The sequence below is a fragment of the Thalia democratica genome, chromosome 1 (genome assembly GCF_965202585.1).
Source record: "Thalia democratica chromosome 1, ktThaDemo2.hap1.1, whole genome shotgun sequence".
Classification (NCBI taxonomy): Eukaryota; Metazoa; Chordata; class Thaliacea; order Salpida; family Salpidae; genus Thalia; species Thalia democratica.
This window is the reverse complement of record NC_139165.1, coordinates 197,213-326,178: the sequence shown is the minus strand read 5'-3', so window position 1 is coordinate 326,178 and position 128,966 is coordinate 197,213. Positions and strand designations below refer to the sequence as shown.

Below are 128,966 nucleotides of genomic sequence, written 5' to 3'. Positions count from 1 at the left end.
GAAAACTTGATTATATGCGCATAAAACGATCATACACCAATGCTTACTAACATCTATTAACGGTAACTAAATTGTTCAGAAATAGTTATTGTATCTTGATTTTTAAAGAATAAATCAAATTTGATCACAATCAAAAACTTGAACTTTTATTATAACAGTAAGCTACTTTTTTAAACTTTAAAATTTTTATATCGGTAGCTTACACAAGTTTCATTAACAAAAGCTATAAATAATGTTTATTATATCCATAATTTTGTTTAAACTTGCATACATGATATATGAGTTATTGTATCTAGTAAAATAAAACCGTTAGAAATATTTATCTAATGAAAGTTATGGAAAAGGTCTAATATAATTTAAGTTTGTGAGTAGTTGTTGTTTCTAAATGAAATGTAATAGTATGTTTTCTTATATAATTAATTTAAAAAGTTGATTCCTTAATGTTATGTTTTTTAATTATAAGTTGTGTTAACATAAACTTTTATGTATTTTAAGTTTGTTAAACAAAACATTTTGAAACTAAAATTGAAGTAAATTATGATAGTCTAACAAATAACTTTTTTATACATTTTGGTTTAAAGAGCTGTTATAAAAGACTTAGTTTTGTCCTGAAGCTTTTGTTTTCAATTAATCAAGATAAATCCTCTAAATCTTTATCAGCTTGGACAGTTCTAATTTGTTGTGTAAACAGTTTATCGTACTATTATGTTAATAATAAAACAAATATAAATTATTTTCAGACAATATAAAAACGTATTTACGTGCAAATTTTATTTTTTCATAAAAATTCGTCTTTTTTATTTTAATTTGTTATGTAAACAACAATTCATCAACATTTAATCTAATCTGCTCACTTCACAACAAAACAACCCTTTATGACGTAAGTGTTCTGCAATCAAGCTGATAACAACAACAATAAAGGTGCTTGTACGCCGGCCCTGGTATCAAGCGAACAATGGACATTGTGTCGTTTGCCGAAATTTCCCCCGCACAATATGCACGAAACATCACGTAAACATATTCATCTCGGTTATCGTTAAATTGGCTTGATTTAAGTTTGTTTTTTAATTATAATTTTTAACCAACTTTTATATTGTCTTTTTAATTGTCTTTTTTTTCTGCAACCAACACTTGTATGTGAACAACGACCATTTTGACTTATACTAATTATTTTTGAATTTTGGCACAATTTTAAAGGAAATCCATGTAGAAACTATAATCTCAGTTATCAGTAAGGTAATTAGTTTGATGGTTTAAAATATACATCTAGCAGACCATCAAATGAACAATGAATAACATTTCTATTGTTTATATGTACGCAATATACTTATGTTTGAAGATACTATCATGTTAATGTTATTATCTCGGTTATCAAATTATTCTTGTTTTTCTGATGGTTTTACTCGGTCTAACCATTATATAAAGATAAATATTATAATTATTTCAATTCATAATACATCATTGAGGCATTATCATCTACAAAATATTATCTTAGTTGTCTTTAAAATATACGAGCTATTAAGATCAGCTTATAAAAAAAATGGAAAAGGTTATTGTTCATATTCTTTGCATTGTAAACAGTATATCAAAATACAGTTTGTTTTTATAAAATTGCTGAAAGTATTCCATAAATTGAAAGAGCAAGTTTTAAGGATTTTATGAAAGTTTACAGCAAATAACCAAACACTGTTTTATATTTACCAAGTAGTAGTTGTTTTTTTTTTAGTTTTTAGTTCACACAGAACAAAATATCATATATTATTTTAAATCAAACTGTATTTTGATTTTTTATGAAAAAGACGTAATAGTAATTGACTAGCTTTGTAGTCTATAAACAATATAATCTTATTAATTTCGTATTCAGCTTTATTTAATACTTCTAACATAAAAGTTATTTTACCAGAATACACTATATAGCTTTTATCTTGAAAGGATTGTTTGGATTAGTTGTTTATTGTGTTTTTTCAGTCGATTGACTTATACCAAATACTTTTTCTTTTAAAAATATATAAAATATATATTATAAATATAAATATACGAGCTATTAAGATCAGCTTATAAAAAAAATGGAAAAGGTTATTGTTCATATTCTTTGCATTGTAAACAGTATATCAAAATACAGTTTGTTTTTATAAAATTGCTGAAAGTATTCCATAAATTGAAAGAGCAAGTTTTAAGGATTTTATGAAAGTTTACAGCAAATAACCAAACACTGTTTTATATTTACCAAGTAGTAGTTGTTTTTTTTTTAGTTTTTAGTTCACACAGAACAAAATATTATTTATTATTTTAAATCAAACTGTATTTTGATTTTTTATGAAAAAGACGTAATAGTAATTGACTAGCTTTGTAGTCTATAAACAATATAATCTTATTAATTTCGTATTCAGCTTTATTTAATACTTCTAACATAAAAGTTATTTTACCAGAATACACTATATAGCTTTTATCTTGAAAGGATTGTTTGGATTAGTTGTTTATTGTGTTTTTTCAGTCGATTGACTTATACCAAATACTTTTTCTTTTAAAAATATACAAAAAAAAAACATGAGATTTTTTTTTTCCAACCAACAAAAGAAAACATAATCTCTTTAACTAATATTTTTGTATGCATTTCCCATGCTTAAATAATAATCCCATTCTAGTTTTTATGTTTATTCAAGCCTGGTTTCTGTACAAAGCTGGACTAACCGTCGCTATATGTATTTCCCTTCTTGAAAACTAAGTTTGTACAATACTAAAATCATTATTAGTGTGATAGAACAAATAGTTATTATGGATTTGCCTAGATCTACTAACTTTGAGCGACCAAATTTTAACGAAATTAAAAACTGTGTCTTCTTGATTTAGAATTTTGTAACTAAAACAAAAAAACCTAAATAACCTTAAATTTTCTTCTAAACATGTGAATTTTCATGTAAAAACTATTTGATGTCAAATTCTGTCAAACAAATTTTGATATTCTTTTGTGAAAAGTAGCTACCTGTATATATTTAAAAATATGTTCATATAAGTTAAGCTTTTACTGAGAAGCATAAAAATGAGAACAAAAAAACAACCTATATGACTTACTAACTTAAGAGGAAGAATATAATTTAAATATTAAGATATTATATATACAAAAGCAACTCACAAATGTTAAAACGATTGTTTCGTAATTAAAATGTTTTTTTTTAATCTTTTAAAATTTTAATTTAACTTGTTAAATTACTAAGTTATTAAACATTATTTAAAGTATTCATAAAGTACTCTCGATAGTTTTCTGATATACTTACAAAATAGAAGCTTTAAAAATCAATAGCATGAAAAACAATTCATATACAAGTTTTTAATAGTTTTAAATAGTAATAATATACAAGTATTAATAATATAAACAAAAAGTTGAACAACTAATATACGCTTTTAGCTAGTAAATTTATACTTATCAAATTTTGCACTGTATTTTCATCGTGTTGACTTTTGTACTTGTTTTCTGTGAGCGTCTTTAATCACAATAAACTGGAAAAGCTAAATATATGTCATTTTTTCAACAAAATTGATTACAAAACTCCTTAAAAGAACATCAACTATTAAACTATTTCAACACAAAAAATTACCACAAAACTGTTCTAAAATAAGTAATTTAAATTTGTAAAAAAGCAGTTGTGAAATAAGCAATCCATTATTTGTTATTAATCCCAACAGGGAGCTTCCGTTTTAACCGGAAATGCGATTAATTACGTAACCATGACAACACAACACCTCCATTGTCATGGAAACCGCTCAAGTGTGACGCGTTGCTACCTGAATGTTGTTGCCATGGTAACCATGGTAGCGGAAGTGTAAATAATCCTCACTTGGCAAGCTACTGTTGTTGTTTATATAAATAAATTTTGTTTGTTTTTTTTTTCTTGAAACTGAAATTGACCTTGCAGTGTCGTTCAAGTTTTGGAAATACGTAAAACAACAAATAAAAAACAAAGGTTAAACTATTCTAGAGTAAATTTTTGTTGTGGTTCATTTTATTACTGTAAAAGTTATTTTAACACGTAAAATCATCTAAAAAACTTAATTATTTATACTAAAACATTACTAAAATTAATAGGTGATGCATACATAAACGAAAGTTTTATAGTTTAGTTAAAACTAAATATGGCATAAAAATATTTTTTTAATTTTGTGGATTTCAAAGCTAATTTTTTGTTTTCAAATAAACAAACTTCCGTCGGAGTTTTTAAATACAAACTTTTAGTTTTTATAAAACAACTTTTTTAACTACAAATATATATGGTTTGAAATTTAACCAAGCATAGTTAAATGATTCTTTGAATTGAAAAAAAAATCACACTGTTTATTGTTTTCTAAAAAAAATAAAATACCTACATGAACTTAGACACTTTAAAATACAAAGTAATAGTCTGACAGACTGTATGATATCGTTTATTACTTAGTCATAATTACAAGACTGATAAAAACATACTATGAAATTCAACCCCTAAAAACTTACAAAACTAACTTTTTAAAGAGTCTTGATTCAATCAAAAACCTATTTTTTTCTTCAGAGTAACTTTGCTTATTACTGATCAAAAATATACGACCTGAACTAATAGCCAATAGCGTCTGATCATAATTTAAATTTTCTACAAAACATTCCAACTTGTACTAATTCAACACCACGCAATATTTAATGTAGGAAACAGACAACCCTAATTCGATCTTTATAACAAAATTACTGCAACTTTATGCTAAATTCATGCGGTTTTATCAATAGGCCACATGAAAAAGGTTAATTGACCGTTTCAAACTTGAACTTGCATTCAGACCTGCTCGTGGTTGAAATTCGTATCAGTTTGGGGGATTTTGCAGCTTCCAAGTGGAAGCAACGGTTGAATTAGTCCTAATGGCTTTCAAGTTTTGTTATAAAGTTGAAAGGGTTGGAAATATTTCGTTCTTTGCAAAGTACTTTTCCGTGCTATTTTAATGTTATGAAATACCTTTTTGTAAATCTTTGTGCTTATTAGTTGCAGAAGAAAGTGTTTTTATCATTTGAAATCTTCGAACTTATTTTGAATACTAAATATAAAGCACTTATAATGATTAATGTCATGTTTTATATTCAGATTAAAGTAAATATTAGTATACCTTTTTTTTAATCTTTAAACTGTCTTCAAATCTAACTAAAGTTGTATATCTCATATAATTAAATCTAATTAAAACTACTGAACTTTGTAAAGTATTATTGATAAAATCTTACATGTTTGCTTTTAAAATACATAAACCTTTTTTATCATTAAAATAAACTTTGACAACCTACTAACTTAGAAAACTTAAGAATTTTTTTTTTAATTTCTGTTAGTGTTGAAAAACTTGGATATATAAATATACCCTAATATATGCTTGATTATTTTATTGTTAAATTATTATTGTTTTTATAGGTATCTAAACTAACAGACAACTTTGTAAATTCATAAGTATATAATACTATTGGGGCTTTTATTAATAAGTGTCACGTGGAAAGAAAATTTTATTTTTCTTTTATTATAATAAATGTATAATCAACAATAAGAATACAAAAAGTTATTTTAAACACAGAAACTTAGTTAGTTTTTACTTTTACCTAGAACAAACAGTAATACGAAGTTCTAAAGTTTAGAAATATGAAACGTTTTCAATATTTTGTATCTACATACTTATACTGAAAACTCAATAACAAATAAAAAATACCTCTACTAAATTAGCTACGTACTATGAATTTTTACTGTTAAAAACATTTATTTATAAAAATTTCATGTTCGGCTGACCATAAATAAGATCTCTAACTTTTGAAAATTTTAAACTTACATAAAAAAAAATTTTCAAAACTAAATTTGCAATCTATAAAGTTTTACATTCTATTATCTCTGCAACTAAGATTCAGTGGAAGCTCATTTTTATCTTTTTTTTTATTTAAACTCATAGATATTTTTTTAAGTTTTAAAACATCTTTTATCCATGAAATAAATCAATATATAAAAATACTTTTGTTAGTTTTTAAGTCTTCTAGTTTTATATTTTACAAAAAATAACTTCTTGTATGCAACTATTGGTAGAAAAACTTAATTTTAACTACTGAAATAACACAAAAACAAATCTAAGTTCATTTCTAGTTTGCTCAATTAATACTACTATTACCAGATATACAGAATTAGAAATAAAATCTTTACAGATTTTTAAACAAATCTGAAAAGCTATAAATTACTGGTAATGAAAGTTAATTTGATTGTTATAACAATACGAAGTTTTCATTATGTATCTTTTGCGTTTTTAATTATTTTTTGTCGAACAAAACTTTCTGTTTTTATATAAAATACTATGTGCTGTTTTAAAATTCAAGTGTTTTTATTAAGGTATTTAATCTTAACTATTTATCCGTTGAACTGTATAAACTATAAAAAATATAGTATCGGGTTTTTTCTTTAAAATAAACTATAGTTTAAGTTTTACTTTTAAACGCAAAAGTTCCAATAAAGTCTTATATTCTAATTTTGATTACAAAAGAATCGTTTGTCTACTTTTTTTAATCTCATGGTAGTAATTTTAGAATATATATTAAAACAACTTTCTCAAACAGAATAAGTTCAAACGTGTATTATAATATAACTCAAAACTTTGTGTATTACAAAACCTAACTTTTATATGTAAAATTTATGTAACGCATTAAACAGTGATTTAGACAAATAAAATGTATTCTTATATTTTAATATCTTAAAACTATTTAAAAGTTTAAAGTTTCTTCAATATAAATCATAATAACAGTATGTTACCAGCACATAAAAAAAATAACTCTTATATATTTTATTCTACGAGTGAAAATAAAGTTAAACTTTCAGTCAATATTCTTTAATCGTTTATATTGTAAACATTAAACTTTTATTTTAATTGTTTATTTTTGTAACCGCTGCAATACATCAAAGCGAAATTTTCTATGATTTTTGGTGAAATTTGTAAACTTTGTTTAATTTTCGCTGCAAACTGTTAAATAAAGTCTAGACATTCTCTTTATGACGCATAAACGACAAATAATTTCTCAACCTTTAATCCACACAGGAAAATATAAATCACTTGTATGCGTATTTATCTATTGTTTTAATGATTTATTATCAATGTTTTGAAACAAGTATGAAACTTGGTCCATATGTGTGGTAAAAAATTAAATTTTGATTTTTCTTTGTTTATTATAACATAGATTATTTCTTAATCGTGATTGCTGTATTTCTTTAATGATTTATTACCTATGTTTTCCAATAAATATGAAAAATAAAATAATGGGTGGTAGAGAATTTGAACTTTTATTATTTAAATATAAAACAATGATAAACATTTTTTCCTCTATATTAATTGTTTTATAATGATAGTTTAAAAAAATGTATTTGTATGTAATATGGAATTACAACATAGTTTATTATAAGGTCTCCCTTTAATTACCTATTGTATTATGGTTTTCAAACCAAATCAGGAAAACATAAATCTTTCACCTGATTAAGTATGAATTTAATTTTTATTAAATTGTTTAAAACAGGATTAAATATAAAGGTTAACATGTTTTTTTTAATATCTTAATAATTTTGATTTTTTGTAGGTTATAAACATGTACAATATTATATAATGAAATTTTGATGTCTTTTTTTTGTAAAGAATATTTACAATTGATCAATAAATAAAGTTTTTGATCAACTATTTAAAATTTACTATATTTACAACTGATTAAAGGTAATTGAAATTATGTTATATTTAGAATGTAAAACTACTGTATTTGGAACTAAATAAGAATATTTTTGAGAACTGTAAAACTATATGACGGTTTATTATCTAATTTATATCAGTACCAAAAAGCTTTTTATAGTACTAGTAACAAAAACTTTGCCTTTTTGATGAGTTTTCCAGTTAAAAGTATCATAAAACATTGTTTTTATCTATATTTGTGATAATACTTTTTAAATAAAATAGTAAGATATAGTAACATAGTTCAAGTAGATTTATACTTTTAATAGAAATTTTAAACTGATTTGACAAACAAATAAATTAATTGAATTCTGAGAAAAAATTTAAACAACTTTATCAGTAAACTATTATCGCTGAAAAACAACATAGTGCAGGTATGTTTGAAGATTTTATTTTAAAAACTTTTACGTGACTATTTTGTTTTCATGAACAAAACAAATCACTTATCTGCTCGCCTTATTTAATTAAATCAGATCAATTCATCATTACATTCGTTATTCATTATTTCCTTCGAAAACAATTTCACCAGTTATTTCATTCAAGTGTCAATTTGACTTGTTTACCGAATTTTTAACTTAACATTTTTTTTGTCTGTTAAAAGGTTAAATGTTAACTTCTCATCAATTAATTAAGATGACAAAACTCGTTTGAAGTTTGAAACTTAATTGTTTTTTTAATAATAAGCACAAAGTTTAAAAATTTGTTTTTGATTTCATTTTTTTCTTTATATCTTCGCCTTATTTAAAAAAGCATACATACTTGTATAGTTTTTATTCATAAGTCTGTATTCATATAATTTCTGTTCAAACTTTACATGCGTTCGTTTTAAACGTTATTTTGTTACAAAAAAATAACTTTTGTAGTATAAAAGTTAAGTTTAAACAATATGTGCATTAGAGACTTCTTTTTAATAACTAAGTAGTATTTTAAAAAACTTATAAAAGAAAGTCTGTATTCAATGTTTCGTTTAAGCAGATTAAAACTTAAAAAGTCTGTCTTATATTTTTATTGCGTTTTTTTTTTTTACTTTTACAGCAGTAAACCAAAGTACTTAAACAATCTATATAAGTTACTTCTTTACTTTATAAAAACTTATGAGATATAAGACTCCGTTTCTTTTAGCTTTCATAACATTTTGTTTAACTAGTTTTTAAAATCTATAATTTCAAGCATTGGTTTATTTTTATTCATACTTAGAAACTAAAATCATAAGTTTTATTAATACTTAATGCTAAGAAAATAGTTTTTGAAAAAGAACAGACTTTTTAAAATCAGTTTAGATGTACTTTTCATACTCTGTGGTTTACTACAGAGCGATTAAAAACTACTTAATACTGGTTGTTAAACTTGATTTTCAAAGCGCTGTAACATCCCATGCTAGGTTGAATAAACTTGCGCAAAAAATAGAAAACATAAGTAAATTTCACGGTCAGAAAAACCTTTACTTTTTGAACAATTGAAACTTCAATCAAGATATCAATTTACTGTTATTGTATCCACATATCCTGCTTTGGGAAGCTGCAAAAACTGACATTTGAGAAGATATGAGCTTAAAAGTTTACTAAAAATCAAAATATTTGTCCACTTTCACAATAGAAAGTTTATATTTACTGCCTACTTGAAGGTAATACAGATGTTTGTAAAAGTCTTACAGGTTATAAATAAGTAGTAAATTTTTTTGCTAATATAAGCTTTCAAAAGTGAAAATGAAGACTTTTTTTAAGTATACAAAAATAATTTTGATTCTGTAAACCAGTTGTAATTTCTTTTTTGTTTATTGTCTTAAGTTTGTAAGATTGTAATAAAACTTGTAGTAAAAAATTGCTTTAAGTTATTTGTATTGACTAAAAATTTTGTAAACAATATACACTAAGAAAAATTAATACTAGCCAACTGTTAACATTACCATAGTTAACTGTATTAACATAAAAAAGTGTTTTATTTTAATTCTAAAAAAAATAATAATGTAATCTAATCATTAATGGTTGATTAAAATTGTATGAGATAAAGCTTATAATTAAGCTAAACGGTAATAAAATTCGGTAATTATTTAGATAAGAACTCAATAAAAGTGCCAAATTTTCTAGTTATTATCTTCATAATTTGACAAAAGTATTTCTAAATTCAATTAATAATCTTTAAAATACTTTTCTATCCCATATTTTTGTTTCTGACGATATTTTTAAGCAATAAATCTCACTGTTTTTAAATTGTGATGGATCTACTTTTAATGATCGATAACTTACTAAAAAACGGTTATGAAGATTTTCTAATTGATTATTTTTAAAGTGTTAATGCAATTCAAATACTTTTGGTTATTGGTTTTTTGGATACCTATTGTTGAAAGATGTAAACTATTTGTTTAAACATTGTTACACTATTAAAAGAAAATATTTCGGGTGGATTTATTCTTATTAAGCAAAAAATTTTAAATTGTTAAGCTAGTTTGTTAAATCTTTGAAAAAAGTTTAACAGATCATTTAGATAGCAAAAGAAGTTTAAAGAAAGTTACCATGAAAAACTTTGATAAGTATCACAGACACATACAAAATTTTACACGATATTAATCAAACGTTTATACGTATAAAAAAACACTTCTCTTTTTATTTATCAAAGAGCACATTACTTCATGTTTGAAGAAATACATGAATCTTTTATCTTATCTTCAACTTGTCATTTGATAAGAATCAAATTTGATTTTTTTGCTCATTAGAAACTTTGAAGATTCGTCGAAAGTGTTTACTTTTTATTTTGAAATCAATAAACTTTTGTGCATAATGTTAACTTGGCTTTGATTTATTATTCTTGTCATTGATTTTTAAATCGATATGTACCAAAAGTTTTTGTAAAAAATTGATAGAAATAAACTATTATTACACTTTTTTGTTAAAGTAATATCGAACTGAGTTTACTTTGATTTTGCAAAAATAAAGCAAAAATAATTGTTGTATTAGCAAATCCAATTAACTTCTTAGTAAAAATGTAATTTTATTTTTTGTATTCAATAACAAAATTTTTTTATTGATATCAATACTTTAAGTTATACAAATTCAAATAGTAAATACTTTAAAATAGGCTAACTCAGCCAAAGTTTAAACAATAAACTTAAGTTGTTTAATTAAAAGGAATTTTTTTTTTCAAAACAAAACAATGGTTTAAGAAAATTTCTGTTAAAGAAACCTTTAGTTGACAACCAGAGCAATTAGCGTATTTTGGTATTCTTTTAAAATTTCTTCTTACCTCTTGTGTGTATTTAGCAATTAGTCACTTTGCGTCAACCACTGATTGCTAGTGAAAAATATGTTTGTGTAAAAAAAATATAAATGCCACTGTTTCCGATATGTACAAACAAATTTGTTGAAATGTTGTAAATCACTCTGGTGCTAAAATTTATTGAATTAATCTCTAAAAAGTATTTTTATTGAAACTTTTTGAAAATCAAACTTGAATACCAATGAATACTTTTGTTGAACTAATTTTTTTTTTATTAATCTGCCTTTACATTTTTAAAGTCTTAGTCGAGTTTAATTAAGTTTTACTTCAAGATTAATTTACTTACAATTTGTTTTTAATGAAAAAATATTAGCCAATAGGTACTAGTTGTTGTTCGATAAAAACGGTTTAGTAAAAATTTTTTTGTAAAAATTTGTTAAACCTGAAAAAATAGAAAAGTTTAGTCAAGTTTATGGATAAACAGGTTTAAAAGTATGAAGTTGTCTTTTAACTTTAGTAATTAAAAGCTAAAAAGGTCATTAAAAGTACAAAGGTTAAATAGTACTTAGTAAAGTATTTCTTTTAAACTAATTAAGTTCTTGAAAGTAGAAATTGTTTTAAAAATAATCCCATTAGTAAATAAGTTTCAAATAACAAACATTTTAACTAACTTTTTTTTTTCACTTTCATTTTTATTGCAATAGTTGTATATAAACAGTTTTATTTATAATAGCTAGACTGTACTAAAAAGTTTATAATTCTAAAAAGTTTTTAACCATTTTTTAATAATATTAAACTAATTAAGTTAGTAAACTTTTAGAAAATATCAGTAAATACAAGATATACTTTATTTAACTTTTTATTTACTCCAAGTACAAAATAAGTAATAATAAAAGTGTGTTTATCAATAACAAACATAAATAAACTATTTAAAACAATTTATAACTCCTTCAGTATTTTTTCTACTTCTTCCTTAAAATAAAAAATGCACATATCAATCTTAAGCAAATGACAGTTTTATTCTTTGTATTTATTCGGTTCTTTATAATAAACAACCCAGCGAAACAAACTATATGAGCCATTTAAAACTTGAAGAAAAATGTTAACTGCTAACAAGTTTATTAATTTAGGCAATGCAGATGTTGAAAGTTAATAAAATATTTTGATTGACAAGCTTTATACACCTGAAGTACTGATAATCCAATTACAGTGGGTTAGTTAGCTGCAAATAAGATGCTCTTGTCTGCTAAGGTGTTTCTGTAGAGACCCACCCATACAGACCTCTTATGCTTAACTTCTTTGTATTTGTAAAGCAGTTATATTGAATTTATACTTTCTATTGTAATATTCTAACTTGCATTTGTATTTGGCCTTTTCATATTTGTATTGCGTTTTTCTTTATACTTGCATTTTTCTTGCAATTGTCTTAAACTAGTTTTAATTTGTAAAACCTATCCATAATTTTGCACTTAAACATCTATTTTTGTGTTTGTTTACACACTTACACTTTTCAAATTTGTATTTCATTTTCTTTTGCATTTAATTTAGCTCTTCTATAAGCAGTTAAGTATTACTGAAAAAACTGAAACCAAATATTAATATTTCTTAATAGGAATAACTCTAATATACCTGTTTAACAAAACAAATGAATACTTACTACTATTTGTCTTTAAAGTAGACATTCAAGTACTGTTGCATACTATTTATATACTAAAGAAACTTTCACTAAAGAAACTATACTAAAGAACTTTTTTACATTGCATTTTTGAAGCAAGCATAACTAAAAGACTAATAGACAAACATTTTAAAAGACAAACATATTTAAAAGAAAACGATTTTACTTGCTACTTAGTTTTTTAGTGTACATAGTTTAACTAAATAATATCTTAAAGTTTTGAAGTACAAAACTTTGTTTGTTGTTTTTTTAGCTTTAATAAAAGGAATTTTTGATTCTTACCAAATCTTTTTATACAAAGTGGGTTTTTTGCAAAAGTTTTTTTAAACATAGCTGGTAAACATTTATAAAAAATTAATAAATTAAAAAACAAAACTTAAAAATAAATTTTGACACTTTTTCGATAATAAATTAGCTTTTAATGCTTTTGTTTTTAAGTTGACGAATATGAATGCATGAATTAAAGTTTTAAATACGTTAATATAAATTATAAAACCAAAACTGATTAATATTCTTTGCTTGGCTATGATAAATTGGTTTTAAACGAAGTTGTTATAATTTTTATGGTGGTAATTGAGCTAAAGTATTTTAAAACACAAACTATATTTTGTTAAAAAGACAGGTTGGTTATTATACATTGCATATTATTATTTTGTTAATTAATTGCTTTATAATGAGTAGGTTTTACACACTAAGTTTAAAACATAATTAGTTGTAATCAATTAGGATTAAAAGAAGAAATGCAAAAACAAAAAAAAAATATTAATGAACTATTTTTTAATAGACAAGTATTAGTTTACTTTAATTAAAAACAGGTGGAGAAAGATATTTAAAATTGTAATACTTGCTTTAACATTCAATTAAAAACGTTTTATCTTTCTTTTAAAACGATTCAGTGATTCTAAGTTTATCTGAACTTTAAAGATTTTTTAATTGGTTAGAGTTGTATATAGAGTTATTTTAAAGTGCATGAACATTTATCTTTTATTACATGATTATTTTAATCCTAGTAATGTATCTTTACAAAACACAATTAAAAGTTTAAATTTTAGACATAAAAAGCAAATTTCTGTTATTAAAGATTAATAGTTCAAATATCGAATATCAAAAAAAAATACAAAACAATAAAGTTATAGCTTTTAACTGTTTGTGTTTGTATTAAAAAAAAACATTTTATTTTTGTGTATATCTATAGTATACCGTTAAAATGACAATTTTAAAGCTAAAACTGTAATATAATGTTTTTATTATGCAGTTTTTAGTTTTTTAGAAAATATTATTATAAACTTATTGAAAACAAAAAGTATGTATTCTAAACCGTTACATTACAAAATAGTACAATTTATCAAAACTATCAAAAATTTAAAAAAATTATCTAAAAGTAAAGTTTCGACAACATTAATTTTGTAGAATAAAATCAAAGGTGGTAATTTTGTATACACTTTAAACAACTGCAACATTAAAAAGTCTAGCTAAATTTCAACTATTAAAAATCAACTTTAAACCCCTGTACAGTTTACATATTTACTTTAAGTAAAATCATTATCTTTAATGTTTTGCAATATAAACAACAAATAAGTTTTTTTTATAAATCTTTTTAAAACGGTTTTTCAATCAAACTTGGGGTGTCATTTTATTTGTTTTCGAGGCAAGATTTAGCACAAAAGAATTGAAGAGTTTCAAATTCTTTTGTGACGTCACGCAACTCTTTTGTTACGTCATAGTGAGTCATTGTTTGTTGTACCCACTTTTTCAGGATAAAAGGTCCAAGAATTCGTTTTTTTTTTTTTAATTGTCAACTTAAAAGCTTTAAAAAGAATTTAAAACTTTAAATTACAAGTTGGTTTCTTCAAGCAAAAAAAAATTTAAAAAGCACAAATGTTTTTTAATTTTTTTCCATATACAGTATATCAACAAGTTTGATAATATTTTTATTGTACTAATTCTGATAAATAGTTCTTTTGAGTAGTTATAACTTGCATTTTATTCAAATATTTAACCCTAGGTTGCAACTGACAACCTTAATAATATTTTTTAAATCTTTTAAAAGCTAATTTTTAACGTTTATACCAACTTATTAGTATTTACACTTCGATGGTTCTTTTTCCCTGATGTTTTAACTTATCACTAATGCGCGTAACATTTTATTTGTCTTTTTACAGTTTACCTCGGGGCTAGTAAATGTTGCCTTCTTAGCTGCAGTTTGCATTAACTTGTTTGTTAACTACTTGAGCTTAGTTACAAATGTTACGTTTTATTAAAAAAAAACTTTATATTTTTTTATATTTTTTTATTTTTAAACTAAATCTTTAGTTTTGTTATAAATCTTTAAAAGAATATTTCTTTACAAAAAAGTTTTAAGGTTTAAAGTTGCAAAAGTTGTTTTTAAAGCCTCAGATATATTTTAATCAAGTTACAACTTTGTATAACTAGACGTGTTTGATGTCGTTGTTATCAGGCTGTTTATTTTTGATTTATATTTCGTGTAAAGTTTGTTTTAGGATTACATTTGCTGTGTTTCCGATGTTTTATAAGGTCAATTTTTAAATTATAAAGAAAATTCAAGGTTTTGTTTAATTTCTGAAGTTTATTTCAATTAGCCTTGCATGTGTGCTTTTTGTACGACTAACTAGCGATTGTTTGAAATCTAGTTGGTTTTCCGTTAAGTGTTTGTAAACAAAAGTTTCTTTTTTCAAGTTAAAACGTTTCTAATCGAGAAGCAGCGATCTTAAACAAGTAAAAATATTGACATTAGATTTGCAATCAAAATTTCCAAACAATATTGTAGCTAACAAAAGTATACGCTTTCTAGTATCTTTGTATTTTGAGCACAATTACTCGTTTAGTATAATTACTATGTTCTAATATAAAATAAGCAATCAACAATTTTTTTATTTAATACTTGCAAACTACCATTATGACGCAACAATCTCCGGTTTCCTATTTACAAATCACAACTCAGGTCCTTTTTCGTTTCTCTTCCCTTCGTGTTTCCTTGTGAACCGCTTTTTTCTCGTTTCTCTACTTGCGCTGCTCTTCGACCGAGAAAAGCTAATTTGTTTGTCGGCACTCGATTTTGTTCCAACGCAACTCAGGACGGAGAGACGGAAACATTTATTTGCATTATTTCCATCAAAATTTTCAAACTCGAAAAGTTGCACGAACCAGTGAAACTTTTTTTCCAGTTTAGCCAACTTGAAAGCGTTATTTTTCGTCAACTTTTTTTGTGTTTTTCCGAATATTTTTCATGAGAAAAAGGCAGATTTTTTTCGTAGCAAAGCGGACATACAAGTTTTCAGTTGAAACTTGTGCAACTTATTCGCTTCAATGTCGCAGCTTGTGAAGTCGCGACTATGTGATATTTGCTCTCAGGGTCAAAAGTTTAAAACTCGTGATTGCAAGTGCTGCAGACATGGTGTCTCTGAAGCAACTCGTTGGGCGTGGTTGTTGGGGGGCTGATTGATTGCAACTTGCTAAGTGGACTGCTGAAAATTAAAAGTTTGCGAGTGGTTCTAAGTTTTTTGTTTACTTATAGTTCAGTTGTGATTTACAAAAAAAAATTCAGCGTATTTTTTCAAGACGTTTTTAAAGTACTTTTTTGTTTTACTTCTTTATGCATACTGTTTTGCGAGTCAGTTTTGGATTGAATTTAAAGTTTTTTTTTTTTCTTTTTGCTTTATGCACAAAGCATTAGTGAACCGAAAGGTTTTTCGTCTTTAAAGTTTAAGTTTGTTGTAATACTGTTGAATTATTTTACATTATTTTCGCTCTCGGTAGATAGGTATTGTTATGTTTTGAAAATACATTTATCATTGATACCTTTTTACTATGTAATACAAAAGAATGGGAAACTTTTTTTATATTAGCCCATAACAGTAAATGTTTGTTTTTCTTAATGTTTTACTATCATAATGTTTAAAAGAAAATTCTGTAAAAAAAAATTATTTTAAAACACCGATTAGAAAACTGCTGATAGAAGTCAATAGTAATTGTTTAGTTTCGATAAGTTTTGATTATTCGTTTTGTTAATAGTGTTTTAAAGAACACTTAGGACTAACTATAGCTTTTCATTTAAACTTTGTTTGTGCTTTTATTATACTGTTGAAAGTGCTATATCTTTCAACGGGTACAAGAAGGTTTTCATTTATATCAAAAGAAGATATTTTTTGTTTGTAAACTTTGTACAAAGTTTATTTTTCAGTCTCCTTTTTTATCAATTTTTCTCAAAGCTTAAACTATCATTAAACACAATATGTGTATAAGTTTCTTCAGTGTGTTATTTATTGTTTATATGAGAAAATAACTAGTTATGTTTTGTGTTAATAACACCATCCTTTTTTTTTTCTTATAGAAATTACACTAAGATAAATCTCCAAACATAGTTTTTTTTTTACATCCTGTTTTATAGAACATAATTTTTATATTTTTTTTTTAATCTTTTTGTTGTTCATTAAAAATAAAGAGTTTAGAAAAATTAAAAAAGAAATAATAAGCTTAAATTATTTTTAAGTATAATTTTAAAACAAACTTTTAACTCAAGATTATTAATACTAACCTATCATATGTGTTTTAATTTAATTTTAGTACAAATTGTAATGCACAATTTTCATATAAATCAACGAATAACTTTACAACTATTTTAAAGCATTTTAAATTCTCTACAATTTGTTGTAAGTGAATTTACAATAAGATTGTTTGCTTAAAATTAGTTTTTATCACAAATTTGATAACAAACAATATCTTCAATTAAAGGCAACGAAAGATTTTTTTAATCATTTTATCTATGAACTTTCCATCAACAACTTAAACTTTCTCAGAACAGTTGCTGTTGTTAACAAGTATTAAAAATTTTTTGTAGACAGCTGCATTTTACTTTGAAAATTTTTAGTTTTAGTTAGGTGTGTTCCGAGTTATGTTGCTTGTGAGGGTGTGTTTATTATAAACAGGAAACATCAACATTGTTTATTTGTTTGATGGACAGACGGTTGAATATTTCGTTTATAAAAAACTTTTTACAGTGAAATAAGGTTATTTAAACAGAAAAAATATACCCGGTGTTTTTATAAAATAGTACATGACTGTAATTATGACAGTACAAAAAAATCAAAACAAAAACACAACTGTTGTATTAAACACTTTTGTGCAAAAAACTTTTTAAAGATAATTTTAATTATAAGCAACAAGTTTAACTGGCCAACAAAAATTTCATACTTCAAAACTTGAGTTTTTAGCTTGAAAACTGTTTAAACACATAAAAACTTCGTTCACTAGCTCGAATGTTTACTCAATTATCGACTGCGCCTATTGTTAATAGACGATAAAATAATTTAATGTTTGTGGTTTGATAAAAAATAATTTAATTTATGTGGTCCACCTGATCAAATAATGTGGTGGGGAATTATTTTAATTGAGGCAAAGATTATATTTCATCTTTTAATCCCAACCCAACGTAATTAACAGGCGTTTTGTTGTATTTAATTTGTGGTTTTACACTTTTATTTTGATTTCCTGATACGCGGTGCACTTTGTCAGTATGTTGGTTTCTTTTGTTTTTAATTTCAACTGCTCTTTTGTTTCTTGAAAAGCAATTAGCAACTAATCATACTTTTTCAGTGTTTTCAAGTTTTTATGGAAAAAAAAGGAAAAACTTATACATACTTAAACACATTAATGGCAGTATTTTTTGTAGTTGTGTTTCAACACTTTAGGTAACAGACTATAGATATAATCTATTTATCAGCAAAATATATCTTTATCTTATTTTTTTTTGATCTGCAGTTAAGAAATAATTCTACTTATAATTTATGTTTATATTTCGATGAAGCAATTAGTTAATCGTTGAAAAGTTAATTTATTGCCCAATTAATTTAAAGATTAGCTGATCAGTCATGCATTTTATACTGATAATTTGAAGATAAACATTACTAAAAACGTTTTAAATTACCTTTGTTAAAGATTTTCTTTATAATAGATGAATCATTGACCAACTGAAGTATATAATTTCTCTAATCTAATCAATGGTATTTATAGATAGTAGTTAAGAACCAATTACTTTTTAGAAAAAAAAAAAAGCTGTTTTTTTTTTTGACTTCAAATAATCCAAATTTAGTTTCCGTAATTAACTTACTATTTTTGTATACAAACTATCCTAAATAAAATTTTTAAATTCAACTTTATTTACATTAGTATATAGTGTACTGTAATAGGTTATCGAATAAACTAATCAAAGTCAATTTTTTTAAGTGTTTTAAACTGTTAGTATTAGATTAGTATACTGAATAATGTTTAAAATAGTAAGTTTGCATAATAAATTACAAAAGCAAAAGCTAAACAACTTTATAAAGAATTATTTTTGTAATTAATACCTAAAAGCTTTCCCTTAAAAAATTTACAATAATATTTAACGAATATAAATTTTTAATTAAAATTTTTTAACTTTTTAGCTCGTAAGTTTTGCAGCTTTTTATTGGAACTCTTGGTTTTTGTGACGTCATATTACAATTTCGTCACAATGGTGCTGAGATGCTTGCTTGTCCTGTTGCTTGTCGGCATTGCGACTTGCCAAGACGGTTTGTTTGTTTTTTTTTTTTTTTGAATTAATTTTATTACTTATAAATAATTGTCTTACTCGTTTCAACAAAATTTACGTTGAACGAATTTAAGAGTTGTAAAATTTATATATCATTTTAATGTTTATTATTATTAAACATCTTAAACACCAATTTGATAAATAAATAATCTGTTTCTTTCAATATATGTTATTTATGATAAATTTAATTGATTGTGTCTAACTTATTATATTCTACATAAAGATATTCAAAAAAAAGCACAATCAAAAATGTTAATTTACTAAAGAAGTATATTTGGTCAACTAGGCAATTACTAATGTAGGCTACACGATTAATTTTGTTAACAAATACCAAAAAAAATTTATAAAAAAATGACTTTAAGTAGTATTTCTCTTTTTTAACATTACAGTCAGTGTTTTAACTATATTGTAATCGTATAAAGACAGTTTTTTTTATTAACAATGTCTTTTCTTCATACATCAAAAATTAATTAGAAAAAAATTGCACCTGAGTCTTATACTTAATTAATTAATATTTAAAAGCATATGTTAAATTTTAATAATTGCATTTAAGTGTACACAAAGATCAAATACTTTTCATTTTGTAAACACTAGAAAAAATTTCAGTAATATTCGTAACGGTATTTAGGGCTTGATTAAAATTATATGAAATATTTTCTGTTAACTAAAAAGTGCTAATGCTTTGTTAAAGTGTAATTTAATTTACTTTACGCCTCAAAATTTCATTAACTTTACGGCTGTTTATGTTATAATGCATTTTAAGACGTCTAGACACGATGAAAAAGTTTTTGAAAATAATAAATTAACAATTACAAGATAAACATGAAATAATACCCCCATTTTTGAGGTCATTAGACGGCTTTTAATTTACTTGTCTCGCTTGTATTGGTGTATACACTTATTTTAATGAATAAAATTAAATATAAATATGAACTTAAACTTAAAGTTAACATATATAATTTGACAAATATAAACTTTAAGTTGTAAATTACTGCAAGTTAGTTTTTTTCTAGATTTTTTGTAGTTTCTAAACTAAAAACTTTAAGTTTCCTATCTGTTTTATCTTAGTTTTTTATAAGCTTAACAGCTGAATAAGGTAATTATGAAAATTACTTAAAAACTTTACTTAAAAAATTCAGTTTTGTGTTTTGTCTATTAAAATTAATAGAATTTTGAAAATATTGAAATGATTATTTGAAGTGTTTAACTTAATACTCAAGTCCATAACCTAATGATAATAAAACACCTATAAAAAAATGTTTAATATTTAATTGTAAAACTAAAACCTATATTTTCAAAGTAAAGCTTTAACAGTATTGATTCTATCTACTAATACAAACTTTGAAACATAACTAACTTTTCAAAATCGTAAAAAATTAATGCCATTTAAATTTTATAACCATAAAATTTGAAAACACACAAAACTATCCCATAGAAAGGTTTAATACAAAATGATCAATCAACCAGGTCTAGACATTTAAGATTAATCGAAGTATTTTGTTTACTTAACAAAAGTATTAACTAGCTCTACCGATCACTTTAATGAACTTTGTGCCCTGTTTCGTCACACATCGCTGGTTTCAAGGCTTAAATTGCAATGAAAGTACATCCAGTCAGAAGTTTTTCTACATTTTTCTCTATCTTTTTATTTTCCGTTGACAAATCGTTTTGATTTGAAAATAAATATACTTTTTATGGAACTTTTACCGTAGCTACTTGTACATCTAAAAAATATTCATGTTTATCTTTTAATAAAAAGTAAAAAATAAATATTTTAAAAAACAATCATTAATTTAATTTACATTCAAGTATCTTACTCTTTATTCTTAGTCTTTTTTGGTTTTTTAAGCCCTGTTTAGTTTTAGCTCTGTTTTAAGAACAAACGGTCCTTGTTCAAACATTTTTCAAAAAATTTTTCAAACATCATCAACAAACATTGAAGTTGGTCGTTTGTAGCCACAATTAAAGAGATTAAATCTAAACTGATTATTTTTTAACATAATTTGAAAAGAGTCTAGTTTTTCCATTGAAAAAGGTAATAAAACATTTAAATGAATAATAAATTGCAAAAATAAAAGACTTTTACAGCTAGTTTGCAAGCTGCGAAAAGTTTCTTTAAAAAAACAAAGTTTTTTTAAAAGCTGCAAAAAGTTTCTTGCAAGCATGAAAAGAGCGAAATGTTTGCACTTCAACCAGTAAAATCTCAAAAACAAACCGGCTTAAAAGCCACGCAAAAGGAGAAGGCATGGGGTGACAGAAGTAAGTACAGGAATGTGGGGAAGACAATATGAGGTTATGGGGGGATAGGAGATGTGGAGTTAACAATAAAACCAAGACACTTCAAAAGCCAACAGAAGCCGGTAGATGGCTTCTTTGTGACGTCACTCACAGCCACAACGTGAATCAGTCAAGCGTGGAGTTGTAGTAGGTGGGAGACGGTGTGACAAAAGAAAAGATTTGTTCGTTGGATTTTCGACAAATCTCTCCGAAACTCTCCACAAAAGATGAAAGATTCTTTTCCGCTCCGCTTGCTCAACACAATGAAGAATTTCTTTGTTTGGATTCTTAAAATTATTTTCTGTTTACTTGACCAAGCCGGCGTCTTGTTTGAAATCACAAACAATAGGCAGGAATTGACTTTTTTACCATTTTGGTTTGACTTCTGGCTTTGTGTGAGGTTTTGAAAACTTTTGTTTTATAAAACTCTGGTTTGAGTTCTAACTTAAGATAAAATAACGCTGTAAGACTTGGGTTCCAGTAATTTTTACTAAACTTTATTTTTTAGTAAAACTGATGCGTCTTCTTAAATATTAATAAAAAAATAGTCTGTCATTATAAAATATTTTTTTTATCAAAGTTCTTTTTCACAACTTCAACCAGCTTAACTTATGAGGGGCACAAGATTTTTATTACTTTAAAGTCTCAACACAAGTTTGATGTGTCAACAAATTTTAATGCAAATCTTCTGAAAATTCTGAGAAACTTTTGTGCAGTTATTTTATCTTTCAAGTGTTTACTTTGCACGCACATTATTTTCATAAACTTTTAAACAAATATAACTTTAAAACACTGTTTTCTGCATTTTTGAACACAATGCCTTGTTTTAGTTGTACATTGCAAGTTTGCACCAATGAACTTTTACGAGTTCAACACAACTTTAAATTATTTTATACGGTTTGAATCAAAAATAGAAATACATATAGTAAGTACGACTTATCCAGTTTACTTACCAACTGAACAATTTGTCTGAACTCTTTAAACCCTTTTTGAGAAGTTTAAGAAGTATTAGTTCTAATAAACTAAAATAAGTAAACTATTAATACTACTTTTTTATTTGAAACAATTGTATAAGTCAACTTTGGATTGTAACAGTTCTTTTGCTTACAAAAAGTAAAAACATAAAAGAAGCAGTTTTGTTATGAATTACGACGCCTAATACAGCTATCATACAACAAATACTACTTTCAAAACTCTCCACATCACAAGAATTTAATTCGACTAAATTACCCCGCTCGGTACAAGCACATAATTTATTAACCAATCAAATACAAGTACATAATTTATTAACCAATCAAATACAAGTCTCTGTTGTCAGTTGCACGCATTTTTTGTGTACGTTAATTTTTTTTCAACAGAAGACAAACTACAAATAAAAACTCGCATATACACAGACGGATACGACGGGAATTACGATTATAGTTACGACGGAGGGGACTACGATTACGCGGGGGGATACGGAGGGGGTTACAACGACGGTGCGTCCAATGGAGGGTACGACTACAACAAGTACGATAACGGCTACTCCGAAGAGTACGAGGATTACCCTGATGACTATGAGGATTATGAGGACTACCCAGACAGCAATGGTAAAATCATATGTTGCTACATGTATATGTTATTTACAATGTGAACATGTTAAAGTGTTAAGCAGTTAGGATAAACCAATTGCTGGCAACAAAGGTGTTTTCACACAGCTAAACCGTATGTTTAATGTGTTGACATTATTAATATGAACAATAAATATTTTACTTGTTTTCTGCATTAACAACAAAAGACAGGGATTTAAATTAAAATGCTCACCAGGTTTCAATCCTGTTACCGATGACGGGGAATACCCGGATAATTACGATTACGGGGGCGAATACGGCGAGTCGAGCCCCATAGATTACGGGTACACCAACAACTACGGGGGGGAATATGGGGACGGGTACGAGTACCCTGACGTATACAACCCTGACGTGTACGACGGGTCCGGTAGCGGGGTTAGTGACGTCATAGTATGTATACGACATATATCAATGTGACGTAATATCATACAGTCATTGTGTATTGTGATATCAATATTATCCTAGTGTGTTTTATAGTTATATTGTGACGTCATATTATGACGTCATACTATATTGTGATATCAATATTATCCTAGTGTTTTTATACTTACATTGTGACGTCATATTATATTGTCATGTTGTCATGTCAATTACCCTTATTTCATACTGATTTAATAACATCGAACGTTTTTAAGACAGTTATATTGTTTAAGTTATATGCATGAATGTAAATAAAAATTTTGCACAGTCTTAGTTTAGCACAACTTTGTTTGATGCCCTGAATTTAGTTTTATTTGTAAAAGTTTATAAGCAAGAAGTTCATTAATAAACATTGTTGTATGATTAGTTTGCTATTGAATAGCTGAAAATAATGTAATGCTAATTCAGTGTTCTGTAAAGTATAAATTATGTTGTGAAATCTAAATTACTTTACTGTTTTAAGTAACCTAACTTAACAAAAGGGTTGATCATGCCAATTCGATCATCAGACCACAAGTTTCGTTAACCTAACTTAGCTTGTTCTCAGAAAACGTTTATATTGACCATAAAATATCTTTATACTATAAGTTATAAGCATTATATCATCAGTTAGCCTATAAGTAAACAAGCAATCTTATATGTAAAATAAAAGCATATCTAATTTTAAAATTTAGAAAGTTAATTTGTTTATTTAGTAGTTATTAAATAAACTTTCTATTTGTAATATTTATTAATACAACAATTTTTACAGGACGACAATACTCCAGAGGGTGAGTCTTTTTATTTTATTTATTTCTATTTTACAAAATTTTTACGAAGCAAAATTATGTTTACAAACTTTAAAGAATTTTAGTTTTGACTAATAAAAAAGAGACCTAACTTACAGACTTAATGTTTTAGAAATTTACAATATTTTTATAGTTATTACAAGTTTCGGTATAAAAATTCATAAGTCAAAAAGGTTCACTTTTGTTCATGCTTGTTCAAGCGTGAAATGCACAACAGAAATTAAATTGAATCAAAACAAAAATCACTCAACCGAAACGAGTTGCTAAAAAGAGCAGTACCTGTCTTTTTGACAGTGAAACTATTAATATTTTGTTTTCATGAAACTTAAACTTACTTAAGTCAACCATGTATATAAATAGTTTTTTTGCAGCTTAATGATGATATGACATTTCTATTTTATATAAGCAACTATGTATACAATATTTTAATGACAAATCAGTTATCATTGCTTGTTTTTATTTCAGTTAAATATCTTTATAAAAAGTACACTTTTAAGAGTTTTGTCAAAATTAAAAATTTTGGTCCCAAGTACCTATAGACTTGTACATACCTTTTACTATATATCTTAAAACCAGTTTTTATATGTTAAATCCAGTTTTCTTAACACTTATTACATTTCGACAAGTTTTGTATGATTTTCACTTGACGTATGAGTATTAACTTCTTTTTTCACTTAACGTACAAACTATCATAAACTTTAGAAGACCTTAACTTTGTTGATATTCAAGCTTATCAGAATAATACAACTGCATTAAAAACAGTTTTATAGTGAACTTTTGTTAAATACCAATTACGAAACAGTTTTCAATAATCTATTTTGCAAACTTTTTTTTCTCATTATAGTTTATACAATGAAAAACGTTCAGGTCTTTTTGCTGTCACCATCAAACAAAAGTTCAAGGAGGCCTACTTCGATACAGCTTCTAAACCGTACAGAAAACTTGAAGCCAGCTTCATTAAAGATGTTAGTTTTATTTGTTCGTAATAAATAGTAAGTTATACTTCTTATAAAAGGCTTTTAAAAAATTGTTTATTTTAACAAGATGGTACAAATTGAACATAACATTATAAAATACTTAATTCTAATTTACACTCTCAATAAATATTTAAGTAATATAATCTTATAGTTTTCTTAAAACTTTGAATAATAAAGAGTAGTGTTTTTAATAACAAATTCAAAACATTTTTTGATAAAACAAAAATGATACTCTTAAGAGAAATATCAAAAATGCTGAACTACTATAAACTCAATTATAAAAGTTAAATCTAATAACAATTTGCAAAAAACAACTTTTCAAAATTTTAAAAAAGATATATACTTCTTTTATTTTATCTTGATGTTTTTGTTAAAATATAACGCAAAAGTACAAAAATACATTATGTCATATTTCAAGTTGAAAACCCTAATAACATTACTTATTAGCTTAACTCACTGCTGATCCAATTTATATACTTTAATTTCATTACAAACTTACCTGGAATCTTCTAATTGCGATCATTAAAAAACTACTTTTGCGGATTAACTCATTGTAACTAAAGACATTCAACATTCTAAAATAGTGTGTAATGTCTAAAAAAAAAGCGTGAACACATTAAGTCATTTTCAGCTGAGTTGTTTAATTATTTTCTTTATTAGCTTTACACAGATCATCCCGGTGTAAGTTCGGAAGTTATTTGAGAAAATTAGGTAACTACCCTGCTGAAGAAATTATTTTCTGGGCTAATTTGCGGCTTCTTACGGTGTTAAAATGGGATTTATCAGCGCGCAGAGGTAATACAATAAAGCTGAAAAGCTCTTTTGTGTATTTGCGAAGTTGCTCTTAATTAACTTTGAGGTAATTCGTGTTTAAATAATTAGAGGTGTTTAGAAAAGCCTTTAATGTAGTTAGCATTGAACAAAGAAATATGAACATAATAATTTCAGTTCTAATGAAACTATCGCCGGTTCAATTAATTTCTTCCCAGGTTTAAAAGAACGTTTGTGACGTAATTATTAAACTGACGGCCAGATTGTGTAAAAGAAGAAAATTAAATTTTAAGCTTGATTAAGTTTAAACACACCTCTATGTAAAACTACATTGAAAATGTGTATATTCAAACTATTATGATTGATCTTATGCATTTATCAAACATCATCATTGAACATGTAGCACCTATAAAGTGATAAAAAGGTTTACTGGGTGTAAATAATTGAAGATGATTGAATAACGTTGTTTAAATTGGTGCAAGGTTGGGACACACCCATAATAATGTGTACTAACTGTAACACATCATCAGCTAACTTGTCAGCTTACAACACTTTTTGTTTTCTGAATATTGAATACTTTTGAAACTCTTTTTAACATAAGGCGTTCAAGAATTGAAATAATGTTAGGAGAGTTCAACATTGTTAATCAAATTCTAAGTCTAAAACTATTTACTTTAAACACATTCACAGAGTATCTTTGTCTGAGTTGAAATCTTAATTGGTATAAAATATTACAAGCTGTCGCTTTCTTTTAACCCAAATATGTTTTGTTTCTCAGCCGATTTTGTTTCCACATAAACGCATGTTTGAAGCGATATCAATGTAAAAACAACAAATACAACTTAACACATGTAACAAATAGCAATTAACTATAAATATAACAACTAACTAACTAATTCAATCAACAAACAACTCCTCCCAACAGACAACCAAGTACGTGTCAGACATCCTGTCGGTGTCCGAGAACGACATGAAGATCAGCCTTGAGAAGTTCGAGCCGGGAGCGTCGCTGGGCAAGGACACGAGAGCGCTGATCAACGTGAAGGTGCAGGAAACCTACGGGACGACTTACAGCGAGCTGGAGAACGTGATGACGTCATGGCCGGAGAACAACGGGAAGGTGATGAAGAGGGTCGTCACTTTTGTTGAAGGTTGAACTTCAATATACACGTATTGTAGTCGTGACTTTTGTTGAAGGTTGAACTTCAATATACACGTATTGTAGTTGTCGCATTTTTATGTTTTCTTGGAATGTAGTATTCAGTACAAGTATAGTTTTTTAAGGCTGTTGAACCTCTTAAGGTTTGTAAATTCTTATAAGCAATATAAGCGACTACAATATATACTTTTTTGTAAGTGTTTGCATTTGTTTTCTTTTTAAGATATATTTAAAAAAAAACTTTTTTTGCAAAACTTGAAACCAAATTTACAATATAGCAATCAAACTAACCGGAGATGAAGACGAACCTGTGATCCTTGCAACTTACAAGGCGGAGATCATTGTTGATAAGAAGTTCAACAAGAAATTGAGGAAGGAAGATTCACAAAGATACCAGCAAGATAAGACCTCCATCACCGAACATGTTAGTACGCACTTCTTGAATACACACTTCTTAAGTACGCACTTCTCAAAACGCACTTCTCAAGTACGCACTTCTTGAATACACACTTCTCAAGTACGAACTTCTCAAGTACGCACTTCTTAATTACGAAATTCTTAAGTACGCACTTTCTATTGAGTACGCACTTTTTGAATACACACTTCTCAAGTACGAACTTCTCAAGTACGCACTTTCTATTGAGTACGCACACTATCAAAATACTCAATGTAAAAATTATTTTAATCATCACTTTTTGTACTGAACATTTAAAAATATTTTTTAATAGAATATGCTTAATGAAATTTGTTTTGTTTTTATCATGATAAAAAAATTAAAAGTTGTCTTATTGAGATACTGCCATTATAATATTAAATAACATTTTTTCAGGTCAACTTGGTGATGATTGAACAATTCTCTGAAGATCACACTTCGTTTGTTAGTAGTTAATTTTTATAACAAGTTATACTATTTATTTTTGCTTTGTATTCAGTTACAATTCTTTTCTTTTTCAATATGTTTCTCTATTTTAATAGAAGCGGGTCTCATTCATTAGAAGCATATTAAGTATTAAATATTTTAATCATAAAAGTAAACATTTATGTTTAATCACCTTTTTATAACTAAGGTTAATAATTTCTACATGTTTCAAATAATCAATTTGAACTGCCTTGTAAATTGATTAAAACTTATATTGAAAAAAACAGCTTCATCAAAGTTTAAATTATACACAAATATCAAGATTTATTCAAGCACTGACGAAGTCTCTGACCGAAACTTAATTTGTAAAACAAATTATTGAAAGAATAAATTTATACACAAATATCATAACAAACTTTTCAATAATATTTACACAGGAACAAGTGAGCTTCATCAACTTCGAAAAGGCAGACAGAAAGAGAACCGCAGCCTACCTCTCGATAGGTATCCAGGAGAAGAATTTCGATCTTCTTCAATCGACAATCAGGGATCTGATGAATAAGGAGATCGTCAACGTAGGTAGCATCATCAGTTCGAGTGAGTCTTTAAAATTTCTCTTGTTATTTTTATTGTAATTGTTGCTTATGTTACTATGTTTGTTGTAATTATTCATGTAAGAACTTTTTACATGAAAAATTGTTTAGATTATAATTACTACTACATGCTTATGTATTATTAGTAAATTATAATTTATACTATTAATTACTTATTGATTTTCTAATACTCATATAACTAAAGGCTTTACACTAACTTTCTTATTTGTTGTTTTTTTCACAGCTATTTTTATACTGTTGAGTTGAAACTATAACCAATAATAAATCTTTTAAAGTTGGTTAACTACTAAAACAACTTTCATTTTAACTTTTATAACTGGTGTATATATCTAGTAATAAATGTTCTGTTAAAGCCATGTTAACAAAATATGGTAGAAATAGGTTTTTATTTTTACACTAAGTTGAATATCAATTACTTTTTAAAACTTTAAAAGCTGTTTACTTTATAAGGAAATTGACTATAAATTCGGAAAATAACAAGTGGTAAGCGTTTTTGTGCTTTAATTAAATTTAGGTGCTTAATCATATTTATTAGATTATTATAGAAAAAATAAAAGAGATTTTGGATGATTTTTAAATATAAGTATTTAAAATATAAATATTTCAGAAATAATAAGTCAGATCTTGGACGACGGGTCCGAGCAAGCAGTTCCTGAATTTTCAGAGGAGGAACCAACTCCTGCGCCTCCTGTAGATCCAGGTTAGTATACCGTGACGTCGTACAACATGATGTGACGTCATAAAAGTTGAGTAAAACAAATTCAGTGATATGTAGAAGTAGAATTTTGTGGCCAAGTTTTGAAACCCCCATTATAGTCAGGAAACTTTGTTTTACAGGACCTTTATGCTTAGACTAACTTGTTTGGAAACAACGAAATGCCGAAACTGTTTAGATTTATAAACAGTTGAAAATTTCAAAAGATACAAAAACTTGATTGTTAAGTCACTCAATAGGCAAATCATTAAAAGTTAAAATTACCCGTAAGCTTATCAGATAAAGTTTTAGTTATCACTGTTGAAGTATTTTCACGAAATAAGTTTGTTTATCAGAATGTGATAGAATTAAAACTGATAAATTTGTTCTATGAAAACAGGGTTTTGATTTAAGATTTATTTCAAACTAAACTATACTTCCAAACTTTTGCTTTTAAGTTGGTGCAAACAAGCTTTTAAAGTAAAATTTTCACTTTATATCCACGTGGCAACTATGCTGCATTCCATCTTCAAATTCCACACGCTGAAACTTGTGGCGGGAAAACTTAATTGGCTCTGATTGGACTAATGTGGCTTTTTATTCTCGAAAGCAGGGCCATTTTTTGTTGTGTCAACACTGTTTACGTAATTTACAGGTGTTGGAAAAACTTTAAAAAGTAAATTTGCAGAGATTAAGCGCGTATGAAGTTTGTTTGCACATCATTTTATTAAAATATAAAAGAATACTTTTATTTGCTAAGATTGAGTTGAATTGAAATGCAACAAAGAGGTTTTGTAACAACTTTCTTAGAATTCATTTCAAGGTTGTTTAATGTAAATAAACACAAACAATGGAAGAACAATTGACGACCACAATTTTGAATAACTTTAGAATTCAGTAAAAAGTATTAGATAAGTTAAAGTACTTCGGTTAGAAGTAGTGTAAACTAAGACAGTTAATTCCAGTTGTAACAAGTATTTAACTCAGTTCCAAAGTTTAATTTAACTTTATAATTTTTTAAACATTATTTTATCTACTTCGATAAAAGCTGCTTATAATGATTTGCTTTTGCATGATTTTATTATTATTGTATGATAGCAATGCTTTGATACTTTGTTGATTTATTTTTGCTTCGGCGAAGCTCAAAAGCTAAATTTGCTTGGTTAAATTTGTATTATATGAGTGAGAACTTTTCACAGCCAATGTACAGTGTATTAAATTTTTCATATGTCATTAAAGTTTCAAATTTGTACGAAAACTTAAAATTTATCTTTTTACAGAATTTTACAAAATAAATTGCAGCATGTAACTTTAAGGCAGCACTGCATTTGCTTATCTAAAGCTTATTATGACGTATGTATCGATGATTGTTGATTTGCAACTGCAGTTTAATCACGTGATTAAAAAACTGACCATTCTCAAAAATTTCTGCCCAACAACAAATAATCAAAAGTTTTATTTAAGAATAAAAAACACCATGCAAGTTTTAGTCGTTTTTTCATTAACTTTTTCTTTTTATTAAAAAAAGTTTTAAAAACAGTTAAATGACATCTAAAACTTTTCCCCAAAACGGTCAGTTTTTAAACCACGTGACAACACGACACGCTTGACTAATCACACGCTACGGTTCAGTGACCTCGGGCAGGGGCGATCTACCTCCCTCGTGCGGAAACTTCCCGCCACCGCAGAACGGCGCCACCAAGTGCTCGGACAGACACTACATTGGATCGACCTGCAAGTCCAAGTGCGACGAGGGTTACGAGCTGGAGGGGAAGGCGAAGTCCAAGTGCAAGGGAAGCGGGAGGTGGAGCCACAAACCGCCCAAGTGTATCGGTTAGTTGTGACGTCATACACGTCATGAAAGTAGGAGTCGGTGGTTTCAGATAAATCGACTTTTTAGCTACTTCGGGCTTTTATTTTATACTTTGTAGGTCATAATTTTAAAACGAGTGAGTTTTCGCATTTGCTTTAACATGAAAAATATAAAAAAAAAGCATGAATTAAAAGCTTATTTGCTAAATACTTATATCCGAACATTTTTCAGTTATGCGCTGAAACTACCGACTCCGAATAACTTAAGTAAAAACCAGGCTTTTGCTTTTACCATGCTTCGTGCGATAAGCCACAAATTCCAGTATTTGCACGATAAACCAAAAAGCAATAAAAGTGTCGGCATTTTAACTGCTTTTGTGTGATTTACAGCAAATTTCAATAAACAAGTGACGTGTGCAGCTTTCTAATCTATTGTTCTGCTGCAATGCGCGTTTTATTGCTATAAAGCTGATCGAATGATTTTTAATCCCCATGAAAGTTTGCTTCGTTGATCTTCGAAAGTCTGCATGTACATATAAAAGATAAAATAAACAAAACTAGCTTTTTTATGTATGCTTGAAGCGCTTTCAAGAAAGAAAATGCATTTAATTACTTTATTTGTAGATAAAAGATATGAAACGCTTTATCTCGTTATGAATTGTACAGACTTGCTTAAAATAATTTTATTTAGGACTTAGATCTAAGCTAATTTTTATGCGATTGTAGTTAATAGACGATATAAAGTTATCTATATGTAAGCTTTAAATTATACTTATTTTTGCTAATTTTACTCTTAGGCTTGAAATTATTCTTATTTTTGATTTTTTTACTCTTTTTAGATATACAGAGTTCTAAAATAGTAATACTTTTAAAAACCTGCATTACTCTAAAAATTTTACTCCTACTCATTATAATAACTAAGCAGTGGGTGTTGGTTAAATACTAAATTAAATTAAATTTAGATAACTGTTCTATGATAACTTAAATCTTACTGTACTCTTATGTATTTAATAAAAAGCGTAAAAAGTTTAAAAGTAAATACCACAATTATTCTAATAATCTGTTTGACAAGCCTATTAAATTACATTATGCCAATATTCTAAATTACTTGAATTTTACCTTTAATTATTGCATTGTACTAAGAATACGATGATTAAAACTTATCAACTTTAAGTTAAGTATTAACCTCAGTGTAACTTATACAAGGTTCTGCTTTATTTTACACCTTTAGTTTTAAAACTCTCTAGTTTTAACTACAACTCAGATAAAAGAATTTATAGGAACAATTTAATAGTTGTTTACAATTTCAATTCCCATCAGAGATATCAAAATTAGTTTGTGAATTGTACGTTTGTTGTTAAACATATCTACTTAATGGATATTTGGTTTTACAAAGTAATTTCTTTTTATAAAATTAGTGTAATTACAATTTACATTTACCTAAATTTTACCTTAATTGATAAATCTATGGATTATAACTTAAATTGATAGTTACTGGTACTTAAAATTATTGTAATTACAAATAAATTAATTACCAATTATTGTAATTATTCACTTAATAACACTCGCACGGTCGTTTTAGGGTATGCAAAATACTTTAGGGAGCAGTGATTTAGAACATTTATCATTTATTTTTTACCACATTTAATTGCTCTAAATGCTATAATGTCATGACGGCTTTGAAATATAACATTATATCTGATAACTTTTAAAATGTTAAAACATGCAAATTATAGTGAATTTGTGGTTTAGTAGGAAGAGACCGCAATTTACTTAATGGACAATTTGCAAATGTGAATTTAAGTTAATGTCAGATAAATCTGGAACAAATTATCTTTCAACATTTAAAATCACCTTTTAACATCTGTTCAATTTTTATCAGCGAATTTAGCAGAAAGTGTCAAGAATCAGACAAAGATAAGAGGATTGTATACCCATTATCTACACGTGCGACTTTATAAAAAAAATTAAAACATATTCAGTGTTTTAGTGTAATTAATTTTCAAAAAAACATTTTATCCCCAACTTTAAAATACCGTATATCGGAAATTGAAGATTTTTTGATCTACCAAAATTATATTTTCAAGTTAATTCTTTTTGAATATATTTCAGCACACATTAGTTTGTCAAAGAATAGTAAAAACTGTCATAATAAAGACATTTATACCCATTAGATAAACATTTATTTTACTGTTTTTCAGTACGATTTTTTATATTAATATAAATTTAAAAACCATACATTTTTTGTCAGACACTTAAAAATCTAAATGAAAATATACTGGTATTAGTTTCGACAGTTATATTTCAGCTGAAACGAATTGTCTTAGATTATACATTAGTTGTAGGTAAGGTTTTTGGTGTAGGTGATTAATATTGTATTTCAATTTGTTTACTTAATGAACAATCCTAACAAGATACTTTACCTGCTAAATTTCTGTATGGTAGCTAAAACTCATAATTTTTAAAACTACAAGGATCAAGCAGTATATTTGTAGCTCTTGATAAGTACTTTAACTAATAATAAATTTATCTAGGTTTGAAAAATTATCTATAAAACATTATATCTAAACTTTTATTTCAGGTTGTTTCAGTTTACAGAGGAACTTGATTTTTAGAAACTTTATAAGTATAAAGCGATTTTAAATTTAGCATAAATACATTTTTTAACTATCAGATGTTGCCTGTTGTAAGTTTTTTAATCTTTATAAACAAACTTCAAAACAAAGAATTTTACAAATTTTCGAAATAAAACATTTGGCAAATTATCAAGTAATATGCAACCACAATAAAAGAGGTTGGTATCTGGCGAAACTATTCGCTTAAACATTTTGCCAAATTTCTATGTAGTGGTTCACTTAATGACAATGCGATGGTTAAAACTGGCAATTTAAATTATATTAATCTATTTGATTAGCTCAAAAAATTTCTAGTTATATTGCAAGAGAGATTGTTAATATTCTTTTAGTTTTAATGGGATTAATGTCAAGTTTGTACAGGTGAAATTGTATATTTGAAAACTGGAGTTTCAACTACTTCTCTTTCTAGTTTTTTTTTTATTTATATCTTTAAAGCTGTTTAAATAAACAACTCCAAACAAGTATTAGATTTTACCAAAAAATCAGGAATTTTATAAGTTTTTTTGTTCATTTAAAACTGTAGTTTAATTGTATGTATTTTATGCATTTCATTCAATAAAACAATGTTTTAACCCAAAATGAATTTCTAAACTTCTTTGAACCTATGTTCACTGAACAGTTATAAAAAAAGTGTAAGAACAAAATAAGTAAATTTGTATGCACTATACCACAGTTGTTTAACATATTTAGTTTTTACAATTATATTTAAGAGTTATTTTAATAAGTTAATAACAAAACAGTTGATAATCTTTGAGCTGCAACTGTTTTTGATTTAAATTTCTATTATATTTTTTCACTTCAAGGTGATTATTCGCCAACGTAAGAGTGTAATAAATCTTGTCAAAAATAAAGTTTACTAATAAAAAGGTTACCAAAAGACATATCGAAACTTACGATTTTGACAAATAAAAAATTAACTAAATAACCAAATAGTTTAATTTTGAACAATGTAGTCTAATACATCATCTTATAATCATTTACTAGTATTAAAGTGATAAAGAATAAAAGTTCATCAAAACATGTTGATAAACATTTTTTTTAAATCAAGCTGCAAAATACGATTGAATTTTTGCTAAGAAAACATTCCTTTTATTGAAAAGTTATAATTCATGTAGAAATAGAAATTAGTGTCGGTAAACATATACAAAGTTATATTTTGTTAAAAACAAAAAAAAAACACATAATGAATTCTTAAAAGTTCTAAATATCGATCTTTTCTTCTAGTTTTAAATATTTTAAATTCGATTTATATATAAAATACTACAAATAAATAAATAACAAACAGAGATCTTGTGTAGCGACGACATCAACCTGCCAACGGGACTCACAAACGGCATAATAGAGTGCAGTGACGGCAGCAAGCTGGACTCGGTTTGCAAGTTCGTTTGCAACAGTGGTCACGTGTTAGATGGTACCACGGAGGTTCAGTGCAGGGGCGACACCACGTGGTCGCCCTTCGTTGATGGGGAGCCCATCTGTGTTGAAGGTTTGTTTTGTTTTCAACATAGTTGGTCTTATTTTCTCAATGCTTTAATTCGTTGAAGGGTTAGTTTCAATCATCCCTTAACTTTGTTCATTCATGTCTTTTGTTTTAATTTTTAAGCAAAAACTTATTAACCTCTAAACTTTTTAAACAATACAAAACGTGTTTTGACATAAAATAACAGCTGAAGTTTATTGATACGGATTGAAATTCGTTAAGAGACTTTAGAAAAAATTTTATGGGTGATAAAATACCCTTCTAATATAATTTGATGTATAACAAGGCTAAGTCTAAAAAACTATCTACTTTTTATACTTCTTGAAACTTGATATAAAAGTAAACACTTAATTGTTTATATCTTTTAAACATAAACTCTTTATGTAAGTAAGTACGTATATCAAAAATATTGAAACAAGTTAGTTTACCACCAAAACTCATGATGAATGCTGGAAATTTCACCAGTGCATCCCATATATCCCACCCTCGTAGAAGGTTTTCGAATACTTAGACAGATAATCCCAATAATTAATACAAAAATCTTTTTAAGTATGAATAATCCTTCTCAATACTTGCTGGCATCATACAATTTCACTGTGGCTTTCGTAAAATCATACAATTTTGTAAATGAAACTTTTTTAATACCCCTACAATATATCTTTGTTATATTTGTTATAATAACTACAAACTTCGAATTTTCGACTCAACACTTTCTTTACTTACATTTAATAAAATTTTATTTTAAATATGCCTGTGATTTTGATTATGTGACTAACATTAGTTTAATATTAATCAAATTTAACCCAAAATAACTGATAAGTTTGGGGGTAATATATTTAATTTAGTTAATATTGATTAAATTAGTTTATTTTTTCATCCAATTGCATATATTTTATCTACAAAACATACTTAAGTGTTAGGTTAAAAAAATGTATAATGTGTTGATTTTACGTGGACTCTGTAATTAATGGTTCAATAAAATCGAATTTTTTTTTAATTATAAAATATATATGGAAATAATCAAAAAGTTTAGTATTTGTCTTCTTGCATCATTCCATTAATTAAAACAAAAAAAAGCATTCTAAAAACTAGTTGAAAGTTTTTTAATACTTGATAATGTTCTGTGTTTGAATTTAAGCTAGTTTTTTTACTTTTAGTGATAACTTTCAAGTGTTGCATAACAGAAACTTTTAAAAATTTTACCACTAATAAAAAATAAAGCAAATTTTTATAATTCACAAAAAAAATGTAATTGTATAATTGTGTTTGAAACTTAGTAGAAAGAAGTAAATGACATGTGTGTATATAAGAATTTCAAAACTTTGATGAGATTTTACGACACTTGCTTGCAATAAAAGATTACGTAAATTGTTCTTGTAAAATAGTTATAAAAACCTGTTAAATTTACAGCTATGTTCAGCAAAATACACTGGTCTTTAAATTTTTACAAGGTTTTTTGGATGTCTTTTGATAAAACAGCAATTGTACCAACCTTTGAATTTTTAATAACACGTGTTTAATTGAGCAGCGGTCTATGTTGTTAATTTCTTAACATAAAGTTGTACTTTTCACTACTTGGAAATAAAGTTATTAAGCTGGATGTCATTATTTTTCGTCAGCTGTATTTTCAAGATTTCATGGCATAAACTCAAAACTATAATTTCTTACTGCTGAATTTTTAAAGTCTTTAGTAAAAATCTAAGTAATGTTCGGTACTAATATTAAATTTATTTCAATATAATTTTTTTCAATGTATAAAACTCTGGCAGCAAACTATCTACTTCAAAAGACTTCTTTTATTTTTCACATACCGAAAGTTGAAATCAAAGAGTTAAGAACGTTCAATATGTTTGACATTGATACTTGGTAATATGAGTGCTTAACAACAACAAGTGGTTACTTAGCAACAAATAGCACCTCAGGCAACCTAATGTAACATTTATACGGAAGCTTCGTAGATTTTCGCTTAAATATTTCGTAATCTTTAGCTTGGTGGGTTGTTATGTGCAAAAGTAAGTATCTACAGGACTTTTGTTGGAACTTTTTATTTAAGGGAATTTTTTTATAACCATCTTAATCTACGGCTTGTAATTTTTTCAAAAAGTATGATGCAACTAACTGTTATTTACAAGATCATTTTTTAAATACGAAAAACCCATAAGTTCAACACTTGTTTCATACCAGCTTAAATGCAGCAAACTAAACTAAAGTATTCCAACAATATATATATATATATGTATATATATAGTTGTTTTTAAAATAGGCTGACTAAAATTATTGAATTTTAGTTGAAACGTCACAATGTGTTTTTTGTGTAATTCTTTAAAAATCTTACTTTGTTCTTTGTTTCGTTCTAAGGAGATGCACAAAGCATTGAAACTAAGTAAACGATTTGAAAATAAGTTGTTTTTTTTTTTATTATAAATATATATATAATTACTTAAGCGTCAAACAAGTCTTTTGTGTTTTTAAAACTTGGTCTAGACTTCTTTTGAAAACTTTATTGTTAATTTCAGTGTTAACAAAGAAATTCAGTTGTTGGAATGCCGAGTTTTTTTAATTAGTGCTTTTCTGTTTGGAACAGTTAATAAAACGTAATAACTTATTTTTAAGTTCTGAATTGCGTTGATAAATGCAGCATATTTTATTTGTTGTATTTTGTGCTCCATAATTAAAATTTGTAGTATACTTTGATACAAGCTAAATTAAATGACTCTTAGTAGCAAATTAAGCAATTTTCTTTTAAACTGAAATTTCAAGCATGCATTTTCAGCAACAATTTCCAAAGTATGTTTAAGCGCATCTGATAATTCCACGGTTGTTACATCAAACAATTCCATTGTAATAATTGTTGAAAGTCTAGACTACCAGCACTTAATGTACACCTTGTCATTTCCATTTAACTCACAGCAATTATTGGATTTCAAAAGATCTTTGTTTCAGATAAGACTTAATGAGATGCAGCTGTCATTAAGCTATTTCTTTTCAATTGATAAGTAAAAGTTGTATGATTTTAATTGATGGATGTTTATATCTTTAAAAACTTCAACATGATCAATTTAAAATAGTTGATTTACTGGGAACAAAAGTCGATTTGTGAGTAGTTTAATGATTGATAGCTGGATTACTTTGTTAAAATTCATCAGTAATGAGTATAAAGAGAGTTGGTATGATTTGAATTCAGTTTTTTTTTTTTTTTGAAAAACTAATCAACTGAAATTGTGGTTAGTTTCAATTATTCACTTAATTAAAAATTAAGTTTGTTACAGTTAAGTTTTTCAGACACAACATAGAACAAAAATCATGGAGAATACACATGAATATTGAAGATTAATATTTCTCTATTTTTTATAAAGGGTTGCACGTATTATAAGTTTAATAACTTATTAAAATGTATATGGTCTATTATTGATAAACTAATAATTACAGCATATACTGACTTTGGCTTATTTTAACTCTATATGACAACTATTTTCAATAATCTTAACAAAACAAACATAATCTAAATACGGCTTACCAAGAAACCTGTTTAACAAATCAAAAAATAATAACTAATGGGGGTACAATTGAAATTTTTCAGACTTAATTTGTTAGGTTTTTTACTAACAACGAGTATATACGTATATAGTCAAATTTTTCTTTAAAATGTTTATATTTTAGAACGCTGTATACGTTTGAAACATTTTTTAAACATGTATGGTTCTAAATATAAAAATGAATAACCACAGACATAACTCATACTTTCTAGAAACTTAGAATTTTTTCAATAATCTAAACAAGTAATTTTACAATTAAGATAAAAAGTTTTGTGAAACATCTTCTATAATATTCACGCACGCAGACTTATTATTAAATCCTCATAATTCCCAAGTATAAAGTGCACTTATCCTATGTTGCACGTCAACCGCAAATTCCACAACAAATTGTAAAGTGTATTATTTATTATGCATATGTATATATAGTTTTTGAAATCACAAGTTTAATTTTACTTCTCACTATTTTCTTTGTAAAAAATTGAAACTTACATTCCGTGTGCTATTTAACTTCCAAACAGAGTTAAAACAAACAATTTAATCTAATGCTGAATAATAGACCTTTAATTTAGTTTTTACAAAAAAAAATTTCACCTAAAGTTGACAAAAGTCTCTTAAAAAAAGATAGACTTTAGGTTATTACACTAAAACTACAAAGTCTATTTGGGTTTAAATTTAAAATTATACCAACAAAACTTTTATGAGTGATCAAACCTGTTATTATTTATTTTATTCCCATTTTAATTTCGGACTTTAAATTTCCAACTACAACTAATTTATTTCGGAGGCCATGACGAGCCTATATCATTTTTCAAACTAGTATTCAATCCTGTTTATGTTTAGTTTTAAAACAAATAAAATACCACCCAAGTCGTTTGTTTTGACTGATTTCTTTTAATTGCTCTTTTCAAAGTAAAAATATTATAATCTCGAGTATTTACAATAATCGTGATGGTATTTATGCTATTTAACAACAAACAGTAATTAGACTTTATTGTTGTCCAAATCAAAGCGATTAAGAACAATTAAGTCTTTTTATACCTATAAATAGTTTTCACACACTTCATGAAAGATATAAGTCATCACGAAAGTATTTCTTTGATTTGTTTTCAAGTGTTGAAATATTGTTATTTTAAACTCAATTTCGTTAATGCAGGTGCAACTATGAGTACGTTTTCTTTTGTTATTTTTCAATTTAAAGTGATATAGGACAGAGGTGGATTTCATTAAACATATTTTTCAAAATGTAAATATAAGCATAAAACTATACAAATTTTTGAGATATCTAGTTGATGAGATTATTTCAAAGATTCACAAATATTTTTTGTGAACCCGCTTTCAAAGTACAAATTGTAATTTTATTCCATTCAGTTTATTAACTTTAAGGCGTGAAAGTTTTTTTTTATAAATTTGTTCACAACGTTTTCGGAAACAGCAAATTGTGTGATACTGATCATCAAAATATTTATAATTACGTACATATATTTTTTGTAACATCAACATTATTACGTCACAGAGCCAGTCGATTGCGAGATCGCTTACGGAGAATGGGGACCGTGCGTGTTCGGGTACACCACCCAGGCTGTTACCATAGTAACCATGAGTGCGGGGGCCGGTAAACCCTGCCCCGCTGTTTTGGAGGGTCCAAAAGAAGGTTTGTTTGTTTTAAATAATACCAACTTTCCCCATAGTTTTAAAGAACTAACAAAAAAATTATTTACAATTTTTAATTTTCAAACTAGCTATTTATATGCCTACAAATCATAAGGAATTAAAATATTGTTGATAAGTAACATGATTTGATTTTCTAATGAAAAAAGTGAGTAGAATTGTTAACTAGCATTTCAGAGAGCCCACCGAAAAGTTTATATCAAATTTTATGTGCTTTAATGTTCACAAGTAAGTTTAAAGGCTTGAGACATTTGACGCTAAACTAACAGTTTTTACGTTTTTGGTGTTTCAATTATTTCTTTACTTTTATCTATCTTTATTTTAAGTTTTAAATAAATAAAACTTTCTTTTAATATTTCTCAACGGTCAAAAAAAAAGTTTAAATTAACTATTGTACTTAAAGTAGATACTGTTGGATTAGTTTCATTAAAACTTCAACTTTACCATAAAATATATTATGTCTACGATAAATTAATTAAAAAGTATAAGACTGTTGTTTTATTGTAACAAAGTAAAAGTGTTTTGCTTTTTTTTTATTATAGCGCTGCTAGAAAACATTAAGTTCAAAACATTTTCGTTTCTCATAAGTTACTATTTTTTACAATGACACACTTAATTTGATTAGATGTAAATCTTCAGAAATGCATTAAAACTCCAAACTTAATTTATTTGCTGCTTTTATAAAACGTGCAAAATTTTGTCAAGGTTGTTTTAATTACAATACCTTTTTTCAAAAACACTCTGCTTTCAACTTAAAGTTTTCAGTAGTTGGTTAACATCACAAAAGCTTTTTAAGACAGTTAAAAAACAACAAGTTTGTAAAAAACAAGCTTTAAACAGTATTTTTACCTAAGTGTTTGCAAAATTTGTATGAAAACTTAATCTTTTTCTTAAATTAAGCCAAATATTTTTAAAAAACCTATATTTTAATTCATCACACAACTAGAATGTATATATCTTGGGTTGTAATGCTATCAAGTATTGCTAATAATCTATTCGAAACACAAACAACCTATTAACAAAATCCAACTAAGTAGATTAAAAAAATACTTGGTCCATTTAACTTTCTTATATTGATTCCAAACCGCCGTTTTGACTTAACAATGTCAGAACTTATTTTCTAATATATAGTTACAATGACATTTTTGGTGAACGCTATGACATCACAGTGCGACTTTTTAATATGACGTCACAACTTTATAATCACTATGACGTCATAACAGAGTGCATTGACTGCCAGCTGGGATGGTCGGAGTTCGAGGGGTGCAAGAACAACGAGAACAAGCGCCACCAAGTGGTCGTGAGTCAGCCCAACCAGCACGGGGAGAAATGCCCTGACCGCATGAAAATCGACACGGTTGACTGCGCGAACTGCGACATCGAGTGGGGACCCTGGGGAGAGTGTTACCCGGGAGGTAAAGGGTCAGAGAGGAGGAGGAGCGAGTATGTGGCGCAGGAGGCGTTCGGAGGAGGAGAAGCTTGCAGGGAACTCAACACTGAATTCGTTTGTTTTTATTTTGTTTTTCAAGCATAAATTATAAAACGAATGATTGTTGTATGTGTTGTAGAAAAATAAAAATTAAACTGCAGGTTTCTAAAATTTTTCATCTGAAGCGTTTTGTATTTAAGTCTTATTGATATCTTTGAGAAAAGATTGTTTTTTAATTGTAACTTTTCTACAACTGTCATTTAAGGAGTTTTGTTAGTAAGCAAACTTTTGCTTATTACAATTGTAACAAAACTATTATCGTGACAATTTTTTTTTGATTTTTTTGATTTTATAATTATGTTATTGTAATTTAAATAGATTTGAACTTAATACAATATTGAATGAGTATATACATGTGTAAATATTATTCACAGGACCCATGTGTGGATTGTGTAAAGAGCGTATCAGAAAGTTCATGTGATCCTGAGACCAATCTTCAGACTATCAGTAAGTTTTTATAAATTTATTTTAAACTATTTATAAGCTTGTTTTTAAAAGTTTTTTTATTTTTTTTTTTGTATAATTAGCATCGTTAAAAGAACTGAATGTAAAGAATTATTTGTTATTTCTCAGCAATTAAGAGTAAATAACTTGTTTTGAGCCTCGGACACTTAGAAAACTTTTTCAATGTTTTTTTTCAGCTGAGTCTATTGCACAAGAGAAGATTGGAGGTGGGAAGGAGTGTGAACCTCTTACAACAACTACTAGAGGTAAGAATAATTAAAATACATATGTATAAGGTTTATTGTGCTTACTTTAGAAGTAAGAATAATGAATATTTATATACAACATAAGTTTGTTGTGTGTTTGTTACATGAAGTAATATTGTATAAGACCAACAAACTGTAGAAGTTTGTTTGTATGAAATGGAAATGTATTTGCGGGACTTGTTTACGACTAAACAAAGACTTAATTGATTCTTTGAATTTTCTATATACACTTACAACTTTTTACATGTTAAAACGTTTTCTTCACTTATTTTTTGTAGAATGTAAAAACTATGATAACTATTGACTGTAATCATTTAGGAAGGTGCAAACTAATTTTAAACAAACTTTATTAAAACTTAATGCATCAACATACTTTCATATTTTGTACAACTTGTCAATAGAATGCGCAAACTGTGAGATGGGATGGGGAGAATGGAGCTCTTGTTCTGACGGAAGTAGGACGAGGAACCAGGTTATCACAAAAGAACCCTTCAATGGGGGGTCAGCATGTCCTGAACCCGAACCCGCTCAAATTGAAGGTATAATTTATTTACTTGTTATCAATGGGTGCACAAAGTGTAAATTACAACAATTTTAATATGCTAACCTTCATGAAAACAACTATATTTTCGTTAAATAGTTAGTTTTGTTAAAGTACTACATCGATAGTAATTATATAACTTGTGTTTATTTTTGATCATCGAACAATTTGCTTGTGTAGACTGGTACTTATGTCTATTATTTTGATAACATGTTTTTCATTTCAACGATACCATTTATAAAAATCTTTCGTCGGTGAAATAAGTTTTTTTTTTCCAATTAGCTTGTGTGGACTGCAAGCTTGATTGGGGTCCGTGGAGAGAATGCAAGGATGGGGAGCGGGTCAGATCCCAGTACGTCTCCATGGAAACCGTGGGGGCTGGGATGCAGTGTCCCGAAATACAATCGGAATTTGAAGGTATTATGACGTCACAGTTGCGACTGAAAGCCTGGCTGTTTATAATGACGTAATATTGAGAATCTCGCTGTTTATTTGGCTGTTAATGATTTTTGCCCAACTTTCTTCATATTGCTTGGATTGTATGAAGAGTTGAAAACTCGATTGGGCAGGATTGTGATCGGGAATTTTTAATTTGCTTGGATTAATGATTGCTACTCTAAAGTTTATAAACAGGCTTAAGTGATATGGGTATTTTACTCTGCTGCTGATAAATTATTTGCAAAAATACTTATAAAATGTTCTCAGCATTTGTTTAATAAAAATTGTGCAACTTGACTAACATTTTATTTGCTAACCAGAGTTTGCTTGTAATTTTTTACACAGTTTGTCGTTAAACTTTTATTTTCAAGTTACAGAACAGTTTGAATTGTCCAAAAAGCTATCTAGTAAAACACAAGATTTAAAATTTATTGCAATTGTTTAGTGTACAATTAATAGTTTTATCATCAGAATTTTAATTCTAAACAAAACTACAAAACACTTCCGAAGCACTTATAATTGAAAATAAAAACATTATTTTCATGCAATAACCGGCTTCTAATGAAACACGAACTCTTGTAAACTTTAAACTTAAACAAATTTCTATACATTGCCACTTAATGAGATAATGTCAATTTGTTATTGTGATGCAATAATGTGTTCATGTGACGTCGCAGATCGTGACCTACATTGTGTTTACATCGTTATGTAACAAATTGAATGTGATGTACAAAAAAGTAAACTGTACTAACTATTACTAAACTTCTTCTTCTTTTGAAACCTTTTGTTGTACTATCTATTTTTTAGGTATTGTAAAACAAATAAAAGCTTTCATAATATATGTTAAACACTTTGTTTACTTAATTGTTAAGTTGTGTAAAAACTAAAACTTCTTTTGAACAAATTTCATTTACATGTTTGCTTTGTCAATTTCATCATGATTTTACTTGAGTACGTTTCAAAACGTTGCGAACTTTTTGACTGGAAAATTTTTGAGCACCTGATATACTGAAGCTTCTACTAATGAAAATTCTCTACCTACTTCTTTTTCTAATTATAATATAAAAAATTATATGTCTTAGTTATCATATTGATCAATTTAATATATCTTTTAGTCACTTTATTTGCTAACATAAAATTTAACGCATGACAAAACTGTTTATATATTTAATTCTAATATTAATTGAGGTTTGTTAAACTGAAACTAATTGTTACTAATTATTTGTTTGTCAAGACCTAAATAAATAAAATTTAAGTTTTTGTCATCCCAAGCAAAACATTTGGTGCATAAAGTTTTATTTGAAATTTCTTTATTAACTATTTATGACTATTTGATTAAATTTGTTAACAAAGAATGATTTTTAATTGATTGCCACTAAAACACTTTAATCTTTTGTAACCTAAATTTATTTGAGCAAGTGTACAATATTATGTTATGCCGAGAAATTTACTACTTGTAAAAAATCTAAATTGTAATATAGACCTAAATTGTAATATTTAAAGCTGAATCTACTGCATTACAAGCAAATAATGTACTTGCTGCTGAGTTAATATTAAAAAAAAAAGAATTGAAAATTTAAGCTGCCAATTAAAGCTAACAAATGCTGGCATTTTAAACCATGTGATTGGCTAATCTGCTGCAAGCAAATATACTTGTTGCTGCTGAGTGAATATGAAATGAAAGAATGAAAAAGATAAATAGCTGCTGCTGAAAAGTTAAAAGAATGCATGATGAAAACTATTTATGACGTGTATTAACTATGACATCACACAGCCTGCGTGGACTGCCAGCTCGGATGGGGAGTGTGGAGTGAATGTAGTGAGGGCATGAGGGTCAGATCCCAACTGGTTGTCATTGAAGCTGTGGGAGCTGGGATCAAGTGTCCCGAAGTCATGCAGATCGAGTCCGAAGGTTGCTATGCGCAGTTTACTGGTTGCCATGGAGATTTAACATATATTTGCTTTATAACTTTGTATATTTAAAAAGAAGCACCAACATTTTATAACGACTAGTGACACTTATTTTTTGATTTATATCATTAACTAAAATCAGGCTTTCTTAATAGCAAAATTGCCTACTTTTATTATAAAATCAAACTTATACATAATAGGGGATATCGCCCTTAATGGTCCTTTTATTTCGGGAACTACTACTTTGAAGTAACAAATAATTTGAGTGTGAGTCTATCTTGCAAAACAGTTTTTAAAGTAAAGTATTCAAGTATCTATCTACAAGTTAAGACCCGATTGGAGAAGATACGAATATAAATAATTTTCAGCCACTAACATTAATAATTAGCCAAGCAAACAAACAAAATTAATATTATTTTACAATTTAACAAACAGAATGCTTCGATTGCGTGTCGGTGTGGTCCGAGTGGTCTGAATGCTACGAAGGAACTCGCGAGCGCCAGGTAGTGGTGACCCAGGAAGCCGTGGGGGCGGGGAAAGCGTGTGTGGAGTTGGAGGGACCCTCGAGCGAGGCTTGCGTGGATTGCGAGGTGGATTGGGACGAGTGGAGCGCGTGCGAGGGTGGAATGAGGCACAGGAGCCAGAAGGTCGTTGTCGATCCGGTTGGAGCCGGAGAACAGTGTCCCGATCTCAAGGAAGAAAGAGAAGGTAGGAAATGTGTATAATTTGTAATATATATATATATATATATAATGTGCAATTTGTTACTTTAAAAGATGAACTTGTTTAGATACCTTATAAAATAATTGTTAAGTAAATTGAATTCCAAGAGTTTGTACGATATTTTTTTTGCAAAATGTTAAATGTTCACAATAATTTCAAGTTTGTGTCCAAGTACAACACACTATATTGGTTTATACGTAGAAGATATATTTTTACAAGATATATTTAAACTTCAATACGAATTTTCTTTCCAGTTTGTGTCCACTGCTCGGTGGAGTGGGGGTCGTGGTCGTCATGTTCCGATGGTTCGAGGAGGAGAGGTCAATACGTCACTGTTGCGTCACAGGGAGCAGGTGATGCGTGTCCCGAGTTGCAAGAAGAAACTGAAGGTAAACTTGTAAATATGAAATACTAAAAATATATACAATACTCTAAATTGATCATGTTAAAAAAATAGTAGTAATGATATTACTGTTATGGTAACTAACTACATTAACAAACTAAAGGTGGTTTGTAAATATGTTTTAAACCAATTTTAACTGTAATGTTATAAAAGTTGTTAGTTTCAGTTAAGCTATTATTCTTCTACATTTCGATTTATTTTACTATTTTCTTGCTGTAGACTTTTTATTGGTAAAAACAAACAATTATAGAAAATAAATTTACAAACTTTAAGATGCGACATTGTTGATGTACCATAACGTCTTTAGGTTAATTTAATTGAGGTAATTCAGTTAGTATAAAACATAGTTTATCAGATATAATGTTTAAAAAAAATGCAACATTTTAATTATTTAAACATTGTAATCTAGTTAAAGTTATAACAATTTTTGTTTTGTTTTTTTTTGCCACCAGAACTCAAAATTTATCAATCATCTGTGTATATGCTTATCTAATATCGTTTTTACATACTTCAAGCATTTTTAGCTAGAAAAAGATTTATCATACAGTTGCTATTTTATAAACAAACATTCTAAAACTAATCTTCAAAGTTCATGAAACAAGTAGTACTACTTGTAATAAAAACCTTTATCTTCTTTTATGATTTATCGACTCAAAATAGCCGATTTCTGAAAAACAGATAACTTGTTAACTTGGTTTAAATTTAAATTCCAAGAAAAATTTACAGTTAAAAACAGATAAACAAAAACATTCCATCATTTTTCTTAGTATTGTTGTAGAAATTTAAAACGTTATCTTAATTAAATTGAATTATTTTCAAACAATCTATTTCCCGTTAAAGTCTTAATTTAATTTTTCATACATCAATATCTACAAAGAAATTCTTTGAAAAGCATATCAATTTAAATGATCAAATAGTTATCAGTATCTATTTAGAAGAAGTCTAATCGTTTATAAAGATAAGAATATTCCTTGAAATTTGATTGTTTTTGTATGAAAAAAAAATGTTATAGGAATAAGTTGACATATTTTTCTCATCAAATTAAAAACTGAATAAAAACAAACAGTTTTTTTGTAAGATAATTAAATAATAGGTAAAATATGAATGATCTTTTTTTCTTGGTAACTTTAAAATTGCAGAATTAAAGCTTCTCTTCATTAAATTAACTTGTTTAATAACCTGTTTATACTCGAAAAAATGTTAGTTAAATCTTCAAGTTACTTTAGCAATTTTAATAAAAACAAAGCAAAAAAATTTCGTTCTTTATTTTGTTTTGATTTAGACTAGTTTTATTATAAACTAGTTATTTGCAAAATTAGAACCAGTTCTTTGAATATAATTTTTTAAGTAAGTACTTGACAGTCTGACAAATAGCGTTCATTGTTTAAACTTCAAAAAACTTTCGGAACTCGTTGAAACAAGTGGATGCATTAATAAAAACTTTATCTAACTTAACACCTCAACGCTTGATTAACTCAAACAATCCAAAATTAAATAATAAATTGTTCAAATTGATGGACTTTGATAATTTCGTTTCCACTTGAAACAAAACAGTTTATTGTTTCCATTTCTCAGACATTCATACTGAAAGATCATAGTAGGATTTACTTTAATTGCCAACCTATTAATTTTCAAAAGAAAATTGAAAGAAACACCAAACAATGTTTTTATTGTGCGTATGCTACGTTTTAAACAAAAGTAAATAAATCTCTGGTAAGATTATTTCACGTATCAAGTTCTATACCGAAGTTTGCTTGGATAAAGTATTTATTGTTTACAAAAACTTTGAATCTCTGAATAAGCTAAGAAAATATTTTGAAATATCAAATATCAGTAGTTTAGGTTTAAGGAGGCTTCAGTTTATTTATTAAGACTTTTTTTTTTGTTTGCTATAAATTTATAATGCTGCAAGTTTTATACAAAGCATTTTGTTGTTTGTTTATAAATTCAACTGACTTAAAAGTCTTTTGACGTATTAATCTAAACTTGTTTCAGTAAAATCTTTTGTATGATAACTTATATATAAAAATATTTTGATTAGTATATTAAATTTTATATTTCTTTTTACTAAAACCACTTTTGTAAGAAAGCAAACGATTAATATAACTTGTATGAAACAAAATATAGTTGTATGACAAAAGAAACGAGTTAGTTGCAATAGTGAGCTTCAATCTTCTTAAAACAAATCAAAACTGATGCATGTCATTTTGAATTCCTCTGGTTTATATTTTCCCACATTCTTTTAATTCAGTTTGACACTCGTGTCAAGTTCAAATTAATTAATTCAAAAATTATTAAGGTATGTAGGCTTAATTAGTTGGACCCTACATTATACTTGGTTTAGATTAATTTTTAAATACAGCTTTAAATATTTGTTGTTATAAAACAGTTTTAACTTGAATAAAACATGATGCTTTTTTGTAAACTTATAATGTTTTTAGTAAACTAGACTTTACTACTTTTTACTTTTTTTAGTTTTTAAAAACTATTAAAACATAAAAAAACATAAGAAAATTTTACATAAAAAATTTAAATAACTAAACTGTAAGAGCCTAAGTTCAAATTAAGAATGTGGACATAACTTTCAAACTATTTATTTTTCAGTTTTGTTTAATAAAGAAAAATATGTTTGTTCTTAGTAAAATCATTTTCAAATTATTGTTTCAAAATGTTACTCAACATTATATTAGTTGTATTGTATCTATCAATTTATATTAAACTTCATTATGATTGAAAACACTAATTTTATAAGTTATTTAAATGATGTTCAGCTATTCTTTAAGCAAAACTAATATATGTTTAAATATTTGATTAGTTTTTTTTAATATCTTAAATATACAAAACAACACTACTTCGTTAATTTTATTTATATATAATCTTACTAAAAAAAGAAACAAAGTTTTAAGTTTTTGTTTTTTCAACCAAAACAAAAGTTGAAATACTTATTAAAACTAAATACTTAACTTAACTTCAAAAAGGTTGTCTACTACAAAGAAAAAACTGAGATAGTTAAATAATCATAAGTAAAACAACTAATAAATACGTATTTCGTTTTGTAATGTTTGTAAACATCTTAATGCTTATGTACCGATTAAAGTTTAATTTATAATCAGCGTGTTTAAGTTATGTAAGAACTCATCATATATTGATAGGGTAGCGAGATTTGTTGGGAGGCCAATCAAACTCAAAAGTAATATATATGTTTAGTTTATCTCATTAATTTATATCTATACAAAGTATGTATTAGTTGTTAGATTGTTTAACATTTTTTTCAATTGTACAACAAACATATATACTTGATTAATTATTCACAGTATATATTGACTGCAAGGTTGATTGGGAAGAATGGAATTAAAACTACTATATACAAATTTATTTATTTTAATATATTTATTTATTATTCACAGTATGTATTGACTGCGAGGTTGATTGGGAAGAGTGGAACGAGTGCGAAGGAGGTACGAGATCAAGATCTCAAATAATCACTGTGGAGCCCGAAGGAGCCGGAAAAGTGTGTCCTCAACTCAAATCTGAATCTGAAAGTTTGTTGTTCGAAATTCAATGCGCATATTTCTAATTATAAATGACAAAAACAAGTCATTTGTTGTATGAATCTGGTAAAAAACATTCTGTTCAGATGAAGCAATAAAAAAATATTTATTGTAAGGTTATTTGGTACCGACGGTAACATAATCAACAGCTCTATCAAAGCAATAACTGCTGCTTTATTATTTAATGTTTCTTCATTCTAAGTTAATTAATCAACAATATTTAAGAACTCTAGTGTTTATATATTTATTTTCAATATTCTTAACAATTGTAAAAACTTTCATTATAACTTTCAATTTTTCCCAGTTTACACGTAATGTATTCAACAGTGTGTATCGACTGCGTGGTAGCGTGGGCTCCTTGGAATTCCTGTTCAGATGGAATGAGGGACAGGTCTGAAATCATTCAGGTGGAACCGGTCGGTGCTGGTGTTCAGTGTCCAAAACTCAGAACTGAAGAAGAAGGTTTGATTGTTATTTGTTTAAAATATTAGTAAATATCATTTGAAAACAATAAAAATATTTAAAACATATTAATGCACACATATGTATTGATTTAAATAAAGAATACATCTCTTTATCACTAACACGCATTTTTTAATAATTTATTATAGATAAATAAATCTAATTTAAGGTAAAGAAAGAACGTTTTTATAAAACTTAGCTTAAAAATGTTTTTGTACAAATATTTTGTTACTGTTTTCAATAAACTAAACCAATATACGCTTTTTTCAAACATTTTAAAGTCTTTAAAAACAAGTGCTTCTATTAGACGTCATTATTTAATTACAAAGTTAACATTAAGTTTTAAGACAAGTTTTATAAATCTAGTAACGATTTTAAACATACTTTTACTAAAAAAGACTTTTATTTTGACAAAAGTTGATTGAAACCACATGTTTACTGACATGTTTACATTAACATAGGAAGTGAATGTTTGTTTTAAAGTTGGCATCTACAATAAACAATCCGTCTGAACATTGTAAACAAGATAACCACTAAGTTTTTGATTAAAATGCATTTTAAAGCGTCGTAAAATAAAAGTATAGAATATTGAACTTTTCGTATATATAATACAACTATTACAAAAAAAATGTGTTTATCAAATATATATTTTATTTAAACGTTATTAGTAGAAATTCTCAATTTTATAGTAAAAGAAACTTTATTGTACAACAAATTACAGAAGACACAGTTTTTATTACAGTACTATAAACAAAAAATTATTTTAAAAAATTATAACTGGTTATTCGTGTTTATCCATAGAAAAGAAAAAGAAAATTGTTACAGTGTAAATAAAAATAAAAAGTATTTCTTTACTTCACACTGTTTCTTAATTGTGCTTATTTCTTAATATCCAAAACAACTTTTTTACTTCATTATCTTTAAAACTGTTACTTACGTCAGGAAAATTTAACAAGTATAATTGTATAATTTTAATTGCAAACAACTACTTGCAGCTTGTGTTGACTGTGTGGTTGCCTGGGGATCATGGGATGAATGTTCGAACAACAAGAGATCAAGAAGCGAAATTGTTTCAGTTCAGCAGGTTGGTGCTGGAGCTGCTTGCCCCGATCTCCAAACTGAAACCGAAGGTTCGAATGTTGAATTTTATTGAACTGTTGATAAATTTTAATTTTTTTCTATAGCGAATATATATATATATAATTTTTAAATTTGTTTTTACACTAAACTTTGTTCAAAGTAGATTGTTTTGTTATCTTTTAAAAAACATTAACTCAAAATTGTTTTAATTTCAAAGTTTCACTGTTATTTGTAGATTCAGTTGTTTTTTATATTAATAAGTTTTTTTGTAGCTCTTGTAAGTTTATTTCAATTTTTTTGTTGGTTGAAAAGGTAAACGCAATAAAGCGATTAATTTAGGGCTAATAAGAACCTATTTGTACAAAAAAAAATATCCACTATTTTAACACACTACTTAGTCTAAATTAAAACAATTATAGCAAAAACTCATACTTTTCCAGATTGCGTTGATTGCGAAGTAGGATTAACAGCAAAACACATTTAGCTTTAATAAACTTCATGTATTTCTCTAGATTGCATCGATTGCGAAGTAGGATGGGCTGAATGGGAGGCTTGTTCCAATGGTGAGAGGGTTAGAAGCCAGCAAGTACTGACCATGAGTGTTGGTGCGGGAAGTGAATGTCCTGAACTGACAAGTGAAACTGAAGGTATGATTTGTGAACTTGTCTACCTTTTAAAAATATCAATGAACTTTCAGATTGACAAATAATTTGTTCTTCTTACAGCCTGCATCCATTGCGCAGTCGAATGGGAGTCATGGGGAGCTTGTTCTGGTGGTAAAAGAGAAAGAAGCCAAATTGTCACACAAGATGTTGTGGGGGCAGGAAAAGTTTGTCCTGAACTTCAAGTTGAAAGCGAAGGTTTGTAACTTGTGACGACAATTGTGTTAATTATGACGTAACAGCGAATTGTGATTTCAAGATACAATTTTGTATGACTTAAATAACTTCCATGTTTTTTTTTACTTAGAAATAAGTCAAAAAACAAAGTTATGTTTATTTTATCAATAAACCAAACACTTAACAAATAGTGAAACTAAATCTAGCTTTAACTCCAGCAAATTCAAGAAAAAATTGTTTTAATTTATTTACTAAGCTTTACAAGCTAAAAATTATCGTAATTTGTTTCTACAAAAACAAATTAAATTGTAACTAAAATTGTAAGTAGAGCGAAGTTATACCACGTTTATGATCACATAAAATAAACCGAAATTTTCACAGTCTAAAATTTTACATTAGATATAATTTCAAAGTTAATTGTATTTAAGTTTTGAAGCATCTAATGTTTGTGTTACAAACAATTTCAACCGGATTTATTTGATAATCTCTTAAAACTTGAAGACAAAAAATATTTTTTAAATTCGTAATATGTATATTTATACTTGTCAAAAAATGACACAAAGTTAAATATACAAACATTGTTAAATTTCACAAATTTAAAACTTGTTAGCTTTGCACAGTTATTTAAGAACTTTAAAGTTTTCAAAAAAAATAACTAGATAATTTATTTCAATTAATTTATAAAAATAATTACTTAGGTCTAATATTTTTTATCTTAAAAATATTTTTAAGTTTAATCAACTTTGATCAAACTATTTTAATAACACAATAGTACTATATTTTTCTATTAATTAAGACTAGCTCAATAATAATGCCTTAAACTTTTCTTACCTCCTCAACTAAATCCAAAACACACAAAAAAATTATCCAGAAACTTATTTTGTTGCACTTGAACTTTCACATAATATTAGTAATGTGAACTTTGAACACGAACTAATACTTACCTGAAATCCCCCTCATAATAGGAAGCTTATATATTGTTCAGCAGGTAAGTTGTGTGCGAAACTCGAAGTACTTGAGAATTATAATCTGTTCATAGATTAACACGTGTAAATGATTTTACAAAATTTGTTGTATGTTAGATACGTCGCTGGTTGTGTTTTTAAAACTGTATTTTTTGTTTCAGAAATAAACCAGCCACTTTAAAGCAATATATGTGTAGAATTAGTTATAAGAATTAAGTTTGTGTTGAACGACTAAATGTTTCAGTTTTTATTTAGTACCAGCGAAATTATAGAGTTGCATTGAATATATTTTATATTTGGTTTACTTTAATTTACTTATAAGAAAGTTTTAAAATCTATTATATTATGATAGCCACTATGTTAACTTTATATGTACTTGTTAAACTGTTTTAATTTTTGTATTACAGTTTGGCAAATTGCTTTTAGTTGTATTGTTTTTTTAAAGTATTTTTCTTTTAAGCTACCATAATTATTGAAAACAACTTTACAAAGTTACTCTTCGCTAGTTTTGCTTAACTTAAAGTTGTCCTTTATGTTCAGTTATTGTAGTTCAACTTTTATTACTTTCAATAAAATAGAGGTATACTTTTTTATTAAAAAATACAATTTTTGCTGTTATACAAGCATTTATTACAACTTTTCAAGTTTAAAAACATTTAAGGTTTAGTTTTTTTTTTAACTTTATTGAAGGCAGTTTTATTTTTAGTATGACCTGTTTATTTATAACCGTTACGTTTTGTATTACCAAGCTATATTTAGCTTTTTTTTCGGTATTTTTTTGAATTAGCAAAACTTTAATTTAATAAATATTAAAAATCAAAGCAGATAAAGCATAAATTTTTGTTGTAATTTAGTTAAGAAAGTAACTAATCTCGCATAAATTTAATTTTTATACATTTGTTTTATTAAACTGCACGAATTTTGTTTTATGAATGAAATGATTAAATTTAGTTATATACAAACAAAACTTTTAAAATAAATAAAACTTGGTAATCAATTTATTGTTATTTAGTAATTAAAATACTTCTTATTTTTCTTGCTTAATTTTAATTTAAAAAATGTTCTGAAAAATTAAGTTTTATTTTTATTTAAATTAATTTTTCATAACCGTTATTATTAAAACAAACTATTTTTTTAGTTATTTAGCCATTTTTTTTCAGTTCTTTTATAAAAGCTTAAGACCGTAGTTACAGTTATAGTTAGTATTTAACCAAATAAATAATTAATAAATAAAAATTTAACCAAATAAATAATAAGTAATGTAATTTCAAATAATTAATTAATTTCAACAGTATGCATCGACTGCGTGGTCGCGTGGGAAGCTTGGACGGACTGCGACGGCGGTTTGAGGACCAGACAGCAATTTATAAAGGTTCAACCGGAAGGCGATGGCGCCACACAGTGTCCAGAGTTGCGGTACGACGAGGAAGTTTGCGTGGACTGCCAGCTCGCGTGGGGAGAGTGGTCCGCGTGCGAGGGCGGTGTGAGGACGAGGTTGCAGTACGTCCTCGTCAAACCTGAGGGGGAGGGAGCTGAAGCTTGCGGAAGTCTGCAGGATGAGGAGGAAGGTTTGTGTGACGTCATAATGTTTTTTGATCTCTAAGTTTTGTGTTAATTAATACTTGAAGTACTTAGTTAAGTTTTATTTTTTGTTGTCTGTTTGATGTATGAGAGTTACATGATTTTATACACTTAGCCGATAAAGTAAAATTAAATACAATTTTTATATTAAAATTTTTTGTTAAATTATTAAACTATTTCAACAGCTTGTATCGACTGTGTTGTCGATTGGGGCGCATGGGGAGAATGTTCTGAAGGGTCCAGATCCAGGAGCCAGGTTGTCACTCAGGACGTAGTTGGTGCCGGATCTGCTTGCCCTGAGCTTCAAAGCGAAAACGAAGGTTTGTGACGTCATAATACATTAATTTACTAATCGTGATCTTTTATTTATTTTTTTATCACCAAATCTTCATAAAACTAGCAAAATTTACAAAGAACGTGCAAATAGAGTAAGTTAAAGTTTTCGGATGCTTCTGAGTTTCCAGTTTTTCCACAGCCTGCATCGATTGTGTAGTAGACTGGGGTGTGTGGGAACCCTGCGCAGATGGCAAAAGAGAAAGAAGCCAAATTGTCACACAAGATGTTGTGGGGGCAGGAAAAGTTTGTCCTGAACTTCAAGTTGAAAGCGAAGGTATTCTACTGTTGTTTTACAATTTTTTGAACTGAATTATAGCGAAACTTTTAATAAATTTTTGGTTTTGGAGTTGTTTGCAATTTTAGTTTTTATTTAGTTTTACTCACAGTTTGCATAAGTTTTTTAAACTGGTTTTTTTTTTGACATAAGTTAAAGCTGTAGTTGTAGACTATATGTATATCTGTATCTTTTAATTAAACATTATTTTGTTTTTGTTTTTCGTACATTTAGTTAGCTTAGATTTTCATAAGAACATTTTTTTATATCTTAATGTTTTGTTAGCATAAACAATGGCAAAACTGCTTAGAAAACTTTAAAAACTTTCTAAAAATAAACTTTCTAAAAGTTTCTAAAGATATTGTAGGATTTAAAAAAGTTAACAGTATGTTGCTGCATTACACTAACTTCTATACTTTGTTTGAACTCAATAGATTTCACATTATTACGATAAATCAAAAAATGTATTCATAAACTAAAATACGTTTTCACCTATGCTGTAGTGATACGTAACAGGTAACATTGTCCAACATGAAAATTTCTAGAAAAAATGTAATCTTTATAACACGTTGCTTTTCAAAAACTTGCGAACTACTTGTGACGTAACAATTCAAAACGTGAATGAGTCACGTACAAGATTTAGAGAAAGATTTTATCAAATTAAGCTGCTTAAAGTCTTTAAGCTCCGGGAATTTAATATTATGTCATTTTTATAATTCTCTCGGCTATTTAAATAAGTTCTAGTTTGCAAATATTAGCTTAATTCTTTAAAGTTTCGTTCGGTTATAATACATGTAATTATAATTTCTACTACTTGTTTTTTTAAAATTAATGCATTTTCTAAGTGTTGCAGTAGTATTTAGAACATTTAAAATTTAAAATCTTTATAGTTTTAATAATATTTTAAGGTTCAGAAATACTATTAAAACTTTTTAAGTAAGAATTGGTGTTCTGTTTGTGAAACCAATGATTGAAAAAAACAGTCTTTAAGCTACTTATTAAATTTACAGTTGTTATTTTATTATTTAGGTTACACTAGTCTAACTGGTTTTCTTTAATTAATTCCGTGACATAATATAAATAAGGTTTTTTTAAGTCCTTAACAAGAGTTTACTAAGTTTATTTCTTGTTTCAAGACTCGTTTTTCTACAAGCTTTCTATTTATCAATCATAATTTTCACAGATTGCATCGATTGTGTGGTAGACTGGGGTGTGTGGGAACCATGCGCAGATGGTAAAAGAGACAGAAGCCAAATTGTCACACAAGATGTTGTGGGAGCAGGAAAAGCTTGTCCTGAACTTCAAGTTGAAAGCGAAGGTTTGTGGAGTTTTAAACACGATTTGTTATAACTATTAATAGAGAATATTGGGAAAAATTTATCATTGATTAGGTCTAAATATAAGTTACTAGAATGGTTTTCATAATTTTAATTCCATAAAAAAAAAATATATTTGAAATTCTGTTTCTTATGTTTTATACTACGTATATCAACATATCTTACAACAAAATATAACTTTTTCCAGAATGCATTGATTGTGTGGTTGAATGGGGCGAGTGGTCGACTGATTGTTCAGGAGGATCAAGATCCAGGAGTCAGGTGGTCACCGTTGAACCTGTTGGAGCTGGTATCCAGTGCTTGGAGCTCCAGACTGAATCCGAACGTTTGTTGTTAATTTTTTGTTAATTGTCAGTTTTCAAACGTTACTTACTATATGATTGAGATTATTTTGTTTGTATAAATCTTTGGGTGGATTTGCACATTCTAAAAAACAAACAACTTTCTATGGATTGCTACTGTGTAAGATAGCACCTGAAAAATATAAACTCTTAAAAGTTTTGTTAAACCCTGTGTTTGGTGAATACAGCTAACTTTGTGAAAACTTTTCAGTACAAATTAAAGGATCTTCTTGTATATTTAGTATGACTTCCTTCATTAATTTTCAAATAATAACAAAATATGAACAGCATGCGTTGACTGCGTGTGGGATTGGGCTGAATGGACCGAATGCGTGGACGGATCAAGAGCAAGGTGGAACGAGGTCAAAGTTCAGAGTGTTGGAGCAGGATTGCAGTGTCCTGATGACGATACTCTGAAAAGCTGGATTGAACAAGAAGGTATTAACTATTTTTATATATAAGTGCATTGTTTAGAGATTAAAATAACTAACAGACAACTGCATTGATTACGACACTACACTTTCCAACTTTTTGTAAATCTAAATTTTTAAGTACAAAAGTTGACTGTATAGTTGTATAAATATTTTATTATTAGTAACATATAGTTGCATTATAGTATTTTTTTCAACCTACTGTGTCAACGTTTTTTATAAATTCTCCATCTCGAACAACCAACAACAAGTACATATTTAACATCACAACAGCGTGTGTCGACTGTGAGGTATCGTGGGATGAGTGGAGCACTTGCACGGATGGAGTGACCACGAGGAGCCAGATCATCAGCCGGGAAACCGTCGGAGCTGGAAAGGAGTGCCCCGCTGAGCTGTTGACAGAAGAATCAGGTAAATACTATAGTTGAAATGACTAGAAACCACCACTAAAGTATTAAAAGAAGAAAAATACTACTACACTTAAATTAATACTGCTTCAGCGATAGCATAACTTTCAGTGACTTGTATATGTAGAATTTTTATAAATTCCCAAAATTTAAAACAAACAAATAACAACAGAGTGTACACCTTTAATTATATTCAGTATTACATATTTTACTCAAACAGAGTGCACACCATTAATTATATTCAGTTTTACATATTTTACTCAAACAGAGTGCACACCATGAATTATGTTCAGTATTACATATTTTACTCAAACAGAATGCACACCATGAATTATATTCAGTTTTACATATTTTACTCAAACAGAGTGCACACCATGAATTATATTCAGTTTTACATATTTTACTCAAACAGAGTGCACACCAAGAATTATATTCAGTTTTACATATTTTACTCAAACAGAGTGCACACCTTTAATTATGTTCATATTACATATTTTAATACACTAAAACAGAATGCACACCTTTAATTATATTCAGTATTACATATTTTACTCAAACAGAGTGCACACCATGAATTATGTTCAGTATTACATATTTTACTCAAACAGAGTGCACACCATTAATTATATTTACATATTTTAATCAAACAGAGTGCACACCATGATTTATGTTCACATATTTTACTCAAACAGTGTGCACACCTTTACTTATATTATATTTTATTTTACTCAAACAGTGTGCACACCTTTATTTATATTATATTTTATTTTACTCAAACAGTGTGCACACCTTTATTTATATTATATTTTATTTTACTCAAACAGAGTGCACACCTTTATTTATATTATATTTTATTTTACTCAAACAGTGTGCACACCTTTATTTATATTATATTTTATTTTACTCAAACAGAGTGCACACCATGCTTGATCGAATGGACGGAGTGGAGCGCGTGCATCGACTTCAAAGCGTCCAGGTTCGAGTTTATCAAGGAGGAGGGCAAAGGGCCTGGAGGAGTCGATTGCAGACCCGAAGAGTGGCTGCTATCCGAAGAACAACGTAAGTGATATAAATAAAAATAAAAAAAAATCAAACAATAATTTACTAAATATTCTGTAGGTGGATGCTTAAAACCTTTTAAATATAGTTTTAATAAGAACAACGTCAGTAATATAAATAATTTGTAGAAAAATTTCAAAGTATATATATATAACACTTTCCTGACAAGCGGCAACTTAATTTGAAAAAAATTTAGGATTTTAAAATGTTACTATTTCCAGCTTGTGCCGATTGCGAGCTGGACTTCAACGATTGGGGTCCTTGCGACGGGTCGTCCCGCACAAAAACTTCTTACGTCAAGTTCATGGCCCTCGGGCAAGGCACCTGCCCCGATGAAAAAGACTGGCCCGTTGTCACTGAAGGTACTACATTCATGTATATATATATATAATTGAAATTATTACTTGGTACGATGTCTGTGAAGTTCTTTTTACTTGTGGTTTCAAAACCTGATAAAAAATTACAACGAAAAAAAACATTCAAAAACTTTGTGTAAACATGTTATATAAACAGAGTGTGGAGACTGCAAGACTGAGTTCGGAGATTGGTCCGAATGCAGTGATGGACAGAGGACGAAGCAGGAAGTTGTGGTGGAAGAAGCATTCAACGGTGGAAGGGAATGCCCCACTCTCGAAACTCATTCTGAAGGTAAAATATTCAAAAAAAGCTATCTAAAATTATTCTGAAATAAAACAAAAGTTTTTTATTTATTCTCAAACTCAGCAGCGTAAACATGCTACAAAAGTTAATAAAAACATAAATTTTATTTAGATGTTTTGTTTTCGAAACTCACATGAGATACAAAAACAAAATTGTACAAAAATAAGATAAATCAATTTCTTTTTTCACAATTTCTATAAACACTGTAGAATACAAATCGAATAAAAATAATCCAGAACGCAAATAAATCTGTTTTTTTGACAAACTCAACAGTATGTACAAACTTAACAAAGAAAACAAAACTTGCTGCAAAAGCGAACAAATTTAATTTTATTAACAGTGTGCATTGACTGTCAATTGGACTGGGACAGCTGGTCTCAATGTTCGGACGGTGTCAGGACCAGAAACCAGGTGATTACCCTTCTTGCAATTGGGGCGGGAGTCCAATGTCCAGATGAACTACTTACTGCAGAAGAAGGTCTAATAGTTTAACATGTTCATAAGATTAATAACTAGAGTCATAACAATATTTAGTAAAGTTCACTGATACTTTTTTAAATACTCTTGTTACTTTGGTTTCTTAAAACTGGCTATCAATAAAATATGTACTCAAATATTTTTTTCTTTCCAGTATGCGTCCACTGCGAGGTAGAATGGGATGACTGGGGAGAGTGTTTCGGAGGAAAAGTGTCCAGAAGCCAGTACGTGAAGACAAGTCCACAAGGAAACGGAGCAGATCAGTGTCCTAAACTCGCTGTTGATACTGAAGGTATATAATATATAAAATGCACGGGTTAAAAGTTTTGTTACTTTCCAATATAAGTTATAGAAAGCCTGATAATGTCTTAAATTAAATAATATTAAATATTAGCTTAATTACACCAAATTTCTTCAAGCTTGTTTTCTTTTCTTTTCTTTATTGTTAAGGTATGTGCAGTGAAATAATATACTCTAACAGACTATATATTGAAACACCATAATTTCAAACAGATTGTCAGAACTGTGTAGTTGACTGGTCAGACGAATGGTCCGAATGTGCGCACGGCTTCAGGACACTGGATGAAGTGGTCGTCCAGCCACAAGTTGGAAGAGGTCTGGCCTGTCCAGCACTTGATGTCAAGCAGGAAGGTTTGTTAAAAGTTTTGTATTCCGTGTACTTAATGTGTAAGTAGCAAGATTTTTTATGACGTAATACAAGAATTACACAACTATCATGTCCTTGATGTCAAACAGGAAGGTTTGTGTTTATTGCAGTACAATTTGTTTGTTACATTACCCTATATGTTGTGTACTTAATGTGTGGTAGGAAGGTTGTTTATGACGTAATAAAACAGTCGTACTTCCATCATAACATATATACTTAATGTGTAGAGATGAATGTTGTTAGGAGCTTAATAAAGAAAGCATAATGTTAGTAGCAGAATTGTATTTCTTGCTGTAAAATAATATTATAGTTTTCAAACAAATTTTCACTCATTATAAAAAACAATTATTAAAGTTTAATCTTTCTAGAACGCCGCTATTAAAACTAGTGTTTTAAAATCAGAAAAGATATTTTATGTTGATGTAATGTTTTAGAGCTTAACTTAGTATTATCTGTACTTAATTGTTTTTTGATTCCCGCAAACGACCTCTTTGTAAAACAATTATGCACAATAATCCCCACTGAGCTGTAAAAAGCGTGAAGATATTTTCCTGCTAAAAACTCGAATTTCTACTTACACCACCTCACTTATTGATTTAAAAAATAATTAGCTTCTGTTTGTTTTCTCATTAAATAACAATGAAGCTTTGCTTTATAAATTTTGATCACTTCTAAGCTATTTTGTTAAACCACTAAGAGGTATAAGAATTTAAAAATATTTTAGAAAAAATTCATATAGGTGTTACAGTCATTATTGTAAACACATTACGAACCACTAAAACAACCAAATATTTTTATTAATTAACAAATTTGTAATTTATCAACCACAATGGGTTAACCAAATTAATTAGTTATAAGCATAAAGGTACTGCTTAAAAACCTTTTAAAATAAGAAATTAATCCAAAAAGAAGGGAAAACTTCGTACTCTTCAAATAAAAACTTATTTCCCCTTTCAAAATGCCATTACATATAGCAAAAATAACACAAAACAGTTCAACCCAACAACTTTAAATTATTTCTTTTTGTTTATTAATTAACATTTCGAATGTAACACAGTATTAACGCGGTCGACCAATTAAAACTGATTAGTGGTAACCAGGGGTTTGGCACACAACAAAAACTTTTTTAATAATCAAGTTGGCAAGAAACGAACACAAAACAAAAGTTTTTAATGAAAGCCACTTTGATGGTGCGCCAACGCAGCTGCTTTGCACTGTGACGTCACAAGTTCAAATGCAAGTTGCAGAAAGTTGTATGTTGCAAAATTTCCGAAGGGTGCAGCCGTAAAAATTGATAATTTGCTACAAATTTGTTTAATTTTCCACTAACAAGTACTTCTTCTACTTTTTAAAATACATTTTCTTAAATGTTTTTCGTTTAGATTGATAATTTGCTACAAATTTGTTAAATTTTCTACTAAAAAAAACCTTTTCTTAAATATTATTGTTCTCTTTATGTTTTAAACTGATAATTTTTTTAAAGTAATTACTTTTGTGTAGAATTTCTTTTTAACTTTCTACCATACAACATATATTTTAGTTTTGTTAAAGCTTTTTGTGTAAGATAACTTCATACTGTTATTTAAATTAAATAAGTTTACTATTTAAAAACTGTTTTGATTAGTAATGTCTCACACCAAAGTAAACGTTTTAATTTTCTTCTTTTTATTACTTTAATTATGTGCATATTACTGTTTAACTTTTTAAGGTAAATCTTTTTTAGGAAATTTATTTGTTAAATGTTAAGTTCAAACATCTATGTTTTATAAATGATTTTTGGGTAATGAACATTTCATATGTAGTATAAAAGTTTATGTAGTATAAAAAAATACTAACATTATGACTATGATATAATAAATTTTAAATTTAATATAAATAAAACTAGTTTTGTTTGTATAAACAACATTAAAGCTTTTTTATATTACAACAAGTTGTTTGTCAATTAATAAATTATTTTAAATACCTCATAAAATCTATTATAAATTTTTGTTCACTGCACTTTTTATACTAATGTTTTATTTATCTTATCAAACTAAAATTTGCTAATGATTTACATGCAGAACTTTTGGTAGTTTTGATGTGAGAGCAACAATTTTTAAGTTTTGATCTGTTTCGTTTCTTTTATGTAATTTCTCATACATAAAAGCTCAAACTTTTTGGTTTATTATTTCACAGTGCATGCAAGAAATTTTTAAAGCTGGACTACATCAGTAAGCTGCCTTAAAACATAGTCTTCGCTTATTTTTCACAATTCTGATGAGATTGAAATTATTATTTAAAAAATTAAAACTTCGTTCTGCGTAGTAAACTTGTTAAACCAAGCAACTTAAAGTAGCATTAGAATTATAACATTATCTATACAGCTGTACTATTAGAATTTTTTTACAGTATAGCGTAATGTTAGATTATTATAGGAGAAGATAGACAATTTAACAAATATATTCGGGTTGTTTAAGATGACATTACCAAATAACGACAAGCACAGATAACTATTTCAAGTCTAAATAGTATAAAAAATTTGATAACAAGATAGTATCAAATATCTAAGTTTGAATTTTTCTATCCGCTAGAGTGCGTACACTGCGTGATCGCGTGGGGAGATTGGGGTGAGTGCGCAAACGGGGTGAGGAGGAGGTTCCAGTACGTTGATGTGGAACCCGTGGGTCCCGGAGGTAAACTCTGCCCTCCCAAGGAGAGCGAGACAGAAGGTGAGATATTTTGTAATAAAATATTGAGTAAACTTGGTGTTAGTAATTTATTAGTAATTGAGCACACGTCTTTTTGCACACGTCCATTCAAAAAACAAGTAAATTGTTCACCATAATTTTTGATGGTAAGAAAATAAAAGTTCTGCAGTTAGTATAGGGAAATATTAAATGTTTTCATTCTAAATTTTTGTATCACATTTTTTAAGCCGTGAAGAAGAATTTTAAGTCAGAATATTAAAAAATTTTTAAAAGTTAATTAAAGCAAAATGTTTCGGATTTTGTCAATTATAGAGTAGAGTACAAACTTCACATGTACACAGACTAGTATGTTTAACTTCTCTTACCTGTCAGTAAGTTAACAAAATTAATACAATTCAAACAGCGTGTAGGGACTGCGAATTGGATTGGGGTCCTTGGAGCTTGGATTGTTCTGGAGGAGAAAGACACAGATCCCAGTACGTTGCAATTGAACCACTAGGTGTAGGCAAAGCGTGCCCACCCCTTCAAACTGAAGCTGAAAGTTAGTTAAAAATATATATAAGTGAAATTTAAGACAATATATTAACTTTAATTGTTGTATTTAATATCTTATAAAGCTGTTAACTACATATAGTTTACTTTAGTTTTTCAGTGAGTCTTTACACAAACGTTAATATCAAAAAGTAATTTTCAAAATTATTACCTTACCTAAATTATTACCCAAAAAATCATACCTACGCTTATTACACTGTGGATTGAAAATATCTTAAACTTGATTTGAACCATACAGTAAGAAGAAGCCTTCCAAAATTTTTTTGTTTAAATTCTATCAATTTACACAGTGTCGACTGTTAAAAAATAAAAACTTAATAAACAACTTACCTACAAATATTGTTAAACTAATTATTTATTCTGCAGCATGCATCGATTGCGTTGTTGATTGGGAGCCATGGTCGGCATGCGGTGGTGGCATTAGAGAAAGAAGCCAAATTGTCATCAAAGATCAAGTTGGCGCGGGAATTGAATGCCCAGAACTTCAGTACCAAGTTGAAGGTAATTTGAATATATTTCTATGATATAAATCATATAAAACTTCAGTACTAAGTAAATGCTTAGAGAGTTGCTTTATAAATAAGTTTGTTGTTTTCTGTTTAAATACATCTTGTAGATTTTACGTTTGAGTTAGAAATTTTCAAAGTTTTCTTAATGTATTCAAATTTTCAAAACAAATTTGTTCTGTTGTACAATGGTTCTGTAAGCTACCCAGTAAAATACTAATTTTGTTCACATTTAATATTCTGTATTGTTTAATTACGACATAATTTTACTAAAATATTAATATTAACCAACCAGATTGTGTGAACTGCGTTGTCCAATGGGAGGAAGAATATTCATCATGTGTCAACGGAAAAATGTCAAAGAGCCAAATTGTGGTGGTCACCCCCAAAGGTGTTGGAAAAGCATGCCCTGCGCTCAAAACCGACACTCAATGTTTGTGTAACTTTATATATTTATAAATACTACCTTTTTAAAAAAACTCGTGGAAAACTAAGGAGTAAAACTACCAAAAAAAAAGTAACACACCATGTTTCCATTGAGGTTATATTAAAAACAAAAAGTATATTCTTAATAGATATGTAAGTCTAACTCCAAGACTCAAGTCTGACACCTAGAGTTTGTTTTATTTTGCTTAAAGCTTGTAGCTAACAAAGTATAATAGCAAGTTAGGTAAAGTTTCTTCTGTTGCTAGTTTTGCAAAATTTACAAACTCTTAAATAATTATAAGAGTACTTCTTTTACTAAACTGTTAGCATTGATAAAAAAACCGTTTTCCATTTATACTTGTATTTAGTTCAACAAAATTATAAAGCATACATATAAAAGCTTAACAACTGTAAATATCATTAATAAACGTTTTTTTTTTCAATAAGTGTAAGTTTGTTTTTCAAATGTTAACTGAACTATATGTTATCCTCTTTATTCTTACAGCGTGTGCTGACTGTGTAACGGAGCTATCACCATGGAGTGAATGCGTCGATGGACTGAAGACACAGATTGAAATTGTCGTATCAGCAGCTGTAGGTACTGGAAAAGCTTGTCCACAAGTATTAGCTTCTAATGAAGAAGGTTACTTACTTGTTTTATATTATTTATAATGTTTTATATTATTTATATTATTATTGGAAAAGCTTGCCCAGAAGTACTTGCTTCTAATGAAGAAGGTTACTTATTTGTTTTATATAATTTATAATGTATTATATTATTTATATTATTATTGGTAAAGTTTTTCCAGAAGTAATAGCTTCTAACGAAATATGTATAAGATTGTATTGGTGTTAAACTAAAATTGCTTACCAGATGATTAAATAGAAAAATATTTTTTTGTAGTGATTTTAATGTAACTTACAAACTTGCAATAAGTTCAGAAACCTTTACTAAACTTATCACAAAAGTTATAATATACTTAAATATATTTATTCTTTCAAAAATTAATTTTACAAACTAAATTTCGGTCAAAGTCTTTGACCGAAACTTAGTTTGTACAATAAATTTTTGATTATTGACCAAAACTTAGTTTGTAAAATAAATTTTTGAAAGAATAAATATATTACTTCTCCTCCAGCAGTTGAGATCTCTCTATTTGTTTTCTTAAAACCAAAACACATAATATACTTAAATATGTTAGTTTGATATAAATTTTCATTTTACAGAATGCGAAGTAGATGAGCTACCTTCAGACAATTTTATATGCAGATTCAAAGCCAATTTCGTCAACAGAGGTTTTTATTAAAAAATTAAACTAAAAATATAAATTGTTATTACAGTTTGTCCTGAACACTTGCTTATGATGGCTTTTTAATTTAAAAGATAACAAAGCAATGTTACACTTAGTTTTTAACAATTTCTACCATTTGGATTATTAAAACTTGAAACTAAAATTTTAAAACTTTCTTTTGTTTATCTTCGTAGAACATTTATAAGTAGTTTATACAACTTCAAAAGATTCTAAGATCGAATAAATAAAGCTTTTGTTTGCACAACTGACGGTATTGTTTATTTGTTTTAGGATCAAGAAAGCGAGATATTCTTGTTGTTGGTGATGAGTCCGGATCTATTGGTTGGGTCAATTATGATAAAATCAAGGGTCTTTTCAAGGTAAGTTAGACGCTAAAAGTTGTAAACAGTTTTATAGATTTAAATTCAAAAAGTCTCTAGAAAAAATTAAAGTTTTTCATTGTAGCTGCTAGCTGTTGTCTACAATAAATATCAACTTAAAACTCTGTTAGCAGCAATTATGTAGTTTTGATGAAAAAGGTAAAAATAAAAAAGCGTTATTGTTATAATTGTAATTTAATTAAAATTTTAATAGCATCCCCAATAAATAAAATTTACAATTGTTTCTTGAAATATAAATTTTCTCAACAGGCGGTAGCGTCGTCAGTGCCCCACGGGGTCGGTCCACAGGGGGCGCAATTCGCCATGATGTCATTCGCCAGGTTCACGCGCCAGCAGTTCGGATTCGACTCGTACCAGGACCTGCCGTCCCTGCTGAAAGCCATGGACAGGTCGCGGTTCCACGGCGGGTACAGGTCCAAGATCGGATCCGCTCTGAGGGACGCGTCCCAGTGGACTTTCCAACAATCCGAAGGTTTGATTGGTTGTTATTTAGGGTTTTTAACTTAAAATTAAGAACTTTAGAGTTAATTTTTGTTACCAGGTTAATTATATAAATAAATAGAAATTTAAAATGTTACTCCAAGAAGGTAAACAATTTCCACCAATCTTAAGATTTAGTTTACTTTTACAAATGCTTAATCTACTTTTAAATCCTCTATAAAAAAGTGGTTTATATACTGAACAGAACCTTAAGCTTTTCTTTGAAAATTATCTTTGTTTATTAATCTTAACTATAGAGTGTTTATTTCAAACATTAGTTTGTTCTTTTCCAACAACTTTTTTTCTTCTATAACTTACAAAACTAAAGAAAATAATGCATATTTAGTTAGTATTTCTGACGATAAATTTTTGCTATTTATAACTGACTATGCCTTTTCCATATTTTAAGTAATTTCAGTGTATAACCATATAACACCTAAAATATCTTAAAATAAAATAGTTAAATTGACACGTATAAACAATAACTTATTATAATTAGACAAGTTTTGTCAAAACTTAATCTATTGTTTAATAGTATTATAAATAGTTTTGTGTTATTGTGTCACACTAATAAAAATTAGAACAGTATATATACAACAGTACACTCAAAATAATCTGGTAAATATTAAAAATTTTGTTTCTAAGGTGTGTTAAAAATTAGGAAGAAAACTTCAATAACTTTTAGGTGTTTTAAAATATTTCTTTTATAGGCAAACAGAATTATGAATACAAACTAAGCTCAAAACATAAACACAATATTGACAGCTGTTTGTAATAAGTATTAATAACTAAACCAAACTATTTAAATTTTAATCTGTTTTTGTAAAACATTTACCTGCAAAGTCTTTGTTTTATTCCTAATCTTTGTTTTTAAGGTTCTACCACTATTTACAAAACAACCAAAAAAGTTAATTACGCCAGAAAAATAAAACCATTGTGTCGGCATTAGTAAACAAATAAGGTTTTTAATTTTTTGTTTTATGGTAAATTATAAATGTCAGAAACTAATTTTTATCAAATTCCTTATAATACTGCTTCACATTATAAAGTTGTGTTTTCAAAACAACCAAACTTTAAATACTTTTAATAAAATCACCTCAATAAAAACATTGTTATGACAGCTGTACACAACAGCTAGTATTAATTAAAAACAAATTTTATCAAAAATTTTCACTGTCTTTTGAGTTTATTTGTTGCAGAACGAATTTTCCCTGAAAAATATCTCAAAAAAACTGTTTACTAACCACAAATAAAAATTAACTTTACCAAGAGCAGTTTATATTTTACTTGTTCTAAATTTCTTCATATACGTAAAATTTTGTTTGTCTTATAAACAAGGCACTTTATATTTTTATTTAAATATTTTATTTGTGTTCAAAATCTTGAAATGTTTACAAAACTTTTTCCGATATTCAGTAATGACATAACTCAGTGAATATTTTCATAGACCGGAAAAAAATCAATTAAAAATATTTTTCGTTTTTTTTTTCGACAACAATTTTTTAATGCCACGACTAATTGTAGCAGCCTTGCATATAAAAACAATCTTTTCAAGCTTTAACTTCAACTTTTACAAACTTATAATTCATATATGTATTAAAATATACTTAAAAATAATAAACATGAAGGAAATGTTTATGAAGTATAATTATTAAGCAACTTTTATACTATACTCACTTATATTTGTATATGAGTAAATAAATTTAAAAGCGAAAGTTATTTTAATGTTTGAAACTTTAAAAGTTTTCAAACAAATAAAACATGAAATTTTAACATACTTTAAGCTCATCAGATAATTAAGTCAAAATATTTTGATGAAATTTTAATTGAAGTTTGTTAATCAATTAGTCATCAAGCTATTAAAAGTTCGTGTTTAAATTTTTACTTAATTAAATGAAAGAGTTTTGGTCAGATTTTCCCACCATTAGCATTAAAACCTGACGGGATTGAAATATTTTTAAATCATCTGTTATGATATCAACCTTTGATATAAAAATTAAATGTTAATAAGATCGTAATTAATTAAGATATTTAAAAAAAACTGAATTTTGTAAAAATTAGATTTTTTTCAAGTGTTATTGGATTTTAAACCTACTTAAGGACTGTAAAATTTATTTAATTAAAACTAATTCAGCTAAAGTTTAAAACTTTTCAACTTTTGCTTGACGTAGCTAAACAGTTAAATTTTTATCAGCCTAACTTAGGAAAGTTAGTTTAAAGCAGCATCAATAATCTATTTGAACATTAATTTAATTATTAATATTATCTGTAAACCGCTTTAATAAATTATGTAATTACTATCAGCTAGCTTAAGAAGTTGAGATTTTGTCTAACAGGATTAAAAAAAAAACATCAGATTTACGCAGAAAACCAAAAAGATAAAACTGAATAAATTTTAAATTTAATTAAAAAACGTTTAAAGTTGACCTTTATAAAAGTTCAAATCAGGGATTTAATTAAATAATCCGATTTTTTTATGAACCATTCTAGTTACAAGTTTTAATAACAATAGATGTTTTTAGTGATATTATTAACTAAACAACACGATTTAAACTAATGTGAACTGCTAGTCCACTTGTTTACAAAGCTTCCCATTCTTGCACTACCTACAAGCTTTACACTTTCACAAAGTGTTTAGTTGAAATATCAAAACAGAGAAGGCATACTTAAATAACACTTAAACATACAAACTACTGTGAACTTACTAAATAAAAGTATTGATTTTTTTTTTTAATCATTGCATAAACTTGGCAATAATTATTAAGTTAGTTTGTCTAGCTTTATTTGAGATAAGTGAATTCATTGATTATAACATTAAAAACTGAGGTTACTTTTTAGCTATTAACAATTTGTATTGAGTTTTTTTTTTATGGTTATTAATTGGTTATTGATAACATGTATTAATCAACACAAAAGTCCTGGACAAGACATTAAAAGGTGTCCGTGGTGTGCGACTCGATAACTGAAAGGTTTTTTCGTGCACCAGGTCCTAATATTTTGAGCGTCGTTCAACAAACAACTATTTAAATCAGGTATGAGAAGTTTCCCAGGCAGGGATGACAACATCGATCACGACATCATCCTGGCCACAGATGGATGCAGGACAGATAAGGGATACTACCTCCAACAAGGACTCAAGAGAATCAGAAGGAGGGGCATCAAGGTTCGAATTTGTATTTCAAAAACATTAAAGTAGTAAAATATTGAAAAGAAAAACTATAGAAACACTGTGCGAAAAATTTGTTCGTTTAACTGCTTTACTAACGCGATTACAAAAATTAAAAGTAAATTATACTAGATTTGTTTAAGCTTTTTGTCTAGCTCGTTTAAGCACTTTACTGTATAAAGTTGAACTTCAGTAAAATTTATTTAGTAAATATTATCATAACATAAAATTAATAGAACACAGAAAAAGTTGTTAAGTGTAATTTCTCTAGATAAGTTTTAAGAACCCCTTGAAAAAATTTTTCCTCAACAGTTATTTTTCAATTTGAAAACTTTAAATCTAAAGAAAAATCGTGTAAATAAAGCTAACCAAATGATTTTTTTTCTTCTATTTAACAAATATTTAAACACTCAACAGTTGTACGTGGTCGGGCTGCCCTCGTTCGACCCGCGGTGCCAGGACTCGCTGAGAGACATGGTCGAGGACCCCAGGGACGTTTTTGAGATCGAGTCGTGGGCGCAGCTGGAAGAACTCTCCGCGGCCCTGCCCGAAGCCAACTGCGGAAAGTGACGTCATAATGCACAAAAATTAAATGGATGACGTCATAAGGAAAATATAGCAAATGGACAGCTTTCATATTTCGCGCCTCTCTCTTTATTTGCCTCTTAATATTACGAATCTTTTGTTTTTTCTTACTTTTGCAAGTTTTTGTCATTTATTCTTTTTTTTTGTCTCAAAAATGCGACCAAAACGCCAAAATGGACTTTTTGTTTTTTTAACCACGCACACGAACATACAAGGGGCCAAAATGCAAACATAAAAAGCCTTTTACGAGCATTAAGGCCTTAATTTAAAAAAAAAAAGTTTTTTTATTTTTATTTTCAAAACCCCCGCCTCAGTAATAGGTAATTTTTGCTTCGTTATTTATATTTCGCCTTTGAAGTTTCTAATATTTAAAATAAAAAACAACCTGGGAATATTCGTAAAAAGCTTTATTATTTTTAACTTTTTACTTTCTGTTGCCTACCGCTGTTAATGAGTTTTGTATGATCATGATATTTTAATTTTAATAAAAAATTAAAACTTTAGACTGCATATTTTTATTTAATCAAGTAGTAATATATAGACTTGTAAAAAACTAGCAATTTTTTAAGTGAAAAAAATAATACACTTTTGGCTGACTTTCAACTTTATTGTTAATCAAATAAGTAATGTTGTAAATAAATTAAAAAAGCATATCGCCAAACAAACATTTAATGAGTTTTATATGATCATGATATTTTAATTTCAATAAAAATATCTAACTTAAAATCGCATTTATTTATCTAATCTAAGCTGCAACAATATTGTTTTGTAAAATAAAAATTATCATAAAGTCAGTTGATACATTTTAGGCTGACTTTTAATTTTATTATAAATCAAATGGTTAGCATTGTAAACAAATTATAAAAAGTTTATCGCCAAGCAAACATGAAAAAGTTATGAAAGTTAACTTCTAAAAGTGTCACTCTTTATTAATTTGGTCAACTTCAATGCAAAAAATTTGCGTAAATTGAATTAATTTTAAGTGTAACAAATTAAACATGACTACTTTCATTAAAAAATTCATGTTAAGCTTTAAAGTAAGTGTAAAATTACTGAACAAGTATTAAGTAAAAGAAGCCCATTAAAAACATGTTTGATTTTATAACAATGTTTGGTTTTTGCTTTTATATGGCTTTATATTTGCTTTATTTTTATTTATATATAAAGAACCAGTTTTTAACAAAATTCGATAAATAAAACAGTTTTATCAGAAAGTAAATTTAACATAGTGGTAAAACAATCTAATTTTTTTTTAAGTAAATAGTTTAAATAAAAACTTGAGTATCGACAAAAGTAAAGTAATTAAAAAGACAAATTAATTACTGAATATCAACTAAGAAAACTATTATTGTTTTTGCCAAATCGTATTGAATTGGGGTTGTTAACGGTTGTCAATTAAAATTAAATTTAAAATTTGCTTAATTTTTATTAGTTCACTAGTAACTAAATTAAGCAGACTAAACTAAAACAAACCTCTGATAAGTTAAAAACAATTTTTACAGTTTTTTTATGAATGTCTGCCTTTTTTTTGTAATGCTTAGAATACTATTAAATATCAACAACTTAAGCACAAATTAAGATTAATAACTTGTGTCGAAAACAAAATTTTAATAGATGTGATCATTATATTTTATTGAAGGATAAAAAAAGCGCTCAAAAAGTTTGGTCTAAAGACCTGGTGTACAAAGGAAGCTTTCGGTTATCGGGTCGTACACACATACTTATAAAGTTTCTTAAGAGCTATTACACATAGTTTTTTTATCATTTAAACACCTAAATCTTTACTAATAAAACAATCAGTTAAACAAAATTAAAAATGAAAGAAAATAAAACTGAACAAAAATTAACTGAATTTTGTGTTTAATAATGTACTATGAATCTTGTTTAGTAACATAAGAACAAGTAAATATATATATATAATTTTAAATTAACTTTTAAAGGGAAATAAACAACACTAATAGCAAACGTGTGGATGTTTGAATTATAAGTTACAACCTCTTTAAAGAAAGTAAACTGTAATACGCTGAAAAATTTTCACGAAATTTATTTTTTTCACTATTTTGTGCTAAAAGGGTAATTTTTATTTTATTTAATAATTTAACTTGCAAAATAAAACCATTTTACATTTGAATACTTAAATAAACTATTGTAGAGTTTTTTAATAATTTTAAAGAAGTGATTTTTACAATAACTGAACTTAACTTTTATAAATTAAAATATATAGATAAGTACTTTAAAACTTATACTTTTAATAAAAGAAAATAAAGCATTAACTATTAAACATAATGATATAACTACTAAACACTATTAAAGTTTAAATTGAAAGCTTTCTAAGATACATATTTTTTTGCAAAGTTTGTTTACTCCTTTAATTACAGTTAACAACACAAATATATTTTTGTACTATTTATCAAAAATATTTCTTTTAACTCTTATCATTGCTCCAACTTGAAGAAAGTATTTGAAGATTTTTCAAATGTTGAAAAGTTTTATTATACACCTACTAAACTTTTCTTGTTGGGATTATAGTTTATAAAACACTAAAAATAAATTGACGCTCGTAACTAAAAGCTCACAAAGAACATAAAGTGTAAAAAAATCTATTGGTCTGGTTAGTAAGAAAGTTTTTTTTTTTTACTAACAAAGCTTGAAATAATTGACTAATACTTCAAACGTTTTTGTCATAAAAAACTTTAATTTAAGGTAAAACTATAACTTTTGATACAGAAATAGAAGTAGTTAAATTTATAAGTAGTTGCAGCTTTTATTTTTGTTTTGATGAATAAGTTTAAAACTCTTAGCGTCACATGTATTTTTATAAACTTATCTTAGTGAGTCTAAGAAAATATTAATAAATAATTTCTACTGTAAAGTTAAATGAGAAGATTTTATCAACTTTTATGAACAAGTATCGTATTTGTTTATGCTATTATACGCTTTTTTTTAATATTACTGGATGTCAATTAAATATTTAGGATTTAAAAATAGAAGAGCTTTTTAATCGGTGATGAAATCTTTAACAACCATAAACAAATTTAATTACCAGAAAATTAGATTATTTTTTTACTATTCGGTTTTAATAATGTTCTAAAAAGTTTTATTTAATTCATACTCGTATTAAAAAAAGTCAATCATCATTTATATTTCAAATAATGTTTGTTTATAAACAGCTTCTGCGGTTTTTTTTTTCAAAAATAAAAACAACATTGGTTAAGAGTTATAACTTTTTTTCATCTAAATTTTGTTTTTCAATCACTAATATTTTAGTTTAAAATATTTTCAACTCATAAAGACTTTTTTGCGTGTATTAAAATCTTTATATTTTTTATAAATGAGTTATTTTGCGCTAACAATGAACTTTTAGCACGAAAATGTATATTAGAAGGTATGAAATCAAATTAAAGTTTTAAATTTACAATTAATTAAATTCTATATTAGTTTACCAACCGCTAATTATTTTTCAGACGTTCTTGGTAATTTTTTTGAAAATATCAAAGTAAAATTTCATGTCTATAAGTAAAAAAAATACTTTAATGAAACAATTTTGTAAATAAATTTATGTGAGTTTGAACCGACATCTTTTAGAAATCGAAAAGAAATTCAAGATTTTTTCTAAAGTATTTAATCATAATTTAGTGTTTGTAGAGACTGTGTTTTAATTTCAAAAATGTAAAGTAATAATACAGATTCATAAAACACATTATTTATACAATTTTTGATCTAGTTTTATTTTGAATTGTTTTTATAGTTTAGATTCTTTATAACTTTACTTAGAGAAAACGAAGCTCAAAAATATATAAATTAATAAAAATTCTAAGGAACTATGATGAAATTTTAGTTTTATGTTTATTGTTTTTTATACGATCTATCTTTTTCCTTAATAATTCTACACTTTTAACCAAACAATAAAATAGGTAAATAAGCTTTTTAAACTTTTTCAAATACCTTAAAATTTCAAACACCAAAAAAATAGAAAGTTCTATATAAAACTTAAAAATTAACTAAATTTTTGATTGAAGCTTAAACTTTATTTTAATAGGAATTATTAATTTTTACAATATATTCTAACACGAGAAAATTTTAAAGATGATGTAATTTATATTATTACAAAACACATTGGTAATACCGCTAAATTTTATCTTTACATCAAAAAAGTTAATTAAGACTAACACAAAACAAAATAAATTAGTTTTATGTTGGATGTCTTTTAACACTGTAAGTTCTTAAGTATGATGTAATTGTTTTATTACAAAAATCTTCTTTGTAATATCGTTAAACCATTATAAAGGGATTAAAACATATTATTCAAAGTAATGAATTATGTTCAACTTTATTAATCTGTTATACTTGCGATTAGTATAATTATACTATTATTTATACTATGTTATTTTTTGAATAATTTCAAATGGTATGAAATATTGTATTAGATTTTGAAAAAAAAAAATTTAAAATTGTTAAAGATTTTTATACAAAATTTTACTTAACATAAACTAATTAGTTAAAGCTTGGATAACTTTATAGTGCAATTTAAGAGAAGTACATTTTTAAATTAAAAAATACAAAAACCTTTTTTTTTTTGCTTAGAATAAGCATTAACTAAATACTTAAACTAGCGTTTATGGTGTTAAACGAAAATTTACAGTTTAAAGTACCGATAAAAATAACACAACCTTAAAAGTAACTTTTTAGGAAAATATAAAAAATATGATATAATTATACAAATTTTAATATTCAGATACAACTTTAGAACAGTCATACTCATGTTAAGTTGGTTTTTTATTTATTTTAAAGTCATTTTCAATAGTTAATGCAATAATTAAAAGCCTTTAAAATGATTTAGTATAAGACAATAAAAACTTTAAGTTATTGATTTCGTTTAAACGTTTTACATAAAAGATAAAGACGTAAACATATTTTAAAATACACTATTAAAAGTTTTCATTAAACATATTTTTTTAATAACTTACCGTAAGCAATATTTTTACAAATGGACTATTCAATTTTCGTTTATGTTTAGCACAAAGCTTCATTAAACTAGTTTAGTGATATATTTCAAATTTTAATTTTAAATTTAAACTAAATAACTTATAGTTAAACTACTTTTAGTTTTGCTTTATTTTTAAAGTCATGTAGTATAATAAATACTAGTCATGTAGTTTTAGTAAAGATGTGTACAATAATTTTCAACACAAATATTTTAATTTTTTATAGGTGTTTATAAAATTCATTAGTTGTTGCTGTACAAAAAAAATTTTACCCTAAACAAAAACTTTCAAAACTATAGTCAACAACAAATACTTATTTTCATTTTGAAAGTTAAATGTAAAGTTTTTTAAATATGATGTAACTGATTTATTACGAAAAGATTTTGTAATAGTTCGTACTTAATCATAACGCCAAAACTTAATTAATATTGTAAGCCGAAAACAAAGTAAATTGTAATTTATTTGTCTTCTAGCGAAGTACTTTATGTAGCTGTAATTGTTAATTTATGTAGTCTTCATGTAATGATACTATTTCGTGATTTTATCTTATTGTAAATTTCCACTTCTAATTTTTAATGTTAATAAATTATTAATAGTTCGTGCAATTATTGTTTAACAAATGTTTTCAACTTAACTTTTTTATTGAAAACGTTAATGAGGTTTAACATTTTTAAATAAAAACCAAACAAAGTTGTTAAAACAGTTTTAATTGTAACATTGGAAATTTTCAATGTGTAAAAACTTTTTAGTCTTAATCCTTTTACTTTAAGCAAGATATCTAAATTTTAAGTAAAAAACAAAACTTAATTAACACCTAAAATTTAAAGTCCATATCTTAATGACTACATATTTTTTCATTTCAAAAAAAAAGCTTATTTTTCTTGTACTTTTCAAAAAAAGTTTTAAGATATTCATAAAAAAATACAACTTTTGTAGCTAAGTTAAGTTGAATTTAAATCATGCCATGCATTTGAGTTTTGTTTTTAATACTAAAGTACTTTTTTATACTTTTTTACGTTTTTTATACTTTTGTTAATTAATCTAGAGTTACCAAGCCTCTTCCAAAGGTAAAAACAAAGTTAATTTAGTTTGAAAGTTGAAAAAAAATGTTATCTGAAACCAAATTACTGTTCTTAGATTATTTAGTCAGTTTTTTTTTAACTTTTTACTAGTAAGTATTTTAAACTTAATTTGTATTTTGTAAAACTTTGTATTTTTTAAATTATTTTGCGAGTAATTTTCTTATAAATTTTATTTAATACAAGACTTAAATATGTTGTTAACATCTGATTTTTAGTTTATTTTATTCAAGCTATAACGGTTTTATTTGTTCTTGAGGTGCTCAATCAGACTTTCTGAAAAAAGTATGCTAAATTAAGATTATACATTGTGTATAAACAATGACCAAATTTTTGTTAAAAGATTTCTTATTTATATATTTTAACAACTATATATATTGCCTTGATTCTGTAAACAAAACTAAAAATGCAAAATTACAAATATATTTTATTTGTATATATTTTATTAAAAAAATATTTTGTTGTTTCTAACGAGCTTATAAGACCTCCAATAAAACGAAATATTTTTTAATTAAAAGTATATTTTGTTTGAAATATTTACGTCGAAATTTTTGACGTCAAATCAAATTAATTGAAACAACAAAGAAAATTGAAATTTCACGTTTTCCGACGTCAAAACGTTTTAAGTGATGTAATCTAATTAATTACAAATATTTCTTTTAATTTTCTTTTAAATCGAACGGTAAAATAAACTTCGTTAACCTTTTTGTATTGTTAGGAAATTTTTGTTTCATACCGGTAGGTAATGTGCGTTTAAATACCTTTTAAAGATTAATAAATCAAAGCTTAAACATTACAAAATTTATTTGATCATGTTTAAAATATTTTGCGTTAACATCATCTGTGTTTATCTTAAGATTAAAATATTTCGTTGTACGTACAATGAAAAACAATATTTCAAAAGTTTAAAACTTCTTTCAACGTAAGACTTTTAATGATGTAATTTAAATTAGTGCTGATAATTTTTTTACAAACGAGTTGAAAAATAATCGAGAAAAACTTTACGTTCGACGTACAAAATATCGTTGCTTTTTAAATGATGTAATTGTATTTTTAAAAACGTTCAAATATCCTGGTTTCGATTTCACCCTATAATTTTATAAAAGGATTAGAAAAATTAGTTTCACTTTTAAATCTGTTTAAACTACCACAAAATAGATTTTTAATAATTTAGGCCGAAAATTGTAGCTTACAAAAGTGTAAAATATTAATATTTTTTACAAAAATTTTGCATATAAACTACAAAATTTAAAATGTAGTTTGGTTTTAAAAAGTTATGAAAACATCGATATAAATTAATTAGCTATAATATCATTTCAAAAAAACTCAAAAAATTCTTATTACAATGTAATTTTGTACTCAGTTAATTTTTCAAATTTCAAATTCACTATTTTTTTAAATACCGACAAAGCAATCTTATGTAAAATTAGAAGAGGTTTTTTACCTTTTTCAAAGATTTAATCATGTTTGAAAGATTTTTTAAAAGCTTAAATGTAAAATTTTGTCTATACAAGTCGAAAAAGTTCTACAAACTTGTCATATTAAACTTCAAGTTTTAAGTACTTGTTTCATGTTTAATCTTTTTTATATTTTAACGATGCATTTCTGTAAAACACTTTTTTTATTTTTTTATTAACATTTAAATCAACTTCTATTATTCAGTTTTGATAATATTTCAAACCTTAATAACAACTATAAAATATTTTGTAACCATGTAAAAATTTTTATAATTTATAATTTTTTTTGATGTTTTATTATTAAAACTTGTACGTTTAGTATATTCGTATACATTTAATTGCTTTTTATCATTTAATGTTGATTCTCATTTTTTTAAACTGAACTTAAAATTTTTTGTCGTTGAATTTGTATCAGTTCAAAAATATTCTCTCAGATAGTAAGAAGTACAAACTGTGAAGTAAAAGCTTATTACTAAACTAAACCTAAACTATTAATTTAAAAATTTACAGCTATACCGCTTAATACATTGAAGCGTTTATACTAAACAAATAATTACTATGATTTTGTATATAAAAACATGAAACTTTGTTGTCATGTTTTAAGTCTTTCACATTTTTATTCTAAACGTTTAATAGTTAGTAATGTTTTTTATCAAAATTAAATCAAAATAAATGTTAATTAATTCATTTAGTTAAAAAATTAATTAACAAAACATTATTCAAAAGTTTTTTAAGGGGCTAATTGAACCTTATTTACCATTATGTGCAAGCTAAACAAACCTTTGTCGGATACTTGGTAAAATTATAATAAATTTTAATTTAAAATTTGTGTTAATTGCTAAGTTTCGTCTAAAACTTTATATCGAAGCATCCTAACTACCCATGGTTTTTATCTGAAAAAAACAAATAACCACTTTTACTATTGATTTTTAACTCATTTTTCAGGAATACGCTTTGTCTTTCAGGAATACACTTCAAAAGAAGATATTATCATCGTCAAACTAAAATCTTCATCTCATCGACCGAGTGTATAAAGATCAATTACTTTACTACAGTGCCTTGCTGTCAACTAATTTTAAATGAAGTTTTGAAATCAGCACCTCTCAAAACTCCAACTTCATCGGCAACAAGGTTTTCTTTTTGACTTCAGTAATAATAACAATTATATAAAAATATAATATTATTATATATAACAATATCAAGTTCATGCCGATTACACTAACTAGTTTCATACAGAACTGGAGATTTTATTTCATTAGTAGAACAACTCATTTTGCTAAAATAACTGTAATGTTTAAATAGAGTCTGTACTGTATAATAAAGAGTTAAATAAGCAATTAGATTTAAAAAATACTTTATTTAGTAATAAGCTAAATATTAAAAATTAGAAAACTTTTTAAAAACTAAAACTTTACAATAGTTCAGTTTTTTAGTTTAAAACGATAAGTTTTTAAAATATAAAATGTATACTTTAATTTTTTACTTTAAAAAAACTACTTTTGAAAAAATTTTATTCTTTAACTTATTTTTAGTATACGTCTAGTTTTTTTTCTTTATGCAATTTATAAAACTTTTTTTGCACAACAGACAGTGCTTTAACTTACCTTAAACATAAAACACGTCTAGTTACTAAAATCGTATAACAACTTATTCAGTAAGTTAATTTCAGTGAGTTATGGTTTTTTCTCTTTTATAAACTTTATTTTTTAACAAATGAATTTGAATAGAAATTTCAACTTAATTTTTATTTTTAGTACAGTCGTTAATGTATGTTATAATTTTTTTAGTTGTTAAAAACGTGTTCATAAATACTTTGAAATATTTTAAAAAGTGATATAGAAAATAAGACAGAAAATTAAATATTTCCTTTCTAGATAGTAAATATATAGAATTATAGCACTTAAATATTTAACAGCAGTAACACTTATTTTGTTTATTTCAAAATAGGCATATATAGTAGACATATATACACAAACTTATTATTATCCTTAACTACGTATATGAGTCTAATAAACGTACAAAAAATATCTACATTGATACAATTTTGAAAATTAAAAAAACATATATATACAGCATTCAACATTGAAAGAGAGATATTTTATCAGCTAATTTGGTATATAGTTTAAATAAAACCTAATAAAGTTATAAAAATACAAAGCAAATGTTTTGTAAATATTAAATTGACCATTAAATTTACAAATTTGCTTATGAAATCTTAGCCATTTAATAACTTTATTTAGCATAACTAGTTAGAAATTGAGTTATTTCTAAGCTGTCCTGTTTTTCAATAACCTTTAGAAACTATCTATAGGTTTTAAAATCTTGATAGAAGTAAATTTACGGTGAAAAAAAGTTTAACATTGAATAAGTTAGTTGTAGCTCAACCGTTTGACTAATTATTACATCATAATTAAGTAATATTAAATCCAAGAGATAAAACATTTAATTGTAAAAATAGTCTAAGAACTTTTAAAGGTAAATAGTGCTAAGTTTTAAACTATTTATAGAGAGCTAGAACAAATCTGTAGAACTGTAAATAAAAGTATTTTGATATTCTTTTAATAAATATATGTTCGAAAATGTTCTACAAATTTGCATTTGTGAATCGATATTTTTGTTTTATCACTATCTTTGTTTTATAATTAGAAAATATTTTTTTTTGTTTTGATTAGGTAGATCAAACTTAAAACTTACATTTATATATTTTTACTGTTTCAAAATTGTAAATTTAGTTTTATATATCCATTTGGCTCACATTACAATTCATATTCGGACAGTTCAAAGTCATTCAAAATTCAAACTCTTAAAATAATGTTTAAAGGGCTACCACTCAAAGAGTAATAAATACTAAAAAATATATTTATTAGATGAGAATTTAAAAAATTATAATAAATTAATACATTTTAAAACTCATTTTATTTTATCTCAAAAAATGTTTTAAATTCTACAAAAAAAAATTATTTGTAAGTATCAATTAGATCTACACAAGCATTTTTTTCTCGAGTATATATTACATTTTAAGTAGGGGCCCTTTGAATTTTTCTAATAATTTGATTTTTTTGGACTTTGAATTGTCCGAGTTTGGGTTACATGGCAACTCAGATTCGAACAATTAAAATTCTTAACAAAATGTTTAAGGGACTATATCTCAGAAAGTGGTCTTGGAAAAATTTAAAAATATGTAGGTCTTATTAATATCTACAAGCCATTCTGCAAAACTTTTAACGTTGTCATAAAACCCGAATTTGAATAGTCGTGCACTAATCTACTTGGGACTTAATAAGTAAAACAAAGCTTTTAAATCAAAACTTAAGTTTTTTAACAATATAAATTAGTCTAAATAACAATGTTTTAAATTAATTTGTCCTGGACAAGACGTTAAAAGGTATCCGTTCCGTGGTGTGCGACTCGTTAACCAAAAGGTTCTTCGTGCACCAGGTCCTAGGACGACCAAATATACTATAATACTGTGAAAAGTAATCATCAATATCACACTAAAGTATTAAAAAAAAAAACTTTTTGATAAATATATAAAACAAATTAAACCACTGTTTTTTTTTCTACTTAGTAACTTTTATACAAATATTATACTAGTGGGAAATAATCCACCAAATTGGCAAAGCCAAAAACCCACAAAGTATTTGCAGTACATACTTGCATACTAGAAAAAGTCGCGATTGCCAAAGCTGACAAAAGGGATAACTTAAACAAACGGTACGAACTCTTCTATTTCTTCCCCCACTTCAAAAAACTAAACTTCAAAACTTAAGTCTTAAGTTGTTCGTAATATTGGTTTTATGTATGCTCTTAAAAATTTTTTAGGTAGCTACTATTTTCTAAAAACTAAAAGTAAAAAGCATTCAAGCAAAATTTCAAGTTTTCATAGTTATTACAAACATATAATTCTTTAAATTTTCGATAGTTACGTCCCAAATTAAATTAGTTACATTAAAATGTATTTTAACTTGATGCTCTTTTTTTATTATTAATTACATTTTTATTAAAGAAATGTTAATTTTAAAAACTCAGTAGACAGAAAAAAAATCTTACATATAAATTCTTATTATTATTAAAGTTTTTATTTCGAAACTTAAGTAAAATTTAAATTTTACCATAAGTTCAACCTTAAGATTAAACTTTAGTTTCTTTTGTTGTTTGATTAACTTAGTTTTTATTTAATTGTTTAAATACTATTTTCCATTACTGTTTTATATCTTTTTAGATTTTCTATCTAAGCACTGACGAGGTCTTTGACCAAAACTTTGTTTGCATAATAAAGTCTTATCTATTATTTTCTTTACAGTTTATTATCAACAAAACAATGTTTCACTCATATATTGGGATATAGGAGATCATCAGTTGTTATAAAAAAACCTGAAAAAAATTTTTGAACAAAATAAATGGAAGTTATGTAAAAACATTAAATAAAACAAAATTAAAACCTAAGTATTGAACTTATGGTTTAAAAACTTGTGGTTTAACAACAATAATTAAACAAAACTTAATGATGCTAAACTTAACTTAGATAAAAATCTCCTTAAAGCTAATTAAGTCGAAAACTTTGAATTGTTTTTTAAAAATAAATTACAATATTATAATAAAGTCTTGAAAGAATAAATACATCCTCTAGTAGTTGAGATCTTTTTATTTGTTTTCTAAAAATCAAAACATATAAAATTTTATTAATTATAAATTAGATTAAAATATTTTTAAATTCACAAATGTTTTCTGTTTTTAAAGAACTTATAATTAACGGTACAAACAAATTTTTAATATTATATTGGTTTCTATATTAAATTTGCAACTAAGTATGTAGAGGTTACTACTTTTAGAGTTTAGCAAGTAAAACTAATGTAAAGATATATTAATTAATAAATTTCAAAACTGTTAAGAATTTATTAATTAACATATTTTAACTTAAGTTTTACTTACTAAACTCTAAATGTTTCTATTTTTTTGTCTTTATTCATACGTTTTAAGTGCTTTACTAACCAATTTTTTGCAAGTTCATTTAGTATTTACCACTGAGAATGAAAATAGTATAGTTTTGAAAACATTTGTGAAATAAACTAAAAAATAAATTAGTAACCTCTACATACTTAATTGCAAATTGTATATAAAAACGTTTTAAAACCTTTTTATAATGGTATATATTAGTTTGAAAAATAAATTTTAAATTTATGCTGTAAAGTTATACATAAAGATTGAAAATAAATCATTGTTACTAACATTTAATTTATTTACATTTTTCATTAATTCATCTTCCACTGATAACTTAAACTGGGTAGTAATTAAAAAAGTAGCAAAAATATTATTACTAATTGATATTTAAGCATTTTGTTTCTCTCATCGCAACAGTAGCAACATTGTCTTTACATAATGAATTATTTTGATATTGTTATATATCATAAAAAAGAGGTACTAAAAACTGGCACAAGATGCAAATATTCAAAACATTAAAACAATTTATTTTATACGGAAATTTGGTGTGAAAAATTATATATTTCACTGATAAACTAATAAAGGTGATAATTTATTGCATATATTGTTGAAGCAAAATTTTAACTTTTGAAAGTTTTGGTTTTATAATAGCTTGTTTAGTACAAGAAAACCTAAGGTACTATTTTCATTATTTCCTTAATAATATAGCTTAATGTTTGTAGTTAAAAAAAGATTAAAAAAGATGCATAAAGCTCAGTTCAGAAGCAGGATTGTTTACTAATGTTTGCTATACCAGCTGAAAACTGAATACTTAATGAACAAATATTTTTAAACCTAAACTTTCGTACATGAGTAATTTAAGTAATGGTCGTAGAACAAAATGGAAAGCATGTTCAGAAGTATACATGTTTTTAGCAAGTATGGTTGAGATTTATTTAAACTAAACAATTAGTTGCGTAAATACAAAGTTTTTCATAAAAATGTAAGTTTTAACGAATATATTTAATTTTACTCAAGTTCTAATAATTTTAAACAAAAAAATATTTAATACATTTAATACGTTATCTAACATACAGATATTTAGCTTTTAAACAAAACCGTTTGTTTTTGCTATATCTGTTTTGAAACTTACTTTGTTATAAAAACTAGAAGTTTTGTAGCTATGAGAAAAAATGTTTAACAATAACTTATAGATTAGAGTCAAACAAAAAGTTATTATTTTCAAAATTTTTAGATATACTTTTATTATTGTAGTTTATAGAAATTAAAATCAATCCCTGGCTCAAGGAAACGCCCTGCTCAAGTATTTAATTTCTCACCAAATGACAACAACAAACAAATTTTTGAATACTGAACACAAAGCTGGGAGCCAAAACTGCCAACAAGATTTCCTCTGAGCAAAGAGTAGACTGGAGTTAGTTTATTTAATTTTATAAACACCAAAAACCACAAAATGAAGATCTACAAGTGCATCATTACTGGTAAATTTTTGTTTAAAAGTTTTTAAAATATTAAAGTGTATTTTATACAAAAATATGTTTTTAAATAAAGTTAGTTTTATTTTAAAGTTATTTTTACTCTTTTAATAAGTCTAAATCTATCTAAGAATTAAATATTTATACATAAAGTTATAATTTAATACTTTTTAGACAAAATAATCAATTTTTTATTTATGCAGTCTAATGGTATTTGATTTATTTTAATTATTTTTAAATTTTCACGCCAATTTTAATTTTATGACATTATATATGATATTATATATTAGACTTTATTTTCTGTTTTTTTAATAATATATATATTTGTATAAAATAGAAAATTTAAATATTGTTGTCCACTCAAATTTGTAAAGTTAAATCATCAGTATAATTTTTCACTTATGGCCATTACAACCATAACAAAGTAATACTATTTAAAATTAATTTATTATGAGCTCTAGCTAGTTTATTTTTCTTATAAAGGGTTAAAACTTTGTAATGTATGATTTAATTAATTTACTTTAAAATTCAGTTTTTTTTACTATTGTTATCATGCACAGCAATAAATTTATACTGTAAGTGTTAGGAGCAAATTTTTTTTTTGAATAGATAATAATGTTATGATAAAGTTTTTGCATTTACTTAACTACTAATGCAAAGTATCCACAATCTTGGGTAATTTACAAGTTATTTTAAAATATTCTTTTATAAGCCGCATTTCATACAAGAGCTGATCTCATTTTACATAGTTTTTACTAAGCTTCAAGTTGCTTTTTACTGTTTTAAAAAATTCAAATTAGTTTTTTGAGATATGACCAGTCAAAGTCTGTTCCCTATGGTTCCCTAAAGGTACCCTATGGGAAGGGAAAAGCAAAACAGCAAAAAAAGACTATTTGTTTAAAAACTATCTCCTCCTAGATTTTTCAAGCAATTTTCTTCAAACTTTCACAGTCCAATCTTTTTACAATAACAAAAACAAGTTACTTTAAGACTTATAAATTTTTAAAGTTAAATTACTTGAATTTTTTTTTTATTTGGCATAATTTTTTTTTTAATTAAATATATAAGTAACATTTTTTTCTTATAATATAATGAACATTTTCTTGAAATTTGAAGAAGATTGCTTGAAAAATGAAGGAGATAGCAGGGTTGCCACTTAACCTGGAAAAACGTGAAATTTGACAATTTGGGCAAATAAATCTGTAATTTTAAAAATTTTCACATGTTTAGTAGTAAAATTTCAATTTGTCACAAAAAATCTATCAAATAAATAAAAAAATTTTGTCATCAAACATTTTTATATTAAAAAACATATTTAAAGTAGCTTTACAGTATCTTTTCAATGTTTTTATACAACTTAATACAGTTTCTTACCTTTAGCTTAACTTCTAAACTTACCAAAAAATGTGTAATTTTAAAAACCTGGAAGAAATTTAGAAAACCTCGAAAAATTTTGAAAAAATGAGTGGCAGCCCTGAGATAAGTTTTTATTGATATTTAAAATTTCTGAGAAAACTGACCCCAAAAAATTTGCAGTCCATATGTTTGTATCAGAAACTTATTATAAAAATTAAATATCTCAAAAATTTATATTTTCAAATTCAGTAAAAACTGGTTTAAATTCAGTACTCAAAGCTTTCATTTAAGAGCCAAAGTTAACTTTTGTAAAAAATTGTTGGAACCCCTATGGCCTTGCATTTTATTATTTTTATATATACTATAAAATTGGATTTGAAACTAACAGATTTTCATTAGCAGTTTTGATTAAGATGGCATATCACTTATAAATATTAGCCAACATTTTTTTAAATAATTTAAAATGCCACATAAACAATGTTGGGTAATAAAATTACACTGCCATTTACTATGATCAATTCAAGGTTGCCACAAAACCTGCAATCCTGGAAAAACCTAGAGCTTGACAATTTAGGCTTAAACATCTGAATAAACTTGGAATTTAATAAATTAAAAAAAAAACTTGAATTTCTAACAAAAATCACTTAAAATCCTGGAATTTTAAGCAATCTTTACATGCTAAATTGTAAAATTTCAATTTGACACAATAAAATTTATCTTACAGAAAAGTTTAAGTCAACATCAAATTTTTTTTTATTAAAAAATCTCATTTAAAGTAGCTTTAAAGTATCTTTTTAGTGTTGAATCAGGGTTGCCATAAAACCTGGAAACCTTGAATTTGACAATTTAGGCTAAAAAACCTGTTAAAACTTCAAATTTTTAACAATTTTAACATGTTATGTAGTAAAATTTAAATTTGACACAAAAAATCTATCATATAGGTTGACATTTTTTTGTCATCATCAAATTTTTTTATTAAAAAACATATTTAAAAAATCTTAACAGTATCTTTTCAATGTTTTTATATATTTAACACAGTTTTTACCTTAAACTTAACTTTAAGCTTAACTTAAAACTAAAAATAGGCCCATAAACATGTACTTTTATGAACCTAGAGCAGTTTTGTCAAAAACCAGTGACAACCCTGTTAATTAAAGTGATAATTTAAATCTTTTAAACACAAAACAAAGTATCTGAATAAAAATATGGAACTTTTAAAGAAATCTCCTTTCATAAAACTTAGTAATTTATACACAAATTTATTTTGATCCATATTTTTACAATTAGTTTGAATAGTACTTTAAGTACAAACTTTAAAAAAAACTTGAAACTTAAAAGGTAATCAAATTTTTGTCAACTTAGTGCTAAAAAACCATATTTAATTTTAAGTTGGCAATCATTAGTAAACTAAAAAAACATAATATATATATATAATTATATCACAGATGTTCTTGTGCTAAAACTTTATTCCGACTAACGGCGTTTCACTGCTCTCAAATAAATTTAAGAACAGATCTACGGAGTCTCAAAAAGCTCTAAGAATAGAGCTTTTTCTATTCTATAGCTTTTTCTATTCTTAGAGCTTTTTGAGACTCCGTAGATCTGTTCTTAAATTTATTTGAGAGCAGTGAAACGCCGTTAGTCGGAATAAAGTTTTAGCACAAGAACATCTGTGATATACATTCCGATAAGCTTAGCTTATCAGGATCTCCAGGATTTAACGCCTTATAACGTTACATCTTATATAATTATATATATAATTAAAATATAATTAATGTCAGGGATATATACTTAACCCCAAAATTATTTTGAATGTTATTGTTCAATTGATTAACCCCTACTATCATAATATTCTTATAAAAATGTACAATACTCAAAAAATACAATAATTAAATCTCTTTTTTAATAAAAAATTATAATTTTTTGACTAAGTATTTATGGTTATACAAAGGTAAAATTAAATTGTTCTACAATTTGATCTTAATGTGTATTTCAATTTACTTTTATTTTTAACCACAAACATATAATTATTATTCTGAAGAAACTAAGTTTTATTGTAAATTTAGTATTAGTTAATTTTTTTATATTTATATTATAAAGACCTGGATAAAAAGTTGCTTTTACAAATAAATAATTAATTAACAAAATTAATAGTAATTTTTTATGCTTTTTGAAATTATTTTGTCCACTAAATACTAGAGATAAAAATCTGCTTTTTAATAAACTAAAATAACTACATATTACAATGCAAATTTAATTGAATCAAAAAGTCATAACTAAACTTGCTAATAATACTAAATCACTTTTGTATATGAGGTTGGGATGATCTTATATCTTTCAAGCATTCAGGGTTGCTATGGAAGCCTTGAAAAACTTGAAACTTGACAATTAAGGCTAAAAAACTGAAAAAACCTAGATTTTGATATGTTTTTTAAATGTCACCTAATAAAATTTTGTTAAGTTATAAAAATGTGTCATATATTATAATTTTCTTTGTATTATCTTATTTTTTTATCTAAAAACTATCTCAATTGTATTACTTAATCTTTTAAGTATTTTTAAACTGTTTAAGACAGATTTCAACCACATAATTTTGTACTAAAAATTGAACAAATATTTTTTCAAATTCCTGAAAGAAGTTCAGAGAACCTGTTAGAAAAGTTCAAAAACTTTTTGCAACCTTTAGCATCATATGTAACTACAAAAGGGTTGCCATTTGGTAAAAGGCCATCAAAATAGTTTTATTTTACCCAGAATAATATTAATTGACCAACATACATTTTAATTGTTGACTTAGTTGAGTCATAACAGGTTGTGCTTGTAATTTAGTTTCATTTCATTATTAAATTTAAAACAGGAGATGAGATGACCTCTGACACATACACCATCACCGATGTTCCCGGACAACCCTGTCTCATGAAAGTCACCGGTGCTCTTTCTACCAAGAGCGGTTTGTTATTAGTTTGTTAATAAAATAATTTTAATAATACCTAATGAAGATCACCAGTGCTCTTAGCTAACAAGAAGGGTTTGTTATTAGTTGATATATATTTAAGTTAAGAAGTTTAATCATGTCTCAAGAAAGATGATAATACTCTTTATATAAAAAAATTTGTTTTATTATAAAGGAAGTACAAAAATGCCACCCTATAAGCAGATGCTGGTCTCATTAAAAGTATCACCCATTGAAAATACTTGCTACTGAAATTGTAAATATAGCTTCTTTAAGTCTTTTTTTCCAATTAAAATATTTTAAACATTAGTTTTCTGAATAATTACTTCACTTTTCAAAAGATTTTTTGTCTATAACTATATTCAATCTTTAAATATCTATATTTATATTTTTAAATATGTTGCAACAAATAACATAAAAAAAATAAAATGTTAGTTGGTATGCTGATTTACTGAAAGTCAATTTACTTTTCAATGTTTTTCAACTTCAAAAATCAGCAAAATAAATTGGATCTGAAAATTCGCTAACATTACTCCAATTAATATGAGTAAAGTTTGATAGTAGTTTCAGATACATTTGTATAAATATCTATTAAACTTTGACTTGAAACTAAATATAACTAAAACTTGTGTTGGTTATATACTTAATTCTTTTCTTTTTTTTAAAATTTTTCAACAATTTGCACTATAGAATTTACTTGCTCTGCACAGTTTTAAAATGCATAACAAATAAGCTTAAAATATAATAAAATAATTATTTATTGACATAATGAATTACATAATAAAAAGAAAGTTGATTTTTTTTACACAGGAAAAAACTTTTTTAGAGAATACTTTCATTAACATTTGTAAATAGTTGTTTATATGATATATTTTAATGAATTAAACAGCCGACGTCATCCAATTGGAAGGATCAAACGCTTCAGCTGAAGAAGCCCCTGAAGATTTGGAAGAAGGTGGATCATCTCAGGTAAAAATATTGATTTTATTTATATAGATAATTAAATTTGTTGAAATAGATGTATTTTAGATGGATCATCTCAGGTAAAAATATTGATTTTATTTATATAGATAATTAAATTTGTTGAAATAGATGTGTTTTAGGTGGATCATCTCAGGTAAAAATATTGATTTTATTTATATATAGAAAATTAAACATGTTGAAATAGATGTGTTTTAGATGGATCATCTCAGGTAAAAATATTGATTTTATTTATATAGATAATTAAATTTGTTGAAATAGATGTGTTTTAGGTGGATCATCTCAGGTAAAAATATTGATTTTATTTATATATAGAAAATTAAACATGTTGAAATAGATGTGTTTTAGATGGATCATCTCAGGTGGAAATATTAATCTTATTTATATGTACAAAATTAAATTTATTGAAATAGATTTATTTCAGGTGAATCATCTTAGGTGATTAAAAATGTTAAGTTAAGTGTTGTTTAAAAATAAACATGTTGAAAAAGGTGAATTCAGGTGATTAAAATTATTAATTTCAAGTTAATTAAAGTATATTTTAAATAGTTTATTCATTGTTTACTTTTTACTCAGGAATTAAAAAAAATTTTTTTGATGAACTCATAAAATTTTTTTTGATGAACTCATGTTAGTTAATAATTTTCTAAACTGAGACCAGTTTTATATTGAGTTCACTGTGTCTCATTCAATCTTGCAAATTATTTTTTCAAATCAGGCTAGTTTTTAGTCACTCGGCTGTTGAATTTTTTTGCTCAAAAGAGTGGCAACCCTAGTTAATTTGTAGTCATATGTTGTAAAATTGTTGTTAATCATTATAAATTTCAATAGCGGATCAGTATAAACATTTAATATTTTATTTAAGGTAATTGACATTGTCGATGGTTGCCGTCTTGAGTCAACCGTTGCCATGTCAGCCGAGAGCTTCAAGGACTTCAGAGCCCAAATGAAGGGATTCATGAAAGGTGGGTTGTTTGCGTTAATTAAAAATTGTTTTCAAGTTTTTTGTACCAGACTTATCTGATTTGGAAAATTTCTGCAGTAGTTCAAATTATAAGTAAAAGTTATAACAGAAATCACAGCATTACCTTTAAAAACATAACAAGTAAAAGTAATTAACTAGCACTTTCTATATATAATAATTTTTTATTTAATTTGTTGTTTCAACAAATAAGTTTAGAACAGGTATGTTTTTTATAAGTTAATCTTATTTTAAAAAGTTTTTTCTAAGCTTCAAGATGCTTTTTATCGTTTTAAAAAGTTTGACTTTTGAGATATGTCCAGTCAAAGTTGGGCCGCATAATAGGTTACCTATGGGAAGGGAAAACTAAAACAGCAAAAAAACTATTTTATTTAAAATCTATATCCTACATTTTTCAAGCAATCTTCTTCAAACTTTTACAGTCTAATCTTTATACAATCTGAACTGGACTTGAAAATTTAAATTAATTTTTTTTTTTGAAAACTCCATAACTTTTTTTTTCAATTTTTGTCATAGTTTTTTTAATAAAAGTTCATAAGTAACACTTTTTTCTTTTAATATAAGTAATATTTCTTGAAAATTTGAAGAAGATTGCTTGAAAAATGAAGGAGGAAATAGATTTTTAGTGATTTTTAAAATTCAAAAAAAATTGTGGTCCATACTGGTTTGTATTAAAAACGTTTTACAAAAAATAAAATATCTCAAAAATTAAATGATATTTTTGAATTCTATAAAAACTGGTTTGTAGTTTGTACTTGAAGCTTTCATATAAAAGCCAAAGTTAATTTTTGTAAAAAAAGTGTTGGACCCCCCCCTATGACCTTAAGCGATAAGAAGAAACTTTCACGCAAGCAAATTTTGATTTCTGAAGACTACACCAATGCAAACTTGATGGGATACAAAAAATGAAATTTTTAGCTAGAACTTTTGCAATTATCACATAATCACATTGGGCACAATTTAAGTCGATTTAAAGAAAGTTTTATGGTAGAACTTCTCAATTTTATGTAATTCTTATCACTTAAATTATCCTGAATTTTCAGTTTTCATTTTAATTGAGAAGTTCCACCGTAAAGCTTTCTTTAAGTTGTGCGCAATGTGCTTATGTGTGATAATTGCAAAAAATCTAGCTAAAACTACAAAAAGTATTATTTTTTGTAACCAATACAGTTTGCAGTGGTTTTCAGAAAATCAAAATTTGCTAGCTTGAAAATTTCTTCAAATAATCTAAAATATTGAACAGGGTGCTTTTGTGGTCTTTGCCAAGTGTTGAAAAAGCTGATAACTCAAAGTTTGCATTTATATTACACCCTAATGTACACGTAATAACCTATAAAAATTATAGAGGTTATATTAAAAAATAATATATTTTATTAAAAAAAACATCTATCCATGTAGTAATTAGTATGTACAACACAATTATTATTTTATCAGAGGTCGTAATTATTTTTTGTATGATAAACAAAAATAATAATTATAATAGTAAATAGTAGTTATAATATATAAACAAACAGAGGTGATGAAGAAACTGGAAGCTGCAGGTGAAACGGAGAAAGTTGCCGAATTCAAGGAACACGCCGTCTCAGCGCTGAAGTACATTTACAAAAGTTTGAAGGATTTGGAATTTTACTCCGGTGAATCCATGAACCCCGACGGCACTGTTAGTTTATTTGAAAAATCATTAAGATGCATGTTGTGACTAGTTTGTATCAAGGTTTTGAATTTTAATTGTAATTTAATCAAAATAAGAGTCAACCTTAATTTTATATTAAAATAATTGAAAAATATAATTTTTTTATTTTATTTGTGGCAAAATTTTTCAAGTGCTACTCACAAACACTTGGTTGATAAATAAAGGGTTTTTTCGAGTTTATATTGTCTGTTTGCTTATATTACATTTTTAGTAACACCGTGTTTAATTGTTTGCAAATATTTTTTTGATGAGTTTACAAGTTATTTTATGATCAAATAAAACCTTTTTTTTGTGATAAATTCCATGAACAACAATGAATTTTAAGCTTTAAAGTTAGAAAATTGAATACTAATTAGTTGCGAACAAATATTCTTGGAATTCACAAAAAATCTTCATTGTTAATTTAATTTTTGTTAATTTAATTTTCTAAACTGTTGCTAGTGTTATATAATAATGTTTAAAAAACCCGTTAAACTGTAAACTTGATACATTTTGAAAACAATGCAGTAATTTTTACATATAACTTATAATGTTTAAACACAACCGTTGTTATTTTTTAAAATAATTTTTTAGTTATGAATTACAAAAAGTTATTATCAAAATCAGGTCGGGTACCTCAACTGCGAAGTACAAAATGAATAATTAAACATTTAAAAATTACCAATTAAAAATTTCAAATAATTATTGATAAGACCAACTCGGATAAAAATTACGTTAATTATTATTTTTAATTAACAGGTCGGATACCTTAACTACGAAGAAGATGGTGTGACTCCTTACATGCTTTTCTGGAAGCACTCTCTCGTGGAAGAAAAATGTTAAAATATATTAGAAATATTAGGTGGTAGTCTATTCGGTCTTTGTTGTTCGCCTTAAATTTATTTATTGCAATAAAACGAAGATCAACATAGTTGTAATTAAATTAATTATTAATCTAAAAAAAAAAGTGAGTTAAGCTTGGGAATTCTCAAATATTTTACTTGGTTAGATTTACATGTCAGGTTCTAAAGTTTTTAACAAGAAGAATAATATTAAGTTTTTAATAACCACTTGAAAATCTTTTTGTTCTAATTTTTATTTATAATGTTTACAAGTAAAATGTTATTCAGTTATGCTTTCTTATTTGGTGAAAAGAGCAAAATTAATTGTTGTTTAGGAACTATTAGAATGAAATTGTCTTTACAAATAATTTTTTTCACAGCATTTTCTCCAGATTAAAGTTGTTTGTTAAGTTTTTAATTGAAATTTAGATAACACATTTTTTAGGCAAGGTTTTTTTATATGGGAACAATAATTAGTACGATTAAAAGTAGATGGATTATAAATCAACGACATAACCACTATTTCCTGAATTTAGACAGTCCTTGAAAATATTTCCAACTGAAAGCAGTTATTTTCTTCTACACAAAGTGCTAGGTCCACTTAACTTCTGCCTACATGTTAGCTGATATCCGCTGAAAATTTTATTTTTTTCAAGAAAATTTTTAGGGTTGCCTAAAAACCTGGAGTTTTTAACAAAAAAAATAAATAACCTGAAATGTTTTTAAAACGTTAAGTAATGACATTTAGATTATATGCACAAATTCATTATCTATAATAGTTTTGTATTGCATCCTTGAGAATTTTATTTATTACAAAGTATAATTAAAGTTTACAGTATCTTGTCAATATTTTTTTACTCAAGCCCGCTTGGCTAGATCTCAACGGAGGTTTCTCGCGTCTGATAAGGACGAAACCGATTGTTGGTTATTGATGGTCATGCTGTGGAGTTCAATTATGATAGCGCGAAGCATCTCAACTTAGTTGATAATGGCAGAAAAAAACAGTGCTTCAAAATAATTAAGACAGTTTTTAACTTTAATTATAAACAACAAACTTAAATTTCTATAAACCTTGAAAAAATTTTTAAAGCCCTGGTCCGTGCTCCACATGGTATTTTAAGCGCAGAAGTGGTACACGCTACGAATGGTTTTAAGGTGACTTAACTTTTAATTACAAAGTTGCCAAAACTAGGTTTTGTTAATTTTTAGGCAATATGGTTTAACACTTCTAAGTCTTCGTCGTGTGTCTAGAATTAATGAATTATTTTTTTAAATGTAATATGGAACTGGTAGTTAAAAAGGCTTCAATTATAGTAGAACTGCTTTGTTAATAAATTTGTTAAATAAAAATGATTAGTAGTAGCGCGTCTCAGCATATTGCCGCGACCTTTAAACAGTGCTGCCCAAAAATCTGGAATTCGACATATTAAAAAAAAAAGCCTGCTTGAAATCTTAAAAAACATCACTAGAAAACCTGGAATTTAGAACCAAAATTACTAAAACACCTAGAACTTTAAACAACTTTTACATATTAAGTAGTAAAATTTTGTTTTGAGATTAAAAATATATCATCTAGATAAAAGAAATTTGTCATAATTAAATATTTTTACTTTTCAAGTAGCTTTAGAGTATCTTTTCATTTTTTTTATACTACTTAACACATTTTTTATACATAACTTTAAACTCAAAAGCGTGTACTTTCAAAAATCTGCAGGAAATTTTCAAAAACCAGTGGTAACGCAGTTTATATCATTTTTCTCGGAGGATTTTTAATGTGGAAAGTGCACATAAAAAACGTCCATCGTATTTTGTAACTAGTAACCGCAGTCCGAACCTAGTAGGAAGCTGCAATGAATTTAAAGCAGGTTTCCTTTAATAGCCCTCATTACTAGTCTAAAAATTCAATAGTTTCAAATGAATTTATTTATATGGTAGTTCATCTACAAAAATATCCAATGATTTTGCAGAAACTAAAGTACTTCAAATCCCACAACTATGCTTATGTCTTGCTTCCTTAAAAAAAACTCGTCTTGAGAAAAGCCTTGATCAACTTAATTTCGAAAATTTTTCATTTTCAGACTTTTGCTGCTAGTGAGTATTCGACACGCTTAGTTCAGCTTTGTTATGATTCTGTAATATGCATAAGCAGTGAAGATGACTATAATTTTTAAAGATCCTTAGGGTGCCATCCCACCAATACCTTTGTAAAGTTTTTTATACTTTCTAACTTTAGCCTGATATGTAAAAACAAAATCAAGTAGCACAGGGTAAAATTAATTTATCAAGCTTATGTTTAAACTAAGTAAAGTTTTCATTCTTCTATACTATAGAATCTATAGTATCTTTAAACTTTGTGATAGATCACATATCTAAATAAGAAGTAACAAAATATGTTTTTGCTAAAACTGATCCATATTATCTATCTATGGATAAACTTTGTCTCCTATCCGCAAGAAATGACTACGCTAGTATCGTTTGAATGTCTTGAATTTTAAAAATATCAAACTTCAACTGTATTATACAAAAAAAAAAAAAACATAGTCGACTTTATTTATGCAATACTTTTATTGTATAACAACATTATTTATTTATTTGCTTACAACTTTACGTTAAGATTAGAAGTTTTTTATAAGATTTCATAGAAATAATTAAACATATTAGTGCTCTTAAAGTCCACGGTTTATTTATTTTAAATATTAGTCTACCTAATGAAATAAGATTATTAAAGTTTGAATCTTCTAATGATACACCTAAAATGCTTAGTTAATACAATTTAATTAAAAAATATGTTTCCAGAAATTTACTAAACTAAGTCCTTATTTATTAAGAAGCAACTTAAATCGTTACACAAATGCTCAAAGATTTTTAAACTAATTTTAATGTAACCAACATGCTAGTAGATTATATTTATACTATTTTACACTAAAGTTTTCAAACTTAGATAGTAATGTAAAAGCCCTTTCTCAATATGATGAGTCGTCTGTTAAACATTTAAATAAATTATTGTGTCTTTCGTTGATTTAAAAATATTCGTATGAAATTTGTTTAAAACTATTGAATAGTTCAAATAATGTTAAACGAAAAATATGTTTACTAATGCTTACATGGAATGCATACTTTTGTTTCTATTTTTATGAAAATACTTTATCATTATCAGTTTTAAATGCTTAATTTTGTTGAAAAATTGAGTAAAAATTCTTAAAAATTCAAAAGTGTTTTGTTAAAATTAAGTGATAAACAAACTTAAATTCAAAAAATTTCAAGAAAAATTTATGAGCAATTTTCATTTTGATTAAAACTAATTTTTTAGAATAGTTAATTATTAATTTCAAAGATATCTTTATATCAAATCTACAGGTTATTGTTTACGAATTGCTATTTCCTTCAAACTTTAGATAATTAGAACAGACATCTAAAATAAAACTGTTTACAAGCAAAAAACGACGTATTAAATATACGTTTAAGTTTCTTAGAATGAGATTTAACCTTCTCTTAACTTATTCTTATGTAATTTGTTAAATGTTAAAAGAAAGAAAATGAAGTAATGTTTTTTACACTATAAAAAACTATTGATATTTTCCACCAGATTTTTGAATATAAAAAGGCTTTGTTCTTTTTTAATTAAAAGATAAAAAAGTTTCCTAACTACTAATTTATTAAGTTTTAACAACTAAAAAAAGTTGTAACAACTATAAGTCATAGTTTTAAAAAACAACTTCATAGTAATTTATAAAGACGCACTTAAAAAAAATTATGTACAGATATGTATAACAAAAACTTTTTTATAATGTAGCATATTAAATAATACACAAGTAAGGTTGTAGGTATTTTTAAGAGACTCTTAGCAATAATTTTTAAGAACTTTAAACGCTTATTATTTTCATTAAGTTTTTTTAGATATTACATTTTAAATTTTCTTCCAGCAAGATTAAGAAACGATATGAAACAAAAATGAAATTTGTTGGTACATAAAAGCTAATAGGTTTTGTTTATTTGTTTTTAAATAGCAAATAGTTTATTTTATGTTATAAACTTTTTAGTAACTTACTCAAATTACAAGTTTAAATTTGAAGCTAACAAAAGTTTCTATCCTTTAGAGCTAAAATGAACATAAAGCTTTTATACTTTAAAGCAATTTTTTTTTAATATATAAGTTCTATTTTGTAATAATAGGACATTTTTTCTTCTAAATTAACAACTTTGGTTTCTGTAAAAAAATTAACTTTATACTTTAAAAAGAGTTTTTTTTTTCTTTTTGTTTTATGTTGTCCTTGGCAAGACTTTTAATTTTTTATTCGTGGAGTATGACTCGATAACCTAAAGGTTTTTTTGTAAACAAGGTTCTTAGAACAAACGTTTTATGAGTTATTTTTTTTTTTGTTATATGTTGTCCTTGGCAAGACATCTAACAATATTCGTGGAGTATGACTCGATAACCTAAAGATTTTTTTGTAAACAAGGTTCTTAGTACAAACGTTTTGAGAGTTTTTTTTTCTTTTGTTATATGTTGTCCTTGGCAAGACATCTAACAATATTCGTGGAGTATGACTCGATAACCTAAAGATTTTTTTGTAAACAAGGTCCTCAGAACAAACGTTTTGAGAGTTTTTTTTTCTTTTGTTATATGTTGTCCTTGGCAAGACATCTAACAATATTCGTGGAGTATGATTCGATAACCTAAAGGTTTTTTGTAAACAAGGTCCTTAGAACAAACGTTTTGAGAGTTTTTTTTTCTTTTGTTATATGTTGTCCTTGGCAAGACATTTAACAATATTCGTGGAGTATGACTCGATAACCTAAAGATTTTTTTGTAAACAAGGTCCTTAGAACAAACGTTTTGAGAGTTTTTTTTTCTTTTGTTATATGTTGTCCTTGGCAAGACATTTAACAATATTCGTGGAGTATGATTCGATAACCTAAAGCTTTTTTGTAAACAAGGTCCTTAGAACAAACGTTTTGAGAGTTTTTTTTTTTTCTTTTGTTATATGTTGTCCTTGGCAAGACATTTAACAATATCCGTGGAGTATGACTCGATAACCTAAAAGTTTTTTGTAAACAAGGTTCTTAGTACAAACGTTTTGAGAGTTTTTTTTTCTTTTGTTATATGTTGTCCTTGGCAAGACATTTAACAATATTCGTGGAGTATGACTCGATAACCTAAAGATTTTTTTGTAAACAAGATCCTTAGAACAAACGTTTTGAGAGTTTTTTTTTCTTTTGTTATATGTTGTCCTTGGCAAGACATTTAACAATATTCGTGGAGTATGATTCGATAACCTAAAGGTTTTTTGTAAACAAGGTCCTTAGAACAAACGTTTTGAGAGTTTTTTTTTCTTTTGTTATATGTTGTCCTTGGCAAGACATTTAACAATATTCGTGGAGTATGATTCGATGACCTAAAGGCTTTTTTGTAAACAAGGTCCTCAGAACAAACGTTTTGAGAGTTTTTTTTTCTTTTGTTATATGTTGTCCTTGGCAAGACATTTAACAATATTCGTGGAGTATGACTCGATAACCTAAAGGTTTTTTGTAAACAAGGTCCTTAGAACAAACGTTTTGAGAGTTTTTTTTTTTTTTGTTATATGTTGTCCTTGGCAAGACATTTAACAATATTCGTGGAGTATGACTCGATAACCTAAAGATTTTTTTGTAAACAAGGTCCTTAGAACAAACTTTTTGAGAGTTTTTTTTTCTTTTGTTATATGTTGTCCTTGGCAAGACATCTAACAATATTCGTGGAGTATGACTCGATAACCTAAAGCTTTTTTGTAAACAAGGTCCTTAGAACAAACGTTTTGAGAGTTTTTTTTTTTTCTTTTGTTATATGTTGTCCTTGGCAAGACATTTAACAATATTCGTGGAGTATGACTCGATAACCTAAAGCTTTTTTGTAAACAAGATCCTTAGAACAAACGTTTTGAGAGTTTTTTTTTTTTCTTTTGTTATATGTTGTCCTTGGCAAGACATTTAACAATATTCGTGGAGTATGACTCGATAACCTAAAGATTTTTTTGTAAACAAGATCCTTAGAACAAACGTTTTGAGAGTTTTTTTTTCTTTTGTTATATGTTGTCCTTGGCAAGACATCTAACAATATCCGTGGAGTATGACTCGATAACCTAAAGGTTTTTTGTAAACAAGGTTCTTAGTACAAACGTTTTGAGAGTTTTTTTTTCTTTTGTTATATGTTGTCCTTGGCAAGACATCTAACAATATCCGTGGAGTATGACTCGATAACCTAAAAGTTTTTTGTAAACAAGGTTCTTAGTACAAACGTTTTGAGAGTTTTTTTTTCTTTTGTTATATGTTGTCCTTGGCAAGACATTTAACAATATTCGTGGAGTATGACTCGATAACCTAAAGGTTTTTTGTAAACAAGGTCCTTAGAACAAACGTTTTGAGAGTTTTTTTTTTTTTTGTTATATGTTGTCCTTGGCAAGACATTTAACAATATTCGTGGAGTATGACTCGATAACCTAAAGATTTTTTTGTAAACAAGGTCCTTAGAACAAACGTTTTGAGAGTTTTTTTTTCTTTTGTTATATGTTGTCCTTGGCAAGACATCTAACAATATTCGTGGAGTATGACTCGATAACCTAAAGCTTTTTTGTAAACAAGGTCCTTAGAACAAACGTTTTGAGAGTTTTTTTTTTTTCTTTTGTTATATGTTGTCCTTGGCAAGACATTTAACAATATTCGTGGAGTATGACTCGATAACCTAAAGCTTTTTTGTAAACAAGATCCTTAGAACAAACGTTTTGAGAGTTTTTTTTTTTTCTTTTGTTATATGTTGTCCTTGGCAAGACATTTAACAATATTCGTGGAGTATGACTCGATAACCTAAAGATTTTTTTGTAAACAAGATCCTTAGAACAAACGTTTTGAGAGTTTTTTTTTCTTTTGTTATATGTTGTCCTTGGCAAGACATCTAACAATATCCGTGGAGTATGACTCGATAACCTAAAGGTTTTTTGTAAACAAGGTTCTTAGTACAAACGTTTTGAGAGTTTTTTTTTCTTTTGTTATATGTTGTCCTTGGCAAGACATCTAACAATATCCGTGGAGTATGACTCGATAACCTAAAAGTTTTTTGTAAACAAGGTTCTTAGTACAAACGTTTTGAGAGTTTTTTTTTCTTTTGTTATATGTTGTCCTTGGCAAGACATTTAACAATATTCGTGGAGTATGATTCGATAACCTAAAGGTTTTTTGTAAACAAGGTCCTTAGAACAAACGTTTTGAGAGTTTTTTTTTTTTTTGTTATATGTTGTCCTTGGCAAGACATTTAACAATATTCGTGGAGTATGACTCGATAACCTAAAGATTTTTTTGTAAACAAGGTCCTTAGAACAAACGTTTTGAGAGTTTTTTTTTCTTTTGTTATATGTTGTCCTTGGCAAGACATTTAACAATATTCGTGGAGTATGACTCGATAACCTAAAGGTTTTTTTGTAAACAAGGTCCTTAGAACAAACGTTTTGAGAGTTTTTTTTTTTTCTTTTGTTATATGTTGTCCTTGGCAAGACATTTAACAATATCCGTGGAGTATGACTCGATAACCTAAAGCTTTTTTGTAAACAAGATCCTTAGAACAAACGTTTTGAGAGTTTTTTTTTTTCTTTTGTTATATGTTGTCCTTGGCAAGACATTTAACAATATTCGTGGAGTATGACTCGATGACCTAAAGGCTTTTTTGTAAACAAGGTCCTTAGAACAAACGTTTTGAGAGTTTTTTATTTTTTTGTTATATGTTGTCCTTGGCAAGACATTTAACAATATTCGTGGAGTATGATTCGATAACCTAAAGGTTTTTTGTAAACAAGGTCCTTAGAACAAACGTTTTGAGAGTTTTTTTTTTTTTTGTTATATGTTGTCCTTGGCAAGACATTTAACAATATTCGTGGAGTATGACTCGATAACCTAAAGATTTTTTTGTAAACAAGGTCCTTAGAACAAACGTTTTGAGAGTTTTTTTTTTTTTTGTTATATGTTGTCCTTGGCAAGACATTTAACAATATTCGTGGAGTATGATTCGATAACCTAAAGGTTTTTTGTAAACAAGGTCCTTAGAACAAACGTTTTGAGAGTTTTTTTTTTTTTTGTTATATGTTGTCCTTGGCAAGACATTTAACAATATTCGTGGAGTATGATTCGATAACCTAAAGGTTTTTTGTAAACAAGGTCCTTAGAACAAACGTTTTGAGAGTTTTTTTTTTTTTTGTTATATGTTGTCCTTGGCAAGACATCTAACAATATCCGTGGAGTATGACTCGATAACCTAAAAGTTTTTTGTAAACAAGGTTCTTAGTACAAACGTTTTGAGAGTTTTTTTTTCTTTTGTTATATGTTGTCCTTGGCAAGACATTTAACAATATTCGTGGAGTATGACTCGATGACCTAAAGGCTTTTTTGTAAACAAGGTCCTTAGAACAAACGTTTTGAGAGTTTTTTTTTTTTTTGTTATATGTTGTCCTTGGCAAGACATCTAACAATATTCGTGGAGTATGATTCGATAACCTAAAGATTTTTTTGTAAACAAGGTCCTTAGAACAAACGTTTTGAGAGTTTTTTTTTTTTTTTTGTTATATGTTGTCCTTGGCAAGACATTTAACAATATTCGTGAAGTATGACTCGATAACCTAAAGATTTTTTTGTAAACAAGATCCTTAGAACAAACGTTTTGAGAGTTTTTTTTTCTTTTGTTATATGTTGTCCTTGGCAAGACATCTAACAATATTCGTGGAGTATGACTCGATAACCTAAAGCTTTTTTGTAAACAAGATCCTTAGAACAAACGTTTTGAGAGTTTTTTTTTTTTCTTTTGTTATATGTTGTCCTTGGCAAGACATTTAACAATATTCGTGGAGTATGACTCGATAACCTAAAGATTTTTTTGTAAACAAGATCCTTAGAACAAACGTTTTATGAGTTTTTTTTTTTTTTGTTATATGTTGTCCTTGGCAAGACATTTAACAATATTCGTGGAGTATGACTCGATAACCTAAAGATTTTTTTGTAAACAAGGTCCTTAGAACAAACGTTTTGAGAGTTTTTTTTTCTTTTGTTATATGTTGTCCTTGGCAAGACATCTAACAATATTCGTGGAGTATGACTCGATAACCTAAAGCTTTTTTGTAAACAAGATCCTTAGAACAAACGTTTTGAGAGTTTTTTTTTTTTCTTTTGTTATATGTTGTCCTTGGCAAGACATTTAACAATATTCGTGGAGTATGACTCGATGACCTAAAGGCTTTTTTGTAAACAAGGTCCTTAGAACAAACGTTTTGAGAGTTTTTTTTTTTTTTGTTATATGTTGTCCTTGGCAAGACATTTAACAATATTCGTGGAGTATGATTCGATAACCTAAAGGTTTTTTGTAAACAAGGTCCTTAGAACAAACGTTTTGAGAGTTTTTTTTTTTTTTGTTATATGTTGTCCTTGGCAAGACATTTAACAATATTCGTGGAGTATGACTCGATAACCTAAAGATTTTTTTGTAAACAAGGTCCTTAGAACAAACGTTTTGAGAGTTTTTTTTTCTTTTGTTATATGTTGTCCTTGGCAAGACATCTAACAATATTCGTGGAGTATGACTCGATAACCTAAAGCTTTTTTGTAAACAAGATCCTTAGAACAAACGTTTTGAGAGTTTTTTTTTTTTCTTTTGTTATATGTTGTCCTTGGCAAGACATTTAACAATATTCGTGGAGTATGACTCGATAACCTAAAGATTTTTTTGTAAACAAGGTCCTTAGAACAAACGTTTTGAGAGTTTTTTTTTTTTCTTTTGTTATATGTTGTCCTTGGCAAGACATTTAACAATATTCGTGGAGTATGACTCGATAACCTAAAGCTTTTTTGTAAACAAGATCCTTAGAACAAACGTTTTGAGAGTTTTTTTTTTTTCTTTTGTTATATGTTGTCCTTGGCAAGACATTTAACAATATCCGTGGAGTATGATTCGATAACCTAAAGCTTTTTTTGTAAACAAGGTCCTCAGAACAAACGTTTTGAGAGTTTTTTTTTTTTCTTTTGTTATATGTTGTCCTTGGCAAGACATTTAACAATATCCGTGGAGTATGACTCGATAACCTAAAGCTTTTTTGTAAACAAGATCCTTAGAACAAACGTTTTGAGAGTTTTTTTTTTTCTTTTGTTATATGTTGTCCTTGGCAAGACATTTAACAATATTCGTGGAGTATGATTCGATAACCTAAAGATTTTTTTGTAAACAAGGTCCTCAGAACAAACGTTTTGAGAGTTTTTTTTTTCTTTTGTTATATGTTGTCCTTGGCAAGACATTTAACAATATTCGTGGAGTATGACTCGATAACCTAAGGCTTTTTTGTAAACAAGGTCCTTAGAACAAACGTTTTGAGAGTTTTTTTTTTTTCTTTTTGTTTTATGTTGTCCTTGGCAAGACATTTAACAATATTCGTGGAGTATGACTCGATAACCTAAAGCTTTTTTGTAAACAAGATCCTTAGAACAAACGTTTTGAGAGTTTTTTTTTTTTCTTTTGTTATATGTTGTCCTTGGCAAGACATTTAACAATATTCGTGGAGTATGATTCGATAACCTAAAGCTTTTTTGTAAACAAGATCCTTAGAACAAACGTTTTGAGAGTTTTTTTTTTTTCTTTTGTTATATGTTGTCCTTGGCAAGACATTTAACAATATTCGTGGAGTATGATTCGATAACCTAAAGATTTTTTTGTAAACAAGGTCCTCAGAACAAACGTTTTGAGAGTTTTTTTTTCTTTTGTTATATGTTGTCCTTGGCAAGACATTTAACAATATTCGTGGAGTATGACTCGATAACCTAAAGCTTTTTTGTAAACAAGATCCTTAGAACAAACGTTTTGAGAGTTTTTTTTTTTCTTTTGTTATATGTTGTCCTTGGCAAGACATTTAACAATATTCGTGGAGTATGATTCGATAACCTAAAGCTTTTTTGTAAACAAGATCCTTAGAACAAACGTTTTGAGAGTTTTTTTTTCTTTTGTTATATGTTGTCCTTGGCAAGACATTTAACAATATTCGTGGAGTATGATTCGATAACCTAAAGGTTTTTTGTAAACAAGGTCCTTAGAACAAACGTTTTGAGAGTTTTTTTTTTTTTTGTTATATGTTGTCCTTGGCAAGACATCTAACAATATTCGTGGAGTATGACTCGATAACCTAAAGGTTTTTTGTAAACAAGGTCCTTAGAACAAACGTTTTGAGAGTTTTTTTTTCTTTTGTTATATGTTGTCCTTGGCAAGACATTTAACAATATTCGTGGAGTATGACTCGATAACCTAAAGATTTTTTTGTAAACAAGGTCCTTAGAACAAACGTTTTGAGAGTTTTTTTTTTTTCTTTTGTTATATGTTGTCCTTGGCAAGACATTTAACAATATCCGTGGAGTATGACTCGATAACCTAAAGCTTTTTTGTAAACAAGATCCTTAGAACAAACGTTTTGAGAGTTTTTTTTTTTCTTTTGTTATATGTTGTCCTTGGCAAGACATTTAACAATATTCGTGGAGTATGACTCGATAACCTAAAGATTTTTTTGTAAACAAGGTCCTTAGAACAAACGTTTTGAGAGTTTTTTTTTTTTTTGTTATATGTTGTCCTTGGCAAGACATTTAACAATATTCGTGGAGTATGATTCGATAACCTAAAGGTTTTTTGTAAACAAGGTCCTTAGAACAAACGTTTTGAGAGTTTTTTTTTTTTTTGTTATATGTTGTCCTTGGCAAGACATCTAACAATATCCGTGGAGTATGATTCGATGACCTAAAGGCTTTTTTGTAAACAAGGTCCTTAGAACAAACGTTTTGAGAGTTTTTTTTTCTTTTGTTATATGTTGTCCTTGGCAAGACATTTAACAATATTCGTGGAGTATGATTCGATAACCTAAAGATTTTTTGTAAACAAGATCCTTAGAACAAACGTTTTGAGAGTTTTTTTTTTTTCTTTTGTTATATGTTGTCCTTGGCAAGACATTTAACAATATTCGTGGAGTATGACTCGATAACCTAAAGATTTTTTTGTAAACAAGGTCCTCAGAACAAACGTTTTGAGAGTTTTTTTTTTTTTGTTATATGTTGTCCTTGGCAAGACATCTAACAATATTCGTGGAGTATGACTCGATAACCTAAAGCTTTTTTGTAAACAAGATCCTTAGAACAAACGTTTTGAGAGTTTTTTTTTCTTTTGTTATATGTTGTCCTTGGCAAGACATCTAACAATATTCGTGGAGTATGACTCGATAACCTAAAGATTTTTTTGTAAACAAGGTCCTTAGAACAAACGTTTTGAGAGTTTTTTTTTCTTTTGTTATATGTTGTCCTTGGCAAGACATTTAACAATATTCGTGGAGTATGATTCGATAACCTAAAGGTTTTTTGTAAACAAGATCCTTAGAACAAACGTTTTGAGAGTTTTTTTTTTTCTTTTGTTATATGTTGTCCTTGGCAAGACATTTAACAATATTCGTGGAGTATGACTCGATAACCTAAAGCTTTTTTGTAAACAAGATCCTTAGAACAAACGTTTTGAGAGTTTTTTTTTCTTTTGTTATATGTTGTCCTTGGCAAGACATTTAACAATATTCGTGGAGTATGACTCGATAACCTAAAGGTTTTTTGTAAACAAGGTTCTTAGAACAAACGTTTTGAGAGTTTTTTTTTCTTTTGTTATATGTTGTCCTTGGCAAGACATTTAACAATATTCGTGGAGTATGATTCGATAACCTAAAGGTTTTTTGTAAACAAGATCCTTAGAACAAACGTTTTGAGAGTTTTTTTTTTCTTTTGTTATATGTTGTCCTTGGCAAGACATTTAACAATATTCGTGGAGTATGATTCGATAACCTAAAGGTTTTTTGTAAACAAGATCCTTAGAACAAACGTTTTGAGAGTTTTTTTTTTTTCTTTTGTTATATGTTGTCCTTGGCAAGACATTTAACAATATTCGTGGAGTATGACTCGATAACCTAAAGGTTTTTTTGTAAACAAGGTCCTCAGAACAAACGTTTTGAGAGTTTTTTTTTTCTTTTGTTATATGTTGTCCTTGGCAAGACATTTAACAATATTCGTGGAGTATGACTCGATAACCTAAAGGTTTTTTGTAAACAAGATCCTTAGAACAAACGTTTTGAGAGTTTTTTTTTTTTCTTTTGTTATATGTTGTCCTTGGCAAGACATTTAACAATATTCGTGGAGTATGACTCGATAACCTAAAGATTTTTTTGTAAACAAGGTCCTTAGAACAAACGTTTTGAGAGTTTTTTTTTCTTTTGTTATATGTTGTCCTTGGCAAGACATTTAACAATATTCGTGGAGTATGATTCGATAACCTAAAGCTTTTTTGTAAACAAAATCCTTAGAACAAACGTTTTGAGAGTTTTTTTTTTTTCTTTTGTTATATGTTGTCCTTGGCAAGACATTTAACAATATTCGTGGAGTATGATTCGATAACCTAAAGCTTTTTTTGTAAACAAGGTCCTTAGAACAAACGTTTTGAGAGTTTTTTTTTTTTTTGTTATATGTTGTCCTTGGCAAGACATTTAACAATATTCGTGGAGTATGACTCGATAACCTAAAGGTTTTTTGTAAACAAGATCCTTAGAACAAACGTTTTGAGAGTTTTTTTTTTTTCTTTTGTTATATGTTGTCCTTGGCAAGACATTTAACAATATTCGTGGAGTATGACTCGATAACCTAAAGGTTTTTTGTAAACAAGATCCTTAGAACAAACGTTTTGAGAGTTTTTTTTTTTTCTTTTGTTATATGTTGTCCTTGGCAAGACATTTAACAATATTCGTGGAGTATGACTCGATAACCTAAAGATTTTTTTGTAAACAAGATCCTTAGAACAAACGTTTTGAGAGTTTTTTTTTTTTCTTTTGTTATATGTTGTCCTTGGCAAGACATTTAACAATATTCGTGGAGTATGATTCGATAACCTAAAGCTTTTTTGTAAACAAAATCCTTAGAACAAACGTTTTGAGAGTTTTTTTTTTTTCTTTTGTTATATGTTGTCCTTGGCAAGACATTTAACAATATTCGTGGAGTATGATTCGATAACCTAAAGATTTTTTGTAAACAAGGTTCTTAGTACAAACGTTTTGAGAGTTTTTTTTCTTTTGTTATATGTTGTCCTTGGCAAGACATTTAACAATATTCGTGGAGTATGACTCGATAACCTAAAGGTTTTTTGTAAACAAGATCCTTAGAACAAACGTTTTGAGAGTTTTTTTTTTTTCTTTTGTTATATGTTGTCCTTGGCAAGACATTTAACAATATTCGTGGAGTATGACTCGATAACCTAAAGGTTTTTTGTAAACAAGATCCTTAGAACAAACGTTTTGAGAGTTTTTTTTTTTTCTTTTGTTATATGTTGTCCTTGGCAAGACATTTAACAATATTCGTGGAGTATGACTCGATAACCTAAAGATTTTTTTGTAAACAAGATCCTTAGAACAAACGTTTTGAGAGTTTTTTTTTCTTTTGTTATATGTTGTCCTTGGCAAGACATTTAACAATATTCGTGGAGTATGACTCGATAACCTAAAGGTTTTTTGTAAACAAGATCCTTAGAACAAACGTTTTGAGAGTTTTTTTTTTTTCTTTTGTTATATGTTGTCCTTGGCAAGACATTTAACAATATTCGTGGAGTATGACTCGATAACCTAAAGATTTTTTTGTAAACAAGGTCCTTAGAACAAACGTTTTGAGAGTTTTTTTTTCTTTTGTTATATGTTGTCCTTGGCAAGACATTTAACAATATTCGTGGAGTATGATTCGATAACCTAAAGCTTTTTTGTAAACAAGATCCTTAGAACAAACGTTTTGAGAGTTTTTTTTTTTCTTTTGTTTTATGTTGTCCTTGGCAAGACATTTAACAATATCCGTGGAGTATGACTCGATAACCTAAAGATTTTTTTGTAAACAAGGTCCTCAGAACAAACGTTTTGAGAGTTTTTTTTTTTTCTTTTGTTATATGTTGTCCTTGGCAAGACATTTAACAATATTCGTGGAGTATGACTCGATAACCTAAAGGTTTTTTGTAAACAAGATCCTTAGAACAAACGTTTTGAGAGTTTTTTTTTTTTCTTTTGTTATATGTTGTCCTTGGCAAGACATTTAACAATATCCGTGGAGTATGACTCGATAACCTAAAGCTTTTTTGTAAACAAGATCCTTAGAACAAACGTTTTGAGAGTTTTTTTTTTTTCTTTTGTTATATGTTGTCCTTGGCAAGACATTTAACAATATTCGTGGAGTATGATTCGATAACCTAAAAGATTTTTTGTAAACAAGGTCCTTAGAACAAACGTTTTGAGAGTTTTTTTTTTGTCTTAGATAAATAACATTTTAAAGAAATCTTTTCTAGGTAATTTTAGACTTTTAGAGTAATCATAAAACTTTTGAGTTTAAAGACTTTAGCAGCATATCATTAAATTTTGACTATTGAGGTTCTTTAAACGATGTTTTTCCTGAGTTTTTCTTACTTTTTAAAAAGCTAAATATAGAATACATACTAAAGTTTTCAATAATTTGTTTGGGGTATTGACGATTTCAACATGTATTCTAATCAAATGTTCAAAAAATCTACTACTTTTTCAATATTTGAAGCCAAAATGTTTATTTGCTATACCTTTATTGACAATACTGTTTATTTAACGACAAAAAAACGCTCAAAATATTTGGTACTAGGACCTGGGAGTACAAGGAACCTTTCGGCTATCGATTCGTACATCATTTGGATACAGTTTAACGTCATTGTCAAGAACAATATATGAGTATTTATTTCATATTAAATGAAAAATTTGGTATTATATTTCAGATACTTTTCAGTAAGTTTATACTGTGAGATAATTCACTTTTTTTTTGCAATTTTATTTTGAAATAGGTTGTTATTATTTATAAGTGTTATATAAAGTGTTACATTTCACTATTGTTTTAGAAAATTTTAGTAATTTAATTTGTTAGATAAAAAAATGTTTGCAAGTTTTTTAGAAATTACAAAGTTTTTTTTTTGGAATTAAAATATGGAAGTTTGTTAAGACTGTTTATGCATGTTCCTAAAACAACTTTGTTTTCTTTATTAGTTTGTGTATCAGAAAACCTTCTAAGTTTTTTTTTTTGATGCACTGAAAATAATAAATTCACATTTTTAAAATTATTTTCAAGTAAAAATGTTCTTATAACTGTAATAATTTAAGTAGTTTTTAGTTAAACACAAATAAAGACATTTAAATTAGAAAACCAAAATACTTTGCTGTTATTTGCAAAAAACGTATTCAGTGAACAACTTAAAGTAAGTTGTAAAAATACTTCAGATACAACTATTTTAATCATATTTTTCGAACAGTAAAATCTATAAACTATCTAAGATTTAAAAGGCAAATTTTTTTAGTTTGTTAACATTTTAATTTCTACGCATATTAAAGTTAAAAAAGCTTTAATAATTATAACTTTAATAAAATAAACTTATGTTTCTTATAATTGAGTTGTATTGTAAGCTGAGAGCCTGTTAAAAAAAAAAAAAAAAGTTTTTAATAAATTTTAAACTACTTTTATTGTTTAAGAATTATCAATAAAAAGCTTGAAAAAAATTTATAATATATTTTGATGGGAATTATTTAGTCAAAACACATCAAATCTTTTTCAAACTTTTATTTACTTTATTCTGTGTTGAAAATTTTGATGCACAATAATGATCAAGCTTAAAAATTGTAGCAAGTTGCTTTTGAATTCTAACTTGTCAATATCTTTGAAAAGCAAAGCTTACACAATACAAAGTCTTAGAATGTTATAACAAACCTACTAAGTTTAAGATTTTTTATTCATTAAACTCTATCATTTTTGAAATATAGTAGAAACTTATTAAGTATGTTATACTGTATGAAATTTACTTGATATATGTCATGTTACAAAATAACTAATGGTGTTTTTAATCTTGAGTTTTTGTAAAAAATAAAAGAAATAATAAGATTTAAAAAATTCGATTAAACAAAATATTTTTGCTTAAACTTATGAACATATTAAAGACTTAAACACTTACTATGGTAAGGTAGATTAGAGATAATTTTCATTAGAATTTTAAAACTGAAAAGCTTTGTTTTTGTGTTATAATAGTGTTGTATCTTTTAAGATTTAATAAACAGAAAAAAGTTATTGAAAATAAATGTTAAAAAGTAATTATAAAGTTTTGTAGCTTTATGAAAAAATCATGTATGCGATCTTAGTACGTACTGGCTATTTAAAGACTTACGTTATTTTAAACCTTAAAATATAATATGAACTTTTTGTAAAACTTTTTTAGCTTTAATTACCAGTTTTCCAAAACTTGAAAGTTTGCTAAATTCTAGATTAATGTTCAAGTTGTTTTGTTGTTTTTAACTAGTTAGTAGTAAAAAAAAATCAGAAAGTTTTTGATAAACAAATTTTATAATTTATACAATAAGATATTTTTAGCTTGCAGTTGTTTTTGAGTAAAATTTTTTAATTGGTAGCTTTAAGAAATTTCACCAAAATTAAGAAAAGTATGATAAGCAACTGAATAATTTCAGAACAAGGTTTCATCTATTCTTTTAAACGAAAAACTAAATTGATAATTGTTTTTTTTTGAATAAAGGATAAATACGCACAACGATCAGTAGTTAATTGAAATAGATTACAAAGCTAGTTAAAATGAGTTTTAAAAACAAAGTTACAAGTAATAGAATAAAGTTATAACAGAGATTGTTTTTAAGTATTATTTAAGTCCTTATCTGGTTATGTACATTTACTCAATAAACATAATTAAACAACATAATAAAAACACAGATTAAATTATTAAAATCTGTATTTTTCTACAGGTTTTGTTCGTTTTAAAACTTTTTAGTTTTAATTTCTAAGCTTAATTAACTTTTACAAAGAAATCAAAATGATTTTTTTTTCAGAAATTTTAGAACAACTATTCTGTTAAATATTATAAATTGTAAGCATAATTGGAACTTTACACATCCTAAAATGATCCTTCTTTAATTTTAAATATTTTAGTAATATTTCCATATTTTAGTCTAAACAAAATAGTATTGATAAAAACTACCCTGAAGGAAAAATTACTCATGATATTTAGCTGCAAAAGTCTAAAATTTTTTTTGGTACTTTAATCTTTTACCAATATTTTATTTTTTAAATTCAGACATTTATAAGTTACATATATCCATAAACGTACTTAGTTGTTCTTGTATTCGCACTCTTTGTGTTAACATTATGCTCTAACAATAGACAGCAGTATTCTTAAAAAAAAAATATTAAAAAACTTTTACTACTTATGTTCCTCAAAAAGACTGCTATGAGCAAAAGCTATAAACTATGAAAAGTTTACAAAACCTCAACTAATTAAATTTTTCTTATTTTTAGAATTCAAAAACTAAAGTCAATAAAAATTCAGTGCTTAGATTAGTCAACCTAATTTCTGTTTTTCGCTTTTTTTAATAATATTCGTAGCTATATATATACATTTATGTATATCACAGATGTTTTTGTGCTAAAACTTTATTTCAACTAACGGCGTTTCACTGCTCTCAAATAAATTTAAGAACAGATCTACGGAGTCTCAAAAAGCTCTAAGAATAGCTATATTCTTAGATTCTAATATTCTTAAATTTATTTGAGAGCAGTGAAACGCCGTTAGTTGAAATAAAGTTTTAGCACAAGAACATCTGTAATATTTATTCCGATAAGCTTAGCTTATCAGGATCTCCAGGATTTAACGCCTTTTAACGTTACATCTTACATATATATTTATATATTTATTTATATGATAAGGTTAATATTCAAACTTGAACACCTTCTACTAAGCCCACTTGACAATCTTTTTTGTCTTTATGAAACATATGTTCCAGTATTTTTAAAATCGTCATTTCAATAAATTATATATATATATATATATATAGGTTTAAGTTATTTAACTTAACAAATTAAATTTTTCACACTGAGCCCACCTTGAGGGCTTTATTATTAAAAAGGTTTATATAAAGATGCATTTAACAAGTTTTAATTTCATCTTAAAATAACCTAAATTTCAATTTGCATCATAATTTTATCTTTATCTCTTTCAATTATCTGTCCTAATATATAGTTACTCACTGAAGTTATATAAACTTGTGCTAGTTTATTGTCGATTGGTAGATTAATTTTTGCACAAGCCGTTTTGCATGATTTTTGATAGTTTCAAAATTACGTCATAATCTATTTATGCTAAAAAAAATTTAACTTTCATTAGTGATTTTGTTTTGTGCTTTATTTTAAACTTGTTTTAAAGCTGATGAGTGAATAGTCACGAAACTCGAGTTCTTTGAGTTTTGCATCTTTATGTAAGCCTTTTTAATATATATATATAAGTGAACTTTATTCCTGGACATGACATTAAATTGTATCCTGGTGTATGACTTGATAACCGAAAAGTTTTTTCGTACACCAGGTCCTTGGACTAAATTTTTTAGTGCTTTTTTTTTCGTTCAATAGACAATATATTCTTTTTCTTTTTAATCCAAATTCATTCGTTTTAAAAACTTAAAATATAACAGGAAAAAATTCTTTAGTTCATACGTTTCGTTTATTAAGAGTTTACTTTAAAATTTTTCTTCAATAAATGTTCTACTAGTTGACAAACAGAATGTTATTTGTTGAATGAATTGTTTAAAATTTGTTAAAACCGTTGATGATTTCTTCTTTTACAAATAGTTAACAACTTTAATTCATTTTTATATAACATATAAAATTTAACTGTATTTTATTTCAAACATTTCGATTATAGAACAACAACAACAACAACAACAACAACAACAACAACAACAACAACAACAACAACAACAACAACAACAACAACAACAACAGTTATTAATAAACAAAAAAAAAAAGGGCTCAATTATTTGATCCTAAGATCTGTTGCACGAAGAAAATTTCGGTTATGGATTCATACGCTACTTGGATACAGTTTAAGGTCTTTTCTAGGACACTGTTCCATTTATTTCAGTTCTTCTGTATAATTAAATTGTAGTGCAAATCGAAATTAGAATAAAAATTTCTATGTTTCTCCTTCAAACCAAGTTAGAACTCTAATTGTAACACTTTAAACCGAAAATGTACATATTTAGACAATACTGTAATTTATTTCTAAAAACAATTAAAACAAAACGAATTTTGAATTTTAAATCAATTTTAAATCGTAAAAAGACACTTAATTGCGAAAACAGCTGTGTAAAAAATCTATAGAGTTTTAATTGAAAAATATAGTTTTAAAAAATATTTAATTAAAATCTTTTTTGAAACAATTTTAAAGTATTTGGAGATTGAAAAAATTAAAATATATTAAAAAATACTGAATGAACTTTTGAAATACATGCCCAAATGTAAGATATGTAAATGCTATACAAAAATACATTTATGTTTTGCTATTTAAAACTTTGTTTAGTTTTATTTATATTTTTTCTAAGGTTTTTTGATCATATAAAATATTTATTTGGTTTCATTATTTCGTAAGTTTTTCTTTCTAAAAATTTTTGAAACAAGTAATACACTTTTTCAGATTTCCTAGCACTTCTGATGTATTAAATGTACTAATTTTTAACTGAAAAAAAAAAGATAGTTATAAGAAAACTATAATAAAAAATAACCAGAACAATACTTACTAAGTTTATGAATACAATTTAACAAACTTTATAAATTTACTTGTTTTACTTGCATTTTGTTCTTTTTACATGCATTTTATATAATAACTTTTATAAATTTTGATTTAGTATTTTAAATTTTTCATGACATTTCCTAATTTTTTTGCCTCAATAATACACTATCCCATATGACTATTAAATAAATTTTGCAACTTTAATGATGCACTTTTAGTTTAATACATTTAAAACCTAGTAAAATTGACACTAAAAATCTGATTTGAAGCATAACTGCCCAATTGTCAGCAAAACTGTAATGTATTTACTTTTGAGTAGTTTTTAGATAGAATGATTTAAAAGAGCATTATTTGGTAGATGTGTTTTGACGAAGATGTATAACACCAGGAAGTCAAAGAAAGTTTAAAAAGTTAAAAACATAATGATGACAATTTCATATCTATTTTCTAAATGCAAATTCGCAATCACTTTAAAGATTTAAATAGCTAAGATAAAATTTTTATGCCATAAATTAATAATTTTACTAAGAAAATTTAATAAAAATAGAAAATTTTCTATGTTACGAACTGAAGATACTATAAGAGCTCAAAAATTGCAAAGTTTACTGTGATAGTACAGATGTGGCTGTTACAAGATTTAAATTTTCTTGTATAAGTTTTGATGTGTGAGTATTAAAAACAAAAAAGCATCTAAATTGTAATTCATTCCCATTTCTTAAAAGTTATAGATGTTTTATGGAATTACTTTAAAGAATCTTTTAAAAGATTTAAAAGTAAAAGAATTATAGTTCTTTTCTTATGTTATAACTATATAATAAAAAAAATTGTTATAAGGTTTTTTCGTGCATCAGGTCCTAGGACCGAATATTTTGAGCGTCTTTTTTTTGTCGTTTAATAAACATGAGATTGTTTATTTTCCTGAAAAAGTGAAATTATTCTTTGCAACTAAGTATGTTTTGTTATAGCGTACAAAATAATGTCTCAAAAAGTTCTATTAAATAAATACTAGATTTGTATAGCTTTATGCTTAGGGTGAGATCTTTTGTCAAGTTAGTATAGCAAATTATATTGTTGACATTTTAAAAGCTTAAGCTAGAGTAAACCTTTAAATCTTTATAAAAAACTTAAACTTATAACAGAATTTTTTGTTCACATAAAGTTTCAATTTAGTGGTCAAAATTCGTTTATTAATGTTATTCCAATAACTTGTTTACTAAAACCTTCTTATAACTTACTAATAAATATTTTTTCTCTGAGCTTCGATTCAGGAAAATTGTTGTTAAGTTTAAAACATCTTTACTTTTTTTTAAGTAAAATCACGTATGGAAAAGCTTTTACATTTTACAAAATATTATATTCACAAATAAAGCGTTGACTAAACTTAATTTACATTTTTTTTGTAAAAAAATTATAACAAAGTAAATCTTCTTTCAAAGCTATTGTTATTTTCATGTTTGAAGAAGTAAATCTTGTTGAAAGTTCAAATAAACATAAATTGTTTACAGAACCTCTACAAAAAAGCGCTTAAAAAGTTTGGTCCAACGACCTGATGTAGGGAAAAACTTTTCGGTTATCGAGTCGTCACTAGAATACAGTTTAATATGTCCTAAGGTCCAGGACAAAAAATAACTTATAACTTTTATAAATTTGAGAAATCTAAGTTATCTAAAATTATATTTACCATATATGTTATTTTAATAAACAAATAAAACATTTTTATTGACCTTTCGACATCATGGTTCATAGCATATATTTTGAAAAAACTTTAATTGTTTTTGAAATTGGCTACTATTTATACAATTTAAAAAATTTTATGCAAATAAGTCGGCAGTTTTGTATGTATTTGAGAATAGAACATTTTTTTAACCTAAAAGTTAACTTGTGAGTAATATTGTAAGTATCAAATACAACTTAAATTTATTTTAAGTAGACTTTTTTAACAATAACTTGCATTTATTTGTAGCCATCTGTTTTTGTGCAAAAATAATTGAGAGACAAATCTTTTATGTTCCTACCCTCTTTTTTTTTGATAATAAAAATTATTTTTCTGAAACTAAAATCAACGTTTGGTTTGCAAATTTATGCTAAACACTCTTAGAAAATCTGAGGTCAGCATATAATTCAATAAGATTCAGTCGCACTGATTCAGATTTTAAGAAACTAAACTTTGTACTTAAATGACCATTCTCAGGACTTGGCATCAGGATCAAGTATTTGGATCCTAAGCTGCTTAGTGCCCTAAAAATCTTAGAAAAAAAAGGACTTTAAGTATAGCAGTACGACTTTTTTATCTTTAAACGTTGTAAGATATGAAATAAATTGTTTCAAATAATTTAATTTTGCTGCGTACTTTGACTGAGTTAGGTTGGTTTGTTCTGTAAGTATATGAGTTAAACTTTTTTTTTAAAGATTTTATTTATATACTTTGTTGCAGATAGTTGATTATATTAAATAAGTAGACTGTGTAATTAAATTAAGTAACTTTCAATTAGTTTATGCTGTTTTGGTTATTGTAGTTAACCATTTTTTGTTTATGAAATATTTTAACAACCTATATTTTATTATAATTCTTTGTTTGGTTGCACTTTTAGTTTGGTAGTAATCACATAAATGTGTAGTTGGTTTACCTTTTTAGTTGCAGTGAAGATAAACACTTGCTTGTATGTTAGAGTCCCGTTTTTTTAAATTTAAGCCTTTGAGTAATCTGCCAACAACGTGCTACCAAATTCTTTATGTATTAATAGATAGCTTGTATATTCTGTATTCCGGTAAGGATAAGGAATTATTCGAGTGTAAATGTTTGACCCTGAACCGTTTATGTATGCAAAGGGAACAGTTTCGAGACGGATATACTATGTTTTCTTATGTACAGTAACCTCTCGCTTATTTACGCACATTGTGTCCACAGAGAAAGTGCGTAAAGATACGAGAGATCGTAAAAATACGAGAGGTACCAAATATACTTACTATAATGGCTGTTTTTTGATATTGCTTCTAGTTAAAAGCAGACTTCCCACTTTTAAAAATGTATTTACTTTATTTTAAAGAATGAAAACAAAAGATAAATCTGTACATTTATTAAAAAGAAAAAAATATTTAAATTTACATAATTAAACAATACTTGTAGATTAATTTTACTAATTCTAATAATAAGTAGATTTTATCTTTATTTGTATGTAACTTATATGATACTTAACATTTATATTCTATTCTACTTAGCAAATTCAATTTATAATTAGGCATTTGTTTACAATTAAAAAATGGTGTGATGTCTATATACAGTGGTGTATTTATTATTTATTTGTATTTTAAACTCTTATTATTCAATTTTATTTCTTTCAGAATTTTATTTAATCTTTTATTATTAACGAAAATTATGATATACTGAGGTATAACTAATTTTTTATCAATTAATCAAGAAACATAAGTTTACAAAGTCTAAAGATATAGAGGTGACTTGGCATTTAAAAACATATTTAAATGTAAAAAAATACAATAAACTTAAATTATGCAATATTAAAAAAATTTTTTTTTGAATTTTTAGAGTTCTAAAGTGTGTAAGTAAACGAGAGTGCGTAAAGATGCGAGAGGTTACTGTTCACCATAAGTAGGTCTGAAACAGTAATTTTTGTTATTAGAAAACCAATTTACGTAGTTTTTTTTAGTTTATTGTAACAAAGCCTTTCTGAAATTAAGCTGTAACTAATTTGACTGTCGAACTCTTGATAAGCGTTCAACTTCAGCAGATTCTTTTCTAGTAGCTTTCAACTACTTAATAAATATCATATTTATAAATTTAATCTTGTCTATGGGACTGGTCAGTTTTAGTACCAAATTCAATAGTTCAGGGTTGCCTAATGTTTGCTCCGGGTTTTTTACAAGTACAGTTTTTGGGTCTTTTTCAAGTTTAGTTTAAGGTACAAAACTGTGTTAAATAGTATGAAAATATTGATAAGATATTCTTAAGCTACTTCAAATGTGTTTTTTAACAGAAAATTTGATGATGACAAGGATATTTGTTTAAATGGTAGTTTTTAAGTGTCAGATTAAAATTTTTCTACTTTACATGTAAAATTTGTTAACTTTTAAGTGATTCTTATTAATAATTTCAAACTCCCAAAAGTTTTTTGGCAACCCTGTTAGTTCTATAATAATGCAGTAAGTTGTAAACATCAATGCTTAATGAAACAATTTTTATGTTATAATGAATTAAGTTGTTTCAAATTGCCCTTATTAATTATTATTTTCAAGGTAGAGAAATTATAAACTAGATCGTTCAACAGTTTGATAAGACTTGGAATATTTATTTACTACAGGCATTTTTAGAATTGCACAAACGGATGAAACATTGGCATTTATAAGTATATGACAGTAAAACTACCTTTCATCGTAATCCTCTTACTCTGGAATATTACTTAAAAAGTACATACAATTTAATGATTGATATTGTGAAATATAGCTTTTTAAAGAGTATTTAATAATACTTAATAACAGTTCAAAAACAAAAGAACTTTTTGTAAGTTTTCCAATAGATTCATATGGCAGATCTAAGGATAGCTTACCAAAGTCCGTATCTTAACAAACCTTGGTTTTAAAAATAATTTAGGTTTGGGACTGGATCTAGCCTTGAAAAAATGGACCTGAATTTAGATTTGATCGTTTGAATAACAAGATTAGATAACCTGCGATTGATTTAGCTGTACAAGATTCGAATCTATTATAGAAACAAAACTCTTAGGATGGAAATTTCGGCAAGCTGTAGCCAGATATGTAAAAATCTTAATAATAAATCAGGTTTTAAACGGATTTATTATAAAATAATGCAGGTTTCGTAGACGAATTTTACAAATTAACGAGTGAAATTTCTCTTAACCTTTCAAGATCTGACCCAGTTTAGCTAACAACCAAATATGACGTACTTATAAATTAGGTCCTAGAAATTGAAACAAACATACATATTTCACCACTATAAATAAATATTGATTATCAATTAAACAAAATACATTTTTTATGAAATTTATTAACGTGCGAATTTTGTCACTTTAATAAAGAAAACCCCATTAAAAAAAAAACAACACGTTAAATTTTTTCTAATAATTTATTGACTATATTTATTTCTTGGTGGCCTTCATTACGCGGGAGACGATTTTCTGTTCTTCGACGAGGAATGCTCTCACGATTCTTGTGCGAACTGCTTCAGCTGAAAGGCATCCACCGTATGCTCTGTTGAAAATAAATTTAAATATATAAATAAAATTTGATAATATATTAAATTTTATATAATATAATTATTGTTATTATGTTGATAATAATCCACTGTATGCTCTGTTGATAATAATATATTAACATAAAACAAAAAATGTATTATTTGTAATATATTAAATTATAAAACATAATCCTGATAATAACCCACATGGATTGTAATATTTAATTATATTATTCTGTAGTATGTAATAAACTATAAGTGATTCAACTTTTTTTTAAATTTTAACTTTAAAATTTGATCGCCAGGGGCGCTGTAACGTTATGTCGTCATTGGGGAGAAGAGACCTAAATAACTTATTTTATGTGAACTGTACCGTAATATACATCTATGTTAATACTACCAATAAAAAATGCATGAAAGACTGTTGCGTGGTGTTTTGCATTTCTTATGAGTCATTACACCCACTATCCCCACTTTCTAACCGGATCCAAACGCCAGGGTCTGACCATAGCTTGACAAGATCTGGATTTTATATTTCAACTCGAATTCGGTCTCGGCTGGATCTTGAAATAAAAAATGGTCCTATCTGGTTTTGTTTGGACATAAATTTTGACCAAAGATCCGGCCAAGCTTATGTTTAGATACTTAATTTAGTTTTGGCAGATCTTAATTCAAATTCAGGTCTTAGCAAAACAAGATAGGACCATTTTTTCAAATCTAGATAACCAGACCTAGCCCTAACCGGAATAGAATATACTTTTTAGAAATATATTTAAATTTAGCTTGTCCGGATATCGACAAGCTATGACCAGATCTTGCATTTGGATCAGGTAGGACACTAATTTTGTTGCATCCATGCCTTTTTTTTTAGTTTTTAGACATCAATTGTAATTGCAACATAGTTACTAAATAACATAGTTACATAGTTATACATAGTTACATGAGTAGAATATGAACTACACAACTTTAATTTTTTATCAACTACTACAGTAAAACAAATAATAGAACAGTTCTCTGTTAAAATATTGAGTAAAGACCAAAAAGTTGTTAAAAGAAAACTATATTATTGTTTTATTTGGCAAAGAAATACTTAGCACTAAAAAAATATATACTTTATGATCTGATTTAGGATTAAATATTTTATTATAAGATCTGAAAGTTGTCATTTTCAGAAAGGCATTTTCAATCACAGAGCGTGTAAATAACAATATAAATATTGGCCAAGATTTATAAAAAAAAATTATTAATAATTAACTTAAGAAAAATTAATTATTAAGCAATACGTGTGCACAGCATTTAGAATAAATAAGATAGAAAAGTTGAAATAAACCACTATTTGGTGGTGTAACTGTTTTGCTGAAAAAACATTTACTGAAAACGAATTAAACTTTTATTACTTAAAATTATTAGTCTTAAAATTCATTTACCGATTACTCTAACACAATAATAATGCTATAATAAGTTTTAAATTAGCAGCAAACAATCATGTTAAGGTTAGATTAAATGATGAACATTCAAGCTTTAACCAAATTACAAATGATAAAACATTAAAACAATTGAAGTCAAAGTCTTAATAAGAATTGCTGAATCAAAAATTTAAAAAGAAACACAATTAATAAAATTTAACCACCACAAAAACAAATTTAAATAACATAATAATACTTAAGACTAGAAGATGGCGTTTCAAATAGTTATCAAGTAATTGTTGTACATGAAACTTTTTATGTATTCTGTAAACTTTTTGTTTTTTGTGTCAACTGCTAGAAAGTGTAAACATTAACTTTAAAATTTACTTAAACTATAGAATTAAGGTCACTATTTCAAAATTTTCAACCCCAATTAAAAAATCTTAATCATTTAAACCTTTTAAGTGTATTTTTTTAATTAAAACTAATAAAATTGTTTAGTATTACAAAAAGAAAATCTAGATGCAACAATTTTAATAAAGTCAAATTAATCCTAATAAAGGTTTGGCGTGATTTTAATTGATGTGACTTATATATAAATGTATCTCAGATGGACTTAAACTAAAGACCATAAAAGTTATAATTTGATAATGTCAAACTTAGAATTCCTTTTATTCTACACTAAAACTTAAAAATGTAATGAAACTATAACCAATACTGTTCATCCCTCTAAAAACTATCTAAAATTAAGCATATAGAAACTACTTATATTCAAACAATTACCTGGTAACGTGCTTGGTCCTCTTGGACATGGACATGAGCTGCTTTGGCCTGGCTGGCTTGATACCGAACAGCTTCTTCTTGGTGTCAGGGCATACTGGGATGGATCCGAACTTCTTGCGGTGAAGGTACACCAATTTACCACCTGATTGTAAAATAATTGTTATTTATACTATAATAATATAGTATTGTAATATATAAGATTATCATTCAAAAACGGTTTTTGTAAAGCACTAATGATTTATCACCTACTAGCAGTGTTTTATTTAATAACTATATAATGTTATAGATTCTACATGCTTCCAACTTTACAATGTTTCACTTTATCAACTTTTAAGAAAATTTTCTACTTATAATTACCATCATCTTATATCTAAAGAGAGGTATACAGATTTACCTTATTTTGTAACACTCAGAAAAGAAAATCAAACATTGTTAACCTTATTTATTTAAGGGTAAATTTCTTTGACTCAAGTAACGTTATAAATTGTATTCTAGATTTTGCTTGTAAAATATATACTTGATAGACATAGAAGTTGTGATTTTTAGATGAATAACAGATAGTTCCAATCAAAATAATAATACTTGAGAAGATAATTAGAAAAAAATGCAGACATAATTAAAAGTTTAAAACTTCATGAAAAAATTTTGCACCTAAACAAAATCCTATATAAGTAGACAAAATAACCTCATAACAAAACATAATTGTTTTCCATTTATTTAAAAACCACTTAAAATTACTGCTGACAAATTATTTAATTAAGTTATTAAATGTACCTGAAACTACTATCAAACTTTACTCATATCAATTGGAGTAATGTTAGCGAATTTTCAGATCTAATTTATTTTGCTGATTTTTGAAGTCATTAATCATTGAATAGAAAATTGACTTTCAGTAAACCAGCATACAGGATCTATAATAGGAAATTTAAAATAAATAAAAACTAACTAGTCATGTTTTATACAAATGCTTTCTAGCACAGTTCAGTCCAAAAAATTCACATTATTGATGCAATGCTTATGAAATTATTATTAAGGCCATAGGAGGTTAATCACTTTTTTCACAATTTGATCATATTTTATTGAGTTTTAACAAAGTAACAAGTTGTTTTTCACAGATTTTAATAATTTAATTAACTTTTGAGATACTGCAGGTCAAAGTTGGAGCCAAAAATAGGTATCTTATGGGAGGTACTAACTAAAACTGCAAAAAACACTATTTCACTTAAAATCAATCTCCTCTTACATTTTTGAGTTTAATACCTGTTAACTTTCAGGAAATTTTTCCTAGAATTTTTAGAAAATTCTGTCACAAGAAATGGTATTTAAACAAAATATATATAGAAAAAAAAAATATTTTTATGTTTTTTTGTCATAATTTATTTTGTAAATTTTGTTCCATCAGAATTTTCTAAATATTTCAAGGAAAATTACCTGAAAGTTTGAGCTTAAAAAACATAAGAGGAAATAGATTTGTAGTGATTTCTAGTTAATTGCTGTTTTAGTTTGCACTTCCCATAAGGAACCTATTGTAGTCTCAGACTTTGGCCAGCTATATCTCAAAAATTAATTTTGGTTATTAAAAGTCTGTAAAAAGCAACTTGTAGCGTTGTAAAATCTCAATAAAATAAGACTAATTTGTGTGAAGGTTAACCCCCTATGCCCTATAGTAGAAATGGTAAGTAATAAATGTTTATTACTACATATATAAATTAAATAGAAAGGTTAAAGTAAGACTTGGTATTGTTATAAAATTTTTTAGTCCTCTCAATTGATCTATGATTAACACTCAAGGGTGCCACTGGTTTTTGAGAAGTTTCTTACAGGTTTATGACAATAGACATGTTTGGGTCTTAAGTATTATTGTTTTTGGGTTTGTAGTTAAAAGTAAAGTTGCAGGTTCATATAAATGTGTTATATAATATAACATTACAAAGATACTATACAATTACTTTAATTGAGATTTAAAATTTTTAAAAAAATGATGATGATTTTATGATTAATTTTTTGTGTTACAATCAAAATTTTTCTACTTAACATGTAAAATTTTTTTACAACTCTAAAGTTTTTCAAGATTTATTTTGCCTTAATTGTCAAATTCCAGGATTTGTGGCTATCCTAGCCAGATTTGCTATGTAACATTATTTCCAATTTCTACTATTCTTAATTTTTAATTTTTTGATAGTTATGTTTAGATATAAAGGTACATGGGTTTAATATGAGATATTTGTAAGATAAGAAAATTGACAAGAAAATTTTGTAAAAATATGATTTAATGTATAGGAGTGTGTTTATGAGACATGGCCTTAATGATTATAAATGAGTTTTAATATTTTGAATAGCCTGATGGTGTAAGGGTTCTTTCTAGCATTTTAAACTCTTTTGAGTTAAATGTTGTAGGATCAAAACGTAGTGGTTTACACATTAACAAATAACACTTTGATGGGTGAATAACTATCATTACTTAAAATAAAAACTGTATAAATTGTTTAGCAAATAAATTGTTTGCTGAATAAGTAGCTAATAAACTGTTATGAAGCTTAAAAAATTAAAAATCAGAAAGTGGAACTAAATAGAATGTGAAATAGAATATAAATGACATTAACTTGATATGATATCTGTGAAGTTTGAGAGCTTTCACAAACTTGTCAATAATAAATTGATCTTGAAGTAAAATTATCAGACTTAGAAAGTAAAAGCTAGGATCAAAATCTTATAATATGATAAATGCCATAATTATATTTAGATTAAGATTATCTGATGTAATGGTTTTCACTTAACTACTGTTTTTGAAATTTGGGGAAAAACAAATTCTTAGTGTTTAACCACACAAAATATTTAAAACTCTATCACAACACATATAGTTATTTCAGATATAATTAAAATATAAGCAATCTTCAGTAAAAATTTAAAAAGGTGGAAAACCCATAATAAACTTATATCCAACAAATTATAATGTTGCATGGCCCACTCAAACATGTGAAAACAAAAAGGTAAATTTAAGTGATACTTAAAATTTCAAAGGCATGTAAAAATAAAAAGTGGAAATTAGAAAGAAAACTACTTGAAAGATATAATGCATTGTTTGATATCTTTTAAAATTGTTAAGTTCATGATAATTAAATTTTGGTACTAACTATTAAGCATTAATTTGAGGCTGAAACTATATCAATTAGTTAGAGTTTTTAAGGTTTAAAATATAATGAAATTCACAAAAAAACAAATTCAACTTTTACATTAATATAAAAAATATTAGATGTTAAAAACTACCTCTGACTTAAAGTCATGTAAAAACAACAATGGTAAAATCTATATAATAAAACATACTCTTTTATCTGAATCATTACCAGTTAAATGAAATTTTGGAATGAACAAATTAAAACTTCAAGTAAATTGCATCGACATGTATCACATTATAAACAATAATAAATAAAAAATACAAACCAGGGGTTTTTGAGATCCTCCTCAAGTTAGATGAGGTGTTGTAGGAAAGCCTCCTTCTGTAAGTCAATCTCTGTACCATGGTAAATATTAAGAACCTATAATTTGGTTCAAGAAAGATAAAGCTTAAGCAAAATGTAAATTGTGCAGTTGACTAATATGGCTTATTTTTAATGTAGTTTTGAAATCTTTTTTTTCAGCATCAGGGTTAACAAACTATTACTTTCATTATTTTAAAAGACTAAATAGGGCAAAATGTTTTCAGTTACTTATCAAAAAGTATATTTTCTAATTAAAAGTTTTTGATAAATATTTTCAATCATTTTGTTACTAAATTGATATTTTTATAAAATTCTATAGTAGCCTAATATCCGATGACCCTTTTAATTAACTGTTTTTGTACTTATTTTTTGATTTCGATAATATTCTTATAACAAAAAATAATTCTGTTTCTAAGTGTTTTTTTTTAAATTAAAATATAAATAGAACTAAATAATTAAAATACCATTATATAAAACCATATATTTTGTTTCTAATTAAAACGCATTTCTTTTATTCTTCTACAAGGCATAATTTCCAAAATTTTAGTATTGTGTAAATCTAGCTGTAGCAAAAACTATATTTTCTTAAATATTGATAGCATTTGTATAATTTTTGAATGAAATACAAAAAGGTAAAGTTTTATAACAGCTATATTTAATATAACTTCAATTGTAACGGTTCTGCTTTGGAAAAGTTTTTAAGGAAATTCAAAAATAATTTAAATTAGTTCGCTCTCGAAATTATGCTTCTAGGTAGGGATACTGATACAGAAAATAACTAGCTTAGTTACTAAAAAAACATTTGTTTGGTTTTACTAAATGTTGTACTTCAGTTATTGTGCGGCAGTCTTCTTAAGAAAATCTGGCAACTATACAGTAAGCATAGTTGCCAGATTGCCTTATAAAACTATATTAGACCAAATAGTATTTGTAGTAATATGTTATCTAATAATAATATGGTTGTAATAAGTAAGAATTCTTAACTTCTAATCATCATATTATGGCAATTCCACTTCTCTGTCGGTATTTTTTTTTAATTATCTACTTGTTTTCATATATATACAGATATTTTAGTGATTAATTGTTTACTTATAATATATAACCTTGTATCTTTCATTTTTTTTTATTATTTTGGTGACCAAGAAAACTCAAGAGGTCTTTTTGTACACTAAGTCATCAAACCAAAATTTTTATGGCACTTTATTTTTTGTTTTAGTTGATAAACTTAATATTATTTTAAGGTAAAACGTACATTTATGGTTTTAAGTGTAGATTATAAATTTAAGCTAGTATATCTAGGGAATTTAGTAGTTAAGTAAATTGCTAGTTTATAAGGTATTTATTGTTTATATACTTTATATATGTTAAGCTATGAATTTTATGTTTGATTAAGCATAAGTATTACATTTAAAGTTTAAAACTTAGTGGACTCTAAAAAACTTTACTATTTTTAGATGTGATATTTTATAAATTAAATTTAGAATTAAGTTGAAAACCTAATTTTACAAACTCACTAGTACTTTAACTTGGTATAATCTTTGTTTCTACTTTTGGTTGTTTAGGTATTAATGAAGTTTATTAATCTTAAAAACAGGTACTAACGAAAACTTTAGATCTATTTTGATCATGTAACTAATAAGTTTTAGTATATAAAAGCAATTAATAATTTAATTTAACATTAAGTTTTTGAAGTTTTCAACATAATAGATAAAGTTATATAGTTATAAATTATTATTTATCTATCATGATCAAACTGATTCATTAACATAAGTTTTTTTTTCAGTTTAATTTGTGTTTAAATTAACCTAATTAAATATATTCGACTTCTAAATCTTGATGCAAGTTTTTTTAAAAGAATTTGTAACAAATTTAAATTTACTTACACTTAAATTTAATTCAAATTTGACTAAAAATAGTACTATTTTATTTAGAAAATGTTATTAAGAAGTCAGAACTTATGAGAAATTATTTTTATGTATTATCATCAATTGAGAAAAAAAATTATAGACATAGTAGTTGTTTTGATTTTAACATTAAGGTCTAAAATACTTCTCGTTTCAATTTTATTTAAATAAACTGCAAGAAATAATTAGAATGGAATTAGACATATTGCATTTAAGTTATGAGCAATTAGAATCCAGACTTTACTATTAAACTATAAACAAAAAAATAGGGCAATACAAATTTTCAGTGATTATAGTTCAAGTCATAAATGCAGTAACAAACTTAGTTTAATACATTATTAAAATGATATTCTTAAAATTATACTTATTTGTTTGCGGTATTTGTAGATTATTTAAAGCTAATCGTCACTGAAGTTGCTTTAATTTTTTATTTATTTGAAGTAACTTTTAAATGATTTTTTTGTTTATTTCTATTTTATATACTGATGAGCTTTCTAAAAGTGACAAAGTTTGCCTTATAAATTTGATAATAAAATTAACGTTTGAAAACCATACCTGAGTATTTTATGACAAAACTTTTTGTTTAAAGTCCTGGATATTTAAAGTTTACTTCTCCTGGACATTAAACTGTATCCTTGGCGTATGACTCGATAACTGGAAGGAATATAACGTTTTGAGCGCTTTTTTATCGTTTAATAAACAATACTAAAGGCTGTTTTTTAATTTTTATTGTAGATATTTTATTTTACATATAAAATAAACCGTGACAAAAAAATAACAAATTAGTTTATAATTTTTTGCTTATAGTTCTACATTTAAAATACCTTCAGAAACTTATTTTGTTGGAAATAAATTATTTTTGCTAATATTTATGCTAATAAATCATTAGCATTTAATTATGGTGAACATTTAGTTGCTGAAAGTTACTTTAACCTACTTTTTAGCTTAATAGATTTTTGCTAAGTTATTTCAATAACTTTTTTTTTATAGACATCCTTTAGATGTAGTTATTAAGATTATAATGAATGTGTTTGATATTTATAAGAGTTTTTCAAGCACTGTTTACTTCAACTTTATTGTATTTATATTGAAACCAGAAGTGTTGGTTACCCAACATCAAAAGGTTCATTTACCCTAGAACGTTTACGCTTACGGCTTAATTTGAGTATTACTTTACTACTGGGATTTGACATTATTATAACTTTAGTCTAGACTTAGTATTAGTATATATAAATAACAAGGCACAACGATTGATTGATTTTCTCTATTAAACGAACTTCAATGAACACAAAACCAATTGTAAAAATCACAAGAACTATTAAATATGAAATTCGTGTACTTAAATACTGTAAATTAACCAGTATAAAAAAAACTCAATAATATTTTAAGAAATAATTAATAGTAAATGCAAAACCAAGTGTTAAAAAATACAAGAACTATAAAAGTATGTCACTTATGTGAAAAATGCTTAATATTTAACCACAGTAAAAAATGCTTTG

At 26.5% G+C, this 128,966-nt stretch overlaps 3 protein-coding genes across 6 annotated transcripts; 2 read left to right on the top strand and 1 right to left on the bottom strand.

The window, feature by feature from the left end:
* Positions 1-19,075: 19,075 nt before the first annotated feature.
* Positions 19,076-71,689, top strand: LOC145849146 (uncharacterized). 4 transcript variants are annotated; one of them, XM_082954244.1, is made up of 48 exons: positions 19,076-19,197; positions 22,889-23,083; positions 23,301-23,479; positions 24,276-24,294; positions 25,180-25,277; positions 26,986-27,211; positions 27,498-27,643; positions 28,049-28,096; positions 28,516-28,675; positions 29,300-29,392; positions 35,120-35,320; positions 40,364-40,501; positions 41,742-42,022; positions 42,382-42,454; positions 42,649-42,717; positions 43,119-43,256; positions 43,541-43,675; positions 45,471-45,608; positions 46,043-46,315; positions 46,585-46,719; positions 50,141-50,275; positions 50,612-50,746; positions 51,742-51,876; positions 52,339-52,473; positions 52,552-52,686; positions 54,923-55,198; positions 55,397-55,531; positions 55,687-55,821; positions 57,005-57,139; positions 57,346-57,483; positions 57,788-57,937; positions 58,204-58,341; positions 59,250-59,396; positions 59,618-59,758; positions 59,910-60,044; positions 60,397-60,534; positions 60,688-60,825; positions 61,047-61,184; positions 63,771-63,908; positions 64,291-64,428; positions 64,806-64,940; positions 65,241-65,378; positions 65,877-66,014; positions 66,599-66,667; positions 66,955-67,043; positions 67,314-67,536; positions 70,577-70,707; positions 71,128-71,689. In XM_082954244.1, exons 1-48 carry the CDS (start codon positions 19,140-19,142, stop codon positions 71,278-71,280), a joined length of 6,774 nt encoding a protein of 2,257 aa, XP_082810370.1. In that variant the 5' UTR covers positions 19,076-19,139; the 3' UTR covers positions 71,281-71,689. The 4 variants fall into 4 exon arrangements, with proteins under 4 accessions (XP_082810370.1, XP_082810371.1, XP_082810372.1 ...); XM_082954245.1 differs by lacking the exon at positions 57,005-57,139; XM_082954246.1 differs by lacking the exons at positions 43,541-43,675; positions 45,471-45,608.
* A 13,397-nt stretch (positions 71,690-85,086) lies between these two features.
* On the top strand, positions 85,087-94,107 carry LOC145843684 (uncharacterized). The gene is made up of 6 exons (XM_082950960.1): positions 85,087-85,238; positions 89,446-89,538; positions 90,431-90,510; positions 91,388-91,487; positions 93,019-93,164; positions 93,936-94,107. The coding sequence occupies exons 1-6, from the start codon at positions 85,211-85,213 to the stop codon at positions 94,017-94,019; spliced, it is 531 nt and encodes a 176-aa protein (XP_082807086.1). The 5' UTR covers positions 85,087-85,210; the 3' UTR covers positions 94,020-94,107.
* Positions 94,108-119,691: 25,584 nt separating this feature from the next.
* LOC145831615 (large ribosomal subunit protein eL34-like) lies at positions 119,692-125,652 on the bottom strand. The gene is made up of 3 exons (XM_082938925.1): positions 125,526-125,652; positions 122,085-122,226; positions 119,692-119,912 (listed from the first exon to the last, which is right to left on the bottom strand). The coding sequence occupies exons 1-3, from the start codon at positions 125,602-125,604 to the stop codon at positions 119,801-119,803; spliced, it is 333 nt and encodes a 110-aa protein (XP_082795051.1). The 5' UTR covers positions 125,605-125,652; the 3' UTR covers positions 119,692-119,800.
* Between the last annotated feature and the right edge of the window lie 3,314 nt (positions 125,653-128,966).

What these genes read in the sequence shown, in the direction of transcription:
- LOC145831615 (XM_082938925.1), bottom strand. Translation starts at nt 125,604, where the DNA reads ATGGTACAGAGATTGACTTACAGAAGGAGGCTTTCCTACAACACCTCA. An exon ending in GAGGATCTCAAAAACCCCTG is followed by an intron (nt 122,227 to 125,525) that starts GTTTGTATTTTT and finishes TTTTACAATCAG; the next exon opens with GTGGTAAATTGGTGTACCTT. An exon ending in AGGACCAAGCACGTTACCAG is followed by an intron (nt 119,913 to 122,084) that starts GTAATTGTTTGA and finishes TATTTTCAACAG; the next exon opens with AGCATACGGTGGATGCCTTT.
- LOC145849146 (XM_082954244.1), top strand. Translation starts at nt 19,140, where the DNA reads ATGGTGCTGAGATGCTTGCTTGTCCTGTTGCTTGTCGGCATTGCGACT. An exon ending in GCTTCAAAGCGAAAACGAAG is followed by an intron (nt 55,532 to 55,686) that starts GTTTGTGACGTC and finishes GTTTTTCCACAG; the next exon opens with CCTGCATCGATTGTGTAGTA. An exon ending in AAGCTGGATTGAACAAGAAG is followed by an intron (nt 57,938 to 58,203) that starts GTATTAACTATT and finishes ACATCACAACAG; the next exon opens with CGTGTGTCGACTGTGAGGTA.
- LOC145843684 (XM_082950960.1), top strand. Translation starts at nt 85,211, where the DNA reads ATGAAGATCTACAAGTGCATCATTACTG. An exon ending in CTACAAGTGCATCATTACTG is followed by an intron (nt 85,239 to 89,445) that starts GTAAATTTTTGT and finishes AATTTAAAACAG; the next exon opens with GAGATGAGATGACCTCTGAC. An exon ending in TGCTCTTTCTACCAAGAGCG is followed by an intron (nt 89,539 to 90,430) that starts GTTTGTTATTAG and finishes TGAATTAAACAG; the next exon opens with CCGACGTCATCCAATTGGAA.